The sequence below is a fragment of the Globicephala melas genome, chromosome 14, assembly GCF_963455315.2.
Source record: "Globicephala melas chromosome 14, mGloMel1.2, whole genome shotgun sequence".
In the NCBI taxonomy this organism is placed as follows: domain Eukaryota; kingdom Metazoa; phylum Chordata; class Mammalia; order Artiodactyla; family Delphinidae; genus Globicephala; species Globicephala melas.
In genome coordinates this window covers 50,501,111-50,642,820 of record NC_083327.1, presented here as the reverse complement: position 1 = coordinate 50,642,820, position 141,710 = coordinate 50,501,111, and the positions used below count along the sequence as shown (strand labels likewise).

At 36.8% G+C, this 141,710-nt stretch overlaps 1 protein-coding gene across 1 annotated transcript; it reads right to left on the bottom strand.

Moving 5' to 3' along the window:
* Nucleotides 1-67,224: 67,224 nt before the first annotated feature.
* On the bottom strand, nucleotides 67,225-136,531 carry CLVS2 (clavesin 2). Its single transcript, XM_060283862.2, has 6 exons — nucleotides 135,781-136,531; nucleotides 134,406-135,335; nucleotides 122,578-122,752; nucleotides 84,166-84,276; nucleotides 78,137-78,357; nucleotides 67,225-71,171 (listed from the first exon to the last, which is right to left on the bottom strand). Exons 2-6 carry the CDS (start codon nucleotides 134,792-134,794, stop codon nucleotides 71,084-71,086), a joined length of 984 nt encoding a protein of 327 aa, XP_060139845.1. The 5' UTR covers nucleotides 134,795-135,335; nucleotides 135,781-136,531; the 3' UTR covers nucleotides 67,225-71,083.
* Between the last annotated feature and the right edge of the window lie 5,179 nt (nucleotides 136,532-141,710).

Here is a 141,710-nt window from a genome sequence, read left to right as displayed (position 1 = left end):
GCAGTACGCAGGCCTCTCACTGTTGTGGCCTCTCCCGTTGCGGAGCACAGGCTCCGGACGCGCAGGCTCAGCGGCCATGGCTCACGGGCCCTGCCGCTCCGCGGCATGTGGGATCCTCCCGGACCGGGGCACGAACCCGCGTCCCCTGCATCGGCAGGCGGACTCTCAACCACTGCGCCACCAGGGAAGCCCCCTTTTTGTTATTTTTATCTTTCACGTTTTCTTTATCATTATACTAATTTTTAAAATCCTTTAGCATATTTAGTATAGCTATTTTAAAGTCTTTTTCTGCTAATTCCATCATTTCTTGTCATTTCTGGGTCTTTTTCTGTTGACTGATCTTCTGATATGGGGCACATTTTTTTGATTCTTTTCAGGTCTAGTAAATTCAATTAATGCTGGATATTTTTTGCCTTGTTGAGTTCTAGAATTTTTGCCTTCTTTTAAAAAAGGTTCAAGTTTTTTCTGGAAATCAATCAATCAAATTGGGTCAGCTTTTTCCCTTAAGGCTTATTCTTAACTTTCATGATCCATTATTTTAGTCTTCTACTGTTTGTAGTCTCCACTAAATGTTCTGGGTGTTCAGTGAGCAGTCTCCACTCTAGCTGGTCAGAATGCACTGAGAACGCTCAGGGAATTGCTCAGGCTACAATGCTCCAGATGTTATTTACCCCGATTATAGAACTCCATTCTATGTAAGCATACATTAGTATTCAGGAACTGACTCCATACGTATTTATTGAAACTCTTTTTCTTTGTACCTCCTCCTCTCTGATAGTCTACTGTGCAAAGACCTGTCATTTCAGTCTACCTGAACCTGTTCTCTTTTCCTTAATGCAGCAAACCTGCCATGTTCTCCTTGGGTTCCCCCTCATTCACCATTGCTCAGAAAATTCCTCCAAACAGAATAATGTGGTGATCACTGTTCTTATATCATTTGCTTCCTTCCTGTCACGAATCAGTGTTCTGCTAAGCTTGTTCTCCAATTTCCAAAGACAGTTACATCATACAGTTACCTCAATAAGTTTGGAAGTGGAAATACCAAAAACCCTTTCACATTTTTTACAGAATGTCTGTCAGCATCACCAGCCCAGCCTCTGTAGGCCTAAATTTCTTTCATCATAGCCCTATGAAACCATCTCAGGAGGGAAATGACTTGGTTAACAGGATCACAGAAGGAAAGTGATATGAGGATTGGGTATAAGAAGATATGAGGGCTGGGGGAACAGCCAAGGTATGCTGTTTTTCAGGCTAAGCCTATGCAAATCATTAAGGTATAAGAATGAGATGAGATAAAAATGGATTCTCATTCATACAACACCCCCAGTTTTCCTGTGGGGTAGGAGTGGGGCTAGAAACAAAACTCAAAGTAAATATTAAAATTTGCTTTATAAGAGAAAAAGAAATTTAGAGATAAAGTCACTTGGTGATAGCTATCTGTGCCCTGAGATGAATTTATTGTTTATTTAAAACATATTCACTTAATGGGAATAGCATAATTAGCAAATTTATAAAAATTAGAATGCTGAAGAAAAGTATAATGGCTTTTATTATAATTTACTGTATAATAGAAATTAAAAGTAATTGGTTTAAATATGAAATTTTGTGAAAAAACTTTCTAAATGGTGCTATTTTTTCAATAATTTCACTGTAATTTTAACCCTGAGATAATAAATTAAGTAATAAAACGCTTTTATGGTTGCATACTAAACAGAAGGTGCCCAGGGGAGAAAATGATTTGAAGAATTATCCAGAAGTTTTTGTCAGATCAGAATCTATGTATGAGGCTTTAGCTGGTCATGAGTTTCCCAACATCCAACATCACCTTTTAATTTTCTTGCGCACGGGCCAAGGCTTATGCCTGCCCACTCCTCTGCTCTCACAGCCACATCTTCATGCTCTCAAGCCCACCTTCCTTTCCTGCTTCTGTCTTCCACCATTATTGCTTCGACTTCAGCAAACTTGAAAGAGGAAAATGGTAAGGACATTTTCTTTCAGAGATAATTTGTATTTTTTTTTCCCGGAGCTAAGGAATCAAAAACTCTGCCAAGAATTAAGTCCAGGAACAATAAATTATTTTAAAGAAGGCAACTTACCTGTGTTCCAAAAATAATGTTGTCTTGGCAGTTCCCACTCAGCATCCTCCTGAAGTGACCTTGTCACAAGGAAGCAGGTCAGAGAATCTAGCAACCCTTCCCAATACAGTGCTCAAGAGCATTTAAGCTTTGGCAGCAGAGAGAACCTCTAATGTGAAAGACCAAAGGAATGTAGAAAGGGAGCAGCAAAAATACACATGCTTCTTGGGCCTTATAGATTGTTTTCCAAAAGAGTAAGTATTCCAAGATATCTTCCTTCGATGCTCTCCTACTTGGACTTTAACTTTTTCAGCTATGTATAATAATCAACTTTAAATTTAGGTTAGAATCAATATTCCCATTCTTCTCTAGAAGTTCCATCCATCTATCCTTTCAATCTTAGAGACTCTATTGCACCTTAACTTTTTCTCTCAACTTCTGGAGATGCTACATTCTCTTGTCTGTGCTGCCCTTTCTAAAGCAGGTGCCATGGTGAAGCATTTTCCTACTGATTTTTTTTATCTCCAAAGAAGGATAAAACACACACACACAACAGGGCTTATCTCTTCTGTGCTGATAATGATTTTTCTTGTTAAGTTCGCAGAGTAATTGGATGTGTTTGCTAATTTAATTTAAGTAAACCACTTATCTGTCTCATCATTAGCATAATAGAGTTTCCCCACAGCTCTGTAGAAATTGAACCAAATGGGGGGGGAAAGGTGTTTTTAGGAGATGGCATCAGAGGCAATGAATTGCAAGGGAGCAGAAAATGACACATGCTGATTAAATTACCTTATATTTTATCTAGATAGATGAGATGCTGATAAATTTTGAGTAATTTAGTCCCTTAAATTACTTTCTTTCCATGCAAAAAACTCCATTCTAATTCAACATTTTATATCTATATGCTACTTATTCAACATTATATATGTTATATATTCGACATTTTATATATAGATAGACATAGATGTATCTATAGATATAGATGACATAGGTAGAGAGACAGAGACAGAGACAAAAAGACAGAGAGAGAGCTATTTATATGTACATGTGTTTTCACATTATTTAAGATAAATTTTGGTTTATTGGTATGCTTTTGGAATTATTTAATAGGGAGGAAACAAAGTAAGAAGAGAGAATAAAACTTCAAAAGCAATGTCTTTAAATGAGTGAGAAGGGATGGGACCTACAACCAAGTGGAGGGTTGGGTGTAGTTGCAGGAAGAGTTTATCCCTTGAGATACTTTGTCTCTTGTTATTTCTACTGTCCTTTTCAGATAAGGTGAGATCACCAACTACAAATGGAGAGAGAGAATTAAGTATTAGAAGTTACAGGAGAAATGGTAAAATTATTATGTCAGAAAGTAGCAAACTGAACTAACTAGGAAACTGTAGGATTTCAGTGCCAAGGGCTACCTGAAATCTGTGGTTATACGTTTAAATTGGGAGTGGTCCCCTAGGTTTTTTTGTGGTTTTTTTTTCAATCATGGAAATTTGCTCCAGCAAATAATTGGATAAAACTATGATTGGTATTTTGTCAGAGAATTGTGATGGAGAGAGAAAAAATAAGTGGAGACAGGTGAATGATTCCAGTGATGGACTCTTATCACTAAATCATGGGCTTCTGGAGGTCATGGATTTTACTTAGGCTATTTACTGCTGGCCAGTTTTGGATGCTCCACAGATATTTGTTGAATGACTGAGTTAATAGAATCTAAGACAAAAAAGTGGGGGGAAATGATGACACAAGTGCAGTGATAGAAAATTAGAATTTGGTAACAGCAATGAATGAGAGGTCCTGATAGGAGTGAAGCATTGTCAAAGTGGGCACAAGAGTAAGATAACTGAAAATCTCAGTGGAAATCTGAGTGAGAGATGTTTGAAATCACAAATTTGAATGTGGTATGTTTGCTATTGATAATGACCAGGAGAGAAGGAAGCTGAAATGGAATGCGGGGGTATATGTGCACACACACACATACGAATGTGTACACATACATACATATGTAATATTCTATATATGTTTATAATTTTTAATTCATCAAGAATGATGACAGGAGAAATGATGGAATAACAAGACAGCAACCCAGATCCCCAGCTTTTCAGTTAGTAAGTGGGAGTGTCAGGGAGGTTGGCAGAGGAGTGGTAGCAGGTAATAATATCTCCTGGTAGCCTATACATCAAAATATATGAGGGCTTTTAGAAGCAAGGATTATTCAGGGGGCTTTATTCTACTCTTAGGATCTCTGGTACATAGAATATGGGAGAAAAAGTTGACACAGATCACTTGTCCAGAAAGGCTTCTGGACAAGCAGTATTGTTAGTGGACAGAGAGTAGATAAGTCCCAGGGGAAAATCTGTGAAGAAAAGAAGGTGAATTTATGGAGGAATTCCTGGAGGGCTGATGAGAGTTCTAGAGGGTCACAAATCTTGGGTGTAGGAGATCAGGGAAGAGGAGATTAGAAAATGTACAGGAGTTTGTGTGGATAAAAAGCCTGATGATGATAGATGAAGGAGACTGTGGTCAAGAGCCATGTAAGGCAAGGTGACATTGTTCCTGATGGTCTCTTAGGGAAAGGCAGGTAATCATTCTAATTACATCCTCACTGCTAAGCCTGGTCTTTTATTTCATTTGGAGTGGTGATGTTGGCTGTATTTCTGCCATCTCCATTATTAGAGTGAAAGATTCTGCAGGGCTGATCTGTGTCTAGTTCACTTTTTATCTTATATTTCTATACACATAATATGCACTCAATAAAGTTTTCTTGAATGAGAACTTGACTGAGTCATTCATTCCAAACATAGAAAAAACATTTTTACACAAAGAAGCTGGGCTGGATGCTGTCCTTTAGTCATATTAGCTATAGGAAGGCAGACATATTAGGGTATATTAGGATATATTCGAGACAGGACATAAATCAGATTCAAATTTGATTTTTTTTTTTTTTTTTTTTTTTTTTTTTTTTTGCGGTACGCGGGCCTCTCACTGCTGTGGCCTCTCCCATTGCGGAGCACAGGCTCCGGACACACAGGCTCAGCGGCCATGGCTCATGGGCCCAGCCGCTCCGCGGCATGTAGGATCCTCCCGGACCGGGGCACGAACCCGTGTCCCCTGTATCGGCAGGTGGACTCTCAACCACTGCGCCACCAGGGAAGCCCTCAAATTTGATTTTTTAAAATAATATCTGACATTAAAAAATAATAGGATTAAACACATGTAAATAAGTTGCCTATCATTTGAGATAGTCAGTATGCTAACTGATATAACAGTTTGGCAATGATTAGGTCAGAAGCTCAGGGGCTGAGTTATACCACTTTCCAGCTTGTAAATAAGAGTGAGATGCTTTATATGGGACAAAAAGTCATATTCCTTTCTTAAATCATGTATAGAAATAATCTCTCACTACAATGACTTAAATGTAAAAATATTAAAATATTAGGAGAAAAGTTAGTAGAATATTCATATAATTTCAGAGTTGGGAAAAAAATTTTAAGACATTTTGGAAACCTGGAAATAATAAAGGAAAAAAAAGTGAACAGGTTTGAATGTATAAAAAGTTTTTATGTCTCCGTATGACACAGATAATGCTAAAACTTTTTCTATGTCATCCTAAGGTCAAATAAATGTTTAGGTCCTGGAAAAAAAAAAAAAAGAGTGAGATGCTTAACTTCACTCTTCATTTCCTCATCTGAACAAGATGATGATAAAAACCATTTTATGAGATTGCTGTTGGGATTAAATTAGAAATGTATGTAAAGCACAGTACGAGCACAGATTAAATAATCAGTAAAGTTTCAATTAATTTATTTGTTATACAATCATTTTACTGCTTTTTCTCACTGGAGGGCTGTTCATTCCATGCCTACTTGTTTATCACCTCTACTTTATCAAGTGGGTGCGTTACCTGGAGCCACATAACTTTGCAGCATGAAACTTCCTCATGTAGGAGGAAAGCTTTTCTTTCCTACTCAACACCACACAAATCTCCTTGGTCACCCTGTCAGGTTTGCACCCACTTCTTGTTAGGAAGCCAATCCGCACATAACTGTAAGAGTGCTAAGATATGGGGACATGGCTGTGTCTGTGTTGCCTTGACAAGTTATTTGTCCTCTTCATACTTCAGAGGTAGTTAACATCTTCTAGCTATTCTGGAAAACATAAGAGAAAAATGTGGCATGAAAGAAACAAAGAAAAGATAAATGGGGAGGGGCTTTCAAAATTAGATAGCCACTGAGAAATTTCCAGGCAGAAAAAAAGAAAAAGATGTTGTTTGCATGTTATTAGTGTTCACATAACTGCCCCCAAACTGGCTGATTTTATTGAATAATTAAAACCTGAACAAATTGCTAGTATTAGTTTATTGTCCACCTTATCCTCCTAGAATATAATATCCATGAGGGTAAGAATATTTTCCTCCAGGTTTCTTGCTGCATTCGCAGTACCTGGAGAGTTCCTGGCAGGGAGTTGATGTTTCCTGAGTATCTGATGATTCTGTTGACTGAATACAATTGGCTCTCCAGAGTACCACCTGGGAGAGAAGTCCTGATAGGTGTATTGTTATCTGAATTTACCAAAACACTCATAGATTTTTTTTTTCTTTTCTGTCTTCATAGAGGTTGTATGTAATCTCAGTATGAATAGAATCATAGATTTAATTTCACAATTTATACAGCATGATTCCATCTATTTTTGAAGAATTCGTATGTTTCTAAAAGCTATAATTGTTATTTATTAGTTTTTTGTTATTAGTATTATTGCTGTTAACAACAGATCAAGGTAGGAGATCTAAAGATGCAGAACTTTGATTTCTAGTACTGTTTTACAAGACTAAATTTGGTAAAACTAGGTAATTCAAATTTGACATAAAGATTAGAAGCTTTCCAATTTCTGAGGGAAAAGAAAATTAGTTGTAAAAAGATTAGTGACCATCAACAAAGCCAAACTTTTTAATAATAAAGAAAAATTCTAGGGCCTGTTACATAGGAAAAAGTAAATGTTCTTTGAATAATGAGAGAAGAGCTCCAAGTTTTAGTTTAGACACTTGTTCGTGATTCATTCTTAAATGTTGTACATGAATTTCTTTGAGATAGGGAAACCAGTTTTCCTGATCTTCAATTTATATATACAAAACCGAGTTTTAGAAATGCTTTAATACATCTTTATTTTTTTCAAAAGTTATTTATGTATTTATTTATTTTGGCTGCATTGGGTCTTCGTTGCTGCGTGCGGACTTTCTCTAGTTGCGGCGAGTGGGGGCTACTCTTCATTGCAGTCCGTGGGCTTCTCATTGCGGTGGCTTCTCTCGTTGCGGAGCATGGGCTCTCGGCGCGCGGATTTCAGTAGTTGCAGAGCGCGGGCTCAGTAGTTGCGGCACGTGAGCCCTAGAGCACGCGGGCTTCAGTAGTTGTGGCACACAGGCTTAGTTGTTCCACGGCATGTGGGATCTTCCTGGACCAGGGTGCGAACCAGTGTCCCCTGCGTTAGCAGGTGGATTCTTAACCACTGTGCCATCAGGGAAGTACCAGAAATGCCTTACTACATTTTTAAATTCTCAAAGATTGTGTTTGTTAGAACTATAATAAAAATTGAGTATTAATTATGCAACAAAACTGATCTTTGGTCATCAGTGTGCTCAATACAGAATCCGATGATCATTAGCAAGTTCTAATTTACTTGTAATAGTGAGTGGAAAAAACCTTCTAGTTTTGTCATTACACTCTATCTCCACAAATTGTAATATATGCAGGTATTTCATGCAATTTTGTAAAATTTTAAATAGGATGACAAAAACATATTGAAGAATAAAATCTGGTTTTCAGCTTGTAAGTTTAGCTACTGGTCCAGAATCCAAAATCCAATTCATATATGTGAAAGAGCAATGAAATATATTATCATTCCATCATAGATACCCATCTTAAATATAGTGACAATTAACATTTGTATAATCATTTACTGCCCTTTGTTTTCATGTATCTTACCTCACTAGATGTTGTGAAGTAGGGAAGTTATTATCATTGTACAGATGACCACACTGAGGCTCAGAGTGTGTATGCCACTTTTTCATGGTCATAAGGCTGTGGAGACAGGAGAATTAGGTTTGAACTCATGCCTTGCAGTGCTGGGTGCCCTATTTGTTCAAACACCGAGGTGCTTCCTCCTTAAAAAGAAGTCTGCTATTTGTTGTTGTCTATATGATCCAATTCTGTCTCAGGAGAGACCATCTAAATTTGATTTTTTGTCTGTTTCTGCAAGGTGGTCTGTTGTCACCGCTGCCAAAAAGCCTGCATGTTAAAAGCAGTTGTTGGGCTTCCCTGGTGGCGCAGTGGTTGAGAGTCCGCCTGCCGATGCAGGGGACACGGGTTCATGCCCCGGTCCGTGAAGATCCCACCTGCCGCAGAGCGGCTGCGCCCGTGAGCCATGGCCGCTGAGCCTGTGCGTCCGGAGTCTGTGCTCCGCAACGGGAGAGGCCACAACAGTGAGAGGACCGCGTACCGCAAAAAAAAAAAAAAAAAAAAAGCAGTTGTTCTCTGGACTCCTCGATCTGATACCTCTCCCACAACAAGCTTAGTCACTTTTCCCAAAGGAGGAGATTACAGCTCTTCCCTTTTCAAAACACCATGGCTGTTTTCTCTTCTATTCCTACAACAATTGATCAAAAACCAAGCACTCTCTTCAAATAAATGTATTTAACAGTCTTGGCGTATCTCTCAGTCCCCATGACAGTGCCAAGCGGTGAGATTTATGCCAACATTCAGCAGGTTCTGTTTGCCTAAATGTCCATTCAGAGTTACATCTGAGCTGCAAATATTTTAGCAGAGAATGACCAGGCACTGAAGGCTCTAGAAATGATGAATGTATTACATATGACCCCCAGGCTTCTAGAAAACCTACTGAGAAAAGTTATTTTTTTTTTAATTTCCAAACAACTCAAGACCCTAGATATAAAACCAAGAATTAATCCACACAGGAGTTCTCAAGTGTAATGTCAGAGAAAATAATAACTGTATAAGTATTTTTGTGATAATATAGCACAAAATACATATGATCAAGGCTTAGATTGTCTCTTTCCTCAGGGAGTTCAGACAGTTGCTAGTTTTAATGTGTCCTTTAAGAACTACAGGGTGATTGTGTGTCATATATAGGAGGTACTCACCATTGTTATAGAGGCTGGCTTTGAATCCCAAATCTGTCTCTTACAGCTTATAGCTATGTGGCAATGGGCAAGTAACTTCTTCATTACACATGTTAGTTTCCTCAAGAGTAAGTTTCCAATATCAGCTACCTCATTGCATATGCCCAGGGTTGTGAGCTCAGGAAATAAGAAAATGCTAAGCACTTTCTACTGACTGACCTTGACACTGTGTAAGTAGGAAGTGGGTTTTGACAGATGTACACCCACCTGAAGTCACCACCACTACAAATAAGATTCATAACTTTTCTATACCTCCTAGAAGTTTTCTCATGTCCCTTTTACTCTGGATTTTAAAGTTCATTTCTACCATTTTTCTTAAAATACTTTTGTAAAATCCCTATATTATCTGCTCTCTGATGATTATCTTTGAATGAAGGCAATTCTGTTTAAGCTATCTATTGCTGAAACTGTGAGTAGGAAAGAATCATATCAGCCTGGTTGTGATTACTTTGTCTCAAAAACTCCTTAACAGAATTCTTACTTGCAGGTATATCTCATCTCCAGAGTCTGAGAAATTCTACTAGATTCATAATAGAGTTCTGAACAAATTAACATAAACTTCTCTTCCATTGATAGTCATCAACATCTGCATAGGTGATTAGCAAACACATATATCCTTCACGCTGTCAAAATAAAAGCCCATGATTTGCAAAATCGTTTATCCATGTGACTATTATTCAGCCCTGCCTGACCAGCTAAGGGATCTCAGATATACTTTTTAGCCTACCTACACCTCAGACCTTGACATCTGAAATCAATCATCATTGATCTCGCAACCTAGGGCTTACTGTTTGCCTTTGGAGACCTCTACTCGTTGATAAGATTTGCAGATATAGTCACATATATGCAGACTGTAGTGTCCTAAGTCTGATCCAAATTTGAATTTTTGGCCTTCTTCAAAGGTTAGGGTTAGGGTTACAATAAAGATGGAGTTTTTCATCTTTATGTTTCATTTTCTTCCTGCTCAAAGGTAATAATAGTTTAAAATCCTTTACTCAGCCATCTTCTGCTCCCAAGCTATATCCAGAATTCAATTTGAAATTTGATCAAAGTATCTGAAATAACATGAAGCCTTTCCTAATCCCCTTTGGAATAATAATTTTCTTTCCTCTTAACTCCCATAACTTTTTATACATTCGGCATTCGGCATACTTCAGAGATATTTGTATAAATATCCCTCTTTCCCAGGGAACTGTATTTTCAAGATATAGAATGTTTTTATTCAATTTGTACCTGTAGACCTGAGTGTAATGTTTGACATAATATAGACTTTTCTCATGTTCCATTTTTATAAGCTAATTTAATCAATTAATAAGTGATTGAATGAAAACCTTTGTTGTGGACATGATGGAGATGTATATTTTGAAAGACAGTTTAATTATGTGAAAACACATCTGTGTTCAAACAGTGTGATTAATAGAGTGATGACAGTCTGGAAGAGAGTGCTCTAGTGTGTGTTAAAGTCACTATATCTGATTCTGGCCTCTCAATATTTCTTAACTTGAACTTGGTAAATTAAGGATGATTTGTCTTTAAAGCAAGGGCTGATTATAACACAGAGCTGGGACATAGCCGTGCAAAGTACCAACATATATTTCAAACAGTTACATTTAAAATAAAGGATAATAAAACTATGTGACCTATTAAGGCAATTGCATAAATATATGAGCATAGAAACATGGCAAGATGTATAGCTAGGCAATGTAAATTTTATTGATGTGTTTTGAGAAAAAAATTTGGTAATATTTTACTATATTTGTATTTCCAACAGATTTTCTCCTACAGTAGTATTATTTATATAATCAGAAATATATTTTTGAAAATATAAACAAACATGAACAAGATTTCTCAATAAGATGGAGTAATGAATTAAAACTAGTAAGATTAAATATGACGAAAATTAAGATAAATGCCTACATTTATTCCTAATGTGCATTATAGGATCTTGGCTTAAAGAAGACCTATAAGAAAAATAACTTGGATACAAGCATAGTATGAGCCAATGGTGGCTACTATAGCAGTGCTAAAAGAGTATGTGAAGTTGTAGGCATACTTCCAGAAACAAAACATTCAGATGAAGAAAAATACTAGGATTTATGATCTTCATTGTTTATGCTACCTAGAGAGGAACTATTGGTGTTATTTCTCTGTACTATATTTCAAAAAGATATTAACAAACTAGAAGGCATTCACAGTTAGGGTACAGGAAGACCAGTCTAGAAACCAAGGCAAATGGGAAAGATATGGGAAGAAGAAGAAACATGAGGAAGCATGATGCTTGTCAACAAACGTATAAAGATCATCCTGCTGACGAGGACCTAAAAAAAAAAAAAAAATGCAGATTTGCTAATGTCACGATTGTCTGCCATTTGTTTTGGTTCTGTATACTGGAGCTATATGACACACTTCCACCAGTAAGGGAGACTTCTGCTGGTAGGGATTATCCCCTGAAGGTTTAATTTAGTGTCTCCCTTTGTGGGAGCGATAGGAGGGGGGGCTAAGCACTTACGATTTGAAAAATACAACTAGATTATACATTGACACACTTCTCAGTGATTGTAGTGGTGGTTGAATTTCTACTTGGCTCATTGAGATTACCTGCTTTAAGCACTTACTCTACGCCAAGCATTCTATTTAGCACTTTACATAAATTACCTCATTTAACCCTTATAAAACGCTATGATATAAATATTGTTTTGCTTACTTTACAAATGGTGATACTGAAGCTTAAAACAGAGATTAAGTATCATATAGCCAATAAATTCTAGAATTAGGATGAAAACCTGGATCTATCTGAATACAAACTTTATATTTTTAAACATGATGCTATAGATAGGGTAAACAGAGGGTACAATTTGGCTGAATATTATGGATTTCCTAATTAGGAGACCAGGCATACATTAGATAGAGGTCCTTTCAAAGTAATCCTAAAACGAGTTCAAGAGAAAACTTCTACACCACATGATTCTGAGTAAGAGGTAGATTAATTCTGTTTCAGTTAGGATGTCTTTAACTATATGTAACAGAACACCTGTATAAAAATGTTTTTAAAAATAATGACATCTAATTCTCTCACATAAGAGATTCCAGGACTGATATACTAACCCAAAATGTTCTAAAATACCCAGTATGAGGCAGTCTATGTGTATATGTATTTATTCACCCCGACAGGAAATATGAGGGCTCTAGATCAGAGAACACACTGCTTCTTCACAGAGCATCTTGCACAGGTTCCCCATCTCCCAATTGTTCATAAGGCAACACACTATGAAGCCTGCTGCCACCTGTGCATACAAGGGAGTGTTTGCACCACAGGAGAGGAAACGGAAATTATGTCTCAAAGTTTATATAGGACAGATGGTTCCTTTGTCCCTTCTCCTCTCTGGAGAGACAGAGGGCCCTTATCTTTTGCTCTGGAATGTAAACAGATCCTCTCAGGGAAGAGGAGGGGAGGGTTCCAAGATTTTATTATCCTTAAAATGTAAACAACTGAGTGCAGGGAAGATGAGTGTCTAAATCTCCCTGGAGCAATCCCCAATCTCTAGTTTCTTTGCCGTTCAGTCGTGAAGTCCAGCCTCTGCAAAAAGGTGAAAATATTCATGGAGCGTTGTCTTCCCAACACCCAGCCCTCTGCTTGCTGCACTGTCCTCCTCATACTAACAGGGAGGTCTTGCCCTCGGGGTTGCCATAGTTTCACATTTTCACTTATTTTCCCACGAAGGAAAGGCCAAGCAGAACAAATAGCATTCTACTTGGATGTCTACCTCTTTCACTAGGAAAGAAAATCTTTCCCAGAAGAATCCTAGTGGAGTCTCGTTATAACTTACTGACTCGGACTGGATCACATAGTCATTGCTAGAACAATCAATGTCAAAAGGGAAATTTATTGCCATATTTGGTATAGATTAGGTACAGGGAAAATGGGCATTCAAACAAAATTAGGTTCTGATTGCAGTATCTGTTGTGTGGGAAGATCTGCTACAACATCTAAGATTCCTTCATTCATTCAATACACTTTTAGGTGGCACCTGCTATGTGCCAAGCATGGTTAGTCAGAAAAAAAATGCAAAACTGAATGAGAGAGTCTCCAACTTCAAGGGGATCACAATCTGGTGATAGAGACAGATATTTATAAATCTTAGAGTACATGAGGCTACATAACACAAAACAAGTATTAAATATTAAACATTAAATATTATATTTTATTTAAAGAATTTTTATCAAAATATTTTCAAATGCAAATTTTTGTAAATGATTTATTGACCTTTATACCTATCTATGGCACTTTAAATTTGACTAAATACAAGGTAATTACAGGCATGAAATTACATCATACAAATGTTAATTATATAGTGTATGTAACAAAATTATTGGTAATTATGTGAAGAGACAAGGCATAGTTGGTTGTTACTACACCAAATTACCGATTTGTTAACAATAATAATTGTAAATTCAATAAAATAATCAAGGTAGGCCGTTACACTTTTAGTGATCTCAGAATGTGAGTTATGTTACAGGGGAAGACTGTGGAATGTACATCTGTGGCAATATTTTGAACTAGGAATAGAAACACCAGTCAGCAAATAAATCATGGTACTTTGAATATATTTGGGCATTTTCTGCCAGTAAGTAGGGGAGGGGTGAGGTGACCTCACAAAGTCCCTTAGTATTAGATCTGACATTTTGCTGTAAATAATTAATGAATTTATTTTGCTTCCTCGATAAGTTTGACCAGCAGTGGATAAATCAGGCTATTTTTTTTTTGAGTACAGAATAAAATGCATATTAGAGCTATTGATCTGTGCTTCTACAAAATACAGTTGAGCCTTACAGCAGTCTTAGATTTTACATATTTAAGCTTTCCTGCCCTCGGGCAAACATATGTTGGACTTTAATATTTTATCATTTTTTTTCCTGCTCTGCATTTCCCTTTATATTCATTTTTTATGTTGCCCGTATTAGTGAGTTTGCCAAAACAGGAATTGCAAGACTCAGAAAGAGTATTAGGATGAGCCCCCAAAGTATGTGGTATTTGAAAAGCTGGTATTACTTAGCAGTTGAAATAGAACACCATTTTCCAAAGTCTGGGGGCTTGAAAATACAGTTGGTAAATTTAAAAAGAAAAGTTTTTCCTCAGTTTACTTCAGCTCCTTATCGTATATATTTGGGCATATCTGCAATTTCAATAGGAGGTTCAGGCTCCGCTTGCTTCCTTTCTGTTTTCACATATGACAACAACATAACTTTTTACTGTATTTTAGAGTTTTTGAAGTCTTTTCACATTATTTTAGGTAGTCTCCACTCAACTTTATCAGTTCAGTAGGACAAGTATTATTCTGATCCTTTAAAGATGAAGAAACTTAATCATAAGACCTCTACAAGGGCATATAGTAGGTATGTGACAGAAGTGGAACTAAAATCTGGGGCCTCTGAGCCTTAGACAAAGGCTTTCTCACTATATTGCATGTTAAGACAGACTCTTAAGGCAATGCAATAAAATGGTAAGCTATAAGAGCTCCCTGGCATCAGTTTCTACTATAGATGATCCCTGAGCAGGTTAGTTTATAATGATGGTGCTGTTGAATGGCCATTATAGGTTGATGGAGAAATTATCTGGGTTAGCTACTATCAGTAAAATGTGGGAAGTGAAGTAAGCCAAGAATACACTGGGATTTTAACCAGATGATGGTAAGGTTTTAGAAGGTTGAAATGACACATAAACCTTTTAAGGTTATTCCCTCAGCGGGGCCCTCACCTTATCATCATGGGATTACAATGGGAAAAATGCACAAAATAAAGTAAATATGACATCACAAATGGTCTACTTAACTCTATGTTGGGGAAAGAATTGGAGAGGAGTTTGGGAAGAATCTGTACCACAGACAAAAGGTAACATCATGAGAAAAAGAATTAAATAAAGAAAACTTATTCTGAGATGGCAAATTCCAGAGAACTTACGATATCGTCTACTGCCTGGTCAAATATACTTAGAATCAATGTGTAGACGGACTGTCACATTATCCTATATGTCACTGCTTGAGATACACCTTTAAAAAGGTAGAAAGGGAAAGAAAATTCTGACACGTGCTACAACTTGGATGAATCTCGACGACTTTATGCTAAGTAAATAAGCCAGACAAATACTGTATGATTCTACTTACATGAGATACTAGAATAGTCAAAATTATAGAGACAGAAAGTAGAATGGTGGTTGCCAGGGGCTCAGGAGAGGGGGAAATTAGTGTTTAATGGACACACAGTTTCAGTTTTGAAAGATGAAAAGAGCTATGGAGATGGATGGTGGTGATGGCTGCACAACACTTTGGATGTGTTAAATAACAGTGACCTGTACACTTAAAAAGGTTTAAGATGGTAAATTTTATGCTATGTGTATTTTATCACAATAAAAATAATTGGAGCTTCCCTGGTGGCGCAGTGGTTGAGAGTCCGCCTGCCGATGCAGGGGACACGGGTTCGTGCCCCGGTCCGGGAAGATCCCACATGCCGCGGAGCGGCTGGGCCCGTGAGCCATGGCCGCTGAGCCTGCGCGTCCGGAGCCTGTGCTCCGTAATGGGAGAGGCCACAACAGTGAGAGGCCCGTGTACCGCAAAAAAAAAAAAAAAAAAAAAAAAATGAAAAAAAGTAAATAGAAAAAAATAGAAGTATGAAGGACGAGAGCTGCTTTCATTTCCTTCCTACATACAGATATTAATAAATGATAAGATATTATTATTTTTTAAGGCGTAAATGGAGATTCTTGCTCTCTAGGTGCAGGTGCCCTGTGGAGATGGTCCTAAGGTCAGAGCACTTAAAGCAGCCTGCTACCTGGATCATTCTTCATTCTCCTTAATATGTCTCTGAGAAGAGCTTGGATCCCAGGGTAGGAAGAGAACACAGAGCCATGTTGAAAAGTGCTAATGTAGAAAAGTGACTATATGAACATAAAAACTGGCATGTAGCCTCATTTGTTTATTCAGTGTGCTCGAGTGCACTTTCTAATTGGCACAGGGGCTATTTAAAAGGTAAGCGATTTTCACATAATGCCACTTTTAACAGGGCGGAGATATGCCTACTGTATAGTTCACATTCTTATTAATAATCCCATTTCAAGTTTGTCACTTAGGTATTTATCTAATACTGGGTTTTATTAATTTATCTCTCACTAAATCTGGGAACATTTGCCTCCCCACCCAACTTTGAATGAGTTTTACCATCTTAAATTTACTCTTCACTTTGAAGAATGAATGAATGAATGAATGAAGTTTGTGTCAAGCTTGTTAAAGTCAGAGTATAGACGCCCTGCTCCATTACATCATCTCCCTTTCACTGCTCAATCCACTCCAGGAAAGATTACTGAAAACTCCTAACTACCAAATCCAACAGACACCTTCTACTCTTATCCATTCGTGTAGACACTTTTATACTCTTATCAGGATCTCATTGGAGAATTTAAATTTATTAAACATCTTTTCATTGAAATCTTTTCTCTGTTGATTCCTGCCTCACTTTTCTCTACATATCTTCCATCTGGCATAAGAACCTGCTCTTTATCAATCTTCTTTTGGGCTCCTCAGGTTCACCCAGCCCCATAATATTAATATTTCCCAGGGTTTAATCTTCCTTTCTCATTTCACACACTTTACCTAGCTGAGCTCACTCACAGAGATTCAAGTTGGGAGAAAATATTTTAGTCCAGAAATATTCACCACTTTCATAATCCTTGCCTGAGCTAAGCATGTATTTTTCCAGTTATGTTCTGGAAAGTCCAAAGATACACTATTAAACTCACCATAGTTCCCTAATACTGTTTCTCTGTCCATGTATCCAAATTTATTAAGTATTGTCACTTTTATCCTGGTAGGCCAGAAGATATTACTCTTCATGTAATCAAAATAAGTCAATATTTTTACTCCTTATTTATTTTATCATTTGTAAAGTTATAGAATACTTTTAAAGTTTTCACAAATAGTTAATTTTATTTTTTCATGTTATATGTGTGCTTACTAGTCAATATTTAGTTAATACATATGTGGTAGAATTTAGATTGAGACTTGAGCTAATTATAACTTAACAATGAGGTTTTTAAAGAAGTAGCTAAACCTCATCCACCTTAAAAATTTTCAACAGCTATGTTATCTAAAATAAGCAAATAAAAGCAAGATAAACAAAACGTTAGTGTTCTCTAGACCATATTGCCTCAGTTTAATTCTTAGCATCACTCCCCAGTTAGGCCTCTGAAACACAAGCAAAAGGGTCTAAACTGTAACAATTTCCCTGGGTCACCCAGAAATTTTATTTGGACTTTTCAGAGCTGAGCCTGAGGCAGGGATTTGCATGTACATGATTTATTGAGGAAGTGCACTTCAGGATAAAGCAGCAAAAAGTCAGGGGGAAGAGCCAAGTAAAGATGTAGTCCCAAGTAAAGGCTTGACTCAACCTGATGGTGAGCAGCAGAGTGGCACAAAAAAGCTCTAGACTATAAGTTGTTTTATAACTGTCCCAATTTAGACAAGGTATTTTGTGCCCCCTTATCATATAATCACCAGCTAGATGAGATGATAGTTACTCTCCAGGCTTCTCCACATGAAGTTGCACCCATCAATCAAGGGCCAGTCTAGGAAGAGATCACATGTGTCAGATGTTAGCCACCATCTAGGCACTGGCTGAAGTGAGTAATGGGTTACTGGTCAGGGTACTAATGATATCCACTGCACTCATCTGAGTCAGAGTAAAATCTATAAATGTGTGTTAATTAGTCCATTCATTCAACAAGTATTTATTGAGAGCATTAAACAAATGTTATGGAAGTTGTGAGGGAAAAATTAGATGTGATTCTTATTTTCAAAGTGCCTATAAATAACATCTTGCCCACAAAAGATAATCAACAAATTTTGAATTGAATTGGAGAGGACAGTAAATATGCATGGAATGAATAAACACAGTCATTAAAACACCAAATCCTGTGGTAGTTTAGTGACTGGAGACACAGATACAAGAGGAAATGAATGAGAATAACTTCATAATTTTCATCCTAGAGGGTTTGGGAATTTGAATTTGAGAAAGAAAGGAATTCTAGGCAGAGGGATTAGCATGAGTAAAAGTACAGAGTAAGGTTTGAGAGCATTGTGTTTGGGTAAAAATAGGACGTGTCTGTTCTTGTGAGGTTTAAATCGTTTATGTTTGGGAATAGTGAGAAATTAATGTGGAAGGAAAGACTGGAGCACAATTCAGATTGTGAAGGGCCTCAAATCCAGGCTGAGATGCTGAATCTTTATTCATAAGCAGTGGGTAGTAAGAGACATTTCTGAGGAGAGCAGATATAAATGTCATTTTAAAAGGATTACTTGATCATAGGCAAATATGAGTACGTACTTGAGTTATTTACAGTTTAATGGCATGAGGTATGTCGTATTTTTATATACCACTGAGGAATACTGTAAGATTTCTAGAATCTTTAAAACTAGGGAGAAGTATAAATGATGTAGATTGTTAAAATAAGGCGGCTGTAATATAGAAACCAGAAGATCATTAGGATAAATACATCAGTGTCCAAAAACTAAGTTAACTTCAATATCTCTCCTCCACCACTTTTTAAACTGAAGCCTCCATTTGCATTTAGTGAATACTCATGGTTGAACAATTTAGGGAATATGTTTTTCTTTCTTTCACACCGCACATACAATCCAACAGCAAATCCCAGGTTTAAAGCTTACAAAAGCTATTTAAAATGAAGATTTAAAAATGTAAAACTGAATTCTCCCTGTTTCCAAATCATGCCCAAATTCTAGCCCAATCTGCATAGTTTTTCCTTTTTGTTTTTATTTTGGTAAACTACATATAACATAAAATTTACTATCTTAACCATTTTCAAGTGTACAGTTCAGTGATTTAAACACATTCGTTTTTGTTGTGCAACCATTGCCACCATCCATCTCCAGAACTCCTTGCATCTTGCCAGACTGAAATGCTATAACCGTTAAACATAATTCCCCATTCCCCTCCCTTAGCCCCTGGCAACCACCGTTCTACTTTCTGTCTCTATGATTTTAACTACTTCTAAGCACCTCATATAAGTAGAATCACACAGTATTTGTTGCTTTGTGACTGGCTTATTTCACTTAGCATAATGTCCTCAACATTCATCCATGTTGTAGCATGTGTCACATTTTCTTTTCTTTTTTTAATATTTATTTGGCTGCTCCAGGTCTTAGTTGTGGCATGCGGGATCTTTGTTGTGGCATGTGGACTCTCAGCCGTGGCATGCATGTGGGATCCAGTTCCCCACCCAGGTATCGAACCCAGGCCCCCTGCGGGGAGTGTGGAGTCTTAACCACTGGACCACCAGGGAAGTCCCATATTTTCTTTTTTTAAGGATGAATAGTATTTAATAGTATGTATATACCACATTTGGCTTCTCCATTCATCCTTCAATGAACACTTGGGTTCTACATTTTAGCTATTGTGAATGATGTTGCTATGAACATGAGTGTGCAAATGCCTCTTAAAGACCCTACTTTCAATTATTTTGAGTATATACCAAAAAGTGAAATAGCTGGATCACATGGTAATTCTATCTTTAATTTTTTGAGGAACTGTCATACTGTTTTGCACAGCTGCTGTACCATTCTACACTCCAACAGTATGCAAGAGTTCCAGTTTCTCCACTTCCTCACCAACACTTGCTATTTTCTGTATTTTTTTGATTAGTAGCCATCCTAATGGGTGGTACGTCATTGTAGTTTTGATTTACATTTCCTTGATTACTAATGATATTGAGCATATATTCATGTGCTTATTGACCATTTGTATACATCTGTCATCTGGTGTCTGTGGGAGGATTGTTTCTAAGACCCCAGCAGTTACCAAAATCCACGGATGTTCAAATCCCTTAAATAAAGTGGGGTTGTCATTGCATGTAACATATACATATCCTCCTGTGTACTTTAAATCATCTCTAAATTACTTATAATACCTAGTACAAGGTAAACAGTTGTAAATACAATGTAAATGCTATGTAAATAGTGGCCCACATGAAGCAAATTCAAGTTTTGCTTTTTGGGACATCCTGGAATTTCTTTTTATCAAATAGTTTTGATCTGTGCTTGGTTGAATTCACAGATGTGGAATCTGTGGATAACAGAGGACCTACTATATGTCCTTTGGAGAAATGCCTATTCAAGTCCTTTGCCCAGTTTTGAATTGGGTTGTTTTTGTAGTTGAGTTTTAGGAGTTCTCTATATGTTCTAAATATTAAAGTATGCAAATATTTTCTCTCATTCTGTGGGTTGCCTTTTTATTCTAATAGTGTCATTTGATGCACAATTTAAAAAAATTTTTTTATGAAGTCCAATTTGTCTATTTTTTCTTTTGTGGCCTGTGCGTTTGGTGTACATCCAAGAAATTATTGCCAAATCCAGTGTCATGAAGCTTCTGCCTTATGTTTTCTCCTAAGCGCTTTATAGTTTAGGCTTCACATTTAGGTCATAAATCTATTTTGAGTTAATGTTTTTATATGGTGTTAGGTAGATCCAACTTGATACTTCTGCATATGGATATCCAGTTTTCTAAGTACCATTTTTGAAGACTGTCCTTTTTCCCTTCAATAGTCTTGATTCCCTTGTCAGAAATATTTTGACCTGTAGATGTGAGGATTTGTTTCTGTACCCTATTTTATTCCATTTGTCTATGTGTTTATCTTTATGCCAGTATTACACTCTTTTGATTACTTTAGCTTTGTAGTAAGTTTTTAAATCAGGAAGTGTGAGTCCTCCAGCTATTGTTTTGGCTGGTTAAAGATCTCCAGGCCAGATCTTTAAACTTTTAACTCCGGTCTCATAGTCAACTTCCTACTCAACATCTCTACCACGATGTCTAATAGTCATCTCAGACTTAACCAGAAAGTAACCAAACTCCTATTTTCTCAGCACTCCCCATTAGAATAAGTGCCACCTCCATTCACTCAGTTGCTCAGGGTGAGAGGTTAGGGGTTGGGTGGCAGCCATTGAATGGGAAAAGATATTTGCAAACCATATATTTGATAAGGTGTTAATATTTAAAATACGCATACAACTCAACATAGAAAAAACAAACAACACAATTAAAACATGGGTAGAGGACCTGAACAGACATTTTTCTAAAGAAGATATAAAAATGGTCAACAGACACATAAGAAGACGCTCAACATCACTAATCATTAGAGAAATGCAAATCAAAACCACAATGAGATACTACCTCACACTGGTCAGACTGGCTATCGTCAAAAAGACAAATAACAAGTGTTGGTGAGGATGTGAAGAAAAGGGAACCCTCATGCACCATAGGTGTAAATTGGTGCAGCCACTATAGAAGCAGCCACTATAGAAAACAGTATGGTGCTTCCTCAAAAAACTAAAAGTAGAACTGCCACATGATCCAGCAATTCCACTTCTGGGTATTTAACTGAAGAATACAAAAAACTAATTCAAAAAGATATATGCACTCCAATGTTTATTGCAACACTATTTACAATGGCCAAGACATGGAAGCAACCTAAGTGTTCATTCATAGGTGGATAAATCATATATATATAGATATATGTATATCTATCTATATATAAATATTATAAGTCAAATTTATCCAATAAAAAAAGAAAAAAAAGAGAGGTTCCCAAATTATAAAAACTTCAAGACATGCAAAACCTGAAAAAAAAATCTGTCATTGGAAGATAAGCTTTATTTATAAAATATATACCGGTAGATGAATCCCTTAGCTGGAAGAAGAGGGAATGCCTCCTTTTTTAATAGCTATTCAGCAGAATCTACTGCTTTTCTCTCTTGTTCTACTCAGTATATTCTAAGATCCTTAACAGTATCAGTCCCTTGTGTGGCTGAATAAAAAATGATGGTAACTTGATTGCTCTGACTTCATGCTTTCCCATTTCTGCGTAATCTTTTAAAAACTGACTTCTTCTGGCAGTTCTGCTGGGAGGCATAGAAACCTAAATAAACAAAGGAGACTAGGAAACATACAGACATAGAAAGCTTTGACATTTTGCGAAGAGGTTGAAAATTTAGCTGCACAGTTCTTATGTGTGACAAAGTAGGCTTACTCTAGTTGGTGATGGAGAGAGAATGAGGAAGGACCTTCCCCGGAAATCCAGTGAGCCCAGTGTAAGACTAAGAGTTATGATGTTAGTCTGATCCTTTATTGCTCTGTGTCTGTGAGTTTCAGATTCAGCTAGAAAATTAAATTGTGAGTGCTGACCTACTGCTTAAGATTTTGTAAGAAATGACTATTGACTGTGATGACCTCTGCAATAAGGCAATGTTGTTCCAGCATCTAGTCTGTGATATTACTATTATTATAACTGTTATTATTAACAGTTATTAACTGTTTATTCTATTAATACCAATTTCAAAGGGATCTAATTCATGGAAAATTTAAAACTTCTGCTTGTCTTCATTTTTCTTTTGACTTTTGTGCATATCATTATTTATTACTCCATATATCAGAGTGTGAACTTGATAAGAAAAAAGACAAAAGCTAACAGGACTGGTTTTCTTTTGGCTGTTGAAAAGGGGTTTTTTGAAGGACAATGGTGAAAGTTTTCCTTAAAATAATTTAAGAAATATAAACATCTAACAAGGTAGTGATTAGCACAAAAGCCTTCCAAAACACTTCCACAAATATGTCTTCACTTTGCCACATACAAAAGAAAACTGGAATTTGTTCAAAATTATGAATAATTCCTTAGCAGATAATACATTTGGTACTAGGACGCAGCGCTCCCACCTCTCTGAAAAATGGCTTTATCTACCTGACCACTGGCTTATTAGAAGCAGCCAGGTATTTCAGGAAGCCAGCTTGATAATGACAGGCAGGCTGTCTTCGTTTGACAGCACCTCATTTAACAGCTTTTATTCCTAAGGTATGGCTAGGCAATTCTGTAGCTCTCAGTTGACACTACTGTATAACTGGTAAACTCTCATTTTAGAAGAAAAAAATACCCTCATTCAATTGACTTCGGGGGATGGGGGCTTATTATGGCTACATACCAATGAACCATCTGTTTTGAAGGTTTCTTTTTCGTCAAGGATGCTAACACTTAAGCTCTGATGGTTCAGGGCATTCTGTCATCATTAATTAATCTCCTATCGCTTGTTGTAGATGACTTGTTACTTTTTTTTTCTTAAACTTTTTCCATTCAATGGGTATTTGGCCTCTAAAGTGAGTTAACGTAATAGATCAAATTTGATATCTCATCATAAAGCCATATTAATGCTCCTTCTTCCCTGTGACATGTCTCTAATTAGAAATTTTTTAAAAAAGCTTTTATGTCAGTTAGAGAAAATACCCGACACTAAAATTTTGTAATTTTTCCTTACAAATATGTGCTATATACTAATGTAGATGTTTTGTTTTTGCTTAATATGTGCTATCATTTATTCCACTTGTAAATAATTTGTTGTGACCATTAATCAGTGAATAAATGAACAGACTGAGAATTGCTGAGTTGTTAACTCAGGGTCAACCTCCAACTGTACCAGTCACTCAATGAAAGGTGTGTCACTTTGAGCATTTCTGCTACTAACAATAGTAATTAACATTACCACTGTGTAGAACAGTTATCATTTATTAAGGGATTAAATGTCTAAAGCACAGTGCTAAGAATGCTACATATATTATTTTATCCCAAAACTCTGACAAGAAGATATTATTATTCCCATTTTATAGAGGGGAAAACTGAAACCAAGAGAGATTATAAACTTCCTCAGGGTTTCAGTTAATATTCAGAACTGATTCCTATGCAAGTCTTTCTGATTTTAAAGTCTCGGTGAGTCATCTAAGCTTTTATTTATAAGATAAATAAAATTGTGTAGGAGTAGACCATCTCTAAGGATTTCAATATTAGAATTCGATAATTCCCTTTCTATTTAGCATATGCTAACACATCTTTTGATCTATACTTTTAGAAATACAGAAATCTCAAGCACTTCTTTTATTTAACAGAGCAAAGTGGACTTAAATTTTCCAGCAATGTTTGATTTTGGATATAGCCAGAATAATGAAGTGTTTCACTCAGTTAAACTGACAGCTTAGACCAATGCTACTTATGAAAAGAGCAAGCAATTAATTTAATTTAGAATGTAGAGGGATAAATATTATTTTAAAGCTTAGACATAGTGCCTTTAGGATTCCATTGAGAGTTACTTTGAGTTTACTTTGTTTTTAAAATGATAAAAATTCTCTGTCATTTTAAAATCTTTTAGAGGCATATTTCACAGAGAATTAAACAAAATCCTCTACTGTATTCAGCTGGTAGTGTTATTCCTTGACTGCCTATAATATAATGGGGTTAATGAGGCAATTTTTTTCTACTGTTTATTATTATTTTATAATACTTAGTTTTACATCTGGAAACTTCTTTATTTGAGAATTTTCATTATTTTACATGTTTTATGTAATTTAATTTCTTTAACAAACATGTACTCATTGACCAATTTATGCTAGGCACTGTTCTAAATGTTGGGAAACAGCAATAAATAAAACAAACCAAAAAAACCTGCCTTAATAGAACTTATATTCTAATTAATAAAGGCTCACCTTTTAATAATAATTACATATACAGCTTTATAAACCAGAATTTTACCTTCTTCATAGAATCTTTTCTGAGAAACCCAGATCATACTATATTTTTCTTTCTAATCATTTACACATTGTTTGAATTAGATCACTTAAATATGCTGGTTTAACATTTTTCTTATATATGTCTTAACTTTCCAGCCAAATAAACTCCATGAAGATGAGACTATGTATTAAAACTTTATACCCTCTCTAGCAGTGAACACCTTTGTATGTGTTTCTTTATGTTCATGTACTTCTTTGACATCAGTATCCTAAATGTTGAGTTGAAAGATAGGTGCATTTCAATTGTATAATAATACTACCAATTGACTTCAAATAAAGCCACACAAATTTCTACCAATCATGTGAGTATCCATTTTCTCTCACTATGACCATCAGGAGATATTAACAAGCTCTTATTTTTCCTAATATTATGAGAAAAAAAAACATTTTAATTTCCACTTCCCTGATAACTTTTTCATGTTTTTTTTAGGAATGTTTACTTCTTTTCACAAATTTCTGTTTTTATCCTCTCTCTTTTTCGATTGGAGTGTCTTATGTTTTACTTGTTGATTTAAAGAGGTTTTTATTCATTTTGCACATTGACTCTTTGAAATGTGTGTTGTAAATATTACTCATATTTTATGACTTGCACGTACACATTTAGTGTATGGTATCAGTGCAATGATGTTTTCAAAAGATCCGTTACCCATCCCTCCCCTAAAAACACAGTTCATATTCAAAGTATTATAAGACAAAGCAGCTTATTTTATACATATGTTCAGTTCAAGGGGTTTTCATGACATATTTTTCAGGAGTGTTGATCCCTTTTGGGAACACCTGAAATCTATTCTTTAGGGTCAGCATCCCACTCTACAGATGAGATAAAGGAAGAATTTCACTCTAGCCTAAAACAAATTTAATTACAGATACATACCCTTAATAATTGCCCTTCAAACTGAGTAGCACCTTGCCCCATCTCTAGTTAGGCCCAGTTGTCAAAATAGCATTTTAGGAATTCTATTATATAATATATTATCAAGGAATTATTATATTTTAGGAAAACCCAAAACTACTGGGTTCTTTGACAATGCATTTTTCGAATCAAACTGCTATCCCCTCCTACCCTTCCAAAGCTGTCCTGCCCAAGTGATCATGAGAGTATTTATTTCATGGATAATTCTCTGTCCTTCTGAGTTAACTTTCAATTAATTTAATTCTGTGCTCCACTGAAATTAAAATACACTTCAGTTTGTGTCCACACAGTCTGGGACAATATTTCCACACCAAAGCCTACCCTGCCTTAGATTCCATCTAGAAAATGACAGGAGGGGGCTAAGTCAGGCTCTGCATGTATTACCCTATTGTTAAACACGTGGCTTGTATTCAGTTTCCCAAAACTGATCCCAGCTCAGGTTTTCTCTTTCCTTTCCTTTCCTTTCCCTCCCTTTCCGTTCCTTTCTCTTCTCTTCTTCTCTCTTCTCCTTTTTCTTTCTTTTTTCATTTTATCACTGACAACCCAGTCATTAACTCATGACTTCCCACATAGCACTAACCAAGCAATCAAAATACAAATTCTACAGCAGTTTACAAATAAGAGCCAAGCTGTGGGACTTCCCTGGTGGCACAGTGGTTAAGAATCTACCTGCCAATGCAGGGGACACGGGTTTGAGCCCTGATCCGGGAAGATCCCACATGCTGCAGAGCAACTAAGCCCCGTGCTCCACAACTACTGAGCCTGGGCTCTAGAGCCTGCGAGCCACAACTACTGAGCCCATGTGCCACAACTACTGAAGCCCACGTGCCTAGAACCCGTGCTCCACAACAAGAGGTTGGAATTCTAGGTTAGAAACATAACTCTGCTTTTGATTATCTGTGTGACTTTGGACGATTTACTTCAATTTTCTGGGCCTCATCTTCCTCATCTTTAAAATAAGGGATATATGACCCATACCATAGGATTATTGCACAGATTAAATATTTAGTAATAAATAATATAGTAAAGCATTTAAAGGGTTTGGCACAGTGCCTAGCTCATACTGCTAAATAAAATGTAAGAATAAAATGGTAGTGGTCCAGACGTGGTACTGCCCACCAGAAAGACAATATCCAGCCTCATCTAACAGAACACAGGCACCAGTCCCCTCCAACAAGAAGCTTACACAACCCACTGAACCAACCTTACCCACTGGGGCAGACACCAAAAACACCAGGAACCACGAAAATGCAGCCTGCAAAAAGGAGACCCCAAACACGGTAAGTTAAGTAAAATGAGAAGACAGAGAAACACACAGCAGATGAAGGAGCAAGGAAAAAACCCACCACACCAAACAAATGAAGAGGAAATAGGTAGTCTACCTGAAAAAGAGTTCATAGTAATGATACTAAAGATGATGCAAAATCTTGGAAATAGAATGGAGAAAATACAAAAAACCTTTAACAAGGACCTAGAAGAACTAAAGTGCAAACAAACAATGATGAACAACACAATAAATAAAATTAAAAATTCTCTAGAAGGAATCAAGAGCAGAATAACTGAAGTAGAAGAGTGGATAAGTGACCTGGAAGATAAAATAGTGGAAATAACTACTGCAGAGCAGAATAAAGAAAAAAGAATGAAAAGAATTGAGGACAGTCTCAGAGACCTCTGGGACAACATTAAATGCACCAACATTCGAATTATAGAGATCCCAGAAGAAGAAGAGAAAAAGAGAGGGACTGAGAAAATATTTGAAGAGATTATAGTTGAAAACTTCCCTAATATGGGAAAGGAAATAGTTAATCAAGACCAGGAACCACAGAGAGTCCCATACAGGACAAATGCAAGGAGAAACACGCCAAGACACATATTAATCCAACTACCAAAAATTAAATATGAACAAAAAATATTAAAAGTAGCAAGGGAAAAGCAACAAATAACATACAAGGGAATCCTCATAAGGTTAACAGCTGATCTTTCAGCAGAAACTCTGCAAGCCAAAAGGGAGTGGCAGGACATATTTAAAGTGAGGAAAGGGAAAAACCTACAACCAAGATTACTCTACCCAGCAAGGATCTCATTCAGATTCGATGGAGAAATTAAAACCTTTACAGACAAACAAAACCTAAGAGAATTCAGCACCACAAAACCAGCTTTACAACAAATGCTAAAGGAACATCTCTAGGCAGGAAACACAAGAGAAGGAAAAGAGTTACAATAACAAATGCAAAACAATTAAGAAAATAGTAATAGGAACATACATATCAATAACTACCTTAAGTTCAAATGGATTAAATGCTCCAACCAAAAGACATAGATCGGCTGAATGGATACAAAAACAAGACCCGTATATATACTGTCTACAAGAGACCCACTTCAGACCTAGGGACTCATACAGACTGAATGTAAGGGGATGGAAAAAGATATTCCATGCAAATGGAAAACAAAAGAAAGCTGGAGTAGCAATTCTCATATCAGACAAAATAGACTTTAAAATAAAGACTATTACAAGAGACAAAGAAGGACACTACATAATGATCAAGGGATCAATCCAACAAGAAGATATAACAATTGTAAATATTTATGCACCCAACATAGGAGCACATCAATACATAAGGCAAATGCTAACAGCCATAAAAGGGGAAATCGACAGTAACACAATCATAGTAGGGGACTTTAACACCCCACTTTCACCAATGGACAGATCATCCAAAATGAAAATAAATAAGGAAACACAAGCTTTAAATGATACATTAAACAAAGTGGACTTAATTGATATTTATAGGACATTCCATCCAAAAACAACAGAATACACTTTCTTCTCAAGTGCTCATGGAACATTCTCCAGGATAGATCGTATCTTGGGTCACAAATCAAGCCTTGGTAAATTTACGAAAATTGAAATCATATCAAGTATCTTTTCTGACTACAACGCTATGAGACTAGATATCGATTACAGGAAAAAGTCTGTAAAAAATACAAATACATGGAAGCTAAACAATACACTACTAAATAACAAAGAGATCACTGAAGAAATCAAAGAGGAAATCAAAAAATACCTAGAAACAAAGGACAATGAAAACACGACAACCCAAAACCGATGGGATGCAGCAATAGCAGTTCTAAGAAGGAAGTTTATAGCAATAGAATCCTACCTCAAGAAACAAGAAACATCTCAAATAAACAACCTAAACTTACACCTAAAGCAATTAGGGAAAGAAGAAACAAAGAAACCCCAAAGTTAGCGGAAGGAAAGAAATCATAAAGATCAGATCAGAAATTAATGAAAAAGAAATGAAGGAAGCTATAGCAAAGATCAATAAAATTAAAAGCTGGTTCTTTGAGAAGATAAAAAATTGATAAACCATTAGCCAGACTTATGAAGAAAAAAAGGGAAAAGACTCAAATCAATAGAATTAGAAATGAAAAAGGAGAAGTAACAATTGACACTGCAGAAATACAAAGGATCATGAGAGATTACTACAAGCAACTATATGCCAAGAAAATGGACAAATTCTTAGAAATGCATAACCTTCGGAGACTGAACCAGGAAGAAATACAAAATATGAACAGACCAATCACAAGCACTGAAATTGAAACTGTGATTAAAAATCTTCCAACAAACAAAAACCCAGGACCAGATGGCTTCACGGCAAATTCTATCAAACATTTAGAGAAGAGCTAACACCTATCCTTCTCAAACTCTTCCAAAATACAGCAGAGGGAGGAACACTCCCAAACTCATTCTATGAGGCCACCATCACCCTGATACCAAAACCAGACAAAGATGTCACAAAGAAAGAAAACTAGAGGCCAATATCACTGATGAACATAGATGCAAAAATCCTCAACAAAATACTAGCAAACAGAATCCAACAGCACATTAAAAGGATCATACACCATGATCAAGTGGGGTTTATCCCAGGAATGCAAGGATCCTTCAATATATGGAAATCAATCAATGTGATACACCATATTAACAAATTGAAGGAGAAAAGCCATATGATCATCTCAGTAGATGCAGTGAAAACTTTTTACAAAATTCAACACCCATTTATGACAAAAACCCTCCAGAAAGTAGGCATAGAGAAATTACCTCTACATAATAATGGCCATATATGACAAAACCACAGCCAGCATCGTTCTCAATGGTGAAAAACTGAAACTATTTCCTGACGAGGAACTGGACAAGGTTGTCCACTCTCACCACTATTATTCAACATAGTTTTGGAAGTTTTAGCCACAGCAATCAGAGAAGAAAAAGAAATAAAAGGAATCCAAATCAGAATAGAGGAAGTAAAGCTGTCATTGTTTGCAGATGACATGATACTATACACAGAGAATCCTAAAGATGCTACCAGAAAACTGCTAGAGCTAATCAATGAATTTGGTAAAGTAGCAGGATACAAAATTAAGGCACAGAAATCTCTTGCATTTCTATACACTAGTGAAGAAAAATCTGAAAGTGAGATTAAGAAAACACTCCCATTTACCACTGCAACCAAAAGAATAAAATACCTAGGAATAAACCTACCTAAGGAGACAGACAAAAGACCTGTATGCAGTAAACTATAAGACACTGTTAAAAGAAATTAAAGATGATACAAACAGATGGAGAGATATACCATTGTTCTTGGATTGGAATAATCAGCATTGTGAAAATGACTATACTACCCAAAGCAATCTACGGATTCAATGCAATCCATATCAAACAACCAATGACATTTTTCAGAGAACTGAAACAAAAAATTTCAAAATTTGTATGGTAAAACAAAAGACCCCGAATAGCCAAAGCAATCTTGAGAATGAAAAACGGAGCTGGAGGAATCAGGCTCCCTGACTTCAGACTATAATACAAAGCTACAGTAATCAAGACAGTATGGTACCTGCACAAAAAGAGAAATATAGATCAATGCCACAGGATAGAAAGCCCAGAGATAAACCCATGCACATATGGTCACCTTATTTTTGGTAAAGGAGGCAAGAATATAAAATCGAGAAAAGACGGCCTCTTCAATAAATTGGGCTGGGAAAACTGGACAGCTACATGTAAAAGAATGAAATAGGAACACTCCCTAACACCATACACAAAAATAAACTCACAATGGATTAAAGACCTAAATGTAAGGCCAGACACTCTAAAACTCTTAGAGGAAAACATAGGCATTACACTCTGTGACATAAATCACAGCAACATCCTTTTTGACCCACCTCCTAGAGAAATGGAAATAAAAACATAAATAAACAAATGGGATCTAATGAAACTTAAAAGCTTTTGCACAGCAAAGGATATCATAAACAAGGCGAAAAGACAACCCTCAGAATGGGAGAAAATATTTGCAAATGAAGCAACTGACAAAGGATTAATCTCCAAAATTTACAAGCAGCTCATGTAGCTCAACATCAAAATAACAAACAGCCCATTCCAAAAATGGGCAGAAGTCCTAAGTAGACATTTCTCCAAAGAAGATATACAGATTGCCAACAAACACATGAAGGAAGATATACAGATTGCCAACAATCACACTAATCATTAGAGAAAGCAAATCAAAACTACAATGAGGTATCACCTCACACCGGTCAGAATGGCCATCATCAAAAAATCTACAAACAATAAATGCTGAAGAGGGTGTGGAGAAAAAGGAACCCTCCTGCCCTGTTGGTGGGAATGTAAATTGATACAGCCGCTATGGAGAACAGTATGGAGGTTCCTTAAAAAAGAAACGAAATTGAGTTATTTGTAGTGAGATGGATGGACCTAGAGTCTGTCATACAGAATGTGAAGTAAGTCAGAAAGAGAAAAACAAATACTGTATGCTAACACATATATATAGAATCTAAAAAAAGAGAAAGGTTCTGAAGAACCTAGTGGCAGGAGAGGAATAAGGAGGCAGACATAGAGAATGGACTTGAGGACAAGGGGAGGGGGAAGGGTAAGCTGGGATGAAGTGAGAGAGTGGCATGGACATACATACACTACCAAATGTAAAATAGCTAGCTAGTGGGAAGCAGCTGCATAGTACAAGGAGAGCTGCTTGGTGCTTTGTGACCACCTAGAGGGGTGGGATAGGGAGAAGACGTAAGAGGGAGGAGATATGGGGACATATGTATATGTATAACTGATTCACTTTGTTATAAAGCAGAAACTAACGCACCACTGTAAAGCAATTATACCCCAATAAAAATTTAAAAAAGAAAAAAATGGTGGTGGAGATTGGGTGTGGTTACATCCAGGAACTCCAATTGCTTGGATGCACAGCTTCATTGCTAATTGATTTTTAGCTAAATAACTCATAAATAGCAGTCAAAGGGAACATAGATTTTTGAAGAAAATGTTAATCTTCTAAAAGTTTAACGTGTGAAAAAATTCAAAATATTTTATTTTATTTATTTATTTATTTATTTTTAATTTTTATTTATTTATTTATGGCTGTGTTAGGTCTTCGTTTCTGTGCGAGGGCTTTCTCCAGTTGCGGCGAGCGGGGGCCACTCTTCATCGCGGTGCGCGGGCCTCTCACTGTCGCGGCCTCTCCCGTTGCGGAGCACAGGCTCCAGACACGCAGGCTCAGTAGTTGTGGCTGACGGGCTTAGTTGCTCCACGGCATGTGGGATCTTCCCAGACCAGGGCTCGAACCCGTGTCCCCTGCATTGGCAGACAGAGTCCCAACCACTGCGCCATCAGGGAAACCCCAAAATATTTTAAATGTAGTATATTGTAGCACAATGTTTGCTGAAGGGCAGTATGACATATTCTTTGCTTTCAAAGGAGATCATTTATCAGTTTACATATTTTAATGTATTTAATTGTCCCTCTTATATATTATATATGGCTTTTCACATTAATAATTTTATAGAAATCACTTAGTCCTTAATTCTTAGGGTAAGACTATGTAAAGAAATTGAGTCAATTTAAGATCAAATCAGGAAAAAAATATTAAGTAAATTACAGTACAGGTTGAATTTACTGAATTCAAGGAGAGTGTTGACTTTCTCAGGCACTTTAATATTTATCCCCTTTTCTTACACAAAATTTAGAGAAGTTATGACACGGTTCTTGGCAGCATAGTCCTTTACCAGGGTATCCTGCCTTTTGTGAGAAGCATGAGAAATATGAGAGTCAGAGCCTTGGGACCAATTACAGAATAAAGGACAGGACCTGCTCTCCTCTCTGCTATGTAAACACAGGAGTAGTGCCTTCTTAGATGGATGCTGGTCTTCTCTCTAAAACTGTAGTTTAATGTTGAAGAATTATAGTATGTCAATAACAGACCATTTTTCAGAGCCAGCCCTAAGCAAAATTGTGAAATAGATAGTTAGCTTTGCTACTTTTCCCCTCCTTCCTAATAATTATACTCTCTACCTGAGGCATATTTCTTTCTAGTCCCCATAGAGCAGGCTCTCTTAACTGTCACTAATTGAGAAAGCAAGATAATTCCCCTTAAAATATCAACTGTTCAATAGTAACATCTCCCAAGAGTATTATAAAGATTCTTGCTGACCAAAAGAATCTTCAATTCCCAAAGAACATTTCTAGAAGTGCAAGTTAGCACTATCATGAATGCTTATGTACATATTTTGGGTCAGAGAAACTTTCTTAGTATCAGTGAAATTCTACAATATAGATATTATGTGCTGATAAAGCCAAGTCTAATAGTATGATTTTTCATATATTTAGCTTACTTTCCATCCTGAACAGATAAAAAGCACGCACGTGTGCACAAACACATACACGTTTAGCTGTGGAGAAGATGAATCAGATCCACGTAAAGCTACTGAAAGTAAGCAAGACTGGTATTTCAGAAGGCAAGACAATGATTAAAAAGAGAGAGAGAGATACTATTACAAACGTTGCTGAGAAGTCTAGGAAGATGAAGACTGAAGTTTGGGTTTATAACTATGGAGGTTATTGGTGACCTTGACAAAAGTAACTTTAGTAGAGAGGTGGAGACAAAAGACTGGATGAGTTCAAGAGATATTAAACAAGTGGAGCCCACAAAAATTCAAATATTTAAAAAGAGATTTATAAAGATTTGTGATAGAGGACAGTAAAGAATTGGGCAGCATATGAAAGGAATATGATGTCAAGGGTTTTTTGACTGTTTTGCTTTAAAGATGGGGAAAATTATAGCATATATGTTTGCTGATGTGAATGGTCCAGTAGAGGAAAAGACAATGATGCAAGAAGTAAAACCTCTGAAGTCCTTGAGTAGGGCAACAGATGCCAGGATCTCGAGCAGACATGAAAAGATGTTAAGAGTGTGGATGATCTGATCCAAAGACACTGGGGAATGAGTAAGTGTCACATTTTCAAGCCACCGAAACAGAACTAAGGATCAGATAAGCCACCCCATAGAAATAACTTCAGAAACTTACCGCAGAAGTTTGATTCTAAAATAGTGTGTAGTTTAGAGTAGCCAAAGATATTTTCTAAGCCCACTGTGAGTGAAACAAGGGCCACTGTAGATACATCTTCTTGCATTGACTAAGAGATAAATTTGGACAACTCAATTGGAGCTAAGATGGGTACAAATATTCCATGGCAATATTATTCACTTACCAGTTCAACTACCACTTATATGCATAAATCATTTCCCACTTGGTTCACATGCATCTATAGTTTTAGAAACAAATTTACTATGTAAATAAGGTATACCTGTGTTAAGCTCTGAATCTCTTAATTCCAAATCAGCTCTATTTTATGTACTCAGAATCATTCTTCATGGCCTAGCTCTAGTGCAGTACTCCCAAGGGGTAAAAACTGAATTATCCTGACCTTGAGAAAAAAAACCCAGAAATTTGTTTAGCTCTATTTTTCAGCTAGATTTTTTCCTTTCTTTACACTTAAAATTTCACTTAAAAATTACACCAGATAGCCAAGTAACAATTTTAATGACTATGAAGATAATATCTTCTTAGTGATTTATAAAATAATTTCACCAGTTCTATAATAATGCAAATTGGAAAACTGTGGAAGTAATTTACTCTTCTAGGTTTTACCTTCTTCAGACATTAGGAGACATAAGCCCTGATGATATTAATACATTTAGAAGGAAGTTGCTTACCAAATGCATATTGTTAATTTTGTTACATGGTTCAGCTTCATTTGACTATATTTCTCCCCTAAGGATGGTTTTTTGAAATGATGCCTCACGGCTATGAGCAATTCAGATTGTAAAGTCTTTAATCACAAAGTAAAAATTTTTACACTTTTGAACCTTTAGAGTACATGTGGTGTATAATCTATCTATTTCAACCCTACTCTTGAATTCATTTGGTGTATTCTTTACTAAAGGTCAGCAATGTAATATTAATTGGGTCAAATTCCCTTAAGCACATTCTCATCTCCTTCTGATGTACAATACAATAAAATAGCTTTCATTGTAGATACAATAAAATTTTTAAAAATGAAATAAGGACCATAGCATTGAATATATATAAATTCTGGAATGTTCTTTCCGCTGGGATTCTTCTTGTGGCTTTTTTTTTTCCTTGCTACTGTGGGTTTATCTGATCATTTTAACAAGGACATTCATTATTTTAAAGGAGGACATAGGTTTTCTATTTTATACCTCCATTTTATCACCCTCTAGTAATGAACTATAAACGATCTATAATTGTCCACTTACAAATAATGCTTAACTATTCCTGGAAAAAGCATAATACTAAAATCCAGAATTAATTCATTCACCATGAATAATAAGTATTTCGCTTCCTGTTAGCATTTGTGGAATAAAGCACTTAGAAACAAATTCGGTTTCATTTCCTTTTAAAATATTTATTGATAATAGGGAGAAGCTCCTTTTCCACAGTTTTTATGTGGGAGGCAGAGAAGGGGCTCTGCATACAATACCATTTTACCTCATTCTCCATGTGGCAAAATACCTTTCCTTGCTCTCTGTTCTTCCTGCCAAGGACCCATGAAGTATACTTTTCCATTTCTCTTCCCTTAACCAAAACACATCAGCCTTTGACACACTCACACACACACACATACGCATACATATACACATATATATATACATACATTAGTCACATTCATATGTCTTCCAGGTATGTAGACTGAAATACATAAGCTTTCTATATAACATGTGAATTTGGTCAAATACATCCACCACGGTAAACATGGAAATTATACAAATGTAGATGGTACTCACATCCATGAGCCATCCCTAAGAAAAGAAATCATCTTGTCATGAGCAGCCTCTGTGCTAAACAATCTATATTTGTTATTCTAGTTAGTCCTCACAACTGTAGTTATGAAAACCCCATTTTATAAATGATGAAATTAAAGATCAGAAATGTTACGCCATTTGTCAAAATTTAAGTAGCCCAGTTGGTGAATCAAAATTTTAACCCAGGTCTACCTTACTGAGAGAGCTCACAGTGTTCCCATTTATTAATCCATTCAACAAATATGTATTGATCATATATCATGCATCATGCACTGTGCTAGCTGCTGAAGTGTGTGAATGAAGGAGACAGATAGGATCCATGACCTCAAACACTTATCACCTAGAGGGGTCAAATGTATTAAAAAAACAAAAAAACTAGTAGCACAAATAATCACTTAAGACAAAATTTAATAGTGATAGCACAAGGACAAATCCTGCCTGCAAATATGTTAATTTGTTCTGCATGGTATTGGCCTGAAGAGTGCTTTTATTATTTGAATTAATTAGTAACATTTAAGATTTTATACTCAGACATACACAGGCACATACACACATACATACAGAAATCCAGATTCCCGGTTTATCTGAAAAAATCAGGTATGACTCACTGGGCCAGCATTCCTGCAAGACAATCGTTGGTTAGGGCTGAGGAGAGTTTGGTTCTTTAGATGATCATAGGCTCTCTGAAAAATCACGTTCTCTACCATTTCCTACTATCACCTTATTCCTTAACAAAAGCTTCCAGGCACTGTAGGTTTTTGAGCTATGATCCCTGATTAGATTACAGTTTTGGTAAATGTTAGGATCAGGTAAGATTAACCCAAAGGAAATTACATATCTAAGTGAGGTGAGCAAAATTCTAAGATGACCTCCAAAGCATTACACCTCTTGAGTGTGGGTTGAGCCTGTGAATATGATAGGATGTTACTCCTTTGATTAGGTTAGGCTATATGGCAAAGGTGAAGGAATCTTGCAGGTTAATAAAGTCCCTGATCAGTTCACTTTAGTCAAAAGGGAGCTTTTCTTGGGCTGGCTTCTACTAATCAGGTCAGCACTTTCAGAGCGAGTCCAGAGTTCAGAGACTCAAAGCAGGAGAGCTACACTCCTGCTGGCCTTGAAGAAGCAAACAGCCATGCTTTGGATATAGCCATGTGAAAGGGAATTGTGGGTGACTTTTAGGAACAGAGGGTTTCAGTCCTATGGCCACAAGGAACGGAATTCTGCCAACAACCGGTGAGCTTGGAAATGCACCCTGAGCCTTAGATGAAATCATATCCCAGACTTATAACCTCATTGCAACCTTGTGAGAGCCTAAGCAGAACACTTAGCCACTGTGCCCAGACTCCTGACCCTTGGAAACTGTGTGTTGTTTTCAGCTAAACGAGGTAATTTGTTACACAACAATAGAACACCCACAGATATGTTTTAAGTACACAGGTGAAGAGAGCATTAAGGATGAGAAGCCGCAGTTTATGGAAGACACTATGGCAGAGAGGAGGGAGGGCAGTGGTAAAGGTGTGTGTACATGTAGGGAGGGTGGACCAGCAGCCGCTGGGGCCCAGAACATTGTCTAGGGCCACATAAATCCTGTTGAGTGGCATAGACAGATCATGACCTCAAAATATCATCAATCAAATCTTCAAGGGATTTGACATACATATCCTGAAAAATCTTCAAGGAACTTTGGTGTTTATGGGTAATGATGAGCTGTTGCTTAGACCCCTGGATTATTTAATCAAATAATAACAGCTGCCTCAAATTTAGTAGCACATCAGAGCAATGGTAAAAGTCAATATGAATTAATAAGAGAAAGCAGTTCAATAAATAATTTCCTGAAGAAGTTATTATCTTTTAGAGGTTTGAGAAAACAAAATCTTACTCCACTTCAAAAATAACAAAACTTAAACTTAGTGTATTATGTTTACTTATTTCACAAATAAGTACTGAAGTATAATTTTATCATACGATCTGGGATGAAGAACAATAACATTTTTCACATCAGAACATTTGATGAAAAATAGTAAATATATATTCAAGTATTTATGTTTCCTGAAGGCACATTATTTAGTTATACAGTCCCAAAAGTGATTAAGCTTATATTTATTTCATAAAATGCCGCTAATTGCTTTTCGATTGAGATTCAAGTTCCCAGTCCCCAAACTGATTAATAGAAGAGAAAGAAAATCAACTTTTTGATACACATTACCTAGATAAACCCCAAGTAGTATATTAGAAATTATATGTAGATATGAAATGTCATAAAGCAGGGAACCAGGAAACAATATTTGAACCATCTTTACACTCTCCTTTTCTTTTCCCTTTCCAACCAGTTATTTGGTACATGCTACAACCCAGACATGGTGCTAGGTCATGAGAAGAATCAGTAAAGCATGGTCTCTAGCTTTCAGAAGCTCACAGTGTGGTGGATTTATGGCCCAAAGGTCCTGGTTTCTGAATGGTTCATTACAGCTGAACAAATATTAGTTGATTTATTTCAGGGGAAGCTCTCCAGCCTTCCTATTCCTGAATTTGGAGAAAAAAAATAGATTCTATTCCAAAAGGAATACATTATTCTTTGAATTATTAGTATATATATACATATCATGTATTTCTTGTATGTGCACTTGTGCATGTTTAAATCTGAAACTGCCCAGGAAACCTGCTTTCTTTATGCTCCACCCAAATTTACTGGCTTAGAAACATCCCAGCCTTGGTTATGGAGAAGTACTTTATCATATTTTTACGTTTCTTTGTATAAGAATCAAGTTAAAAGGAAGGAAAGAGACAGAGAGAAAGAGGAAGGAAGGAAAGAAGGAAGGAAGGAAGGAAGGAAGGAAAGGAGGGAGGGAGGGAGGAAGAAAGAAAGAAAGGAAGAAAGAAAGACAGTTACATAAGATGAAACAAAAAGTTGAAATTGTTGTGTACGTTTTATAAAAAAATCAAGTTCAATTAATCTATTCATTTCTTCCATTCCATTCTGTTTCGTTAGATTTAGCAAATGTTTGGGGATTTTCTAAGTATCAATGTATGACATTAAGAATATAGAGGTAGGGCACAGTGCCTGGCTACCAAAAGCTTGCAGTTTCATATGGGAAAACATTAAACAACGTCAATACAATTGAAAAAGTGGTAATATCAAAATATACACAGGATGACATTGAGGTACATAAGGGAAGGTCTAAATCAGATTCAAAACGTACAGGGAAGGCTGCCTGGAGCAGATTATATTTGAGCTGAATCTTGAAGAATAATTAAGAACTATTCAGTTAGAAAAAAGCATTGGAGGAGAGACAACTTTAGTGATTGGCATATTAAAAGGCATAGAAGAAAGAATGCATAGTGAATTGTAGGTCCTGCAATTAATTATGAAGGACCGAGTGAGGGGTGCATACACAGGAATGCCAAAGGAGGAGACTTGTCTCGCGAGCAGCACAAGGAGAGGCGTCCCGTGCTGTGAAAGGATCTCAATATTATTATCCTTAAGGCTCAATATTATTATCCTTAAGCCTATAAGAAGTGTCAACTCTGATTCTTTGTGTCTAGATTTACTAGCCTCAAGAGGCAAACGACAGAACATGACCTTTCAACATTCATTTTCATTCCTGGTTATATAAATTACTCTCCCATTTCCATTTTCCCACATTTAGTCTTCTGCTTTGAGAGTACTGCCAGGTAATTGCTCTACTGAGTAAAATACAGCCGTATGAAAAGCAGGTTTTCTCTAAGAGGAAAATGCAAAAGAATTCAATGAAAGGAAGAACAAACAGATTGAGATGATTTATTTGTATCTGAACTCAGATCCTATCTGCTTCTTGTTTAAAAGTCTCTGCTTGCTTTCCACCTTCCAGAGCAGGAAGGGTCCCTCCATGGCTCCCCACCTCCCTAACCCCACCCACCATCTGACCCATTTACCCCTGCAAGCTTGTTACAGTTTGCTTTTCCTGTCTTGCCTCCACACTGTCCCCACCAAACTTCATTTTATAACCACTCTTGGTGGGTCACTATTGCCCAGCAAGAAATATATCACACACAGGTCCTCTCTTCATGACTTTAACCATGCTTTTCCCTAGGCATAGAATGTCTTTCTCCATTAGTCTACCTGGAAAATGATTTTCTCAGGCTTCAAGAGCTGGCACAAACATTACCTCATATCTGCAGCTTTCTGTAATTCTCTTTTAATTCCCAACCCTCTAATCTTATTCAGAAAAAATTGCTTCCTCATCAGTCCTCCCATTGTATGACTCTACCACTTTTCATGCTGCATGACACTCACTGGTACTTGTGCTTCTGTCTCCCTCACGGATCATAAGGCCCTCAAAGATAAAAACTGTCTCTTATTCATATTCATATCCTAGCAACACCCACTAATTGTTAGATGCCCAATGAGTACCTGCTGAGTTGAACTGAAACGAAAGCTTGTCGCAAACAGTGAGTTCTCTATGCCCGTGGGTTTTATTTATTTTGATAACCTACGGAGAAATCAATCATGCAACAATTTGTAAGAATCACAAAGGGGGCTTCCCTGGTGGCGCAGTGGTTGAGAGTCCGCCTGCCGAGGCAGGGGACACGGGTTCGTGCCCCGGTCCAGGAAGATCCCACATGCCGCGGAGCGGCTGGGCCCGTGAGCCATGGCCGCTGAGCCTGCGCGTCCGGAGCCTGTGCTCTGCAACGGGAGAGGCCACAACAGTGAGAGGCCCGCGCACCGCGAAAAAAAAATAAAAATAAAAAAAAGAAGAATCACAAAGGAAGCCAAAGGAGTTTAGCCCTACAGTAATCTTATTATTTTACAGAAATGAGCAGGAGTGGATATGCAAGTTACCTAGATTGGTTTTGTTGTATGTATTTAGTATTGTGATTTCCCCACAATTTAGTATTGTGATTTAGTATTGTGTTATTTCATAAAATAACTTTTTAAAAAGGTACTTACAATTAAAGAGCAAATTTTAAAATAATAATGTAATTGTTATTAAAACCTATTTTTTTCATTTAATAAATATTTATTCAATACAGACTTAGCTGAGGCACTGGCCTTGAGCTCTTTAATTTCTCATGGACCAAATCATTTAAATCAGGGCAATAAATTATTTTAAATAACTTGATAGATATCAGCAAAGAACCAATTTTATTATAATGCTACATGCAAAAATTATTTAGAATTATTATATAAAATAAAAATGTTTTTTTAATCAAAACTTAGAATGGCATCCTAAACTCCAGGAGAAATAAATACTTTCTTAGAGTGAGATGAAGAAATAAAAATTTCCTATTTTTCAAGGTCAAGGATTATAAACTCTAAAGATTCATATAGAAATGGATAAATCAACATATCCCTCTATGACATTCCTGAAAAATACCTATTTGGACAATGTAAATGAAAATTGAGCTGTCATTAAATAATACCCTGGATAAATCTCAACAAATTTTAATCAAAGCTTGGAGAGAATTCTTTTAAAGCTTTCCAATATTTCCAGGGATGATATAGATATATATTGTTTCCATACCTCAAATGCTATGGAGAACCACTTATTAATTCAGTCTAAATCTTAACATTGGATTCAATTTTCTAGGTATTTTTCCTTGGATGTTTTAGGGTTTGGGAGAGAAGGAAGATCTGGATTTTTTAAAATTGTCTAAATTCCTTATTTTAACATATAACAGAAATACAACATAATTCAATAACATTTCGAATTTTGAAAAAAGGACTATCTTCTTACCCTTTTCTTCTTAGTTTAATAACACAGTAGTTTGACGGAACAAATGTTTAAATACTGACTCACACATCAAAAAAAAAAGTAAGTTGTTATACAATGAAATAAGCATATTTGTAAGAGAGGTCTTAAGAAATTAAATGCTACCAACTCCTCAAAACACTGACCTCTCCAAAGCAGACATCAAGAAGCAATTGCTTTTAGCTATTACAGTCAGCTCTTTGTATCTGCGATTGTGAAACCTGTGGGTTTCACAGAGGGCCAATTGTACTAGCCATAAGGGACTTGAGCATCAGTGGATTTTCGTATCTGTTGGTGGTCCTGGTACCAATCCCCTATGGATATTGAGGGACACATATACTTGTTTTCAGCAATTCTAACTTGTTAGTAGAAGGTGAAATACTGTTTCTACACTCATAAAGACTAGTTTAGAAATCTGTTTAAATACTACAAATGAGAAACATTTGAAATAATGACCCTAATTTTCAGTAGAGGAAACTGCTTGTTGCATTTTATGGTATTACTAATTTAGTGGGTAAAAATGAGAAGCTAGACCATTGTGAGTAAAGTCTCAAGACCACGAGGCCATGATAGAATGGACTGCTGTCCAGCTGTTCTTGCTATTTCAATGTACTTAGCTTCAGAACCAATACTCATCATGGCATGCTTCATTGATCTAAAAAAAACCCAGACTGCCAGCCATTTCTCCAGCAAAAATAGGTTTATTACCGAATAAGCAAAGAATTGCATTGTGGGGTCTGCAACCATGGTGAGCCATGTGCAAGGGCCCCATGGCAAGGGAAGATGGGAAAAGGAAGTTGGGAGGGCTATAGTAAACGAAGAGTTCATGCTTTTCATTGGCTGAGCTGTTGCCAGGAAAGAAAAAGAGTCTTTCTTCTTCCTTTTGCTCTCTGCTATTTTTTCAGGTGTGAAAGCTCTTCCTTCTGGCCTCCCAACTCTATTTAATTGAAGTTTCTGTTTATTAACTTTTTACAGGTTTGATACCACAAACTAGCCAATATGCATTCTCGTTGGTTAGGCAGCCTCTCTACCCCTGCCTCACTTATTGTTAAATAATTTGACTATCACCTCTGAATAACATCCTATTAAATTAAGGCATATTAGTTTCATATTTATCAGGAACTGTACAAGGCTATACATGTATATATATGTGTGTATATATATATGTACATGCATTTATATAAAATTTGTACATATACAAATAGTATATTCATGAAACATATATAGGTATATATCTTATATATGTTCAATATTTGTATTTATTCCTTAGATCATTCCTACAGGTTAATTTTTTCTTATTTTAAGATAGGAAGCCTGAACCTGAGAAAAGATAGTGTCTCTGTGTCACTCTCTAAGTAAGTGATGCAACTACATTTCAAACTCAAAACTTATGCTCTAGGTATTAACAACAATCTCTCTCCAATTTATGTTCGGTATATAACAAAAATCATGTTTTGCACTATGTAAAATTAAATGGATATTTTATCATAGTGCTAAGCCTGTGTTTGCTGAAACCTTCCTCCCATGCTGCTGGAGATCCCAGGAGACAACCACTACAGGTGGTTGTGGTGGACCCCACAGGATGTCTCAAGAAGTATTTGGTCCCAGCCATTTGAAAGCCATGGAGAGTTCTGATCAATCCTTTGGGATGTCCACACAATGCAGAAATTTATCTGAACCCACTTATACTTGCTGCCAACATATAACCCCAAGCTGTCCCCCAGTAAGAATCACTTGACTCAGTAAAGTGCCATTGACAGCTGCTGCTGGCATTGTTATCCCCACCGCAGCGGGCAACACTCAGCCACTAGAACCCTGGTCCTACACTGCAATTGCTATGCCTTGCTTCCAGATTGCAGCTGATTCCGTCAGTTCATATAACCTGCCTTAAGGACACAACCAGAACCAAGGATATGATATCTCTCTTCCCTGTTTATATAGTCACTGCCCAGAGTCCAAGCCTTTCAGATCATTCAATCAGCTCTTCAACTCTTATCCCCACAATGCTGTAAACACATTTTCTCTTGACCCAATGTCTCATTCTAATCTTCTCTCTCAAATCTTCCACAATGACCACTGATATTCCCCTAAATTATCTGTAATTCAAAAATGACCTTAACTGAAACCTAGATGTCCCCAGAAAACACAATTTCCCCTTTATCCTACTCAGGCAAGTTGTTTTTATTTTGTTGTCTGTTTGTTTGTTTTCCCTCCCACACCTCCAATGTTTAAGCATTGGGCTAGGCAGTGGGATTTGTTTCCTCCTGGTTTCCAATAGCTGTATGTGAATCCCCCTATTCTGGAACTTTCAGATGCATATCATCCAGCTTCAGCACTCTCCCCTCCTCCACCCTCCAAGTCCTCCTTGAAGACTTCAGCACATTCTTCATCTTCACCTTAGCTGCTTTAATTATCCAGGTGAATACAATGGCCACATGGACAAACCATCCAACAATCTAGACTCTGTGTTCTCTGAACTTCCTAATGATCTCCTCCACTTCACCTAAGCCACCTACCCCCTCAATCATAACTTGAACTCTGCCATCTCAGGAAACTCAACCACTCCTAAAGTACCCATTTCAGATATCCCACTCTGACCACAACATCCCAATCTTCCAGCCACTTGCCGGGTACCTCCCTCCGTCCCCTGAAGCAGTTATTCATATAACTCATTGAGATCACCAGTCCATTATCACTATCATTTTTACTATATCTAGCAGACTTTCAGGCTTAAAGTCTTTCCCTACACAGGTTCAATTCTACAGAGATTTATTTCTGTTACCATGTTGCAGATGTAACTAATTTCCCTGTCCTTCCTTTATCATTATAGCCAAACGAGAAAATCACAGCTCTAGATGAAACTATAGAACCTCTCTTAAAAGAGCTTTCTACAGTTTTTTTCTTCACATTCACTCTGCAGTTTACTCCAATCTGCATTCTGACCCTAACACTCTAAAAAAATTGCTCTTGTAAATGAAATCAATGACACCCAAATAGTTAAGTTACAGGAAAACTTGTTTGATTTTTCAGGCAGATTCAACAAGGCAACCAAAAGTTTCCTATTCTTGAAACACCTCCTTTTCTTTTTTTCTTTAACAGAACATTTTCCTATTTTTCTTCTTGCTTCTCAGGAAGCCCCTTCTAGTGATACTTGCCAACTACCAGACCTTTAAATACTGGAATTTTGTAGAGCTCAGATCTAAGCTATCTACATATTTGAATTTATCGTCTTTCCTTAAGTGTTTATATTTTCTCCTATTCCTTTAAAATCATGAATATAAATCAGATTTATATTTCTATCACAACTTCTCTTCCAAGCCCTAGACCTATAGCCAAATGCCTAATGATATACTACTTGGATATTTCACAAATTGTGTATTTATTTAATTAATGATTTACCTTTAATCTCCCTGAAACTGTTAGATAATAAAAAAGGCAATTAGCTCATGCGTAATCATTTGAATTTCCTGTCACAAATTCTAAAAGTGAAAAACTCCATGAACAAAATATTTTTAACACTCAGTTTATTTCCCTGAACCACCATCAGCCCCTGTAGTTCTTCAATTTATAACAGCGGTCCCCAAACTTTTTGGCACCAGGCACTGGTTTCATGGAAAACATTTTTTCCACGGACGGGGTGGGGGTTGGTTCGGGCGGTAATACGAGCGATGGGGAGGGGCAGATGAAGCTTCCCTCGCTCTCTGATCACCTCCTACTGTGCGGCCCGGATCCTAACAGGCTGCGGACCGCTATCAGTCCGCGGCCCAGGGGTTGGGGACCCCTGATGTGTACTGTACTCTCTTCTTCTGAAAAACACTCTGCTTTTTCATTATTTTCAAATGTAACTGAACTCCTTTCAAATGCTCATTACCAGTTTCCCCTTTCAAAAAGACGTTGGAAGTTCGTTTACTTGTGAGTACAAGGCTCTTTCTCCTCTGTGAATTATAAAGCAATTCTTTAAAGACTGGGGTGGTAGTGGTGGTGAACTTGGGTTGAACTAACACATAAAAGAGAACCTGTAAAGTAAACTTGATGTGAATAACTGAGGTGCGGTAGTTTCCTTATGCCTACCTGGTAGTTATGAGTTTCATTTTTTTTTTTTTTTGCATGTTTCACGGATGAGCTTTTATTAAAATTGTACATAGATCTCATAGTTAATTTTTTTAAAAGGGAACTTCCTTTTTTCCCCCAGTATCAAAATAGTTATCTTTTTAAAATACCTTGAAAAATGTTAATACAATTATTTTGTTATATATTAAATTCTCTCCTAAAATCTCAGTCATTTCTCTCCCACCTCATTACCCTAGAATCCTGCTTTAGTGTCACTATCACTTTTTTTTTTTTTTTTTTGGCATCCTGAGAAGCATCAAGAGGAAAAGAAGATTTTCCTGTTAAGTCCGCTATTTCCCAAAAAAAAAAAGTTTAAATAGGAGAAACCAATGACAATATTTGATTTGATACTGAAGATTCTTATTAACGAGCCTTCCTCACAGAGTTATGCTCTATGTTTTGTATTTCTTTCCACATGTAGATCCAGAGTAAACAATGCCAGACAGATTTTGAAATTCTGAGCCTTTCGTCCTTTTTATTTTCTCCCAGGATTGGGAACATATTGGTGACCATATCAATGAGTCAGTGAGCATTTCCAGCATGCCTATTGTCAGTGCGAGTCCTGAATATGACACTGGGACTGTGTCACTATGTGAACTATAAGAAAAGTAAGGCTAAAGACCCACCTCAAACTATGCTGTGTTAAACTGCTAGAGTTCCCTCTTGTCTGTATTTCATTGAAAGGAAAAACTGTGCCCCTAGCACTGATCCATCTCCAATATTATGGAGGCAGGGGCTGAGTGCCTTCTCTCTAGAAACCTTTCAGTAATGAAGCCCTTCAAGCTGGAAACAGCATCCTGACTGCCTTTCACTTTGGAAAACATGTTTATCAACTCAGAGATGAATCATTGCTGCATTTATGCTAAATTGGCCATCCAGGGCTACATAGTTATTTTCCACAGCCACAGCAGACTTTCTCTTCTATTTCATGTGAATCCCAGCCCACTCCTGCTGAATATAAGGCCTGGCCTCCTTCCAGACTTCCCAAGTCTGATTATGGAGTCCTCCGAGGATAGATCTGGTCTACGCTACCTTGAGGGTCAACTTCAGCTCCGAGAAAGCCCTGCTGCTCTGTTCTGATTGGTGTGTTATGGCGATGTCAGCCACCCTGAATCATCAGCAGACATGAGTTGGAGAATAAAGTGTCCTGAAATGATGCCGGGCAAAACTGAGTCAGTCTAGAGCTTTGGTGGCCTCTGATTGTTGACAATGTGCAAGAGATCATTCACACTGACTTTTATAATTCCTTAAAAGTAATGTCTGTCCTTGTATGTTGTGGTGGTTAAAGACATAGGTTAATGAATCAGACAGAACTGGATTCAGATCCTAACACTTACTAGCTATGTGTCCTTGGGTAGATTAATTGGTGTCCCTAAATCCCAGTTTACTCATCTGAGAATTTGGGCCAATCTTAGTATCTACCCCATAGGGTGGTTTTAATGATTAAATGGAATCTGGTATATAAAAGGCAGACCATAGAACAAGGTGCAGGATAATGGTTCAATAACTGGGACATATTAATAAGGGTATTATATTCATTGTCTGTTTCCATAATAATCCAATGTTCTTTTAGCTGTCACTGCCATCATTCATTTCTTTTTATTTTAGTCATTCTATTGGCTTAACTCTCCTTAGGCTAACCCTTGATATCATATCTTAGCTTGCAGTTCAGTACAATCTAATCATCCAAAAGAAATAAAGATAAAAATTTACTCATGTCTGAGAAAAGGCAGTAATTTTTTAATTGCTTTAATGTTACTTTAAAAACTCAAACACTAACTTATTTGAAATTGATTGAACTCAAGGCCTATTTACAACCTGGCTGTGGTGTTTGTTTTTGTTTATTTGTCTGTCCTTTTTGTCATTGTGTGTGATTTCTAAAATTATGAATAGACTTAAAATTAGGTATTTGGGAACTAAACCATAGAGTATTTACTAGTATGCTGGAGTCCATAGTGCATTGTGTTAGAATTATACAAATACAGTGCAAAACTCAAAGCAAAAAGAGCCCCCATTCATATAATAGCCAAAACAAAATTTATTTTTACATTCAGATGGGGTTTACACTTGAGTTTTCAGCCAGGTTGGCAATCACCTGATGTTTGAATAAGGCCATGGCACACTCTGAGTGATCTCTATCTTAACTAGTCCAATACTACTCACAACTTTGCTGGAGTGGCCATTTGCTGTTCTTTTGGCTCCTTTAGTAAATAGATGAACTAACTTTTCTGCTTCTGGTCTTCTATCTATTTCTGGCCTTCCAATCTCATGTCTTCCCATGCTACAACAACTGTATTAGTTTGCAAGGGCTACCATGACAAAATATCATAGGCTGGTTGACTTAACAGAAATGTATCTTCTCAGAGTTCTGGAGGCTGGCAGTCCAAGATCAAGGTGTTGGTAGGTTTGGTTTGTCCCAAGGCACCTCTCCTTGGCTTGCAAAAAGACTCTTTCTTACCATGTCCTCACATGCTCTTTTCTCTGGCATCCTTTCCTCTTTGATAAGGACACCAGTCTTATTGGATCAGGGCCCAAGGTTATGACTTCATTTATTAACCTTAATTACTCCCTTAAATGTCCTACCTCCAAATAGTGTAATATTGGAGGTTAGGATTCAGCATATGAAATTTGGGGGAACACAATTCAGTCCATAACAACAGCCTTGCAGACTAATCATTTGATGAGGCTTGACCTCCCTGACCCTGTTGAGTGGAACACTGGAAGAGTGAACATTATCCTACAGGCAGCTTCCAAGGAGTATGATGTTCCCCATAGGTGGGGCCAGGGACTAATGTAATCAAATTTTACAGGGCCTGGAAAACACTGAGACGTACCAGCCATTTAGGCAAGTTAACAAAATGGAAGTTTTTCATCAAAATTATTTAATTATCAGACCAATAATGGATTTAGTGAGTAGGATAAAACATTTTGTTTTCTTTTTTATAGTGAAATATTTCAAATATACAGGAAAATTTAATGAATAATAAAATGAATACTCAGGTATTAATCCAAATTAATTAAAACAAATTCTTTTAATATAATTCTTTTGAAAGAAATATTGTTCTTTTAAAAGAAGTATAATATTACAGATACATCTGAAGCCCCTGTCAATCTTTGCTTGATCATAGTGCCTTCTTTCCTTTCCCACAGGTAATTATTTTTTTGGTTTTTTTTCACCACCACACACGATGTTTTTATACTTTTGCTTCATGCAAATAGACTATTGCTTTTCTTATTATTAAATTCCACATAAGTGGCATTGTAATATAGCTATCAATTCCAAATTTCCTTTTATACATTTAGCTCCAGCTATTTTATTTTAACTGTTGTATAATATTCTAGGGTTGATTATATCACAATGTAAATATTCATTTTTCTCTTGATGGATGTTTAAATTGTTTTCAGTTTGTTGACTAGTACAAACAACACTGATCGAGGATTTCTGTACCTATCTCATTGTGTGAATGTTCAAAATTTCTCTACCAAAGGTAGGGAAGGAAAAAGTTTTCCTCGATCCCCTTAGGGCTCCTGGAACAGTCTAAAAAGTAAACTGATCAAGACAGATTAACAAGAAAAAAAGCACACAAATTTATTTAATATAAGTTTTATGTGACACGAGAGCCTTCATAAGGAAATGAAGACCCAAAGAAATGGTTAAACCTGAGTATTTTATTCTAGGTGGACAGTGTGGAGAAATATGATAGGTCAAAGAGTATGAGGGAAGTGTAGTAAAATGGGGAAAACTTAGAAAGGACTGTATTAGGATTTTTCTTGGTGTTCCTTTGTCTTCAGAGATAAGGATGCTCCTTTCCTCTGGGTATAGGTCAGTCACCTCACACATGAGGACTTTTTGACCTGTTCCAGGAGAGAGCAGGGGGAAGATCACAGTGACCTCCCTTATTTTTCTGTTTTCTCAAACTCTTTCAGCTTAAAATAGTCAATATGCTAAGGTGCCATATTTTGGAGTAGCGTGTCCTGAACCCCATCAAGAATATGCCCCTAAGAGTGAAGGTATCTCATTTTTCCAACTTTGTGAAACATTGCCCAATTGCCCTCCAAAATGGTGGCACTTATTATAGTTCCCCCAACAACTTCACCAAAATTTGTTATTATAAAATATTTTTCAGTTTTTTCAATCTTTGGGTCGGTGATGTTAGCGTCAGGTTATTTTAACTCACATTTCCTGCTCTCTGGTGAGCATCTTGTATGTGTTTATTGGCAATTCAGCTTTTTCTCTTAAATCCTTTGCTCATTTTTCTATGGCATTATCTACCTTATTGATTTTTAGGAGTTATTTATATATTCTAGATTTAAATCATTGCAAATAGGTTTTACTAATCTCTCGCTCATCATAAATAAATTTGTTTACAGTTTATAGTTAAATATGTCTATGTTTTGCTGTACAGAGAATTTTAATTTTAATATAATCAAATCTCTCTTTTCCTTTACAATTTTTGGGAGGCAGTTTAGAAATTCTTCCCTATCCTGGCATCAAGATATTCATCTATATTTTATTCTGAAATTTTAAGTTTTATTTTCACATTCAAATTTTTAACACATTGAATGCCAAAAAAATAAAGGTGTTAATCTACTACGATTACTGAATAAATAAATTGGTAGGCATGCTTACTAATTTTATGATCTTTATCTGATAGTTCTAATATCTGAAATTGTAAGCGAATTGATATCTTTTCTACTGTTTATTGTATCTGATGATTCTTGCTCATGGTAAATTTTTTCCTTATGGATTTTCCTTATTAAATTTTGTATTATGAATTATCTTCAAGATTCCTTTGAAGTACTAGGAAATGTGAGTTTGGCTTATGAGTGGTTGTGCTTTTGCTTCTGCCAGGTACTCTTGGGGTACCCCTATCTAAGATTACTATTTAAATGTTATTTCTGATTATGGTTTTCTGGACCACTCATATAGAATAAATTGGAACCACAAATCCACATAGTTATGAATTCTCAGGGGAAACACTTATTTTTCCCCACCATGGCCCAGACTACTACCTATTAAGTTTCCTTATGAAGGTGGGTTTCCTGATGGAGTAGTTATTCCTTCTATTTTAATGAGAATATAGCCCTTTGGGAGGGGGCTAGCTTAGTGCAGGATCTTATTTCCGATTCACCGCCCTTTCCCTGGACCCAAATCTTCATTAAAATTTTACAACCCCCCAAAAAGTAGAATAGTAGCCCCTCCACATACTTCCCACCCCTCCATTCCACAAACCTACCACCCAGTATAATTCAAGTATTTCAATACTTTTACTTTCTTATCTTGAGTATTTCCCTTATTTCCTTGCTTGCCCAGCTATGCACTTAAAAGGATTAAAAAATATTGTGATCATTCTAGTTATTTTGTTGCTTATAAATATTGCTATAAATGAATGACCTGCTTTTCTAAGTATTGTATATCAAATAGATTCACTTACTGATTCACTTTAATTGGATAAAGCAAGATTTACAGTCTAAAAAATTAATAAATAACTCTGTTTCATAGTTTCTATTTTCTTTTCAGCATTATTATGCATTTATTTTTTATTCAGAAATCACTTGAGAGGTATAGCAAAGTCTTTAAAATTCAGATTAATTTCCCATAAACAACACTGCATCATGAATTATCTATTTTCAGAATTTCAACTTACTGTGACAGGCTGCCAAATTTCTGCTGTCATGTAAATTAAAACAAACAAAGAAAAAACCCAACAATTACCCAACTGAGATATTGTGCTATAAAGAAATGTTCCACATCTCCACCACTTGGGAGTGAGAACAGGAACAATTTAAATTTTTCCATTTTATGTCAATAATGTTTTTTGTGTCCCATATGGAACATCTTTCTAGGCAGTTTCCCAGCTGATCTACTCCTGATATCACTTATCTAGCTACAGACAGAATCAAATGGTTCAGTGTATGTAATTTCTCACTTCTTATTCCAGAGAGACCATCCAGGAAAATTTTTTAAAAATCAACCAAAATGTTTTTTATATATCTCATGTCTCTACTTTCATTTCTTCTTCTTTTCAAAATCTCTGTTCTCATTTGCTCTTGGGAAATTGTTAGATGCCATATGGTTAATGTAATCAACCAAGTAAAGGTTTGTTTCAATTGTTTGTGTTCCCAGAAATCTGTTAAAAACCTTTTTTTTTTTTACTATGTCATCTCAAGGAAAAAGCAACATAACAGGATTAGATAAATGGAATTAGTGTAATGGATTTTCTAAAATTAGAGGAGGACTTCCCTGGCAGTCCAGTGGTTAAGACTCTGTTTCCACTGCAGGGGGTGTGGGTTTGATCCTTGGTCAGGGAATGAAGGTCCTGGATGTTGCATGGCGAGGCCAAAGAATAAATAAATATAAAATAAAATAAAATAAAAGAGATAAGGATAAGAGTAAGCACTTGATTATGACTTTATTTTCATTCAACAAACCTGTCATGTGAAAGAAGACAGCCAGAGACCCTTCCAGTGTCCCCGTTCTCTGCTCTATGGAGATCATATGTATCTTAAGTAAACTCACACATTCATGAATAGTGAGTCATCAGAGCATAGGTTTTTCACATTTTTCTTCCTTTATAAAATACTTTTGCTTAAAACCCAATCTTCAAAAAGCTCTAACACATCTAACACATGCCATATTTCTTCTGTTATCAGGAACATTGGAAGTCATTTCCTGATTATCATTTCCAAGTAGCTTGAGATAATATGCATACATGTTGAGATAATATACATGAATCTCCTTTATGAGAATGTCCACTCCTATTTTTCACTTAGCTTTGCCTTTGGCATAGAAATAGTGACATACGTCCACCAGAACTTTCACACCATTAGTCACTACCTTGAACTAAGAGTATGTCAACATTGCAGATAGTTCTGTTTTATGAGATCTTCTGTGTCTTTGATCTTCCTTTTACTGACACATTTTGCAAATGTGTCAATGCTGAAGACCACATTGCACTAAATAAACATAATAGAGAGGGTTTTTTTATTACTATAAATGACAAATCTATTTCAATAGCACTTAAACAATCTAACTTTTGGATTACACAATACATGTTATATATGACATGACTGATATGCTTCACTTTATAACATATGTTAAGTTACAACATTTTTATTAATGAGAACTCTAAAAAGCAGAATATCCTGATAAAATTAATTTGGGGTAATGTCAAGATATTTTTAAGTAGCAGGCAGTTGTAGTAGAAATAACCTGAGTGTTAGATACCCAAGTTTTAAAATCCTGCTTCTTCCATTTATTACTCTGAACTCATCTTCACAAAGTCTTTACTTTCATCAAACTGAAGTATGAGTTAAAATAGCTTCTTTACATTAAAAAAGTACTTGGTACATAATATGTTCTCTCTTCTTCCATGTTTATTAAGAACATTTAAAAAGTAGAATAAGCTATATATTAAGTAATAAATAAGGTAAAGTAATATAATTCAGTGTCTTTAGTAATTTTAGCAATCAATCAATAATCATTTTACTGTCTGTACTACTAACAATATTGACAGCAAACATAATGACCAATATTATTTCAATATTCATCAATATTTTGAGACTCTTCTTTCATAATTTTCAGTTTTGCTTAATAACAATCAACGCACACTGAGAAGCCTTGGTCTCCTTTGGCTTCTAGTTCAGTTTCATGATACTTGCTATTTTCCAATTCCTCATTTGCCTTGGTAAGCTGCATCCTCAATTGATGGGCATGAGTTATTAATGGCAAGAGCACATAAGGATGGATGTAGCAGGAGACATTGGTCAAAGCACCATAGTAGTTTTCTCTCTCTTCAAATGGGGCTCCAAGTTCAGGAAAAGGCTACTACACATATAAATATAAAAGATGAAGAAATCTGGAGCAAAAGAGGCAAATAATGTTTATGACTTTCAGTTATAGATGTTTTTCTTAACACTAAGATCAGTTTATAATGATAAAAGGGTCAACCCATTGACAACATACCAGTTATAAACCTTCAGGTACGTAATAGTAGAGGCCCAAAATACATGAAAGAAAAACTGACAGAATTGAAGGAAGAAATAGACAATTCAACAGTAGTAGTTGGTGTTTTCAAAATTCCATTTTCAATAATGGATAGAATGACTAGACAGAAGATCAACAAGGAAATAGAATACATGTACACTGTAAATCCACTACACATACTTGATATCTTCAGAGCAGTTTTTATTTCATAATTTTTTACCTAAATGTAAAAATTATAGTTTCCATTCTGTAACAATTAACACTAATAGTTAACATTTGCTATTTACCAGGCATTATCCTAAGTGTTTTGCAGGTTTCTTATTCTTTAATAATCACAACAATCCTAATGGTACAAAGAAGATGTAAAAAAAAAAAAAAAAAAAAAAAAAAACTGGCCTGATGTCTCACAGCTGGTGAACGACAAACAAGGGTATTATGGTCTGAATTGTATCCCCCCTGCTCTCCACCCTGCAAAATTCATATACTGAAGCCCTAAACCCCAGTACCTGAGAACGTGATTGCATTTGGAGATAGGGCCTTTAATAAAGAAGTAATTAAATTAAAATGAGGCTGTTAGGGTAGGTTTGAATCCATTCTAACTGGTACCCTGATAAGAAGAAGAAATTTGGACATGGAGAAACACCAGGGGTGCAGGTGCATAGAGGAAAGACCATGTAAGGACACACTGAGAAGGCAGCCACCTCCAAGTCAAGGAGAGAAGCCTCAGAAGAAACCAAACATGCAGACACCTTGATCTTGGACTTGTAGCCTCTGTGAGGGTGAGAAATACATTTCTGCTGGTTAAGCCACCCAGTCTCTGGTATTTTGGTAAGGCAGTTCTAGAAAACTTACATTAAAGACTTAAACTCAGTGTCTGACCTGAGGGGCCACAGTGCCAACCATTATTCTAGGGCATGATGGCAGACATGGTTATTTTTGTTTGTCCTTGATTTTTTAATATGTATGAGTTGTTTTAATCTATCTATGTTATTAATACCCACTTTGAACCTTTTTATCCAGGCAATTGTAGAGAGCTATTTAATAATCTAAAAGTTACTTTAGGTTCTGAGTAAATTGTGATGGATTTCTTGCTGGTCCACAAATGACAAATCTTATAAGAGATCACCTCTGACTCTGGAACACCCATTCTAAAAGGTATAAAATGATTTTACTAAGAAACTATTTTAGAAACAACCTGGAGGTTGTGAACCCTAGAAAAATTAGAGGCAAAAGAATCCCACTAGAGTATTTTGCTTTCCATAACATTGCCGCCTATAATCCAGAGAGGATTTCATCTTTGCTAGGTGATTATTTAAACAGAAGGAATCCATGGGAAATGACAGACTCCTTGTTGAATACTTTCTGTATATACATGACCTCAGAAAATCCCATCTAAACTTATGGAAAAGTGCATAGGCAGCAGGTAAAATCTGAGAGATTTTTGCCTAGACCAATACATAAATTATATGCAAGAGAAGAATAAATGGCTAAGCAATTCTGATTCCAAGGAAAGCTACAATTCCAAGGAAAGTTGTCAATTCCAACCAAAATAGAATACCTGACTTAATGTTCATCTACAATGTCTAGACATTTATTCTTAAATCAGTGAGCTTTCAGCCTCTTACACTGATATTTTCTTTTCTTTCTTTTAATGTACAATATTGAAACACATTGCATTGAGGCACATGCCGAGAGTATTGGTGATAAAAAACACATCACAAAGGGAGTAGCAAAGTTCTTAGAATATATATTTCTTAAAAACTAAATTAGGTTTATTATTCCAGTGCTTTTATTCTGCTGGAGTTAAAAGTTCTTAAAATGGCAATCAATTTGAAAGACTTCTTGTACTATTGATATGTAGGTACTGTGACAATTCCTCCCTTTATAAAATAAAAAGAAATGCTATATTTAAAAAAATTATTTAAATAATGCTAAACTGACAAGAAAATAAGGGAAATCCTCATATGATAAATACAAGACAGGTGTGAGAATCTGAGGAAGGATTTCAAAGACTGAAGACGGCCATTGACTTGGGATCTTTTGCCATTCCCATTTCATCTGAAGTTTTGGCTTGAATAGTTACTGAAAATATAGGAGATAAAGCAGGGGCCCTGTATGAGGCTGGAACATTTGAAACACACAACAGTAAATGAAGTCAGGGCTATTTAAGACTAAGGTTAGATGCTTGATGGGGACAGGGCAATATTTGATCTCCATCATTCACTGTGTACAAATATCAGTTCCACAGAGGTCAAGGATTAAATGTGAGAGGCAAAAATGCAAAATGTTTTAGAAAAAAAGAGAAAATATATAGTTTTTAAAGAAAAAAATGCATAGCTTTCAAAATTTTTAATATTAGAAAATAAGAAAGACTTAATAGTTTAGAATCCAAATTAAGAATTCATGTTTTAAAAAAAGATCCACAAAATTTAACACAAAGAAAAAGACAAATAAAATATAATACAGTGGAGTTAGTGAAATAAGAAGCAAAAGTACAATACAGTTTCAACTAAATTATTGATATACAAAGGCCTATGGCAATGCTAATAAAGAAGACATATATTAATAATATGAGGAGTAGGAAGGGGAGGTGAATACAAATACAGCATAGGTACTTAAAAAAACAGAGATTAATATAAAATTTATGCAAAAAAATTTGAAAAGTTTATTGAAAATGATCAAATTTCTAGAAAAAGAAATACAGGCAGGCATGCCTTGGAGATATTGTGGGTTGGATTCCAGACCACTGAGGTAAAGTGAATATTGCTATACAGCCAGTCATACAAATTTTCTGCTTTCTCAGTGCATATAAAAGTTATGTTCACACTATACTATAGTCTACGAAGTATGCAATAGCATTATGTCTAAAACACAATGTATGTACCTTAATTAAAACTATTTTATTGCTAATAAATGCTAACCATCATCTGAGCCTTCAGTGAGTCACAGTAGTAACATCAAAGATCACTGATCACAGATCACTATAACACATATAATAATAATATGTTTGAAATATTGCAAGAATTACCAAAGAATTACACAGAGATACAAAGTAAGACAATGTTGTTGGAAAAATGCAGCCAATAGACTTGCTCCAGGCACAACTGACACAAACCTTCAATTTGTAAGAAAACCCAATATCTGCAAAGTATAATAAAGAAAAACACAATAAGAGGAGGTATGCCTGTACAATAGCCTAAACCAGTTCAATGAGAAACTGAAAATTGAATTAGTCCTGAAACCATTGAGGATGTGCTATTAAGGGTATAAATATTTACATAAGGAAAATACCAGTCCCAGATAACTTTGGGCTTGCCATTCAAAGAAGAGAAAATCCAATCTTGCTCTTTGCAATGTTATATTTTTCAGAGATCTACTCATAAGTGGTAAAACTATAGAGAAAATAAAATTAATCATTAACATAATTTGGGATAGTTATCTTTAAGTGGAATCAGATCGCATCATGTAGAGACGTGAAGGAGGATTTAAAACTATTGGTAATGGTCTATATCTTAAGCTGAGGTATGGATATATGGGTACTCCTTCTGTTATTCCGTATATATACTACAAACTTTAGCAATGTCAGAATGGCTTAAGACAATAACAATTTCTTAAGTTTTTATTTGATTTTTCAATAAATAATACATGCACAAAGTTCAATTAAAAAAACATGGAAAGGTGAAAAGTGCAAATTTCCTTCCCACCCTTACTCAATCTATCCAATTTCCAACTCCCCCCAACAGACAACAAATGTTATTAATTCCTTTGTATTTTTCTGCATTTCCTTAATATACAAGCATATATGTATATTTATTTTATTCCCTTCCCCACTTTTTTACATTAACTATAACATATTCTGTACAATATTCTGTACGTTGCTGTTTTTCTGAACAATGTATCTTAGAGATCTTTCTATTTTAGTACATAAAGTGTTTCCTCATTTTTTTTAGGTTTGTATAGTATTCTGGTTTATTTAAGCAGATTATATCAGATCTGTATAGTACCCTTTCTATGGATATAGCATATATTTTTAAACATTTTTTCTTCCAATTTTTTGTTCTTGCAAACAATTATCCTATGAATATCCTTGGAAATACATTTGAATATATCCTATGAAATATTTCTCATGTATGCAAGTATGTTTGAAGGATAAATTCCCAAAAGTGGAATGGCTGAGTCAAAGTACACTTCTTTTTGTAATTTTGATAGATATTGCCAAACTGTCATCCATCATAAAAGGAACGTGAGGAAGAACTTATTTCCCCATAGCCTCCTCAAAAGAGTGTGCCCTGAAACTGCTCCACTGAATTTTTATTTCTCTCATTTTGAGCATGGTACAGCATCTTTTCATATTTTTAGAGAGGCTATGTTTTCTTTTCTGTGAACCATATGTTTATATCAGCTGCCCATGTTTCTATTGGGTTTTTCTTTTTCTCATCCATTTCTAGAAACCTTTTGATACATGAGAACTTAGCTCTATATCTGTGATATGAGTTGAAAAATTTTCCCAATTTGTCCTTTGTCTTTTGACTTTTAAAGGCTTGCATTTGAAATTTATCATAATACATGGTATGAAGTATGAAGCTATGCTGTTTTTGATTATAATTCTGTTTCCCGAAGAGAAATATATTTAAATTAGATTACTCCCAACTTAGAATACAATAGTATTATAAGTACTATGGGTTTTTTTAAGTGCATTATTTTAAGATAGTTGACTCTGTGTAATATTTATGTTCTCAGTATGGGTCTAATACCATATTTTCACACATTATTTAAAAAAACATAAAAATGCAGTTTAAAAGTCAGATAAAATGATAATGGCCAAGTAACTCCAAAGGCACCATTTTCCAAACTCAACAATAGCAATGCTGAGATAATCTCTGATAAAATCTGATACAGAACATTTTTACTCCTTTTTAGTGAACTGAATTAAATATTTCTGTACACTTAGATTAACCAATTTATTAAGATCTATAGTTCTCTCCAATTTTTTTCTTAAGATTTGAGAAAATCCAATCTGTGAAAGATATCAGCCCATAAAATTCCTATAGCAAATCCTATGAGAAAAGCTCACAATAAGGTAACACAGTAGGGGAAATGCTTGTGGGAAGCTCTCTCCCAAACAGTACCACAGCTCTCCCATGGAACACATAGTTGATTTGCAGCCATCATGATAGAAAAAGTCACCAACCTCCTGGCCTTTGATTTGCCTTTAATCGTTGACAAATGTAGAGACGATAGTCAAGAGTTAAGTTGAGTAGTTGTGCTGAGCTGCTCCCCATCCCATTTTCTTCTTGAAATCAAGGAACACATGCTTCTAAACACAAGATAGTTGGCTTCATTGGGTGACTATTGTTTTCTTAGTCATAGGCCTGATAAAGTTTCATCTTCCTGCAGGACTGGGCTTATGCTACATCTACTGATTGTTAAGATCCTTTCAAAGGCTGGGCATAGTGGATATGTACAGTCTGTTTCTAATTTTAATACCCCTGAATATTGTGCTCTTAGTGTTAGTAGATGTTTACCTAATATAATACTGGTGGAGAATTCCAAGCACAGTATATGGTATGGGGAAAAAATGAAAAAAATGAAATGGGGACATATGCAGGAGAAGAGAGTTTAATAGAAAAGGGTTAGGAGAGCAAGGAAGAAGTTATTAAAAGCAACAAAAGTATCACCAAATTGGTTGAATCTTCATTCTAGTACCAGCATTTCCCTTAATTAGTTGTGTGACTTCTAGCAAGACAGACCTTATAGGTTTCCATTTATATACTAATAAAATGAGCAATTTGGATTACTTAATCTCTGAAGGATCTTCTAGCAGTAGCATCTATTATTCTCAAGGAAAACAAAAAGAAAGGTAGTTTTTGATTGTGGTGAGGAGGACCATGCCTGAGGGATAATAAGAAAGCTTTTTTTGCTTTTTTCCTTAGGTGTTAACAACTGTCTGTTTGGCAGTCTTCATTAATCAAATATATTGAATAATTACCAAATATCCTCATAATCGTTCCAAGTTAAAAATATGTATGCTACAGATTCTTAGATTTTTTTAAAGTCTTGAATTATATCCATAATTTGTTTTATTATTTTTGAGAAAAGTTTGTTAAAACGTGTTTATAATATCCATTAAATGACAAAAGAGCAACTGTGGCAAAATAAGGTTTAAAATTCTTTGCGCTAGAAAAATTGCTTTCAAATACCTTTTAGTATGTAAGTTGTATAAAAACCACTATTTGGCTTCCCTGGTGGCGCAGTGGTTAAGAGTCCTCCTGCCGATGCAGGGGACACGGGCTCGTGACCCGATCCAGGAGGATCCCACATTCCGCGGAGCGGCTGGACCCGTGAGCCATGGCCGCTGAGCCTGCGCTCTGCAACGGGAGAGGCCACAACAGTGAGAGGCCCGCGTACCGCAAAAAAAAAAAAAAAACCACTATTTTTTTTCTAGAGACTGACTAAAATCTTTAGTATATAATCAATGAGGGAAATAAATTTATAAAGACTTCAGAAACACATCAGCTCACAAAAATAGGTAAGACTTTCCTGCTCTCAAAAACAGGATGTTTTATTATGATCGTAATAGATTATCTGGTTTTTTCCCATAAATTTAATGCATCAATTGTTGGTGGTCTGAAATATTCCTTTATGAAAGTCAGTATGTGAAAGAAGACTCAATTTTTCTATTAGTTAACTAACATGGCATCTAGCCTGCCCTAATATAGACACTTTCTTTTAGTGATTTTTCTGTATGAACAGAAATAGAGAAGCCCTATGTTTCCCCAAGATGGAAGTCATTTGCTGTTTTTCTCTCTATTTCATAAGTGAAACTTTTATTTGCTCACGGCTCCTCCTAGATGAGTTATAATCTATATTCACCGTGTCTTGTAATTTGTCCAAACGTTCTCACAAGTTTCTCTGAGTATTTTATGACTACTTTATAAAAAGCAAAACTTCTAAGTTTCACATACCAGCAGGAAGTAATCCTTTTAATTCTACCTAAATTAACACCTCTGGATCTACAGTGATCGGAGCTCCCTTTAACTGTGATACTGACACATAGAATACACCCAAACCTTTTCAGGAAAACCATGGGTTTATGGTTCTCCCTGTGGATGAGGGAAAATAACAGATTAAATGGAAAGATTAAATTGTGCAGTCTATCAGGGCTCATTGATCTTTTGTTCTTTTGGTCTTCTTTTCTGATGAAAATTGATGTTTATTTTTCACATATAATGAATTAAAGCAGTATGGAATTTACCTTAAAAGGGACAAAACTGGGCAGGAACTGGCACCTCTGGATGACCCTGAAACGCAGCTTGTAAGATTCATTTTCTATGAGCATCTGCAGCCCTGGCAACCACTGGCAGTGCTGAGCAGAAATGAAGGAACTGAAGAATCCTGATAGCCATCCCCCAAATAGCAAGGAGAATGATAGATTATATTGTATTTTTCCATGAAAGGTAAGGGGCCAGATTAACAAGAGGATTTATAACAAGATCTAGCTCATATTTTTGGTACAAGTATTGTCCCATTTCACAGGTGAGGAAACAGAGTGCCAGAGGTCACACAAATTAAACTAATAAGTCTTCATTGTACTTACAGTACTACCTGACAGTATATAATTTTTCTTATCTACTTTTTGCATGTCTTCTCCACCAGAATAAGACTTTCATAAAGACAAAGGCTTGGTTTTGTTTACTCCCGTACCTCTGGAGCTTAGAACAGTACCTGGGACAGATAAAGTGCTCAATTAATGTCTGTTAATGTTAAAAATGAAATAAACTGAAATCATCATCCGGTCCATTCCACTGCTTCAAGGGGAGGACATTACAGCTGACACCGGTTTGGATCACCATTCTGTCATTCCAGAAGTCACTAAGTTCTTTCCAGTGATTTGCTGTTTATAACAATCTCATCAAATATATTGTATCAAGTCAACAATAAATTCAAAATAACATTACAATATGCCCACAAATGTTTAGAGTCCCTTTAAAAATATTTTATACTTCTAAATACTAACACCGTTTTCATATGTCTCCATTTTTAATGACAAAGTTACTCATAGCTATTTGACACGATGTCTTCTAAATTTACAGGAATTTAGCTTATGACGAAAAGATTGAAAGGGCATATACGCACATCCACATTTTAGAATCTGAAATTTCATTTAGCGACACTTTATTGAACAGAAATCCATTTGTCCTCAGAAATCAACAGACTTGAATAATCTAGACATTAAATGAAACATGAATACTATGGGTTTAAGAATATAAAAAAGTGACCTATTTTGTAAAATTTCTAAGTCCATTAAAAAGTGCATATAATGAATAAATTTATCAAAGAACATATTGTTAGGATTCAATCATAAAAAAAATTCATGAAAAAAAATTCAGTAAAAGATAACATGAATTACAGTATCTTCCATGTACTGTGCATACTTGAGCTTGAATCCCTTATTTCTGAAGTGATGCTAAACACATTCTTGAAGATTGGCAAAAAATGTTGCCACAGAGGCAAATGGCTTCTACTGTACAGACTGTCAAGGATAGAAATACAAGAAAATCCTGCCTTGTTTCTGAGCAAGAGCCATTTAATGTCTTCTCTATAGAAGAAGGTTTTCCAAACTATCCATTAACACTGATTGCAATATATTTATGTAACTGACAAGAAACATGATCATTGCTGAGTACCAATGTACATACTATACATCACAAAGTCACTAAAGACTGGTTGTCTCCTGAAAACACTTTCAAACATCTATCCTTATTTTTCAAGTTATAGTTCCTTCTTCAGTACCACCTGTCAATCCTTTATTTTCAGTGTGTTCTTAATAGAAGTCCTGGTAGGAAATTATAAAACTGGAGGATTGAATTATTACAATGTAAGGAAAGGCACAAAAGTGTAGTGGGGGGAAAGGAATAGCATAGGTTTAGCAAGACCAAAAGGATAAACTGCAGAGGATAAAAATCAGAAACTTGTCACACCAAGAATCAATATCTAAGATATTCGGTTACTAAAATTATGGGTATGTCCAAATTGTAAAAAAAATAATATGGGGATAGTTAAGGACAAAAAAAAATGTGATTGTAAAGTTCAGAAAATGATACCTGCAAGTAAAGTACAGAGAAGGGAGAAAGTTGGAAAGCCAGTTAGACTATATGAGTTTGATCAATTCCTGTCGTGTGGTGTCAGGACTATAAGAAATATGTAAAGATATCAAATATAAAACTCATTTGATATAAGACTTCTGTTAAGAGGGCTCATGGACTAAGTAGTTGTAACATATAGATTTCTAGATCATGGGAAGCTCTTAAAAACACCAAAAAACTTCCTTATTTATAATTGTTTCAGAGAAAGGGTGATCATTATCTCTTTCCTTCTTCCTGCTTTTTCCCTCTCCTTTCCAGTAAAAGTAAGTATATAGGTATATTCTCTTGATCTGTCTTCCATAGTGGAAGAACTATGGTCTTTTAACTTCCTGCAATTTTTAAAAATTGGAATTAACTAGGATAATCAACAAAGAACAATTTACTATGGTTTTGAGCTCAAAATGACTTTTCATCTGAGGTATCTTGTAGTCTCTCTAGGTGTAAATATAAGCCATGAATATATAGACACAACATCTAATGATCTTAGGGTGACCTCCAAAGATAAAGCTCAAAAGTTATGTAAAATTTGGGCCCTGGAGTAGAGACCAGATTTGGGAGAAAGGGGAAGAGAATTCTCGGCTCATGATAAATTCCCACTTTGATGATGTTTTAAAAAAATATTTCTTATTAAGAAAAAAAGGACTCTCCTTAAATGTATACTACTGGCTAATACATAACTTGTTGAAACAACTTAAGATATTCATGCAGTCTTTTTGGATTTGCTACTAAATTCCAGTCACTATTCAAGGCACTGGTAATACAACAGTAAACAAGACAGACACAAATATCTGCCTGTGTGGAGTTCATATTCCATTAGGGGACAATGCAAAGTGAACAAAATAAATAAGCTTTATGCTGTATTAGAAGGTGATAAAAGCTATGGAGAAGAAATAGAGCAGAAAAAAATACGTGAAGAAACACAGGGCCATGTGATTTTAAATAGGGAAATCCAGAGAGTTCTAAGAAGGTGTCATTTGAGCAAAGATCTGAAGGAGATGAGGGAATAAGCTACGGGGATATCTGGGGGAAAGAGGCAGAAGGAACACAGAGTAAAAGTTCTGAGGTGGAGGAATGCTTGGCTATTTCCTGGGAGTGCAAGGATGACCGTTTAGCAAGACAATTAAAGAGTAGATGAAAGCTTAAGAGATGATCTAAGAAAAGTCAAGGTCAGGGGTGAGAGGGTATAGTGTCTAGAACTTTAGAAGCAAGAAATTACTTAACAATTACATTTGCATCGTACAGGTAAAGATGCCAGCCTAATCAGAAAATATGCTCTTCTGCTATACTGGTGCTTACAAACCTCGTATCACTCCTCCTCAAACATCGTTATAAGGACTGTGGTTTTTACTCTTGCAGAGAGTTTTGAGAGGAATGAAATCATCTGAGCTCACTCACATGTTGTGCTATAAATTGATTCTAGGGGGCAAGGGCAGAGCAAGGACACTAGTTTTCAGATTATTAAACTATTCCAGGTAGAAAATGAAATCTTGGAGCAAGGTACTGATGATGAAGGATAGAGAAGTGGTCAGAGTGTGGATACTATACTTTGAAAAGGAGCTAAAAGTATGAGCTAGCAGATTGGATGTGGTTTTGAGATCAAGAGAGGAGGGATAGAATGACTATAAAGTTTTAAGCCCTAGAAACTAGAAGGTTAGGGTTGACTCTTAGTGAGATGGTAAGGTTATAAAGAGGAAACAGGTTCAGGATAGAGAAGTTTGGTTTTGTAAATGTTAAATGTGAGATGTCCGTTAAACATCCAAATAAAATGTTTAGATATATGAATTCAACAGAAAGGATATTACCAGTCTTCCCCACGAATCCCAGGTACAAAGAACATTTAATAATTTTCTAGCAATAAAGTCTTATTATATATGTTTTTAAATTTTTAGGAAGGATTTATAAATCAGGATGCAAATATTTCAGTCCTATGCAACTGAGTGAGTTGTGTTTATATGGGTATAACGTAGCATTTTTTTCTTAAAAGAGAACTAAGCATTTAAGGTTTCCAACTGATACTTTTATGCTTTCAGTTAGAAAAAAGGGAATAAGACCATATTTTATTTTTAGAGAAAAGTGATACTTAGAGATAAGCGTTTTGGTGGTGCTGCTGTGTGCAGACAGACTACATACCAGAGCCCTGCCCATCATGTCCCCATGGCCTCTGTTCTTGGGCTAAGAATGTTTAACTCTTGATATCAGAAAGTCTTGACATTTTGAAATCATTTTCTGTATTTAGAATTAGTAATACAGTTTAATGCACTTTTAAGTGACAAGGAGTGCAGACCATATCTCTGGCTTTTTGTGTATTGTCTGGTTGCCCTTGTTTTATTCCTACTCAGGATGCTTCTGCAGTAGCTGCTAGAAACGTGCGCTCCTCCTGACAGAGCTTTAGAAAGAGGCGGCAATAACGAGACTTGATAACCTCAAAAGCTGTGCACAGGAAAATCATCTGCGTTTGAGCTAAAGAAAGTCATGAAATCAATTATAGAGGATTCTAGTTAGGTGTCTCTTGCCCCTCCATAGATGGTTTTTCATCCACAGGTAAGATAAACGAGGAAAACTCGCAGAAGATACAAATGTGTGTTTATTAAGTAAGCATTTTTTTCAAGTCAGAATGAATTTTTTTAAAATTTTACTTAATTATTTTTATAGAATTTAAATCAATGTTTTTTATAATTCAAATTTCTGAATTTAGTTCCTTGTCTAATCCAATAACATTACATGAAAATATGAAAATGTTAGTTATTTTACTTATTGATCATTCCCATTGCTCCATGCAACTTAAAAGTTAACTTACTTCTTCATTCAAGCTCTCCTTTGAAGTCTTGTCTAGAAGTTATAGACTATTGAAAATGTAATTTTAATGAAATGAATTGTGTTTTTCCCTTTAGCCCCAAACATACAAGTATCAGAAAATTTCAGGTGTCCTAACCAAAATAGCTAACTACAATTTCCCTCAAAATAAAGTTCCTGTTGCCCATTTTTAGATGACATTTTAGAAATCTCCATTTCACAGATGCAAAGATCCGTACTACAAAATTCAACATCTACTATATGCAAAATAAAGGCTTTTTTAAAGCAAAAATGTATATTTATTCAAAATTACATTATACCATTTTTAATATTGTATTGGAATAAACAATTCCCTCAAAAGGTCAAAGGTAGTTGAGCCAAATAGTAAACAGTGTGCTCAGTATTCTTATAATTACCTCTTGGACATCTTATTTAATCTGTTTTGAAAACAAACACTACTTAGTTTGGGGAGTTTTATTTATCTTTTACACAAATATGAAAACTGAAAAACTGAATTAAGAACAAGACAGAGCTTTGAACCTCTGTTATATATAACCAATTATAATGCATTGCAATTTTTTAATATGGTTTAGGGTTTGTTCACTTCTTATCTAGGTCCCTCTCATTCACCACAAGAACTAAGTTTGACAGAATAAATGCATTGCTATCATTAAGGAAAAAAATATTTGCATGAAATTTGAAACTAAGTCAAATACTGACTGACCAAATACCTTCTGAATTGTAACAATGTCCACTATTTACTATAAAAGTACATTTATTGTATTTAAGACCTATGCTTATTTGTTTTCTAATTTTTTTTTTATTTCAACAGTATCATTTGCACTCCTTTAAAAAAAATAGTACAACTTGAGTGTCTCAGTCCAGTGCATTGCTATTTCACGTTTTTATCCTATCCTACAGTATATCCTACAGTATAGGGGAATAAATTCCCACGCTCAGTGCAGAATAGGTTCCATAGTGTTATGGCCATGTGCCGGGCTAATCTATGGATATTTACTAAATAAAAACTTCAATTCATGAAAAAAATGATATGCTTTAAGCAATTAAAGCGATATAATAATGTTTCAAAGCCAAGCCTCCTTATGTATTTATTATTTTCTCCCTTTCAAATAGTAATAGTGCTAACTAGTTCCAAGAGCATATTGGAAAACATTTTTTTCAACTAAAACAAAACAAAATCCTTTTCACTACTAAAGATAATTACACACACACTGGATATTTAGCCAGTCCTCCACGTTTGTTCCAATATATTTTAGGTAATCTGCTGATTCTTACACGATCTAACAGCCTCATAAATTTAAAATGTATCACTATTTCTTAGGCTATATAGCTATATAGCACATATAAAATGGAACATTTGCCTATTAGCCGATTGATGCAAAAAATGTAAATACCATATCTGAAAGTTCACACATCGTGCCAGAGCTCTGCTCCTTTTATTTTGTGTTGAAAGTCATTCTGAAATGTCCTCATAACTGGTGGCAATTTTTCAAGTAATTATTAATAAACACACACCAAATAAGAAGCAAAAGAAATTATTAACCAACCAAACCAGCTAGACGCTTAGATAAAATAACATAAGATTGTATAAACTTTCAGCAGGTTTTCTTGATATAACTTCTTTAAAGGACCATAAGCATGTCCATACGCTTTTGGGTTATTTGTAGATGAAAAGGAAGTCTGTTCCTGAAGACACACTGCCATAGCTCTAAAAGTTTCTTTTTGTGAAGAGTAGTAAACATGTTTCTTGATGTTTCAAACAATTCTGCATTATCTTGATGCATCAGAGGGACCTCTGTTCCCTCAGAAATATTACAGAAACGTCAAATGTTTAATTTAACAATGTGACCTAGTTAATATTAAAGAGAACCCAGCTGCTTGGCTTTCTTGCTTATGAATGTATGAATTTTCAGTACTGTAAAGTAAACAAGCATTTTATATGAAAACACTTAAGGAATGTCTCTGCCTACACTTATGCAAACTATTAATGAAATAAAAGTAATCATGCATGCACTTCAAAAACTTGCTTGCAACACTCAATTTAATATTTGTATATTGTTTTAGCATAGTGCCATGTTTGTCAGTAACATGTTGAAGTTACTGTATTGAACTTACACAATAAAGACAATACTATACGAGAATACTCAAAGCAAGACCTCAAATATCCTTCTTCAAATTATAGCTATATTTCACCCTTATAATATAATAGATGCATGTATTTACTTTTTGGAAGAGAGAACAAATAGAATCCATATTCTAGTATCACTGCTTTATTCCATTTTTAAAGAGGCACTTCTTCATATTTCTTAGAATATATTTTTATGATAATCTCTTCCTTGTAAAATATCAGTCAAAAATGTGTGCAAATATCATGGACAACATAAGGAAGTTACTTATTTTTAAACCAGCTTTGGAAGCAGCTGCCCCTGAAACACTGGAGAAAAGAAATGATACAAGAAATAGAAGGTTAGGCAGGCTAAGTGAGGGAAGTAAATGAATTATGGGCCTATTCCAAATCAAACGTGGTAATTCTTTGATGTCTACAAATTTTAAGTAACAAGATAACTGAAAAAGAAAAGCATAGCTCTCAAAATAGAGAGGCAAATCATTAGAGCAAACAGTCTAGTGTTCGTGTGTATGTGTGAGTGGGGATGTACTATCTCAATGAAATCGAAAGCATATAAGGGTGCTTATTTACTATGTATGTAACAGTAGACATAGCAACGTAACACAGAAAATCACATGAGGAAAAAGAAAATTCCTAAACAGTGTTAGTTAGCTGGTGCTGAGGGGAAAATTCATAAAGTTGATCAAATGTTCTCTAAGCAGCTTCAAAAACATTACTGGAATTTTTTTCCAGACTGAAAAGACATAGGCAGACCGAACTAGATACAGCAATTTCAAAACACATCATTGTTGTAATTTGTTCATTCATTTAAAAATATTTTACACAATCCAGCCAACTCTCAATTGCTCATTTGAAAAAGAGCCGTCAAGCAGCAATGCCAATGCAGTTTCCAAATGTGGGGTAGGGAGAGAGTGTGAATGATACTTATAAGTGGGTAGGTATACACATAAAATATGCCTTCCAAGTTATTTCTGTATATGACACTAGCTTATGACAGGGGGAAAAAAAAGCTGGCTATGCTGGTTGACATCTGAAGCTGGTAGAATTCTGAAAATTGGCAATAAATGGTGCATATCAAATGAAACTCATGAAAATGCAAGGTTGACTGGCCTCCTGTACTTACTTTCTTTCCATTTTATTCCATCATATTGTCTAACACTTGCTTGTATAGTATATAAAGCCCAATGCTAAAAAATGTATGTCAAGTTGGCAAAAACGTAAGAACAACATTGGTTAGGTTCTTAGATTAAGAGTTGCTGTGGCTTTTTATTCCAATGCATTCCAATCTCTGTAATATTTATGGGTGGAGCAGAGGACCGACAGTCATTATTCTTCTGCATTTGATTGGAGGTCAGCATTTTTAAGGTATCTTGCATTCATATTTTTAATGTATATTTATGTATTTTTACAAATACTAGACAGTCCATTGGTGACACTGCAGAATTGTGTACTGATCTTGATTTTAAGATTCTTAGCTATAGAATTAGAACTTGACTTTTTAAAGCTTTTGACTAAGAAGTATATGAAGGCTGCTACATGCCTTTATTTCTGTTGGTTTCCAAAAGTTCCTTGAGATATTTTTCTTTCAAAAGAATACTTTAATGTTAAATCCTCAGTCTCAAAAATTACCACTCTGAAAAGGTGGTAAAAATCTTGCTTTTTCACACTAGAATTTGAAATTTAAAGTTAAATTTTTAAAATGTGCTATCATTGCAGAATTTTTATGAAGTGAAAACTTTAACATAAGGATTCCAAATCTAGATTTATACTATAATATAGTATCTCAGATGCCCTCAGAAGATTTCATTATCTCTCCTGGATGCAATATGCTCTTAAAATCTTTTCTGAGAAGAAAACGTGAACTTACTGGATCATTAGGAAAATTAACTTGAAATTGGGGAAAACAATATTACTCTCCATCACCTGATACTGCCTACTGCCTTTGTTGATACCTGTTGTTTTTTTGAAGACAAAATATATTGCACTAAAATGGCAGAGTCAAGATTGCATTACAAATTAAATTGAATTCCCTTAAATAAGTTCACTGAAAGTCTGTTTTACTATACCTCATTTTCATTAACTTTAATGGAAGCGGTTTTCCAGAGTTAGCATTGCATACAGTAATCTATTACGTCTCTAAGACCATTGAATATGTGTGATTTACTTTGTAAGCCTGTCACATTGAGGATTTATTAGAGCTCAGTAAAAATATATACGTGTGTGAGAATATATATATTTTTTCAACCAGTGCACAAGAATTAGAAATTAGCCCCTTATTGGTACTTGGCAACTTTTATGTTCAAAATTAGCTGTCAAATACTATTCATGTATGAGTTCTCTTTCTCTTGATCAAAGAGTTTTGGGGGAAAAAGTTTCTTAAAGTACATCAGACAGGGATAAAATGGGGTCTGGAATAAAGGACACATTGTGAAGACAGCAGTTTAAAAAGAATCCACTCTCTTTCAGAATTCCACATCTTAATTTGGGGAACATATTTTTTTCACAAGACTCCAGGAATTAAACAACATAGAAGAGTTCAAGTGTTGAGTTTACCAGGTCATTTGCCATTCCTTGTCTCCCAAATGCAAGGCCAGTGATAGTCACCAGGGTACATTTTCTGTGAACTGAAAATCACTAGACAGTTAATACATTTATCATAATAATTTCCTAGAATCATCTAGTTCCCTGTGCCCATTAAATGTACATTTGAGTACGACAGTTTCAGAGAAAAACAATGAAACAATCACTATGATAGCTGAAATATGGCTTCATAGGAAACAGGGCTACATTTAATTAGCTTTAATTGCTTATGTGTCTTTTCTGTTCTTGTTATAGTTCATATCACTGGCATAGACTCATAAGCCAATCTTCCAATTTAAGTTACTACCAAAATTTACAAACTTGACGTGAAGAGTACATTGTATTTACAAAGAACTTGGCACTTACAGAATAAATTATTGACCTTTTAAAAAAAATTCAGACCAGGGCACCCATGGTTCAGGCAAACGGGAAAGCCTGATGTCTTATATATTATGCTACATTAACGTGAATAAATAAATTTCCAGCTGGTAATTCCTCCACAGCGCTGGCCCTGGTGCTGAAAACAAGTACCTTCCATTTCTAATCCATGGGGAGGGTAGAGAAGTTATCAGTCCAGAGAGAGCAAAGGTTGCATGTTTTCTTCCTCATTTTTATCCATGCGTTTTAACACTGTAGGATCCACAACTGATTGGGATCTAGAAACGATAAAGCCAATGTCAGTGCGTTACTGCCAAACAATCACCTTCTGTTCTCTGTCTTTTCTCCTTTATTACTTCTCTCATGGATGCGGATTAACTTTTTCTACAACAAGAGACTTATGAACTGAGAATGCTGCACATTTAAAGAGATACATTTATGGTGATGTTTTGCATCAAAGGAAACAATCCCCTCTGGCCTCTGAATAGAAAAATGCACAGCAGAGGATTCTAAATACATAATAATAGGCTTAAGTTCTCTTCTTTACAGTCAAGCAAGAGACTTTTCTTTGAGTCTGAGAATTTCTAGTACAGGACTGATGCATTCCAAGAGATCACCAAATGGGGGAATTATTACAGTGAACTTATTGTTATAAGAAAAGAAGTAGAAATAAAAGGAGCCTTGATTCCTGTCTGAAAGGGCTCTATGAAACGACTTCAACAGGAATGTGCATTTTTAACCATCTTTTTTTATATTTAATGAGAACTTTAGGGAAAAAATCAATATTTCAATATGAGTTTTGTTCAATTTTCCACTAGGGCATCTGAATAAAATCAATCTTACTCTTGAAAACTTTAAGAAAAGTAGAAATCCCTCTTGTTTAGTCAGGAGCACTTTATGATTAGGAAAGCAAATAATGTGAAAACCCCTTGCACATGCCTTTGATAGCAGGCGGGAATTATATCTCAGTTCCTCACTAGGAAACAACATAAAACTGGGAAGGAGGAAAGTCAATGAAAAGTTCTACTGTGGTGGCAGGAAGCTGTCATCTTAATGGCTATGGCATTAAAGAAGCAGCTGCCCTTTTAAATTCTCCTCCATAATGAATTTTTCCCCTGCTGCTGCATTCCAACCATTTGGCTATTGCTGTGGCAATATGCCTCTTCACAGACCTCATTAATTTTCAAAAAGAAAGACTATAAGCTAAAATACAACCACACATGCTAATGAAGAAGAACAGCAATGGAACTAATTATCAAAGCAAAAATAATTACAGAATTAACTGATAAATTGACTCCTTCATTTAAATAAACTTAAATTCATTTCTAAAGAGAGAATGAAAAGGAAGGTGAGAACTTTAAAATAAGGAGGTTTATTTCCTAAGTCACTTTCACTATTTTACCTCAATAATAGGTATTAGATGCATATGTCAGAATGGAGACTGGCTGCAGTTGAATGTGGGGTGTGTGTGTGTGTGTGTGTGTCTGTGGGTGTGCAGGAGAGAGAAAGAGACAGAGAGAGAGGGAAGGAGAAGGAGAAATGATAATTTATCTTAGAAAAAAGTACATGAATAAAATACATTTTAACACAATTGACAATTGCACAAAGCACTTAATAATTAGACTTGTAACATTGTTTTTCTTAGACTCAACTGAAATAATTGGTTTCCCAAGATGAATCCATGCTAAAATATACAGGGGTTCATTTAATGTCCTGCACTAGAGGGTTACTTGACAACGAGTACCCACTAGACTATAAATTCCATGAGCAGGGACTTTATCAGTTTCTCTCCTTGCTGTGAACACAATGCATGTCACAGAGTCTGTTACACAGTAGGATTTCGATTAACTTTTATCCAATAAATAGTTTCCATACTGATAGAAGATGGCTATCAAGCATTCAAAGCGAAGAGTGATGAAGATAAAGCAATTTATCCTGTGGAGAAAGAAATTCTTAACAAAAACATTTATTTTAAAATTCTCACAAAGTTAAATACATAAATGTTGAGGCATATCCTAATAATATATTCAAGTACACACCAAAGCTCTTCAGACAGCACAGAGTCTACAATATAATCATTTGCCATAATGTTCTATTAAAACACACATCATACAAATACACATACACATGCACACACATCTTTTAAAACCTTACGTTCCTTGACTACTTTTACTATCAAATGTAAAATAGATAGCTAGTGGGCAGCAGCCGCATAGCACAGGGAGATCAGCTTGGTGCTTTGTGACCACACTAGAGGGGTGGGATGGGGAGGGTGGGAGGGAGGGAGACGCAAGAGGGAAGAGATATGGGGACATATGTATATGCATAACTGATTCACTTTGTTATAAAGCAGAAACTAACACACCATTGTAAAGCAATTATACTCCAATAAAGATGTTAAAAAAATTTTTTAAATAAAAAAATATTAGAGGATATGGCAATTTTAATAAAATAGTTTAAATTACAGTGCACTATCCAGCCTGGGATTAAGTTCCTAGTTTGCTTTTTTTAAAAACGTCTTTATTGGAGTATAATTGCTTTACAATGGTGTGTTAGTTTCTGCTTTAAAACAAAGTGAATCAGCTATATGCATACATATACCCCCATATCCCCTCCCTCTTGCGTCTCCCTCCCATCCTCCCTATCCTACCCCTCTAGGTGGTCACAAAGCACCGAGCTGATCTCCCTGTGCTATGTGGCTGCTGCCCACTAGCTATCTATTTTATGTTTGGTAGTGTGTATATGTCCTAGTTTGCTTTTATCATGCACTACAGATGTCAGAATTGTTGGATGATGAATGCTGCTGGCTCAATACGCAGAATGATTCCTCAATAAAACAAGCCAGGCAGAAACAATTTCTGATTAAGATTTTTTTGATATTTAATTGCCCCAAGTGTACTGTTGTTTTAGTCTAGATTTTCTTTTGTGCTCTCTTATACAAAAAAACAGGGTTATTTGTGCAGGATCATAACTGTTAATAAATTGGTCTGTTTCAACTGCAATAGAGGAAGTTACCTAACATTAACTCACAGTACATCTTAGCAGTCTCCAGCCTCTACTGTCTTTCAATGAATAACTTTTTTTCCTCATGAAAACCTATAGTTTAACTTTAATTATCCAGGTATCATTTATTCATTTATTATGTATCTACAATATTGTGCTATACCTTAGTGTTTAAGAGACTAGATTTTAGACAGAAATGGATTCCAATTCCACCTTCTGCTATTTATTAGTTCTGTGACCAAGGGAAGGCTATTTAAACTTCCTAAGATTTTGTTCCCTTATCTGTAAAATGGAGAAAATAATACCTACATCATACAGATGTATTGAGGATCAAGTGCAATAATGCATGCATAACCCCCGGCATTAATTCCGGCAGATAGCATATGGTAGTGGTTAAGGAAATAACTTAGAGAACACTATTACCTGTGTTCCAGCATTAGTATTGTAGCTTTGGAGCTATGTGAAATGCAGAAGTTACTTACCTTCTCTGTATCTGGGTCTCCTCATCAATAAGATGGGTATAGTATTACCTTATTAGTTGTTTAGAAAAGCAAAGGAGTTGATGTATACAAAGCATTAGGTAGGGTTTGGCACGTAGTAACAATAGGTGTTGAATATTATTTAATAAAATGGAAGTGCATATTACCATTAACAACATTAGTGTTGATGCTCACTGCAACTGTTGTGTGCCAGACACTATCCTGGGTCCTAGAGGCATAAGGTAAAAGACATTCCCCGAGTTCAAGGAACCCATTCTCTAGTGAAGTTTGTATTCTTTCACATGATTATACTATCTCTCCACAAATTTACACGGAGGAACATAATCTTCTAGCTATACACGTAGCTAAATTCACCCAAAGGAACAGTTATCTACAACTCTTTGGTGAAGGAATGATTTTTCCCCTCTCAATCTAAGAATGATATAAAACTGGAAAAGGAGATGGAGGAAGGGTGGAACCTAGAAACAATTTTCTCCCGTCCTTGATGGGGAACTACCATCCCCTGCCAGAGAGAAGATAAAAATAAAGTGAAACAACTTTCTTGATCTCATTCTTCAGGAGTTTTCAAAGAGAACCATATAAGCTTCATATGATACAAAAGCTACACCAGACAAAGGATGTCTGGAATTCCAATCAGCCCATGTCAGAAGCAAGAAACTCAGGGTTGGGGAGGTCATCGTGCTGTAAGCCAAGTCTTCAGGGGACAAAATGTCCTAATTAATTGGAGAAGAAAATCAGGATCCAAAAAGACTTCAAAATGTGGATCGCCTGAACCAAATCTAACAAGATGATGTCAATTAAAATAATGTGCTTGGAGGAAAAAGCTAAACACAGAAATAAAGAATTATGAGGATAAGGATCTATAAGTAAAGAGACCAGTTTTAAGGGGTTCAATATGAGTCAGCAATGTGCCTTGGCTGCTTGAACGGCAGCAACAGTGACAGCAACAGCAACTAAAGGAAGCCAATGAGGTCCTCACTGCAAAGCCAGAATTCTGGAACCTCTATGCAAGTAATGATAACGTCAGATGTCACCTCTACAATTCTAAACACTGCACCTAAAAGGGGCCACTGACAGACAGCAGAGGACTCCTTCATTCATTTAACTGGTGCCTAGTGAGCATGGTTTGTGTGCCAGGCTCCACTCCAGGCACTGAGGATTCAGAAGAGAACAGGATAGACAAAGCCACTAAAGTCTCCCTGAAGCTTACATTGCAGGACAGGGGGATAAATAACTAAATAAAATCAATCATTTCACTGACTAATAATGAACTATGAAGAAAATAAAGAAGGTGATTGATAGGAAGTGTCTAGAATGAGTAGGAAGTAGAGCTGATTAAGACCTGGTGACTGAGAAAGACCAAAAGACCCTCTTGAGGAGATGACCTTTGATTGGGGCCAGCCATTGGAAGACAGAGGAAAAGAATATTCCAGCCAGAGGTGACAAGAATAAAGACCTTTGGATAGGAACAAACTGGGGAGGCTGAAGGAGAATAAAGAAGGATGTTGTGTCTGAAAGGTAGGGGAGGAGAGAAAAGGTAAATAAACTTAGAGGAGAGAGGTAGGCAGGATCAGATCATGCAGCATATTGTAAGTCTCGATATGGAGTTGATTGTATTCATTGTATAATCAGCAGTCACTTAGAAATTCAAAGCAGAGAAGTGAAATGATCTGATTTACATTTTTAAAATATTATTTTGACTGCCACATGGATAATATAATAAATGGAAGGTAGGGGAGCAGGGTAAAGGTGGAGGCAAAGAGAGCAGGTAGGAAGTTTTGGAGGAAGTGTAGGTGATGGGGATGCAGCTAAGGCTGTAGAGGATATGCAGAGAGGTGTGCTCAGAGGAGGGGACCACATTAGTTAACAAGTCACAGAAGGAGGGGCTAAAGGAAATGAGCATTGCTAGCTGGCAAAGGAAAAGACTAAGGGACACCTATGAGAGCTGTCTCCAAATCCTCCTGAAGCTCAGTTCTACAGTGAGGGCACTCTGTGTCATGCTGTCACAGAAGAGTAGACAAGATGTATATCAACAACATGAAAGACTCTGTACCTCATGGATTGGAACCTTGTTCCATCACATATAGACTATGTGACTTTGGGGATACGAATATCTGTTTAACAAGGTTGCTGTGAGAATTAAATAAGTGAATGTTACCAAAAAAGTACCTAGTAAGGGCCTAACTCATGAGAAGTTTATTAAAAATGGTAGATTGTAACAATTATCACTGTTAGAATTTTAATTTTTATCAGAAGGAACCTATTCTTAGGTAATGGCTTTTAACCATTTTTGTCTTAGACAACTTTGAGAATTTGATGAAATATACCTTCTCTCCAGAAAAAAAAAGCACTATATATACATTTATATATCTATATATACATACATACATTCAAACATATACACACACAGTTTTGAATACAACTTTTATCACTTTACAGACCACTTTGAGAGTCCATCAATGAACCCCTTTGGTGAGAAGAGCATATAACTCAAATTAGGAAGCCTTGTTTTAAGAGGAGGGAGTTGAAAAGCCCAAACTTGATTTAAAGATAAGCTTGTCAATTAGTGGAGAAATTAAAGTTGAAGATGTTCCTGGCCTTTCCGTTCTCTCCAAGGAGTTGTGGAGCAGCCTGGGGAGAGAAAGGCATCACACCCTGCCCCCCAAGAACAGCAGCAGCTGCAGCAGCAAATAAAAGAGGCCAGTCTCAAAGATGCCACTGCATGAGTCAGTGGTGACCGAATGACCCTAAGGCTTTCCTCAGAGAAGGATGCAAGATAGTGTTTGCAATGACATGGGAGATGCCCTTGTGTCCTCCCTGAATTACGTGAAGAGAGACTTGTAGGAGCTGTGGTTCCTATATTTCCAGGATAGGAAATGAACCAAGAAATAATATTTGTGATCCAAATGAACGCTGGGCTGGTGTGGCCTGGGGTAGCATAAGAATTAGATGTCTTCATCTAATTGCTACAGAATGCAAACTCAGAGGCAGTTACGCATTTGTGTGTGTCTGGCAACCCCCTTGCCCTCGATCACCAGTAGATCATGGCTGGACATATGTTTTACCCATATTAGATACAAAACGCCTAGGAAAGTTTTTATTACAGAGCATGTGTTGAATAAATACCCATTGACTGAAAGAAAACAGGCCTAATAACACTATGAGAGTCAAAGCAGGAAATCAGATTCTGACTCAACAGTGAATTCTGTAAAGATTAAAGCTGTAGGGAAAGACAGTGTTTTGCCCCAGGAATGGCTAGACAGAAACTTTTAAACAGAAACTTGGCAGAGATGCTGAAAAAAGAACGTAAGCTTTGAATGTTAGTGTTTGAAGTGTGTGTCTGTTCACTCTATGGATCCCTTCCTTCAAATGAAATCTTACACAGGAGTCCAAAAATTTGTTTAGATAGTCAGTCTCACCGCAGTGGAGATGGGCACTGTCCCCACCCGCTACCTGCTTGCCCTGAGGCACTCAACCAGAACCTTAAAGAACAGTTTGAAAAGCCACTGGATTGGCTGACTTCTAAGGGGCCAGCTGGATTGTGAATTTGGAGCAACATTGAGTTGAGGTTACCTTGAATGAATTTATCTTTGACTTGAAACTCCTTAGACATCCAATCATAGGAGCATGAAAGTCTTTAAAATGTCATCAAATAGCTACTTCAGAAAAATATAAAATCTGGAGTTGTATCAGGTGTCCCCACCCTGGCCCAGCCCGCTTCCCAGCAACCTCCAGCATACCTCTTCATGGACTTGGGGGAGAGTTCCTTCTCTACCTCCTTCACAGGCATGCTGTAGGAGTCCACATTGTATTCACTGTCGTCATCATACTCGTGGTCTAGCAGTGTTCTTGCCCAGGTTCCCATATCATAAGGGGGGAGCATTCCTCCAAACTCAGAGGGCAAAATCTCAGGATGAATTAGTTGGTGCAGACTGTTCAGGTTGTTACCGTGCAAAAATATCTACAAATGCAAGAAGAGGGTGGGAGAAAACACACAGAGGAGAATAAATATCACCCAGATTTTGGGAACTGGGCGGGGGGTGGGGGGGATGGAGGATTGAGGATAGGAAAGTCAAAGCAAGAGTTTTCCATGTCTGTTAAAATATTTAAGCCCTTCATCTACTCTGTGAAACAGGAAGGCTGGTTCTGTAATCCTAATACTTCATATAAAAATCCTGAGGCTCAGGGATTTTAGGTAGCTTCTAGAAGACCAGATCATTATTGGTTTAAAGAACTGGAACAAGAAATTTCGTTTCCTGCTTCATAGCTGGGAACATGAGCAGAATCTAATGTGCACGTTGATCTGCACATTATCCTGGTGTTAGCTGTACAAAGCTGATGATGTGCATAATGAATGCTGTTAAAAGACTCTTCTCATAAGGACTCAACAACTGCTGAGCCCATTCACGTTATTAAACCCAAAAGCTGTCACCAGTATGGCTTTCTCTTTATTTTCGGTAAAAATAAGAATACTGTAACTACTAAATTACTGCTTTATAATACAAAGTATGTGATGTAAATAAAAGTAGATTAGCATCATCACAATGAAAGGTTGACTGAAGTTTCACATCCCAAAGGACCAATGTTCTATGATGTTGCCAGCATCTTCTCTGCTAGAGATTTCCATGGTTATCATTCAAATCAGAAATGGAATGAGTTGAAACTGTAAAGCTGTGTGCATCTGTTAATTATTCTTATCACTCTCTACATACAGCTTTTGGTTAAACTGGAGAATTATTTAAGCTACATACTCAAGATTTGTTTCTCCATAAATTGCTACCTCTTTCCTCTTCTTTCATTTCAATCTCAAGACTTCAGATCAGTCTTCTCTGATAAAGTACTCTTGTCACCTCATATAAACTTTTATATTTATTTAAAGATTATAATTTATAAGTGGCTTAGAAATCTCACACTTCAGGTTCAAGATGAACAGAGGTTCATCTTGCTTTCCATACTTTTAGAATCCATGGAAGTAAATATACTGGAAAACAAAGACTAGTCTATATCAAATAAAATGAGAGGAGTGGGAGTCACCAGTCAACAAATAATTTCAACAAATTGTGGAAGAGTATAAAAGCATCTGAGATTGGGTCACTGGTCAAAATGATCACAGCAAGTGGCTGGTGGAATACATAATGTGGGGCTTACAGAGGTGGAAGATACTGTCTTCCCCAAGTTAAATCAGGTTAATTGCACTTTACACCTTCCCCTTCCTACTTACAGAGCACAACAGGAAAACACACACACTCTCTCCCTCTCTCTCTCTCTCTCTCTCTCGCTCTCGCTCTCGCTCTTATAATTTTCCTGGGAAAATTAAGTTCTAGCCCCTGAAATCCCTACTTTATTAGGTATACAACCTTTATTTCATCAGATGTACTACTTAATGTCAGAAACCTTATCTTTCAAGTCATGCAAGAGTTAGGTAATAAATCCTTAGAAAAGTAAATGTAATTCACACTACTTCTCTTTTCACTAACACTCTGTTCCCTCCTCCCTCAACATCACTTTCAGCTTTGGCCTTGTTTCCTCTTTCCCTGAAAAAATAGGGCAACCAGATGAGACCCACCCACTAGCATCTGTGTCCATATGCTTTGCCTTTGCTCCCAGCACAATGGAAGAATAAACTCTACAAAGGCCAACCCCTCCACCTGTGCACTAGAATTCATTCTCTCTTCCACTCAGTTATATTTCCCAAACAATTCTCTCTTGTCTCTCTCACATCATCAGATTTCCTCCTCTTCTGTATCTTTCCCATCAAAGAACAAACATGCCAACTCTACTCTTCCCTCCCCCACCATACAGATGCATAAAACCTCTCTTGACCTTACCTCCAGTTATTATCCTATTTTTCTCCTTCCTTTCATTGCAAAACTCATCAAAGGAGTCATCTATATTCATTGTCCAAGTACTTTTGTCCCATTTTTCCTGAATCGAATCCAAATAGGCTTTGCCTCCCACCATTGCATGAAAATAGCTCTTGTCAAGATCCTTCTCACTGCTAAATTCAGTGTCCAATAATTCTCTGTCCTTATTTTCCTTAAACTCTCAGCAGCACTGGATATAGTAGATGACTCTCCTCATTGAAACACTTTCTCCCAGGATCTCTTGGTTTCCTTCTATTTGATAGATGCTTTTTTCAGACTCTTTTGCTAGTTATTCCTCACCTCCCCAGCATCTTAACATCAGAGAGCTCCAGGCTTCAGTTCTCGGATTTATTCTCTTCTCTAACTATACTCACTCCTTGGTGATGTCATTCAGTCTAGTGCCTTTAAGTATTGTCCATACACTGAAAATTTATATTTTGAAGCCAGACCTCTCTTTTGAACTCCATATTGGTATTTCTACTCCCTATGTCACACCTCCACTTAAATGGTAAATGGGCACCTGGAGCTTAACATATCCAAGATTGAACTTATAATTCTCTCCCCCAAATCAACTCCTCCCTATTTTCAATGTCAGTTAATCGTACAAATATGCTTCTAGTTTCTCAGGCCAAAACATTTGACTCATCTTTTACTTCTCTCATAATCTAAGTTGTCAGTAAATTCTTTTGGTACTACCTCCAAAATCTATCCTGAATTCAAACATCTGAACAACTCCACCCTTACAACCCTAACACAACTCCCATCATCCTTCACACTGTGTTACTGCCTCCTAACTGCCCTCCTGACTTCCACTCTTGCCACCAACACTCTATTCTCAACACAGCAGACCGAATGACCATGTTAAAACATCCATCAGGTCACATTATTCTGCTCATAATCCCCCATTGCCTTCTTCTTTCTCTTAGAGTAAGTCCTATAAGATCCTCTATGAACTCTTTCTGTGAGCACATCTCCTACTACTCACACCCTGCTGGAATATGCCATGCACACATTTGTCTCATCATTTATTGAAGTTTTACTATATTCTCCCCCGTGTATATTTTTTCTTCCTCCATTTCATGCAAGAAGTCTGGTTCTTTGGGTCTCCTTTGCCTCAGATTACCTTACAATTATACTTAGGCTGAACTTTTAAATTTAAAAAAATTTTATTTTCCTAAACCGTGCCATTGAAGAGATTATGGTAGCTGACCATAATTATGGTAGAAAGAGGGTAGAATATTTTTAAGAATTAGCAAGGAATAGAATAGCAAGCCCACGATTGAGGAAGAAGTGGAAATTTGTGACAACTAGCAGGAAAACCTGTTTCCTGTCAGCTCTTGGGGTGTGGCAGGACCACATCTGTGGACCAGCTGAAGAGTGCACTAGGGTAGTGGACTGAAACCTCGCCATTGGGTTCTGGCTTCAGTAAAGATGCTGAAGCATCTCCTTCTGCTGGAGCAGAAGGAGACCTTAATTCAAGGAACTAATACTAGCTTGAACAGTGAGCATGTCAAAAGTGGCCATGATGGATGGGAAGTTAGGCTCTACATGAAAGATTCTAGACACTGGTGAAATTTTGAGAAGAAGGGACCCCTGTCAACCCCTAAGGTTGACATTCCCATCAGCCCAGTATGTTGGAAACTCAAAGTCTGATTTAATTTAAGAAAATGAAGAGCTAAATGTCTACTGTGAAAGAGGATTCACGACTCTTTCCTAGGTTTCCTTTTACCAGTTTTTCAGAACATAGATTTACAGCATCTGTGTTATAAGTTGTTTGAGTAATACTGTAATGCTGAATCACTTGGGATTCCAGTAAGGAAATATAATAACGTTGCATTGTGCATTGATTATATACTTAAAAATTAAAGGTGTTTCAATCTATAATTATTTTCTCATACAAAAATTTCCAAGTCATATAGTTTTAATTAAAATGGTAAAATTCAAATACCTCAATTCCATCTGGAATAGTGCTAGCAATGCATTCTTGTAGGCATTGTCAAAATCATCAAATTCCATCAAATAACCCCCAAACCTAGAACTTTCCTTGTTTTGTAGACTTGAAACTCTTCAGTCTTTTCAACAGAGCAAAATCATGTCAAAATCATGTCACAACAAGTCACTCCTGCACTCAAAGTCTTTCAAGTGCTCCTCATTTCACTCTGACTGAAAGCCCAGATCTTTACGACAGTGTACAAGACCCTCTATGAGTGGGCACACTATGTTCCTGCCCATCCAGTCCCCTAATATCCTCCCCAGTAGCTTATTCGTCTCCAGCTTTTCTGGCCTCCTTGCTGTTTGTCAAATATTCCAGGCCTGTTTCTACCTAAGGACCATTGCCTTTGCTAGTCCTTCTACCTGGAACAGTCTTCCCAATACATCCACATTTTCAGCTCTACTACCTCCTAGTTGTGATTTAGAGCAAATGGTTTCACTTTCTATGCCTCATTTTCCCATCTATAAAAGGAGGAAAATAACAATGCTTACCCTAAAGCTTTGTTGGAGGGACTAAATGAGTTAACATACCAAGAGTACTTAGAATAGCACACGGCATAGCGTGAACACTACAAAAGCATTCATTAGTACAATTTGTGCTAAAAGCCCCAGCAGGTATTTTGGATCACCTGATCATCCCTTCATAAAACAATGCTGAAAGTGTTTTTTCTGAGGCACATCAATACATTTTTCCAAATTATAAAATGTAAATTAATATGAATCTTGGTGGTAGAAATAATTCCTAATATAAATTATAATTGTTTACAGAATTCTTCCTCCTAAATTACTAAAACATATTCAACAAATTCATAAACAGAAAACTCTCTGTTCACAAATGTTTGACACCGAGACATACTAACAATGATTTCACTTTCACACTCACAGTAAGGCTTTTATGGCACTGAGATACCTGAAGTGCCTTCTCATTCATGAGAAACCTGGAAAATTATCTTCCCTATGGATTTAGAAGTAACTATATTTTCCTGTGGAACTAATCATTTGAAAATTGGTCACAGCACAGTGGTAAAAATATCCCTAAATGCAGAGCTATTTGTATTCAAATGTTAACTCTACAACTTTACAGCTGTGTAAATGAATAAGCAAGTTATTTATCCATCCTAAGACTTACTTTCCTCAGCTTTTCAATAGGAGATGATGCTTACTAAGCTTACTTTTCAGAGATGTTTGGAGGATAAAATGAAATAATGTACATTAAAATGCATTTTAAAATATTATCAATAGTGATAAATGTGTTCGGTATTTACAATGTGCCATGCACTGCATTAAATAATTTATATAAATATTCTTATTCTCAGAAAAATGATTATTTTGGAACCTACTTTGAATATCCTCATTGTTGGATAAAACTGAATCTTGGAATTCAAGTAACTTGTAATTTAAAGAGATATTAAAATTTCTACACATTAGTATTCTTTCTGAAATGTGTGATTGATCAAGACAATCACTACAAAATTATATTAGAGATCACAAAATTCACTATATTCAATGTAATACATATTGTGAAATAACTAACGCCTATTTATAACATAAAAAATTATAACTTTTCCCTGCATATTACTTGAAATTAAGTGTACCAATAACAATATAGTAACACGGTATAATTTTTTTTACTTTTAAACTGAGGCTTTAATGTATAATGAATGTGCTAAAATGTTCCCCATTTGTGGAAAAGCAAGAGAGCTAGTTTTTAAGTATTTCTTTCACAGATACACTGTTCAGAATTAATCACAAGTTTTTACATTTTGTAAAATATCTTTTATGTTATCTTTTAGAGTTATATTCAATACAGAAACACATTTTACCACAGCACATGTTATACATACAGTATGCATCATAATTTATTGAACGGGGGAGCAGTAAGGAAATAAAAAAACAAAGAAGCAAACAAATACCCTTTTCCGAGTCTTCTCCTTCAGGAAAGGCCGGATCACGGTATACAGGGCATGGATATACCATGGTTGGTTGACAAAATGAATTCCTCCAAATCGTGCTGGGAAACTATCCTAGAGTAACATGGCGGGGAAAAAAAATCAAAACACGCTTTAAAACACTGAGAAGGTTTAGGGAAGGCCATATGGTATACAAATTTGTTATTCCGTACACTTAAATGATTATGTGTATAGCTAAGGAGAAGAAAGAAGGAAGAACCTTACTGCAATTAATCATTGTAACTTTCATACAGAAACTGAAGCAATATGGAATAAAGCACATCTTTCTCAAGAATAGGTTGTTGATAGGAATTTCAGCATTTTTAGGAGTGCCACGTTTTAAGCCTGCAAACTGCTAACAGTCATTATAGACCAAGAAATATAAGTAAAAGACTTTAGAAATTTGTCAAATAATGAATCTATGTTAGATAAGTGTCTATTAAAATGTATTTAAATTAAAATGTTTTATTAAATTTCAATGTAGTTATCTATAATGTGAGGACAGTCAGATATCAAAACTCACTTTATTCTCTTTATTTTATTACCAACTTTACTATAAACACTCTCCTTTCCTTATTCCAACTACAAAAAAAGGAAACACGCTTAAGCAAAATAAAAACCTGGAATTGTAGTGTAAGAAATTTGCACATGCATTTTGCCAAGTTAAATGAAAGTTAAACCCTCTGAGCTCACCCAACAGGAGGAAAACGGGGCTATCACAAAGCCAGCCTCTCCTTCAGCAAGAACTCAACCATGTAAGGTTTGCATCTGAAGTGATGTAGAGGTGTTTTCCTCCTTTCTGTGACTAAATAGGTGCATCTCAAGTCCACCTCCAAATCTGAAGAGAATCCTTAAGCCAAATAAGTTACACCATTTGACAGTGCTACGGATTCTACGTAAATGGACATAGATTTTGCTACTGGTTCAACATTCCACGCTGAACTGACTACAAAAGTCTCCTTTAAAAAACTGTACCACTGGAAGTGTCTCTTGAGTGGCATCATAATAATTGGCATACATCTAGATTCTACTGAGAACATAAACAGGAACAAAAGAGAAGAAACTGAAATAATTGTAGATCTATTTTCTTAATTTAAATTTTCTCTTGAACAAGATTCAAAAGATTTAAAAACATGCATGGTGTAACATCATTAAATTATTTTGTTTTTAGGGGACACTTATGAGCATTAGAAATTCATTAATGATTTTATATATTGATTTTTAGAGTCAACAAACATTTTTTCTGCAACAAAATTTCTATCTTTGAGAATAACACACTACGAAAAAACCACAGTACTTCAAATAATAAATACATTCGTAAGCTGTGTCTTATTTTATGTCAATGTCTTACTTCTTTTATAAATTTGTAGCTTTCATTCATCAAGAGTATTACAAAACAGAAATGAATCAGGTAGAAATGCAGACATAGTGTCTTTTAATTTTTTTATTTTTTCAGCTAAATATGCTTTTATTTTCATATGAAAAAATACATCTGACTTCCACATAGCAGGTTACTTTTTAAAAAATTTTTATTGGAGTATAGTTGCTTTACAATGTTGTGTTAGTTTCTACCGTACACAGGCATAGAGAACAAACATATGGATACCAAGGGGGAAATGGGGGGGGATGAATTGGGACACTGAGGTTGACATACATACACTATTGATACTACGTATAAAATAGATAACTAATGAGAACCTACTGTATAGCACAGGGAACTCTACTCAGTGCTCTGTGGTAACCTACATGGGAAGGAAATCCAGAAAAGAGGGGATATATGAATCATATATGTATATATGATTCATAGTGTCTTTTAAAATTATGACATTTTTATACATAAAATGAAGATAAATAATGTATATACAATAAAGAGAATACTAATATGTGCCCTCCACTCAGCTTAAGAAATAGAATATAATTGGTAACCTTGAAGATCACTGTATTTATATATTCTTTCATTTCCCCCACATTTTAAAATTTCACATTGTATTTCAAATATAAGGATTTCTCTTGCTTATATCAATATTTTATTTTATAAATGTTATAAATATTATATTTTTATTTTGCATATTTTATATATTTTATATATATATATATATATCCCTTAAAACATACTGTTAAGTTTTTTAAGTACTTAAGCTTTATAAAAATGTCATAGTCAATGTGGTCGGGTAACAGTGTTTTTGCGGTTCGTTGTATCTGAAATTTAAACACGTTGTGCATAGCTATAGTTCATTGTCACTGTTGTATAGCATACCATTGTATGGAACACCACAGTTTATTTTCTCCTGTCCCTGCACATTGTTTTCCAAATTTTCGGTTTGTTTTGCTATCACCAACACAGCTGCTCTGCAGACTTCATTCTCAGAAGTGTCTCTTGTGCACGTTCAGGTGTATGTGCAGGGTATTTATCTAAAAGTGTTAACGTTGAGTCATAGAGTGTATACAGTTCAACTTTACAAAATTGTTAGGAGCAAACTGCACCAATTTATACTCTTCTTTCCCCCAGTAATGCAGGAAAGTTCTGGCTGCTCCACATACTACACTTGGTATTACCCATCTTTCTAACTTCTGCCAATCTAGTGGGTGTAAAATAGATTCTCGTGACACTTTAATTTGTTAGTTGCTTCGTCTTTGCTTATTTTAATTCCATCATTAATAACATTGTTTGATAACATAACCATTTTACACAGAGGTGTTTTGTTTCTGGGTCCTTGAGGGCCTGAATTTGTTATCTCTGCTGGTCTTGTTCATGATATCTTGTTTATGGTGGATCATATTTGGCTAATATTAATCCTTGGGAATCCTGAAAGAGATAGTTTGAGGATGCTTTTGTCCCGACAAGACCTATATTAGCTCCCACTAGGTTCTATCCCTGGATATGGGAGAGGCAGAGAGGTTCCTTAAATGTTTCCTGGCCAGCAGGGATTTCCCCAGCACAACCTTTCCCTAAGGATGCAGCACCTGGAGGAATGCAGGTTCTCACATCCAGTCCCCAACTTGCCCTCAGTGTGTGCAGGCCTCACGTCTTCTCCTGCCCACCGTGCACCCCCAGCAATCATTACTCTCCCAAACTCTAGGTTCCTACAGTCAACATTGGCCTCCAGAACCACTCAAGCTTCCCTTATTCTGTTTCTTTCCAATAGACTCCATGTGTTTGTCTCTGTTGGGACTTGTTTTATGTTCACAGAGTTCAGTAGAGCACCTAGACGTATTTTCATTGTGATTTATTCAACACCCTGGTGCTTCATGGCAGGGAGATCTTTAAGAATTTTTAACCTACAGCACTACCTAAAGCAGAACTACTTAGTACACTTTTAAAATATACTCTTGAGTGAGCATTTGATCTCTAGAACAAAACTGAATGAACACCAGCTATCAGGTTTTTAAGCCAGAAGTCTTAGCTCAGTGATTTTTAAACTTTGAGAACCACTTGAGGTCATGCCTTCTACTGCGAACAAAGAATATACACATGTAAACACATAACTTACACATGATGCCATGGATTCCTTGGACACATCTTTCAATACAGAATGACTTGGTCAGTACCAAATCACAGTTAAGGCAGTGTGAAAGAGAAAGGAAAGCACTGACTTTGCAATCAAGTAGACCTAGGTTAAAATTCTGACTTAACTGTACCTCTGTGTTAAAAAGGTATCAAAGTATCAAAGTCCAAAGCAAGGACATAATACTTGATTCCTTCCTTTTCTCAGTGTGATATCACTCATTTCCTTTCTCTTTTTCTTCTCCTTGTGGTATTACCATTATACACATGGTACACCTTTTGTAGTTGCCCTGCAGTCCTTGGATATTCTGTTCTGTTCTTTTTTCCCTTTGTTCTCTTTGCATTTCAGTTTTTGAGGTTTCTATTGATATATCCTCAAGCTCAGAGATTCTTTCCTTAGCTGTGTCCAGTCTACTGAAAAGCCTATCAAAAGCATTCTTCATTTCTGTCACAGTTTTTGATCGCTAGCATTTCTTTTTGGTTCTTTTTTAGGATTTCCTCCTCTCTGCTTACATTGTCCAGCTGTTTTAGCATGCTGTCTAGTTATTCATTAAATCCCTTAGCATATTAATCATAGTTTAAAATTCCCAGTCTAATAATTCCAATATCCCTGCCATGTCTCATTCAGATGCTTACCCTGTCTCTTCAAATTTTGTTTACCACCTTTTTTCAGTTATGACTTATAATTTTTTCTTGATAGCCAGGCATGATGTACCAGGTAAAAGGAACTATTGTAAAAGGCCTTCAGTAATAAAATGGTAAGAGGTGGGGGAAGGTAAAGCATTCTATGGTCCAATGGATTAGCTCTTGGGCTTTTAATGATCATGTGCCTCTGGACTGTTAACTCACAAGTGTTTCTTGATTTTTTTCTCCCCGCTTGGGTGGAGCAGGATGGCTAAAGTACCTGGAGTTGGGTATTTGCCTTTTCCCATATGGAAGACTAAAGTTGGGAGTTTCCCTCCCCCGCAGGTCAGTTAAGCTCTAATAATACCCCAGCAGGTTAGGTTCTGGTTACCTGGTTTCTCCTGAGAGCAAGCCTTGATGAGTAGAGCAGAGTACTCTGGCATATGTAAAAATGGTCCCTTTTCCCCTCCTCCTGATGCAAACACAAGGAGATTTTTCTCAAATATTTACGGTGAGAACTTGGTCAAGGTCCTGGAGGTAAATCTCACAAAAGTGTGGAAGGCCCCCCTATACCTGCTCCTCTCCCTGGAGCTTTAACTCTCAGCATTTTATACAATGAGCCTCCAGCAATTCGTCATTAACAATTCAGGCTGTCCTTCCCCAGATTGGTTCCCACGTAGGTTTCTGATCATGACTTTCTGCCCCAATAAGCCAAGACTCCCTGTATTCACCTGTTTCTCTAATCCTGGGGGGTAGGGGATTGCCCTGTGTCCTCACACCACTTTTATAGATCTAAGAATAGTTGTTGATTTTTCAGTCTGTTCAGTTTTTTCCTTGTTAGGACAGAGTGGTGACTTCCAAGCTGTTTATATTAGGAACTGGAAACCAGAAGTCTGATCCCCTTTATTTCTGATCACACCTCAGGTCTTGCAGTATTTATACCCCCACCTCTGTGTAGCTTCATATTTTCATATTCACCTTCCATATGATGCTAGTGTGATCACAGTAAAATCCGAAACTCACTACCTCCATTCCACTCCTTAGTACCATGTCACTTCCCCCCATCCCCTTCATGTCTGTTCATGTTCACATGCTGTTTTATCACTTGTTGATTCTGTTCCTACCCATATGCATCCCTCTCTTTTTGTATCATCTGCTCTTACTAATCCCTTAAGAATTAGCTCAGGCAACACCATTTCCAGGAAGCTCTTTTGATCCTTTTCCTGACTTATCCCACTGCTCTCACATCAAAGCCCATCTCTACCATCACAGTGCCTAAGTCCATCACTGCACTTGCCATGATACTAAAATTGTCTCTTTATTTATCTGCCTCCACTACTAAATTGTGAGCTCTTTGAGTGCAGAGGTTGTGTGTTCCATATGGTCTATTGGTGCTGGGCCTGGCATCCATTTCCACCTACTTCATGCCCCACCTAACAGAGCAGGGGATGGAAGGCTAAAACAGGAATCTATGTTAGCTAGGGTTCTGACTAGGTGAGATCTGTCAATGAGATGCACTTGAATAAGATTTAAAGGACTAAAGGGAGGCAGCAGTCACCTTCCTGTGCAATGACAGCTGCTAAGCAAGCTCTAGAAGAGCAATTGTTTACAGTAGTATCTGCACACCACCTTCCACTTTCTAGTTACCACCTTTGGAAGGTAAAAGTCTGCTGGGACATTAGCAGTAAGAGGGTGAAGACATCAGTTTCTTGACCTCTGAATCACATCTGCAGGGTTGGGACCTCAAAACCAAGAGAGCAGTCACAGTCCTCCGTAATTTTCATTCCTCTTGCTCTTCCAGTGAGGTTTTAAGCACTCACTCACTGCATTTAAATCCATTTTTCCTTGAACTATGCAGAGAGATTTCTGCTTTGTGCACTGAATGCTGATCCAGACTGTGCCTGATTCATCCTTCTACTCCCAGCATTTTGAAAACCTGTGTATGTGAATGTGTGTGTAAGCTAGATGAATATTTATTAAATGAAATACATTCTGATATTTATTATTTAAGTCAACTATTTACATTCTCTGAGCTACAATTTATCTGCAACATGGGAACAATATTTAACAGGACTGCTAATGGCTCCCCTTTGGTGCCACTCATTGAGCCCACCTTCTTGGTGCTGAGCTACCATATTAACTCCCACTTTACACACGTGGAAATGACCGCAGTGGTAATTTTATAATATAGTTTATTGGGCAATTGTTTGGCCCTAAATAACACTACATAGTAGAAAATAATAATCAAAATATTAAGAATATACAGTATGTTGATCATTGGCTCTGGCCACACTGCTCTTCACAGGAGACAAGGAAATAAGTGCTTTGCAATTAGTGAGAATATAGCCAAAATGGGCTGAAAAGAGTTAATAGAATTTCTACCTTCCAAAAGCTTTTGCCAATTCACCTACTTCCATTCGTTTTTCCTTGAGCAGAACACTTTGTGCTTGAGGTACAGATTGTCTGGCCTGAATTCTTCAGTTAATGGAAACTTGACCCGCCAAAGCTCTAGTGGAACTCGGCATGTCTCCAAGCTTCTGCTGACCACAAACTCAAATAAATATCCTTCTTTGGGAGAAGATGGATTTGGAAGTACTTCCAGCATGTAATAGGTGGGTTTCCTTAAGAGTTGACGGCCATGGCAAACAACTGCAAAATGAGCTCAGTCAAAGCAAAGCCTTGATCTTCTCCTCATTGGCATAAAAACACTATGAACACAAGAGACTTTGGCATCATGGGCACCATATAGAGGGGTAAACATATTTATATCTACCAAATATACATAAGAGAATTATTCACATATTTCTAGCAAAAAAAAATACGTTTGCCCTAAATATCTAGCTATTCGAGAAAAAAAAAATTAGAGAATCTGAACTATTAGCATGTAACTCAAATTTTTAACTGATTTTGATGAAATATAAAAATTGTGTATTAAGATTAACACTACTATGAGTAAATTGTCAGATTTGAGAACATAAATCAATATAGTTTCTGGTGTAATTAAAGGTTGAGGTAATAAATGTGAGGAAAATGAACTTTTCTATTATTACATCACAGCTCTGGTCTTGTTTCACAAGTAAGACTGTCTAGGACTCCTAAACCAGACTGTCTACGGTTCCTCAACTTCTTCTTAAACTTATCAACTGGGTTTAAGAATTGTCCTCAATGTGAACATAGGCAAAAATCGTATTTGTAACTCACCCATTCAGAATTAAATCTATTCGGCCTTTTTTAATGTTTGTTTTTCTTTTCCTCTTTTCTTGCACTTTTTGTAGCACTTAGTTTCAACTACTATATGCGCTATGGCAAAATGCATTTAGTGATGAATTGTAGCACCAGCACCTAGAAATTACACCTTTAATTCCACAACTCTACCTCTGAAGTTATACTAGGATCAAAAATATTGGACTGTTCTTTTATGAAGCTTTTAGAATAAATATAAAACACGCTTGTTGTAGAAATTTTGAACACAAAATAAAATATAATTTTTTTTGTGGTACGCGGGCCTCTCATTGTTGTGGCCTCTCCTCTTGCGGAGCACAGGCTCTGGACGTGCAGGCTCAGTGGCCATGGCTCACGGACCTAGCCGCTCCGTGGCATGTGGGATCTTCCCGGACTGGGGCACGAACCCAAGTCCCCTGCATCGGCAGGCGGACTCTCAACTACTGCGTCACCAGGGAAGCCCAAAGTATAATTTTTAAAAAGTCACTGATAACTTTACCACCTAGAGACAAAAGCAATACTCTAAGCATCTTGGGGTATGGCTCCATTTCTTTTCAGTTATGTTTTATATAGATGACATGAAACTCTAACAGTCTGAAATTATGATAATAGTTTTTTATAATGGCTCATATGTGTGCAACATACACGATATCACTTTCTCTAAAAGTATGAGTAGGTATAGAAAGTAGGTGATTATTGTAGCAGTTGGTACTACTGGTTCCTTAGGTAGGATCAACATTAGCTTCCTTCAGATATGTCCAAACTTCTTAAGATCAGTCTGCTTTGATAGCTAGTGGGAAGCAGCCGCATAGCACAGGGAGCTCAGCTCGGTGCTTTGTGTCCACCTAAAGGGGTGGGCTAGGGAGGGTGGGAGGGAAACACAAGAGGGAGGAGATATGGGGATATATGTATACATATAGCCAATTTGCTTTGTTATACAGCAGCAACTAACACAACGTTATAAAGCAATTATACTCCAATAAAGATGTTAAAAAAATAAAAACTTTGAAAAGAAAGCATAAAAAATATGAAATCAAAAGGTGAAGAGAAAAAAGATACAAAAGATGGTGTTAAGTAGTTATTAAGAATATTATGTTATTTGTATAGATTTTATGATATTTGTGGTATGTGTCAGCTTCTTAAAATGTCTAGTTTATAGCGATTCATTTCATTATGAGTAAAATTTCATCTTGTATCTGAAAAAAAAAAAAACCACGATTGGTCTGCTTTGAGGTGCTAACCGTAGAATGTTTTGCTAAATATGTATATTGAGGGTATTCTTTCTAGATGGTAAAATAGTATTTTAATCTCATATCCGTCTTTTATTTATTTATTTATTTATTTACTTATTTATTTGCGGTACGCGGACCTCTCACAGTTGCGGCCTCTTCCGTTGTGGAGCACAGGCTCCGGACGCGCAGTCTCAGCGGCCATGGCTCACGGGCCCAGCCGCTCCGCGGCATGTGGGATCCTCGCGGACCGGGGCACGAACCCGTGTCCCCTGCATCGGAAGGCAGACTCCCAACCACTGCGCCACCAGGGAAGTCCTCATATCCGTCTTTTAGAATGTTGTACTAGCTATTTGTCTACATGTTGTACCCATCTTCAGAAGCTTAAGATTCCTGAATGAAATCACGTTTGTTCTAGTTCCAAAGCCCTGCTCCCATTCCCTACCACTAGCACCCTGCACAGAGTCTGTAACTGAAAAGAATGGAACTATAGTTGTGATCCCATATATTTAGTGCCATCCATAGTGGACAGACAGATCCAGGCAAGTCATTCAACTGCTTTCACAAGGGAAACAAAAATTTTTACCAAAACATTCTAACTAGTGCCTTCTGCCAAACTGCAAGAAGACAGGCAGGAAAGTATTTAATTATCAGCTAATTGGTATGTCTTTTTCTGTGCCTGTCTCATGACTGGAAATAAGCCATATGTAAGTGACATTGAAAACAAAGGATCTTGACCCTGGTATGGAGATAAGAGAGTTTACATTGAAATCGTACACATGCAGGAGGATGCTTCATCTCCATCCTCTTAACTTGTAACTGTCCATTAAAACCTCATGCTATCCAGGTAGGCATCAAATAAAGGAACTTAGATGAAAAAAATTGTGTAGAAACAAAATTTCACCAAAAGGAAGTAATTGCTCTGACATGTAGGGAAACAATAATGATTAACATTTTCTACAACCAGTTTGTTTAACATTTAGAGTTTGTCATCGGAGAAAAGAGAAGAAAATAAGCGAATGGTTGGAAAATGACTAGTGAATTCCTGTTTCAGGAAACAAGTCAGCCTTCAAAGATATATCACATTGTATTCCAAAATAAGCACTTAGCAAAGCTTTTTGTTTGATGAGCAATCTCTGAAACAAAATGCATGTAAATTACAGATTTAAATTTTTATGATTCCTCAGAAAACAGTGTCTTAATTTTAATAAGTGTTTTAAGAAACATGGATTAACCATGATGGATCATTTAAAAGAGTGATGAATAGGATACATTAATTTCCCATTAATAAGTGATATTCTTTTTAGAATTAAAAATTTTTGAGATATGAATACATTTTGAAATGAGTTTACCCTTATAAAGGTTAAAATCTTAAATCCAAATACACACTAAAATATAGATAACTTTTTATGTTAAATTTGAAAATTGATGTTCTTAGATTTGCATTTGCAAACTTTACAGTATCTGTTTGTTTTAAGACCTCTGGCAAAATGTCAGCTATTGTTTAAAGTGTCTATCATGAATACAAGTGTGTCAACATGAATTTCTATTAAGGGTGATCAACAGAATGTGCTCTACCCAAAGGCAAATGCATACCATTTACAACACTTCTATTTTTAAAAATAGCCACTTTCCTTCATCCTATATGCATCGATACTTGGCTAAAGAAGATTTCATGGCGCCACGACTCCTAATAATGTCTCTTTTGCCCTGTCACTCTCCTTTTATAAAATTCAGTTCCCATTATAGAGATATGCTAGCTTTGTTCTTTTTCAGTTTTGTCTGAGGGTGTTCTCTGGTTTGTTTTGTTTTGTTTTTTAAGTTAATTTGAAATGATGCCCAAGTGCAAGTGCAGTGATGTTGCCTGATATTCTCCTTTCTGGGGAACATAAAAGAAAACTTAGAGGGGCTCAATGGAGGGCTCTATCTTCTCAATGCAAATAACTAGGAAAACTGCTATAGGATCCTCAGGTATTAAATTATCATGTCCTTTAAACTGTGAGTGGACATGAGCTGTAGGGAGAGCAGGTCTCACACCAACATTTTGAAGGCAGAGGCATTTGACTGCATTGCTTTGGTGATTGCTTGGACTGAGAGAGTCTTCCAACTTCCACTCCAGAGGTCTAGGAGGAAACTTCTCTGGGTCACTCAGAACCCAGTGGTGGCCAAGGACTGCTCCAGCTCACAAAGCTACAGGCCTAGAGAAAGGGAAGGAGTGATCCTTTCCTCGTCCAAGACGGCACATGATTGTCATCTGCTCACATGAAAATGAGAATTGTGTAATGTTCTTATTGTTGTAATTTTAATGTAGACCATCATTTCCCAATTTTTAATTTTGTTATAAAAATCTTAAATACAGTATAGTTCGCTTGCCTAAATCTACAAAGAATAACCTCACTTCCTCTCTCACCAGTAAATTATCACTTCTAAATAATGGTTATACACTAATTCCACAGGAAAAAACACAAATGTTATTCCATTTTTTCCTATTCCTGCTATGTTTCGAACACATGTATTGAGGTAATCCATAACACTCTTGGCTTCTAGGTTCCAGGGATAAATCCACGTACCTATTAGGTAAATGTCTCTGTCAGCAAAAGTATTCCTGTCCCTTCCTCTCAGCCACATAATCAGAATTATTAAATAGACCAGAGGGATTACTATGGAGAGAAAGCTTACGAGAGTACATTATGACTATATGATCAGGGTCTCTGAAATTTGTGGGCTAGAACTGACTAATCTTTCTCAAAATCTCAGGTATATTCTAATTCCAGACAAATCACTGTTTTATTATTGTGTTCTTGTGCTTATAGTTGATCATCTGGTGTTGGTTAACTTTGGTTCAAATACAACCCTTCCCATACTGTAAGGAACCCTGGAACACAATGTTGGTACATTACAGTGGATAAATCCCTATACCTAGATAAAACTCTCAAATTACACTGGTGACACAGTGACATCAACTTTGCATATGGAAGGGTATGTCTGAGTCTTGAGTACAGTAAAATACAGACAACTTAAAGTGGGATAGTATATAAAATATTCCTCCTCGAAAGAGCACTACCTAGATAAAAAAGTTGCTTAAAGTATAACCAACACTGAAAATTAATTTGTACCATGTTTAGTCATCACATAACTGAATGAACAAGAAAATTTCTCCTTCATGAGCAAAATAAGTTGGTATTCTCCCTAGCTATTTTTTCTGTCAGAGAAGGTTGAAAACAGATTGAAACGAATCACAGCAACAGAGCCTTGACACGAAGACACAAGACTTATTTAAGTTAGTCTCTGCTGGTGTGTGCCTGGTACATGCGGGAGGTGAGACAGCCAAGAGGACAGGACACAAAGCCATTCTCACACCTCTTCACCATCCATGAAGTACCAATTTTAATCAACTATAACAGCAGGAGAGAACCCAAAGTCAAAGCTACCACCTCGGGCTTCCCTGGTGGCGCAGTGGTTGAGAGTCCGCCTGCCGATGCAGGGGACACCGGTTCGTGCCCCGGTCCGAGAAAATCCCACATGCCGCGGAAGGGCTAGGCCCATGAGCCATGGCCGCTGAGCCTGCGCGTCTGGAGCCTGTGCTCCGCAACGGGAGAGGCCACAACAGTGACAGGCCCACGTACCGCAAAAAAAAAAAAAAAAAAAAACCTACCACCTTATAAAAACACTAGGTTCTTTTATTAAAACTGAACACAAAGCAAAGGTCACAGTTAATTGTGCCATTTCCAATCAAAATAGAATATATAGTAATTTTCTATGACCTGTACCTGAGTCTTGTGGCTTCAATCTATGTGTTAGCTGTAGCAAGACAGCCTTACTTTTACCCCAGCCGGTATATCAATAATGAATTAGGTCTCCCACTTGACTTTTAAACTACCTTAGTAACACACATTCAGAAATGCTAACGTTCTCATATTCAAAATTGCCAAAGGGGAATGAAGCAGCAGAACTTCAGCCAGAGGAATTCAGAAGAGCAAATTATAAAAGTAATTCGGCAGAAATCCTTAAGTGAACATTTCAGGACACTCCTGCCTACATCAGGCAGGTGAAACTGGCCAAGATTGTTTGTAATGGTGAAACAGTGCTGCAAGGGTTTGGCAAGACAGGATCTGTCATATTCTGTTAAGGAAATAGAAATTGGTGAAACATTCCTGAAAGAAACCTCAAAGCATATACTTTATTTCTCCTAATACTATTTCTAGAAATAAATTATAAAGAAATTATCATTAATTGGGGCAAAATTTTCTGTACTTGAATGTTTTGTACATATTTTGTAATGAGGAAAACACTGGAAACAATTTAAATTTATTTAACAAAAGAGTGAATAAATGAATAGTGTATTTATAATATATAATACTAAAGAGCCATTGAAATGGCATTTTCAAAGAATTCTTAATAACAGAAAACAATCAAAATATAATATTAGGCAATAAACCAGGAAAAAATTTTATTTTAACAAAGAATATAAAAGAAAAGAATTAGAAATGTACATCAAATATTGGCCTGGTTAACTCTGTGTAATAGAATACTAGATGACTTTTATTTTATTCTTTGTATATTTTATATTTTTCAAATGTTCCGAAATGACCATACACACACACACACACACACACACACTTAGAGAAATATTTTTTAAAAATCAATACAAAGACAACACAGAACTCTAAGCATTGATTAATGCTAACAAATATTTACTGAAAACTGCTCAAGCCTAGGAAACATAAGGGGAATATGAATGAAGCAGAGTCCTTACTTTGAAGGAATTTATATTCTGGTAAAAAGAATAAGTAATGTAAACCAAGGAAAGACAATGTTCACAAAATGTTATAAGGTTTAAAGGAGAGAAAGGATGACAGATTGAAGAGAAGCTGGAATGATGAGGAAAGAACTCCCAAAAGAGGTAGTATTTGGCATAAATCTTAGGGTGTCAATGAGAATCTGGTCGCTGTAGATGAGGCAACAGAGTGAGTGGAAGAGAGCATCTCAGAGAGAAGGAGAAGTGGGACTAAACACGGGGAGACTGGGCCACCTTTGGGATCCAGTTGCCAGGACTGTTTGTCTGGAGTTGAAGGTAAGCGTGAAGAAGTGTTGACAGCATGGCTGTCAGCAAGACGGTTTCGCAGGCCACCTGAACCATCCAAGCTGTCTCACAAAAGAGCTCGTGTGTACCTTGCACTAGGTCTCCTTGAGAAGAGTGGCATGTTGCAGTCGTGCTGTGGGAAAATTAATCTAGCAGTGTTGTGTAGTTTGTTATGGAAATTTGACATTTTAATATTTATGTTTTAGTGCAACCATTGTAATGTAGAGACATTCTGTCTCAGGTTAAAAATAAAAAAACAACTAGAGTGTTAGTTTTGTCGTTTTGTTTTTTAATGACCAAGTGATGTGTGACACACACATCCATCCACCAGGTCCTCCCATCATGCTCACCTACCACATGCTCACCCGCAGCAGGGATAAGGTGGTGAGGGTAAGGGATGGGACGGGGCTGGAGTAAGACTTGGGAACTAATGGAGATAAGGATGGAATAAGAGTCCTGGGTGTCTCTGATGCACATTTCTTGGAATATGAAACTGATTTTTATGTTTCCACCTGCCCAATCGTTTGGTGAAGCCTTGCAAAATGTCCTACTTTACTTGATTTCAAGTAGGGAGACAGGGACGATGGACACATGAGGTCAAGCCTATTAGCACTATGCAGGTAAAAGAGCCGAATGCGAGTCATATTAAGGTGTTAAGTATAAAAGGAAAACAAGATACACTCGTCAGAAATACGGTGAAGACAGAAGAGGGAGCCTACAAGAGAATGGCTGAAAGTAGGATGCTACATTTTAATCTTGGTTAGTTGAGAGACCACTACTTGTACTAGAAACTGAAAGAGGAAACGGATTATATTTGAGAGGAAGTGTGATCTGTCGAATTTCAAGTGGCAGTAGGCCATGTGGAGATGTCCCCAAGTTTGGATAGCTCAGACTGGAGTAGAGATATAGAAAAGCAGAAACAGAGCAAAAAATGGAGATTCATGAATACACTGAAAAACACTTTAAAAGGCTACAGACACCTGTAAATTTTAAAATGATAATAATACACATTTGTCCCCCTAATTGAAGTTCTTGACCAATATCATGTTGCCGGCATTGGAGAGAAGAGGTCACTGAAGCCAGTGTGATGTTTTCCAATAATTTGCCAGGACATTTTTAGCTCTACCAACTCCTTCCAAGACTATGTGGTGTCCATATGGATTGTGAGGCAGTGGATTATAAAGATAGCTTGAGAGGTTCTAAAGATGTTCAGGCACGTGTCCTTCAAAGAAGCACATATGAAAAACAGCACGGCCGAGGCTCACGGTGTAGGCAGCCCCTCTGCCTGACACTGCTAATGAGGAGATCCCATTTGGTCTCTGAATGTCTCCTGCAAGGCCAGGGGTAAGGAGGATGATTCCTCAGTTTAGCTAATCTGGGAATATTTACGTTCTCTTACCTGTTAGTTTTACAACAGGAAGAAAGCAAGGGTATAGCTTGGGATGGTCACCCCCCCACCGCCTCCAAAATCTGAAAACTCGTAATGAACGTACCTCTAAAAAAAAGAACTTCTAATTCAATGCTTCAAATATTTTACTGTGCTTCCCGTGTGTTTATTACAAAATCAAAGATACTTATGCATTTTGGTTACTTTGAGAAGATTCTAATTAAAGCTACAGGAAATTCATGTGCGCTGTATAGGATTCTTCTTCCTTTTGCTTTACCTTCTGTGACTTTATTGGCAGTAATAATCACCCCAAGCTATTCCCTGGAAGTTTGCCTTCACATTGCTGCAAACTCCTCCTACAAATAAAGCTCCTTGGGAAGTTGTAGTCAACAAGCTGTTGCACCATGGTGCATTTCCTCGGAGTGGAGATGTCAAAGATTGGCACTTACTGTCCCCCCATAGCATTCCTATGCACTCAGGGCCTCCTTGAGTGCACAGAACTGGAGAGTTCATATTAGTCTTTGGTCTGCCAATTTGCATGAACAAGATATGGAAGCATCTTTATTTGTCCAAGCATTCATATCAGGGCAACCAAACACATCTGTAGTCTTTCTTTCCTTAATCTCAGTCATGGTATATACATAAAAAATAAAATAAAATTCTAGCCCAGCCACACAAAGTTGCAGAAAATCCTCAAGAAAGCACAGATTTCCTGAACAAAGAGCTGTTATTTCCAATGATTGCTGTATGCATGGATGTATGTGTTTAAGAAAGCTCCGTAGCTTCAACGTCTTCTTCGCAATTCATGGGTAGAAGAGATTGCATGCCTTGCCCTTCACCTGCCCTTGAAGGGAACACAACAATTCTGAACTAGTGACAAAGCTGGTTTTATCCGTTTTATATAACGTGTAAATCTGACTGGGGCAACGCATGTCATTTAAAAAATTGAAGTATGTGACATATTTAGGCTGATATTTTGTTCAGTGTAATTTTTAAAAACTCACTCTCTAATCTTTAGAATAGTCCATGGCTCAACCGTGAGTTACAGTTTAGGTGGATTCCAGAGATTTTGGAGACAAAACACAGACAGCTACACCTTTTCTCCAACTTCAACACTCTCCCCACCCCATACGTGTAGTTTGTCATTGGATCAGGTTTTGATCCTATTCCTTTTTTTCTATCATCTACTTACAATTCCTTTAACATGGGTCTTATCTGTGTTCATGTATGTACATATGTATGTATTTGATGGAAAGCTCCACATGAAGTTCTATGTATTAACTCTAAAAAAATAACCCCCACCTTTAGGTAAAGTCATCAAAAAATTCCTTTACAAGTAAATATTACCAGAGGAGTAGATTTTACTTTAAAAAGTGTTGCTTTTATCTCTCCAATAGTCTCTGCCATATAGATCTGATCAAAAACAAAACAAAACAGGAAAAACTATTCTACTTCTTTCAATGATGCAAAATAAAAATGTTATTCTGAATGTTATTCTATGGTCTTCTTCAAAAGAGGTAATAAAAGTTTATTTCTCATTCAACAAGGATTTATTGTTTTAAGTACGATGCTGGTGGTGAGATCCAGACTCTAATATTTTCACTTTTTTAACCATTCAGAAGGTACTTGTATTTATCTATTTACTCACTGATTTTTAAATTTTTAATAATAGACTCACAGGAAGCTGCAAAACTGAAAGAGACCCCCTGCACTACTCCCCCTTCCTCGCCCAATGGAATATTTGTACAATCCACAAAGTTTACTCAGATGACATCAGTTTTACAAGTATTCATTTGTGAGTGTGTTTGTATGTATTTCTATGCAATTTGTATCATCTGTGTAGCTCACCACATTCAAGATGCCAAAATGATCTATCACCACAGGGCTCCCTCCTGCCACCCCTCCAGGGTCACACCCAACCTGACCCCAATCCCTCACCTCTGGTAACCATTAATCTGTCTTCCATCTCTATAATTTTGTTATTTTGAGAATTTTATATACAAGTAGAATCATACAGTATATAACCTTTTGAGACTGGCTTTTCTCATTTACATAATGCCCTTGATATACTTCAAAATTGTTGTATGTAGCAATAGTCATTTTTTCCCCTTTTTATTACTAAGTAGTATGCCATGGTATGGATGTACCACCATTCACTCATTTTAGGACATTTGGGTTGTTTCCAGTTTGGGGCTATTATTAAGGATATTTGTGTGTAGCATTTTGTGTGAACATAAGTTTTCATTTATCTGTGATAAGTGCTCCAGAGTGAAATTGCTGGGTGATATGGTTGCATATTTAGTTTTATAGAAAACTGCCAATTGATCTTCAGAATTGCTGCAGTATTTTACATTCCCACAAGCAATGTATGAGACATCTGGTTTCTCTGCATCTTTACCATCATTTAGTATTTTCACTGTTTTTAATTTTGTTTTTATTTTAGCAATTCTGGTAGGTATATACTGATATCTCATTGTGGTATTAATTGCATTTCCCTAAAGGCAAAAATGTTGAACATCTTTTCATGTGCTTATTTGTCATCAGTATATCCTCCTCAGTGATATATCTGTTCATTTACTTTGCTCATTTTATTATTGGAGGTTTTTTTCAAATGTTGACTTTTTAAGAGTTGTTTGTTTCCTAGATAAAAGTTCTTTCTTGGTTATGTGGTTTGCAAATATTTTCTCCTTGCTTGTAGCTTGTCTTTTCATCCTTTAAACAGGGTGTTTCACAGAGTAAATATTTCTTTAATTTTGATGAGGTTCAATTTATTTTTTTTTCTTTTATAGATTGTGCTTTCAACATCAAGTCTAAGAAACCTTTTCCTAGCCTTAGATCCTAAAGATTTTCTTTGATTTTTTAGAAGTTATAGTTTTGTGTCTTACATTTAATTCCATAATCCATTTTGAGTTAATTTTTGCATAAAGTTTGAGGATTAAGTCGGGATTCATTTTTTTGCCTATGGATGTCCAGTTACTTCCTGCATCATTTGTTGAAAAAGCTATACTTCCTCCACTGAATAGCTCTCACATTTCTGTAAAAAACCAGGGCATATTTGTGTAAGTCTATTTCTAGGTTCTCTATTTTGCTCCATTTTTCTATGTGTTTATCCCTCTACCAGTTCAACGTTCTAATATTTATATCTAATATTACTGTAGCTATATAAATTTGACACAGAAAGAACAAAATCTACTTCTTCTCAAGATGTAAATTAAAACTATTTTCCAAATATATCACTATGTTGTTCTCTGAAACATAAATAAAAGTTGATTTTTAAGGAAACAATTCCATCCCTAGAAAAAACTGAAAATTAACTTGCCATTTTATACCTTTCAATTTCATGGGCCAAATAATGTTAGTTTGAAATGTTTCTGTTAAAGCAAAAAAAGATTAATATGCCAACATGAAAAAAATAAACCCCAAACCTGAATAAAAAATACATATCTAAAGATTGAGAAAAATTACTAGGAAAAAATATACAACTAAGAAATAATTAATTTTTAAAAAAACTCTGACATAGATAAAGAAACAACAGACAACAAATAAACCTTTGGTGTTTATGATATACAGAATGCCCATAGCATCTTGGACAAGTCTGTCATTACATGATCTTAATTTTATTACTGAGAAAACTGAGACACAGAAAGTTTGAAATTGAAAGGATTAAAGTTAATCAAACTGTTGTTAGTTAAGGTGAGCATGGACTCTACCACAGTTTCAAATCTACTTCTTAGTCCACTCTGCTATAATTTTTTGTCTATTAGTGAGAAAGAGACCAAATTTTGAATATTAGAGTTAAGTATCATACTAAGAAAATACTGCACATACTCCTGTAGCAGTGACACTGCTTCAGTCACTCTACAGCCAACACACACCTTTATCCTTTTCTTAGTTTAAGCAAAAAAGAGCTTCACATTTTATTGATGATATATGTATTGAAGGAACATTCCTTAAGCCCCACTTTTTGCCATTCCCTTAGTGATGGTGAGTAAGATACCATCTCTGCCACCCATGGATTTTGCCATTTAGTTGAAATAAAAATGTTATATTCTATGTTTTACCAGAGAGCATTTTGGTGGCTTACAATGATACAAAACTTTATTTTAAAGTAAATGAGTAGTTTCTGATTTAAAATGACAGACTGAGCATGTGCATTTGTCTCCCTTACTCCTGAGACTTCATTACAATTATGGGAAAGGAATTTTTTTGAGGAAATGAAACCATAAATAGTGAGCGGAGTGGAGAAAAAAACATGATCACATAAATTATTTCAAAGCATTTTTAGAATAGTTGAAGGATTTAAAAGTCTAATGAATAAAACAGAGGCAATACAGACGGGTATGAGAATAAGAAGAAAGGGATTTTAAACAAGAAACAGTAGATTTAAACCAGGAATTCACTGAAAAACAATACAGAATGATAGTCATGCAGAAAAACTAGAAAGCAATTAGACAAATTAGAAGAGAAAGTGACTGGGCTAAAAGAAAAATGATTTTTAAAGGAATAAAAAGAATTTCATGAGTAAATATGAAAAGATGACTATAAGATACTGGCAGTGAATCGTGGGAAAAGGTCTTCTACTTTTAGTTATAAGCTCTTTTATTTTTTATGAAGAAGTAAATATCTTGATATAATATTTTTAAATGGAGTTAAGTATAAAAGAAGGAAAAATAAGACCAAGATTCTCAATAATGAGACTAATGCAGTAAGGTATATGTAGTACTAGTTAGTACAGATATATCCCTGAGTGTTTTAGCAGCAGCATTTGAAGTTATAATCCCTGAAAATCTTCTGGAAATAGTCACTTAGAAGTTCATCAGATTTGTGAGTAGACATGTGAGCTGGAATTAGAATTGGCATTTGCTTGTGAAAACAAGCAACTTTTAGAGGTGGCCTAATAGAGACACCTAACACAACAGAAATTCACCCTTCCTCTACTCTGTGATAAGCTGAATGATAACCTTTCAGACAGGATTAAGATTCTCCTTAGAAAATGATTTCAACCCCGTCCTAATGTGTAGCAAGCAAAGTAGCAGTTAAGGCCCTAGGATTTATTCCACCTTCCTTGGCAGAGCGAGTTTTAGTCTCAGATATTAATGTGAAGAAGAAAGCATGTGCTGTCATTTGGATCTTCCCACCTTGGTTCCACTCCAATACTACCTGGACAGCAAAGTCCAGTTTGGAGCTATGAAAAAAAGACAAAGGGAAGGAGATCTAAAGAAAATGTTACTGAAGATAGGGCTGACCATTATGCTTAGCTAGCGGGGAGTGAGCAATTCTCTGAGCAGTCATATATGAGTCTGAAGAACATATAGTTTAGGTGGCATAAAGCTTGACTTCAACATGACTCATTCCTGCTTCTCTCTCCTATAGTGCTGAGAACATTAAAACAGAACCTGAGATAAGGTTCTTGGATAACTGGGACTCCACTGGAGATTAAATATTATGCAAAGAATTCAAGAATCCAGTCTCTTATAATAGCTCCATAAGACCAGAGATGAGATCAAACACCAGAGAGAGATCAAAGATCAGACACAGATAGAATTGAACAAGAAAAGAACAAAATGTACACACTTTTATTAACAGCCTATTTAAAAGACTATTTCAAAGAAATAAGAAAAAAATGACATAAAAGGAGACATTGGGATATTATAAGGCAACAGTGTGATGGTGATAAACTGTAACTTCCTGCCTTTTTCCAGTTGGTATTGCAGAGCTGTGATAGAGCTTTGACTCGGCTCTCTGTACAGCTCGCTAAAGGTCTGGTGTACAGAGGTTATGAGCATTTCGCTAAGTGAGGATGATGCATCTCCAAGTCCAATAGCCTTCTCCATGTAAGATGATTCATGAGAACTATTCTCACAGTAGTTTTAACAAAAACTACCTCATCAATCTGTGTTTTAATACACAGGTTCCTTGCTACCTGTGAATTCCATCATCAGACAGTATTTGCTATAAGTACAGTTGATGATATGCTTAAATGAACCAACAGCATGTTGCAACTGTTACAGTGTTTCCCTCTGTTTAACCCATCCTTTATAACAGGTCCACCAGATTTTCTATTAAAATACACTTTCCCTGTCAAGTCAAAAACTTGACTGATCTCCCACAGAAAAATATTTGAACTCTAGAGTTGCATTCATGACCTTATACTATTGGTATCAATTAACTTTTGCAAGCTTATTTCCTACTTTACTTTTTCATGAATGCTAATATACAACTAAATTAATCTACTTGCTAATACCCATCATGTACATCATGTACATATTCATCTCTGTTTTTTCCCCTAACTGTCCCTCAGCGTGTAATGCTTTTAATGATGCATTTCCCTTCTCTCAAAATCCTTCCAGGGCCTTCTATGGATATCTTTTTTCTTAATCCTTTCCTTAAGTAAAATATAACTGCCCTTTCCTTTCTCCCTCTTTAGTATGTTATTTGCACTTTTACAGAGCATTTGCGATTTTAAGTTAACATCATCTTTGGCTATTTAATAATATACTTTACTAATCGTGGCAAATATTTGCCACACTGATCCAAACACATGTGGAGTAATTATTTTTTTACTTGGGGATAAACTGAAAAAAAAAGTTTTGAATTTAGAAGAAGGAAACTAGAATGATACACTATTTAAAAACTTTGTCATGAGAGAAAGGATGGAGGAACAGGCCATTGGTATTTGGAGAAGAAAATCATAAAATAAAAAATATCAGATAGCTCCAAATGTTCAAAGGAACAACACTCTATGTTTTTGAAATATTGTTATGCAAAGGGCCAGGTACTAGGTGCAGTAGCATTGATCCTGTCTTCATGAGTTGGTATAAGGACCAATGGGTGCAAGATTCAGAAGCAGATTTTAGCTGAATTTAAGAAAGAGCTTTGTTGCCAAACTCAGAGACGGAAAGGACTGCCTTTTGAGGTGCTGCACTAGCTGGCTCAGATTGTGTATAAACGGAAGCTGAAGAATCATCTCTTAAGACTACCACAGAAGTAATTCTTACATAAGATGGCCTGTGTGACTTCTACGTTTCCTTCAAATGCTAAGATTCTAAAGATTCTAGCCATGTCTACGCTAAGCTTTTCATGACAGCATCTGACATAGAATGTGCTCCTGTGTTGTGTACCTGCTGAAACTAATTTAGATCTATATAGAATGGTCAAGAGCCCAATACGGAATGACATAAAATGCCAAGAAATAGCATCCTAATTAGATAAGAAAGATCACATTAGGTTGCACTCTGTTATTTTAATACTTGGTTTTCCATTCACTTGTACTTAGTATTAGTCTAGAAAGTCAACAGGAAAAAGAAGAATCTAGTCATGAATCTGTAACCCTTAAATATTTAAAATATGTGAATAGTTGTTTATAATTTACCAACATTTGATCAGATTTTAGAAGAAAATTAATTCATTAAAAAGTCTTATAAAACAGAATGCACTTTTTTGTACATTCAATATCATAAATACAATTTATCATCAGATCTTGAGCAAATGAAAGTATAAACCTTTTCAAGAAAATCTTTTCCACAAAAGGCTTTACCATGAGTAACAACTAATTTAATTTTTTAAGAGTATCTTTTTTTGAATTTTATTTTATTTATTTTTTATACAGCAGGTTCTTATTAGTTATCCATTTTATACATATTAGTGTATACACGTCAATCCCAGTCTCCCAGTTCATCCCCCCACCCCACCCCCCACCACTTTCCCCCCTTGGTGTCCATACATTTGTTCTCTACATCTGTGTCTCTATTTCTGCCTTGCAAACCACATGGCATTCTAATTTGGGTCCCAAACCGCTGCCTCGCCAAAACCTCTGGTTTGTTTCATTTAAGGTAAGCCTGACAAGCTCTGGGTCTATGGAGCATGCCAGAACCCTTACTTCTCGTCTGTTCAAAGAGACCAATATGAGCAAAGACATGGGCTGGGGGAGAGTGTCTGGTGACTAGATCATGTTTTAGAAAGACAACTGTGATTACCACGTCCATGTTGAGGAGGAACTGGACAGGGTCCAGTTGGAGGCAGGGCCACTGATTTATCTTTGGAGATAACAAAGGTGAGAGGTAACAAAGATTTAAAGGAGGATAGGGAAAAAATATGAATCGGAAAGGACACAGACAAAAAGTACCCTCCCCTTCTTTTTCATATCACTTGGCCTGAACTAATGCAGACATTCAGCATCTCTGGGCTGGATTGCTATAAAATTGTCTCCTAAATTCCCACTTTTCCAACTTCTTTCTTTAAGATTATCCCACTCCATAGATATTGGTGGGCTGAAGTCATGAACAAATGAATTATATCACATTAGTTTTTCAGTTGGCCATTTTCCATGATTTGTTTTCTCACTTAAAATACTCATTGATTCTCCAGTCTTCATAAAATACAGTTTAAATTCAAAGTCCATCCCACTTTGACCCCAACCTATCAGATTTCTCCAGTGTATCTTTCTTGCCTACCTTACATCAACTCGTCACATGAGACTGCCTAGACTTATAACATATCCAAAATGCAGTGTATGAATTTTCACTCTATACTTAGCTGCACTGTTTCCCTCCCTATGCATCTCTATATACCAAATCATGTCATCCTTGAAGATATGCTCAATCTTTAACTCTTACATAAAACATTTATAGCATTTTAGTCCACACACCACAACTCCCTCTTCTGAACTATTAAACAATTTCTGTCTGTAAAAATTTATTTTGCCATTTATAGAACCAGTTTTAATAATATAAGGATATGACTGGTAGGCAGAAATAAGATGTACTGTTTAAAAGCATGATTGTCCTTATAAGGTGTAATTTATGTCCACTTTTTGTCTTTTACTTAATTCATCGATGGCTATCTTATTCAGATTTGCATAAAAATGTTTTTAAATGGGGCTTATTGATGGCTGTTTAAAAATTCAACTTCCTTCTTTCCTCCTACCAAACACTGGTTAGTTCATATCAGGTATATTAGCATAATATTTTGGTTTATATATCAGCCTGGTAGCTTCATAAAACATGCTTTTTTAAGCATGTCTGATCTTTAACTCTGAAGCGTATTTACATTTCCACTGACTCTGTTTTCCTAGGTCTTGCTGTAAATTTCCTTTGTGGTTCCCAAATGTGACCCGTCACAGCTATATGAGTTAGCACTGCATAATTTTCTTAAGATGAGCAGCTGCAGCTGCCTGATTCTATTAATTTTCTCATCAGACTATGTTAATATCACTTTAAAATAGGAGCTAACCTTTTTAACATGGCACATTGTATACTTATTTGTTAAATAATTTGCTTTATTTTCTACTGTATATCATGACTACTTGAAATAAAATTTTTATGATAAAAATACTATGTTCCCAATGGTAAAATGTGTAAAATGCAGAGAGTAGGAAAAGGAAAATTTCTCCACAGTCCTACCACTCTCATATAGTCATTGCTTACATTCCAATGCATTTTATTCTCCTCTTTGCTTAACATATTGTTAATATAAATGTGATCATATTTTCATACATTCATTTCTATCACACACACTTAAGATTATTAATAATCATTGCCCATATTATCACAAACTCTTTGCAAACATTACCCCTAGCCGTTGAAAGATCATCCATCATAGAAACATCTTGGTGCTGCAGGGTTCTTCCTCACAAGGATCTATATTCTCCTTCAGCTCATGGATTCTGAGTCTGAGAACTATCTCAGGTCAGAAAACTAGGCATAATATTCTAACTTTATATTCGGATAGCTGCCTTCATTCCTTTTCTCTTTTTTCTCGTTTAATATTTTAAGCAACATTTATTGTCTTCCTATCTTTCTTTCCCATAGGAACACCATGCTTAATAACCATATCCACAGCTCCCTTAGGGCCAGGCCCTTACGATTGCCACTCCAACCTTGCCACTCATTATAATAACTGCACCCAACATACTTCTGGTGTTTAAATGCCATCACCTAGCCAGCAGTATTTCTGAATCCTGTCATCCCCATTGTTCAGGAAATCCTTTGACCGAGTTTCTTTACCATAGTCCTTTTGATTACTAATTCCCCTGCAGCTTTCACATGTCTTAGATATTGCACTCTCCAGTGTATGTTCTCCCATGAGTATCCCACCCTATTTCCTCACTATGAAAGTTTTAAGAATTGCAGGTCTATTAACATGCTTTTAGTCCACCCAGGACCAATGATATGATCCTCCTTGCCAGCCAACTGGTGAGTTATTTAGCGGAACTGTTATCTTGCCATTGAGGAAGTCTTCATCTAATTGAAAACAGTGAGGAGAGATATGTATATTAATCATGTAAATACAAGTCTCTTCATGTATTTCAACAGAAAATATTTGTGATATTCCCAAGAGTGAAAATCCCCAAAGTCCTAAGAACAAACCAACGAGTTCCACATGTTATAAATCACAATACTTTTTATTATCACATTTAACCATTATCTTACAACTTGGAAGAACAAATGTAGTGACTATAAACTTCAAAGAGAAAATTACCCACTTAATTTCTTAAAAGATGCATTATTTTCAGAAAAAGGGGGTGGGAGACTTTCTTCCCACCTAATTTTAGTTGGTGAGTTTTGCATGATCTGCCAAGTTAGGTTGATTAATTATATTATATAACCACTGTATTTTGTTCTAAAGACATGATCTTCTTGTTACATAGTTTATTTATATTATCTTCTCCAGCGTGGGGCAGGGAAGAAGTGCATGGTCAGGACTGACTGTAACCAAGTGACTTCTCTGACTAGGTATCATGCCAATCTCTTTCATATATGTTATCTTGTTTAATCCTCAAAATAACACCAGGTGGAAGGTATCACTCCCATTTTATATGTGGTAACAATGACCGCGATCAGTTAAGTAGTCTATCTAAAGTTGAAATCTGGATGTGGCTGAGACAAGACTTAAGCCCAGGAATGCTTGCTTCTAAAGTCTGACCTATTCTAGCACTTGTCAGGGGAGAGACAATTCTGCTTTCAACTATATCCTATATAATTTTTGTCCAAATACCTCTTTATGAAGACAGCATATAATCAAACCATGACTTTCCTAGCAGTTTTCGTGGGTGAAAGAAGACAATCGCTTTCTTCCTTACATGGCCTTATGATGAAACACAAATCACAGTGTCATTTCTCTTACCCTATATCCAACTTAGGAATGTTTTTGTGTTTTTAAAATTAGGACATAAATAACTTATGGGAAGATTCCAAGAATAGAGGAAAGAGAGGCGATAGTTCTAATTCCAATGCCGATACATGAGTTTCCAGTAAACAATTCCAAAAAAACAGGAGCTAAATAATAAAGGGAAAGTCTTAAAAGGAAAACCTTGGACGACGTGAAAAATGTAGCCTTCACCCAAACATAGAACGTATGAGACTCAGGGAAAATGAAGGAAACCTCCACTTCTGTGAGTACTGTGACTATTCTAAGAGGTAGAGGGGCTAACTTTAAGGGCAGTGATGACAAGAGAAAACCAGAACTGCAAAGCGGAAAAGACAGACCGCAGCAATGGAATTTCTGGGAGCTCTCCGTGGTGCTGCTTAAGGCTGCACCTTACTCAATCACCTGCACTTAGGCTGATTTCAATTCAGCCTAAGCCTACTTTGATGGTTTCTATGCAGCATTGAGGTCACATTAGCTCTTTTCTGAGTTAAGGCACTTTCCAGACCCAAATATCTATGAAACTAGAAAACAGCCTGTTATGATTTACAGCAGAGTGTGTTTACCCTCCTTTCACTGACTAAATTATAAGTTTAGCATATAGTAGTAACCCATTATGATGCTGATTATATACCCCCTGTTGAGACAGTAGGCCTCAAACACCACTAAATGTAGCTTGTTTACCAGTTCTGTTGTGGCCCATCGTGGTCTTGCGTGGGGTAGAATGTGCTTTTCTTAGCCATCTTAGGAGAGACAATGCTCTGACTGGTAGCATCTTTTGGAGGTTTTCTTTTAAAACCAAGTGATAAAATTGCCTATCTGCCTGAATTTCATCTTACTTGAAAATAAACCTGGTTTTCTAAGCTTTAACGTCTTAGTTCATAATAATTTGCAAATAATTATGGATATATCTCTTGGAATATTTTTGGGTTTTTGGAAATAAATTTACTCCATATTTAATCCTAGAAAAATATCTCTGGAGATTTAAAGAACATAATAATAAAAGCTATTACTACATAGAAGAAGAAGAATTTCTCCCTTAGATCATTATCTATAGATAAAAATGATGGCTCATGACCTTCATTTCTATCGTCTTGTGGTCCTAAACTGGAAAATGGTTGCTTTGGGCTTCCCTGGTGGCACAGTGGTTGAGAGTCCGCCTGCCGATGCAGGGGACACGGGTTCATGCCCCAGTCCGGGAAGATCCCACATGCCGCGGAGCAGCTGGGCCCGTGAGCCATGGCCGCTGAGCCTGTGCGTCCGGAGCCTGTGCTCCGCAACGGGAGAGGCCACAACAGTGAGAGGCCCGCGTACCACAAAAAAAAAAAAAGAAAAGAAAAAGAAAAAGAAAAGAAAATGGTTGCTTTAAGGAGTTAAGGAGCTTCCAAGTCAATAAGGCTGACTGAATAAGCACACTTTCCTCACCTCCTTCCACAAATTTAAATGACAGTAAACGGTACAAACTATAATAAATTTACAACACTGAAAACTAAATGAGGCAAAGTAACTTTATTAAATCAGATATTTGATAAAATTTTAGAAGATGAAAAATACATGTGGTTCTAACTTCTACTTCCAGAAAGACAGAATAATCAAATCATACTTTTCCCTATTCTTCTCATTAAATATAACTAAAAAACTGGGCAGTATCCATAAAACAAACATAAGAAGACTATAAATGGTGAAAAGAAAAAGGCAGACCAGCTAGAGACTTTGGGACCCAAAGAATGAAATACTAGCACATTCCCCGGGCTTGATTTTGCCTCAGATATCCCAGATTTATAGCTCAGGAAACTGGCAACTGGAAACAGGCACAGACAAAAAAGCCCTAACTAAAGCTTGCTCTCACTGGCCAAAGGACCAGGAAAGACGCATACTAGCAACACACAAAAGTTTTAGGCAATAACTACTCTATTCCAGCCAAGCACTAGAGGAAAAGAAAAAAACAAAAACAAACACATGTGACCTCACTCCTACCCACACCAGCAAAGGATGAAAGCACCCTCATCAAGCTGTGATGAGGTATCCCAGCTCCCACCAGGGTCATGTAAGAGAAGACTGAGTACGCAGCCAGGACTTTCATCCCTATTATGTCGATGTTAATATCCTGGTTGTGAGATTGCACAATATTTTTGCAAGATGCTACCATTGAGGAAAACATATATGAGATCTCTCTGCACTATTTCTTACAACTGCATGTGAATCTACATTAATATAAAAATGAAAGGTTTAATTAAAAAACATGTGATCCAGAAACATTATGATACACAGAGGATTAAGACCACAGATACAATGTCCACGCAATAGTAATACCAGAAAAGGGATCAGAGAAAAATTGAAAGGCAAGAATAACAAAAATGTTTCTGTTTCTATCTGAAGGATTCATTAAGGTGTGGTAGACACAAGAAGATCTGTTCCCAAATGCATGCTTGTAAATGCCAAAGATGGAAAAAAGATCCTAAAATCTTTTACGGGTACCTACAAAGTATCAAAAATTTGTCTGAATCCAGGCTTCTTATCAGAAATAATGGATGCCTAACAACTATAAAATAATGATTTCAAAGTACTTGAGGGAAATTATTTTGAATCTATATATCTACACAAAACTATTAACCGATGTGAAAAAATAAACACACTTTAGAGAATGCAAGTGCTCTGCAACTTTACCTTCCTCATACTCCTTCAGGTGGAAATAAATAAATAAATAAATATATATATATATATATATGTAAACAAAACAAAAAAGAGAGAAAAGAATTCAAGGACTTGAGGAAAGGAAATCTAAGACACAGCAAATATTACACAAGAATGAAATTTGAAAGTCTTCTAGAATGACAGCTCTAATACAGACCTAATAAACAAGAGGAAAAAGTCATAACAGGAAATAAAGAGCTCCTAGAATACCTTCAAGAGGAAAGTGGATTCCTTATGGTACACAACATGATTGAAAAACTAGGTACTGATAGTATAACTTTTACTTTATTAATTTATGTACCAAAATTATATTGACTTTTTGCATGTTTTCTCTAGATGACTAAACAATAAGTAAAACTTCAACTGGTTTTTAAAGCACTTGATAGATATTGACAAAATGGTGAAAGCTGGTGGACTCTGCATCCTAAAATTTGACATTGATTTCAGTCTTTAAGCCTATGCAACAAGACTCTACCGTGAAATCCTTTCAGTGTTTCAGCAGCTAGTATTCTTTTTTGGGGAGTTTCTCAAGGTAGGCAATCTCGAATTTTTTAAAGTCATATTCTCATTTTATGAAAATTAAATCCCCAATTCAGAGGATTTCTAACCTTCAAGGTAAAGCAACAAAAATATCACTATAGCTGTCTTACATGTAGTCTTAAGACGCTAGAAGAATGATTTACTATTTTTCTCCTTTTAAAATTGGGATCTTAGGAGCGCTGAACTGACTGAATCGCAGCTGTGTTACCTTTATTATGGGGATATAGCTATAGGGACCCACGTACATAGAAATGGCCAGCACCCCTACCTACGCAAAGCTAGTCGGGTACAGAGATTGCAGTAAGTACACAGAATGGATTGTAGGAAAACTGCATTTATTTCTTTGTGCTTAAAGGTTGGAATAAAACTTTCTTGAAACACTGTCTAATTATCACCTCTTCCTTTCAGAGAACATAAGCAAACATGCTATAAAGAGCTGATAGAAGAGTCATCATAGGTATTTTAGGGAATCAGCATTGTGAAGGAGAGGACGAGGTGTCCACCATTCCTTTTCTTCCTAGAATCACAGACTACATTTCTTCATCTCCTTTATAGTTATGGGTGTCGACCTGACTGAGTTTTCTAGCCAACAGAATTCAAGTTCAAATAAACAATGTACACTGTTTTCAGCTTTGGCCCATAGACATGTATCATACGTGATTTTCCATGCTTTTTCACCTTATAGGGAAATGCAATGAAACTGACCAAAGTGACCTGGGAAACTACACATAGAAAACGGCAGGGCAACAAAGTGGAAGGAACATGGGTTACTGACTCACTAGGAGAAGCACCATACCTTGATCAAAGCACCCTATTTGATTTCACCGTGAGATGGTTGAGCAAATGCACACATTTTCGTTTGTTTGTTACAGCAGCTATCATTACCTTATATAACTACCTCACACTCCCCCACATCTTAAAATTCCAACTGACTGAGGCCTTTCAAAATGCAGTTGACCTCAAGCCATAGAAACACACTATTTTTAATTGTGCATCAAATAGAAGCCCAGGATTAATATAAGGAGGCATTCCTCTTATGAGTTTATTGTGACTTCTCCGATTGCTGATATGAAGAAAATGAAGCCCATTAAAAACAAATCCTCAGAATAGTTAAAATGAAGAATAAAGAGTATTTTAATTTCCAGATCAATCTTAAGAGAATATAACAAGAGTGCTACTCATGGATGGGACAGAAGAATCACTTACCTCCAAGATTCGGGCAATATGGTACCAGAATTTTAAAACTTAAGAAAACAAAAATGACACCTTAATTTGAGATTTCAAAAGATTTTGATTTAGATGTCCAGGAGGGTACATTTATGAAGGTGAAATGACTAAACATTTGAAAGATAAGCATGTCAGTTTTATCAACATCTGTAGGAAAATCTGATAGCACTGGGGTCTTAAACTAATTTTTTCCAGTTTTATCAAGGCATGATTGACAAAAATTGGATAAACTTAAGGTATACAGACAGCATGACATTTTGGTATACACACACACTGTAAAATAATTGCCACAATCAGGCAATATCTATCACCTCACATAATTACCTTTTTTTATGTGTGTGGTAAAAGCAGTTGAGATCTACTCTCTTAGCAAATTTCAAGTACACAACACATTATTATTAACTATAGTCACCATTCTGTCCATTAGGTCTCCAGGATTTTTTCATCTTATAACTGAAATGTTGTACCCTTTGACCAGCATCTCCCCATTTCCCCAACCTCCCGACCCCTGGTAACCACCATTCTCCTCCCTGTTACTATGAATTTAACTTTGTAGATCCCACGTGTAAGTGAGATCATGCAGTACTTGTCTTTCAGTGCCTGGCTTACTTCACTTAGCATAATGTCCTCAAGGTTCACCCGTATTGTTGCAAACAGCAGGATTCCTTTCTTTTTTAAGGTTGTATCTAAACTAATTTTTTTAAGATAAATGAATGTTCACATTTTGTCATTTTGATTTGAAGAGAGTGAAAAAAATGAAGTTCTACTGGGATAGAAGAATATATCAAGATGCATTTACATTGATAATAAAAAGAATAAGAGAGAACGTGCAGTTACTCATCTTTTTTGTTCTCCAGTTAAGGACTTGTCTTAACATAGCCAATAAAATGAAATGGAGAATAGCTCGTATGGTTTGTTCAGTTTTTCATTATAGGTGGTTACTTTCTATCCATTTATCATTATCTCAATGACTCAAACAGAAAGATTATTTGCTTCCTTCCCTTTTTTTTTTGCGGTACGCGGGCCTCTCACTGTTGTGGCCTCTCCCGTTGCGGAGCACAGGCTCCGGACGCGCAGGCTCAGCGGCCATGGCTCACGGGCCCAGCCGCTCCGCGGCAGGTGGGATCTTCCCGGACCGGGGCACGAACCCGTGTCCCCTGCATCGGCAGGCGGACTCTCAACCGCTGTGCCACCAGGGAAGCCCCTTCCTTCCCTTTTGTTGCTTAAATTATTTGGCTGTTAGAAGGAAAATGATAGCTAGTCTCCTTTTCAGTGGTTGAAAGTGTACAGGTATTAAATGTTATGGATAGTTACTGATACTCCTTACTTTAACTCAGTAAGTGTATGTTAAGTAAGTCTAGAGCACTCATCTCTTTATTTTTTTTTCAAGGTTGACAACTACTTCCTCTAACTAGACATTTTAAATGGATTTAGCTGCTAATCAAAAAAAAAAAAAAACCCAGCAATTTTAATGCAAGAAAAAATAGTGAGATATATGCACATACACATGTATGTAGGTACATGTATGTGTTATGTTTATGTGTATATATGTACATATATATGCAGAATTAACCTGGCCTGTTAGCAAAGTTTATATAATCCTTAGCCTGCTTGCTGAACTGAATATTATATATAGCTTTTACATGTCTATAGTCAGATTTTAAAAAGACTTCCAACGTCCTACTTCTGGGGACTAAACCTCTCAGGCAAGCCACATTCTCATACCATGAAATCAAGTAGCTTTAGGGTTTTCACTCATTTTGTTTTAGGTTAAGAAACAACTGAAAGGAAGCACACTTAGTTCAGACAGCTATGCATGTGATGAACAAAATGTCACTTTTTTTTATACACTGCCCTTGTCACTGTTTCTCAACATGGTTCTGACGGTGCATACAAAATGTGGAAATAAATGCTCCCACCCTCCAGGCTGTCTGAATAAATACAGTTCATGAGTCCGTGTGTTCATTTTCAAAAAGACAGGTATTGTTTCAGACCTCTACCAGCAATGCACCATCATGCTGCCTTAAATTTACAAGGCAGCTTGCATGCAAGAGGTTTCTGCTGTTGTCAGAAGCATTATAAGCCTGAAAACTATTGGCAGGTTAAAAACCATTGCAAAAAACACTGTTGCAAAACAGAGTCCTTTCGTCTTATTATGAAAGCCTAATTTACTCAATATCTCATTGACTTCCTCTTTAATATTCTCCCATAACTGTCCTCCATACACACACACACACACACACACACACACACGCACGCGTGCGCACACACACACATGTGCAATTTCAAAGCTAGCAGGAGCTGTGGGTAAGATCGGGAAGACTGAATAAGCTAACGCTAGACTGAAGTTAATGGCACTCCTCACCCGCTAGCCCTGGACAGGGATGTTCCAAGTCATTAGCATAGCCTCTGTTTTTGGCAAGATCCCCTAGGTAGGACTGGGCTTCCAAACAGTCAGAGCCAGAATTTGTAGTTGGCAGCACTTTCTGCCTTCCACATGAATGACCAGAGCTCTCAGAGCTAGCAGATTGGTGGCTGCTAGTAACACTGGACCCTTGAGTCAAAAGAAAGGGCCAGCATTAAGTACTGTGAATTGATTACATATTCTTGATTCTTTCACAAGTCCTATTTATTAAGGGCTCTTACAATATCTGGCACTGATTTAGGTACTTTGTGATGGCCCTACATCTGAGTCTTAGGTAGCAATTCAAAGAGCTATTCAATTCTTTGTTACAGCCAAACCCCTTGTCAGCAAGCAACCTCTTGACTTCATTATGTACTTTTCAGCAGATGGAGTTTGGGGATTCCTGTGAAATTGTGAAAGCAACAGCACAGAGACTCAGCAGAACAGAGCTAAGGGGGAATAACAGGTAAATACATCCAAAGGGCAACAAACAACAAAGGTAGGGTCAGGATATGTTTAAAAACATCACAAATAAGAGATTCTGGATTCATAAGAGAGTTTGAGTTTTTCACTACCAAAGAGTTTTAAGAATGGTAATATTTTATAAGAAAAATATTAAAATAGAGCAACAGAAACCAAAAAATATTAAAAGCATACTGCTTCATTATAAATTCAGTCTAAGCTGTTCTAGGTATTTCCAAACATTTCATGTTTTAATTGGCTTCCCCAGCAGATATCTTAGAGTCAACAAGTCACATCCACTTAATCTTGTATTGATTTTCTAAGATGCTTCCTGTTACTATGACTACCCTAATCAATTAAATTCTTGTAAGGTGCAAGACAATTTTCTCTTTCTCTTTTCCTTCCGGCTAAGAATGAATACATTATTTCCACAAAATATATCTGATGTTGCCTCTTATCTATCAAGGAGCCGCATTGTGTTGGTAAAAAAATCTTTTATGCCTTTCCTTTAAAAAAAAATGTTTGAAGATTCTGCAAAGAGAAAGCGTACAGAATTGCCTTGGATTGGTATAATGAGTGGCTTACCAATTTGTGGTTGTGAGGATAAAAGTTCTCTTTGGCTAGCAGAAAAGTGCCTTGCCCTTGCCCTTCATCACAGGGAACTGGGAGGTTGGTAGTCACTCAAAGAGACCACTCACTGGGAAGAAGAAAATGGTTCTGCCACTTGGTGTCCAAAAAAGTGCAAGGTCAGCCATTTGTGACTATTTTAGTACTGTACTATCCCAACAAAGAAACTTCACCTGTACTGAAATGTGAGGATTTTTGGCATGGGGGAGGAAAGTTACTTTAACCTGAGGCTACCCATTTTTTCTTAGGCACAGCCCTGGAAACAACAGAAACAAGGGGGCATGGGAGGCACAAACTATTGGATGTAAAATAAGCTCAAGGATGTATTGTACAACACGAGGAGTATAACCAATATTTTGTAATAACTGTAAATGGAAAGTAACCTTTAAAATTGTATCATTTTTCTAATTAACAGAAAACCAGAAAAAACAAGATTCAGGAAAGACATTCATTCTTTGGAATCAGACAACCTGGACTCAAGCCTTGAGGTCAGCTGAGAAAATTCAGGTAAGCATCTTAAACTCCCTGAAGTTTCATTATCTGTCCTACAAAATGGGATCAATATAAGTACCTCTAGGGTAGTCTGGGTGTTCTCTATATCTAAGCCCTCTCCTTTGATCCAAGCCAATTCTTCTACCCAACAGATCTTTCCAAAGAAGAAGAGTGACCAGGTCACTTTCCTGTCCCAAATGTCCCCATGTCTGGAGTACACAGGTCAAACCACACAGCATGCCTTCCTCCAGCCCATAGGGCCAGGTCTCAGCCTGCCCTTCCCAGATCACCTCTGGTCATTTGTTTCAATTCATTTCTCACTCTAGCCGTATCGAAACTGATTTATCATTTACTTTCAATGCTTTGTAGCTGTCTGTTCAAGGCACCTCCCCCAAAGTTTCCCTGCCCCAAATGCTCTTCCTGTCCTTATTCCCTTAGCAAACTCTTGCTCTTCCCTCAAGGCCAAAGCTATCTCCACAATCACCACCTTTCCAACTGTGCCAGGAGTTTCTCCCAAAAGAAACGAAGACTAATTTTCACCAGGTAAAAAAACATCTCATGTTTTGTTTGGCTTCCAACGAGAAAAAAATATATTATTTGGCAGCTAACATGAAAATATCTAGATGCTATTTAACCACAAAGTAAGTGATTTTTAAAAAATGGAATCTGTGTATCTATAATCTGAGCACTAAAAGCAAAATACGATATTTTTCAGATTCCCAAAGTCAATCATCTTTAAGTCTTCACAGCCTAGGTAGTCACTGAATTGTGAGAAAAACAGCACACATCCAGGAAAATATGCCACTTGAAAAATGAACTTACCCACATCAATTACTTTGATCATTAATATCACCTGCGAGGTGTATTATTTCTAATGTAATACTTTAAAATTGGTATAAATGAATAGACTGACATCCAAACAAGTTAAGTAATTTGCCCAAATATTTGATATGTGGCAGGGCTGCCATCCAAACCCAGGTCTGTCTGCCTCTATAGCCCGTTTCCATCCTTCAACAGTGTCTCTCTATTGGCCTTCCACTGTGATCACCGGTGGATCTTACAGCAATAGTCTTTGTGTTTTTATCCAAAGTATAAGGTGCTATCTCTAGCTGGGTCACTCAAAATACCTGAGGAAAAAGGGGATTGGTGTATGCAGGTAGAGAGGTTATACAGTCACCTCTGTATAAAGGAAGAGAGATGGGCCCTCTTCAAAACACAGTTACATCTCTTAATAATACACATCATTAAATGTTTCCTCCTCGGCACTAGACCCACTGGTAGCTTTTCTTACTTTTGGTTTAATTCCCTAGGATATTTTTTTGTTTGCCTAAATAAAAATAACATATTATAGCAGAATGATAGCGTGATACAAATTATCACTGAGTTATTAAAAATATTCTCATCTCTTAATTTCCCTGACTGGGTTAATTGGAAGGGGTTTATTATTGTGGTTTTAGTGGTGGTCTTAGTGATGGCGGTAGTTGTGTTTAACAATCTAAAATTGTGCATATGTGTCTTTACTTCAAACACTTTACGGTTTCACGCTAATCTCAAAAAAAACAGTTTATTCATGCTCTGCGTGAAACATATCAATACACAATAATATTTCTCACATAGTAAGTACAAAATAAAACAGAGTCTTAATTAGAAAAGTCAGAAAACGTTACTTCAGTATGAAAGTAAATATGAAATCACATGTCACAATGGAACATTTTTAGCACATCTTATATTCTTATTCAGAATCACCATTGTTTATAGATATCGATATAGACACAGACACAGATATAGACATAGATATAGAGCATTTAAAACTTAATTTGAACTAGAGAAAAAATGAGTTTAAAAGTTAGTAACATGTCAAATTTATTCCCAGGAGGATCTCCTTCCTTTTAAGTGGCTTTCCAATTGGCAACCAGGAGGAATCAACCCTGCTTACTCAGTCTGGGTCCTGGGAGCAAGGAAAGGGGATGGGGACAGTGATGGGGAATAGAGATAAGGCAGTTCAGCAGAGGTCCCTGCAGAGAGGGGGACCATTTCCCTGTCTAACACAAGCACAGAGGTTTAATCTGACCCTCAGCACTTAGAAAGTCCTGATCGGAGCCATGGGTAATGGGGAAGTTCCCAAATGTGTCCAAGTGGTCAGTTTTTTCCTCCACCGAGGACTTATCATATTACTATTAAATGACTCCATAAAGTGTGTAAATTAGCAAACAGCAAGATATTGAGTCTATCCTTGAGTTGTTTGTTTTTTTCAATTTTTTGGAAATAATATGAGTTCTCCAGTTCTTCATATGCTGAAGGCCTAGACTACCCCTCATGCCAGTTAAATTGGGATCACGATTATAAAAGGCTAGGTTACCATTCTGTGTTAAGTTATATGGTTGGTGGTGACCAATTTTCTCTATAAAGTGAGGAACACTTTACACGCTGATGGCAGGAGGGCAGAATTAGGACTGATTCTACATGATACACACATTTCCAAGCACTGTGTTTCCCCATGCCCTCCCAACTCTTATTAACTGTCTCTATGGAGTTTAAAAGAAAGTGTAGTTCAAGATAAGGCAGGAGCAAGGCTGACTCACCAAGAGCAACTCAGGAAACCTGCATCAGGGAAAACCTATCAGAGAAAAGGATGTGTCTTATTCACTCCAGGGGCAAAACCCAAACTGTGAATTCAATTTGGTTAAGATGTCCTGCTGCTTGGAGAAGTGACCTTTTTTTAGGGGGCCATCATCCTTCAATTTAGGTGCCTATAGACACAGTCAGAAATTACTGTGAAGCAGAGATCTAGATAATTTTGGTTGTTCTACTTAAAAAAAGAAAAATCTAACATCCTGAACTAATGAATGACAACGATAAAATTAGTTATTTTGTGATATTTTCAGTGATAAACGTTATAAAAACTAACTGCTGCAAACTTCTAAAAAGCATGTTGAACATACTGAGAATAAATACTGAATAATCTCACTTAAGAATTAATTTGCAAATCTTTTTAAGAATTTAAATTTTATTCCATAAATAGTATATATAAAGTAGCATAAAGCCAAGCAGAGAGCAGAAAAAAGACACCTTAAAACTTAAAAAGAAATCGTCGATATTAGGTTTATAACATGCCACTAAATAATAACTGATTTTCCATTTTATAATTCCCAACCAGTTAAACGTCATTCATTGGAAGATGCACCATTCCTCTGTCAACTCCACATGATGGCCCTTCCACAATTAAAAAAAAAAAAGAGCAAAAAAAACCCCAATTAAGTATAAAGAAGTAATTCAAAACAGTGATTCCATATCTCAGATACCAAAAAACATATTGATTGATTGGCTTTCCAACAGTTGTTGGGCAACTAAATGGAACAATGAAGCAAACATTTAGCTAATTAACAACTATACACAGAAAAGGAAAGAAAAACAAACAAACAAAAGCCTAGATAGCTAATAATTAAAATACAGAAGATGTTGCTTGTTCTGATTATCAAGCTAAAAATCCCAGATCATCACTGGCACTTATAGACATAGTGAGGGCTTAGTGCCAAGTGTCACAAGCTTCCATTCATTAAAAGGCCCACATCTTCTAGCTTTTCTTCTATGATCCTTTGTCCAGTTAGTGTTTGTGCTTGAAAACTAGTTTTTTAAATGTGCTTTTATTATTCCTTAAGTAAGATCTTCTGTTGTTCTACCACAGATAAGCCAAACATGGGAGACTGAGAAACTGGGTAATTTGTAAATCATTACCTGAAGGCCTTCGATAGCCAAGCGCAGCATGCTTGGTGTAAGTTTAGAGGCTTGCTTGAAGGTGAAGTTACTCCAGTCTATGATCAAAACAAATCCATTCACTTGAAGCTCGGGATCTTCAATCATGGCTTCTAAAGAAAGTAAGATGGCACGCAAAATATCCACCAGTGTGTACCTATCGGCAACAGAAAAGGGCTGCATTAAATCTGACAACCACTTGTGTAGAAGCTATAGAAAGTTGTGAAGCATACTAAAAATTCCCTCTTAAACTACATCAGGAATCTTAAGGAAACGATTTTGTTTAAAAATCCTCTTTTAAGATGAAGTTTACTTTATTCGCTATACTCAGGGGACATACTAGAATTTAACATGTATTCTACCAAAACAAATTCCAATGCTTTTGAAAATACTACAATTTTTTTCCTTTTCCTTTCCTTCTAGGCCTTGCTATGAGTTTATAAAATCTCATTTCAACAACCCTAAAAACTAGGCATGGTACTTTTAAATAGCTCAAGAATGCTCTCAGCAGTACTGACATTTCATATCTTCACATGTGGAAAATTTGAGAATGAGATTTGAAGGAGTTTCATCAATAAACAACACTATACGTAAACAGTTATGATTGAAAGTGTCAACAGATTTTAATTGTACTGAGTTTATATCATAAAGATAAAAGAAAAGAAAAGACAAAAAGGAAAGGTGGGATGGACAGAAAGAAAGGGAGATCAATGAAAATAAAAGGGAAAATGTACCTGTCTGTTATTACATAGGTCATCCAAATTTAGGGGTCAAGACTTTATCTTTTTCTACTTTGCAACTTAGCACAGTGCCTGGCACACTGTAAAAACTCCATAAATGCTCTTTACTTTCTTCTAAAATGGAACTAGACTAGAGTGCAAAGACACTAATTGTGCATTAAGACACTGCCTCAACGAAGGCAGCGGAAGTAAGAAGAAAAGAAGCCAAATTTGAGAAGTATTTTAGAGGTAAACTTTTTAAAATTTAATAATTAAATGTGAGGGCTAAGATTGAGGGAAGAGTATAAGATGACACACAGATTCTAGCTTCAGTCTGATTAGATGGTAAAAATCGTTCATCAAAATCAAGAGTGCAAAAAGAGGATACAGTTGAGGATGGCTGGAAATGTGGAGTTTGGAATAGTATCCGTTGTACTTGAGAAACAGGTAGTATACCCAGAAAGATATATCAAGTAAACATCTGAAAAAGTAAATTCCAAACTCAGGAGAGAGCTCAAGACTGAAAATTCCAGAATCAAAAGCACACCAATCCTACGTTCAAGGAAGTGGATGAGGTAATGCAATCTGAGCTGAGAAGAAAATGAGATAATTACTCTAAGAGGGAATCCCAGCATTTCAAGAGGGATTAGTAAATTTATAGAAGATGTTAACAATTTTCTGTTTTTAGCAGCCTGCATTTCAAGTTTACTTTTCTGCTCAGACATTCAGGTGGAGGTATCTGGGAAAAGCGAGAGAAAGAAATCCTGACCTCAGGGGAGAGGTGGTGTGGGGAGGGGTGTGGATTAGGAGTGGAAATCATTGGGATTCAGTGGAAGCAATGGGCTCACCAGGAAGATGCATGAGACAGTGAGCACATGTGAGGGAGTAGTTCTATTTTGACTTCTAAAAACATTTGGAGGCGAATGGAGAAAGTGTAGTAGTTCAGAAAGGAAGGAATAATTAACAGTGAAACCTCAGGCAATTTCTCACTTTCTCTGGGCCTCATTTCCTCATCTCTAAAATCAGTAGTTTGGAATAGAATCTCTTTAGGGTCCCAGCATTAATTAAGCAAAGGGCGTGGTGTCAGAAGACTTCAAGACGGAATCTCTTCCTGTCCCTCATTAGCTGTGTGGCCCTGGACATGTCAATGATTTATCATTCTGAGGTTTAGTTCCCTTAAATGAGAGTATCTATGATTATCTCACTGCATCTCACTGGCAGTGGCAAGGTGGGAGGAGGGGGTATGGGAAGGGAAGTCAAAGACATGATTCAGGTGAAACCATTTGCACAATGCTAGGTATGTAGCACGTGTTCAGTAAATGTTGGTTGGAATACACACATAGCACACTTTTTACTGTAATGGTAACCACAGACATAGGCAGGGTATGATCAGAACTAAAGAATATTTGCTTGTAAATTTTACTTAAAAATTAACAATAATCTTTAGATAGCTTATTACTACTGTGAAAGGCAAGGATCAAGAGATTATTTTTAAATCTCTGGAAAGTATACAGGGTATTTATAGGCCTAAGGCTATGGCATCCCAAAATACTACATAAGCACATGAGATAAATTTTTTTGTAGAGCTCTGTTAGCTGTCTTTAAATCTGTGAAATATGAATGACTGAATACCTTTATCTGTCACTTCATGGCTGGCTCATCTCCTTTTTAAACATAATGGCCTAACACAGTATTGTGACCAAAAGCCTATAAGCCTACACAGACTGGAAAGTTGGAGGAGGAAGGCTTTAGTTCTGGTTAAAATTTAGAGCTACCCCCTCTAAAAAAGTATTCACTTTAATTTCTGAAGTTCATAATAATATCACAGTTAAGAAAATTAAAAATTAGAACAATCCAGTTTAGAACTTCCTCCCATTATGATCATTCTTACATTTCCTATAAGAGGGACAGATAGCATTAATACCAAACAGCCTTAAGTAAAAGTGGAATCTGAAATCGGCTTTGGAAGAATGATGCACTGTATGTATGAAGAATAAACCATGGCACCAGCAGGGCTGAAAACAAGAGGCAATTTGTTTTAAGTAACACATTTTAAGTTTGGCTTTTCCAAAACTGTGTCAAATCAAGAGAGAAACTTATATACATATCATTATTCCAAAGGAAAGAAAATAAGGCAAATCCCAGGATCATCAATAGAGAAAAGCAGGTTTGCAAAGTTTTCAAGGGTAAATCTAACAATGGTTTTTTTAATTTAATACTTTCTTCCAAAAAGAGAATTAAGTGATTTTTATATAAATTATACTAATGTATAAGTTTAATAAAAGAAACATAAAAACATCCTAGCTAACTGAATTCAAAGGGCAGGTCAAAACCACTCTTGAAGGCTTCCCTGGTGGCGCAGTGGTTGGGATTCCACCTGCCGGTGTGGAGGACACGGGTTCGAGCCCTGGTCTGGGAGGATTCCACGTGCCGCGGAGCGGCTGAGCCCGTGCGCCGCAAGTACTGAGCCTGCACTCTAGAGCCCACAAGCCACAACTGCTGAAGCCCGCGTACCTGGAGCCTGTGCTCTGCAGCGGAGAAGTCACCGCATAAAGAAACCCACGCACTGCAGCGAAAAGTGGCCCCCCGCTCGCCGCGGCTAGAGAAAGCCCGCATGCAGCAGCGAAGACCCAACTCAGCCAAAAATAAATAAATTTTTTTTTTTTTTAAAAAAGGGCTTCCCTGGTGGCACAGTGGTTGAGAGTCCACCTGCCGATGCAGGGGACACGGGTTTGTGCCCCAGTCCGGGAAGATCCCACATGCCGCGGAGCGGCTGGGCCCGTGAGCCACGGACGCTGAGCCTGTGCGTCCGGAGCCTGTTGTTCTGCAACGGAAGAGGCCACAACAGCGAGAGGCCCGCGTACCACAAAAAACAAAAAAACCCACTCTTGACACTCCAATCCTCTGTTGTCAAACATGTCACATTACTACCATTAGCAGCTCAGCAGGTTATTCGTAAGCAGAACATTATTACATGAGACCTTGCCAAAGTCTGCAAAATATCTTCCAAAGAAATGGAGCATTTTATGAATTTTCTGTCTTCAGGAATCCTACTTTCATTATTCTCTTTGAAACTATTTCCGAACTGTTGTATTTTACAAATTAGACGTCACTACAATAAGTATTTCACAAGCTCACCCCAATTATAGTAGCTCTACCATTGCTATTCTTCCCTTCTATGTTGAAAGAAAGCCATAAACAATAAACTAGCCCATTAATGGAGCTCTTGGCTCCTGACTGTGCTTCCCAAAGCAGCATTAGGTAAAGCCTGAACCTGAAATCAACTTGGAGAGGATGAAATAATGACACCAGTACACCTGGGACTAGTAGACCACTGCTCTTGAAGGAAGTCAAAGCTGCTATAATATGTAAAAAAAAAAAAAAAAAAAATTCTCCTATTTAGTACCAGTGTGATCAAGAGCAGGGAAGCTGCTTCTGCCTCTGGCCTTACAAGGTTTTGGGGAGCTACCTAGCCTATGCTTCTCTCCTGGGGCTCACAACGTCTTATCCCCTACTAGAGCTTACAATCAGTGCAAAGAGCGACTTAAATCACAAACAGGCCATTTCCTTCCTACTCTCCAGCCCTTGCTTTTAGCCTGACAAGGAAAAACTGGCATCTTGGCATCACACTGAGCAGCACAAGAGCAAGCAGCTTCCCCTCTGTCACTAAATCAATCAGCCATTATTAAATTCTTCATTAAGGCTGCCCCCAGCCCTCAGTTTTCATTATGCCACATTTTCTAATGTCTGAAGCACTTTGTGTTAGAAAGGTGCCAGGGGAAGAGACAAAGGAGAAGAGTTACTTTTATTAATGCCTCAGAGTATCATTGGTGCTAAAGTCAATGAATTCACCAAGGTATTTTATATTACTGAGTGGTAATAATAATATCTCTATCTGTGTAATCGTTTAAGATTTCCAAAGCAATTTCAAACGCATTATCTTAATCTCAAAATAAGCCCAAAGTCTCTGTGCCTGACTTAGTTCCTATTATTTTGGAGATGAGGACACAGATGAGATCTCAGAGAATTTAGACAGTTTGTCCAAAATCACTATGGGAGTAAAACTGGAAGCCTAGATGAGAAGCTGGGTCTTTCTGACACCCCAGTGCTCTCCACTCCTTATGGTGCCTAGACCTAGAACCGAGTTTGATGAATAGCTGTTCTGCTTTCTCATGTCTCAGTGGCATACTGTATGTCAGAAGATGGATCAGAAAGTCCATACCAACATGGCGCCAGGCCAGTTATCAGGTTAGCTCCAACCTGGTCCCAGCAAGGGGCTTTGGCGGAAGAAAAGTAACAAGACATTTGTAAAAGTCAGAATGGGAACAGGCTAAGTCTACAAACCTTGGAGGAAATGTGAAATCCAAAATAATTAAGTGTCTGGTTTGTATCACTAGGCACAGATTAGTTGTCTCAGCCTTGCTTTAATTTTACTGCTGTGGAAATGTACATGAGTAAGGACAAAAGAATCCTTGTAAATGAAACATCTAGAGGAAAAATGTAATTCTTTGGGGAAAAAAAAAGGTTAAAAAGTGTGCACAGGCTGCTGCCAAAATAAAATGAAATGAAATAAAACAAAGTTGTGCTGGAAAAATACAAACATTGAAAAGGCAACTCTTCCTCAGAGCAGAATAAGTGTCTGCTTAGCTGCTTAATACAGTCTTTGCCTTCAGAATATTTATTCTACCAACTTAAATTTCTGTGCCTAATGGTCTACATTCTGATGTTTAATCAAGATTTTCTAAAACATAGATGAATTTTTTAATTATCAGAGCTTGCTTTTTTTATAATTATATTTAATTGTCTTTTCCCAGATTTATGTTGGTTAACTACCTGTACACACAAAACATGTTTGACCAATTCACTTACTAGCTGTGAGGTTATGGGTGGAATAATTACTCTGTGCCTCAGTTTCCACATCTGCAAAATGTGGATATTAACAGAACCTACCTCATATGTATGTGATAAAGATTTAATAAATTAATGTTTATAAAGTGCTTAGAATAGTGCCTGACACATAGCATATGCTATAAAAGTGTTTCAACATGAATGAATGAATTAAATAATTAATTAAAATGAAAAAATAAAAAGTTGATTACATTACCCGAGCAGGTAATTTTCTTTCTATACAACACTGAGCAGCCTGCTGCCCCTGCCCTGAACTTCCAGCACTGACAAGCAATACCCTCATTTAGCACTTAATGACCTCTCTGGAGTTATTTAGCTTTTTGTGTTTTTTCTTCCCGGAGAGGTTGTATGTTCCTTCATGGTACAAAGAATGTGTCATGTGTCTTTTTTTGCACCTAGCACCTATTAAATGTCCACGTATGTAGCAAATGCTGGAAAAAAGTATACTTTTTAAAACATGGATTTGAATCAAGTACTATTCTATTCACTCATTTTACTCGATGTTGTAAGGACCCAACCAATGTACGGGGACATCTTTTCCCTCATGTCAATAGTGCCACTTACTATGTTAATGAAATGTATGTACCTGCTTTCAATGATGTAAAAGAATTCAATCTTTTTCCCAGAATGGAGGAAATATAGTAATTTACTAAGGATAATTTAATAATTTATTAATTGTTGGCTCATGTTTTAAAATATCTTTACACATTTTTTGAGACATCCTTTCAGAACACTTTAGTAACATCAAATCTGTTGCTTCTTTTCAACTTTGTTTAAAGTTGCATATTTGAAACATGAAAATAGCCTGGTTTGGGCCAGACCCAATCAACATCCTGCTGAAGTTTGGAACTCTTGGTCATTGCTGTTATTTCAGGATTATTTCACTAATTACTGCATAATTACCCTAATTTTTAGAGACTGTCCTATTTTTTTTAAGAGATTTGTCCCAATATTTCGCTAACATTTCTCAGGACAATTTTTTTTCTCTCCCATTTTCCATGGTATGAACCAAGGGCATATTTTGAAGTAAGCTGCAGTTCCCAGAGTATTTGTTTAAAGAGCAGCCCTATAAGGAAGCAATACAGAAGCCCTGCTGGGACAGAAACCCCATGGAACCCACACCTGCATTCCTAGTATTGACCTAATCTCAAAATCAGCCGTAATATGGCATAGCAGTGCCTCTAGGCTTTCGAAGGTAAGGATTCCTGACCCTGCCAGGATATATGACACCAAGAAACAAAAAGTTGAGAAATATTTAAATATTTTAATAAACAGAGCCAAGAGGACTTGAAAAATCAGTCCAAAAAAATTAAGCCTCTTTTTTGGCTTGTTTTTTGTTTTTAAAATTATCAAGTAAGAGTGTTTCTCCCTAATTAACTAGTTAATTGCCCTTGTCTGTTTTAATCTATTTCTAATCATTTTATTTTATTTTATATTTTATGTTATTTTATTTTAGTGCACTTCCACAGAAGAGTAAAGCTTTGTGGCTGAGAATAAAGCAAATAATGTATAGTATATGGCTATCATTTAAAACTTTTAAACTACCATCATCATAACCTTCTTTCATTTGAAGACTGGCTACATTATTTTAATAAACGAGAGCATAGTCGTAATTAAAACTGAAGCTTCAAATAGCTGGCCATTTGTATAATATTTTCCTTTGTATGAAAAAGCCACAAAATAGGAACGAACAAACTGACAACAGTACATGTTTTAGGCAAATTCCAGGATAAGTTAGAGGATCACAGCATTGTCTCACCAATCAGTCTTTGAGCCCTTTCAGAGTTTCAGTACTATAAGTGATAATCAATGTCCATTATGACAAGCCAAACATGGTACAAGACGGTCAGTGCTTTCTCAATTGCCACTATAGTAGAATCATTTTAACTTGGCTGTATTTAATTGTTTTCTAATGGCTGTTAATCAGATTCCAGATAAATTGTTTGTTTACAATTGGTTGTTTGTGGCACTAAGTAGAGAGAAGTCATTTATAAGTCTAAGAAGGTAAAATATTACTTGCAGGCTAACTGACAAATTACAGGCCACATATCAGAATACATGTCATCATTGTGTTTCAGATAACACAGTTTACTCATGAATATTCCCAATAATTACGTGCCAGTGAATTTCGACTTCTCAGATACCTGCTCTCACGCCCTAGGGTCTAGACCACAATCTACTTTCGTTCCAAACTTCCTTTTCTTAAGGTAGTATAATCTATTCTAGCTTCTCGGTACGTTATCATCACACTCTGTTGATGAAATCAGGTGGACAATTTGAAGGTATCTGCTGAGTCCTAAGCAGGGCACTGTCACTCAGGAAAGCAAGATAGCATGTAATATATGGAGGACTACTGCATCACAGTAAATAGAATCCGTTTGTTTTTAATTTTGTGGAATTTACTTTTGTTTTCAGAAATTATGTTAGACGATTTGAAAAAAAAAAAAAAGATAAAATTGTGTGAATCTTTGCCAAGGATAGCCTGCTCAATAAACGTAACAAATCATCTGAAACCTGTTCTGTTTTTTTATAAAAGAACCACAGACCACACTGAAAGTCATTTTGACATTTCAGTATTTCAAATATTTTTTTAGCTGTATTACAAGGTGGGTACACTGTAAATATTATACCTCAGTCTCCTGAAGATTCCATATTTCTTGTAAAGGCTTTGGAAACGGTCCAGTTACTTGCAATAACCTGAAACTGACCTGCACTATACTGCAATAGGAAGAGACACTATTTTATTTATAGTCACCATCTCACACACATTTACTGTTTCCAGTCTCCTGAGAAGCACAGAAAACTGTCCTAAAAATTCAATATAGGAGAAAGTATATATAGATAACTTCCTGTTTAGAATTCTTTTTTAAAAAAATGCATAACTCAATTCAACTCAACAAACATTTACTGAACATTAACTCTAGTTCAGGTGCTGTTATAATAACATGAGGCTTAGTATTTTTTTTGTTATACAAAACTCTTTACAAAGTTTTTCAAAATTCACAAAAAATCTTGATATTCCCTTTGGGAAGTTGGAAATAACCTGTTATCCAAATAAAGGGGGACATTTTCTTCTACCTCATTTCTGGAATTTCCCTGTGCAATCCTGGACAATTCCCACCTATTCTTTCTTTAAAACAATGTTATGTGTCTCTTTTTTTTTTTTTTTTTTTTTTGCGGTACGCGGGCCTCTCACCGTTGTGGCCTCTCCCGTTGCGGAGCACAGGCTCCGGACATGCAGGCTCAGTGGCCATGGCTCACGGGCCCAGCCGCTCCGCGGCAGGTGGGATCTTCCCGGACCAGGGCACGAACCCGTGTCTCCTGCATTGGCAGGCGGACTCTCAACCACTGCGCCACCACGGAAGCCCTATTTTGTCTCTTTTAATAGTGTTTTGTTTTTTTTTTTGTTTTTTTTTGGTTTTTTTTTTAGTTGTTGAAAGCCAGGTAATTCACTGAACAGCTCTAGAAGGTGGTTAGAATTATGTTCAGATGTGCAGTCTTCTACAGGGACCCAGGTTGTTTGGACTGGTGGGATCAGAGCAGGAAAGTGAGAACACCTCACTCACAGAACAGGGGAGGGATGAGGAGTAAAAGAATTTGGCACATGGCATATCCAGCTAACAGAGCAATCGTAAGGTAAACACCTAGGGAAAGTGGCAGAGACTTCTGTAGGAGTCAAGTCAGATAAGCCTTGAAAATGTACGGTGGAGGAAGGAAGGGGATTCAGGCCAAAGGCAGGAAAAGAGCTGGTGACACTCTGGGCACTGTCAGAAAGGCAGTTGTCCTGCTGGTTTCAGAGCAGGGCAGAGACAGTTCTTAGGTACATCTCCCAAGGATAAAGGTTTACAGAGGATGCCAAGAGGGGGGACCTGCTTATCCACTAGTCCTTGTATATGTACATGTAGATATGGGATAGGGGGGTGCAGGCAGGGAAAAGGAGGGAGGGACTTTTTAAAAAATATATAGGAGGAGGAAACTCAACTGAATTTTAGATAAGCTCCAAATAAATTGTATACCTTTTGATCTTGAAGTACTAAAACTTCTTGATCATACCTGTTCATTTCCAACCACAGAAATTGAATTCACAATTATTAGTCTATAGGCCCTGTAAGGTATTTTTACAGGACATGGCTTTTCATTTTTAATGTCACATGTACAAAGTTTTAATATTTAAGATTTTGTGTAGATTTAAAGAAAAAGTTCTACATATCAATTAATAAGTCCCCTCCCATTGTAGATTTCCAGGGAGATATATTTTGATTACTAGTAACTTAGCCTTTACATGAAAACATGAGATAGACAACTAAAACACAGTTTCTTTAGTAAGTCCAAAATAATCACCTTTCCACATACATGAGAACTACAAGAGGCTTTCATCTTAATTAGGTTTATAAATCAATGTCAATATTAGCTCACTTATAGAAATAAATGAAAATAGGTTTGATGTATGTTCATGTCTCCCTAAGGGCAACCTGCTTCCCTAATGATATCTTTAACAGACTTTGAGACATATTTAAATATACAATTTCCATAGCACTCATTTCATGGCAACTCAATAAACTAAGTTCCAGTCTAACTCATGAAATACTAGGTTCTTTCTTGAATAAAATTTTTCTGCTTTGATATACACAATAATTGGTTTGCATAACCCTACAATGTACTTCTTAGATGAAATAAAAACTTTTAAAAGAGAAATTGTGGTCAAAGGATGCCATTTCATGAGCCTTTAAACTTTGCTACCTGATAAAGAGTACAGTAAAATCTCTATAATTAACCAAAATAAGAGACAGAAAGAGAGCTCCATTCCCCTCAATGGCTAACTCTATGAGTTTCTTAGCTTTATGATTCTTCAGGTAGTAGTTTATCTTTATATTTACCTAAAAAATAATTGTAGCTCTCAACGTAGAATTACAGGAAAAAGGAGACCAACTGAAGGGTTAAACGCCTGTTAAAAATATTAATTTGCATTCTAAAATCCCAAGACTCTGAGAAGCCTATCTGGAGACCTATAAGATCCATAAGATTTCTCAGTAACTGTAAAAGTCTTTTAAAGTTGCTCCAGAGATGGTTTAAACTAACCAGATGCATCAAAAATCACCATTCACCGCACTAAAAATACGGCGATGTTTTAACAACAAGCTTCTTATGATTCATAATTCTGGTAACGCTTTTAAGTTCCATGACATTTATTTAACTTCAAACTTAATTGAAACTACCTTACACAAAGGTCTTTTATAATTTCTTATATCTTTCAATCTGAGAAAATAATTCCTCCAACTGAGGAAGTAGAAGAGTCATTGTCTGTTTTTTTCTATTGTAATGTAGATGAAGTAAGAATATTAGTTCTCCTCCATTAAAAAGCCAGAGAGCTCAAAAAGTCTGCCAACTGACAGATCTGAACATTTTTCACTTCCTTCCAAATGACGAAAAATCACATCAGACAGGAAACACATTCTTTAGATTAGTGACAGGTGTAGAACAAGCACACAAGTCAGCCTTTATTTTCAGGGTCGGCGGCGTGCTCAGCAACAGAGGGGACAACTCTTCCTTTTTATTGAAGTGACACACATCATATTATTCCTTCATCTACACATCACCAAGCAGAAAAGTTTCCAAGCAATAAAACTACTTGATCTTGGTTGAATGCCAGGGTAGTCTTAAAAAAATAAAACCGCAGTACTAAAGAGAGAGAGGAGGGGGAAGTGGTGGAGCACGATGATGGTGATGAATCCAGTTTAAGAATTTCTTTAGGAAAAAAAAAAAAAAAAAGAATTTCTTTAGGAGGAAGGAGGGAAAGTTGTCTCCATTCTCATACTCATTTCTCCACAGAACAGTAAACTTATTTAGGAGTTGAAAAAATTAGCAGCTTTATTTAGAAGCTGAATGATTGAGATTGTACAGCACAATAATATGGTTCATGAAGCACCTAACGCTGCAGTAGAAAACGGGTGCTAGTGAAGTAAGAGTTTCAAAGGTAAAGATAAAAGTCCCACCACCTCCCCAGGGTGCCCACCAAAAACGCATTTCTTCGTTCCAGTTTCTCTTCCCACCCACCCCACCCACCCACCCCGAGCCAAATAAACAGTAACGTCAACGCTGTAAAACTATGACACTACTCAAGATAAATTCTGGAAAATGGGAGAGTAAAAGAAGCCCTAGTACAAGTTCGGATTTAGGACTTACCTGCTCTGATCCCAGTTGGCAGCGAAAAGGACTAGAATCTTCCTGCCATAGTGGTCCAGATTGGCTAGGCCCCCAGGGAAGCCATCCTTCAGTGCCTGCTTGATGCCCGGATCAGTGGCCTTGAAGCTTTTGAACATGTCCAGGTTCTGCTGCCGGTACTCAAAGTACTGGGCCAGGAGGCGGAAAGCCTCGAAGTGATGAAACTTCCTGGCCCGTAAGAAGCGTAAGATGAAGGCATCATCTGTGCGGAGAAAGCCAATGTCCGGCCTGGTGATGACCATATCCCTCACCTCCTGGATGTCCTGGTGCAGTGTGTCTGGGTTCTCATTGAGCTCCAGGCGGGCTTTCTCCAGGGTCTCAGGAGAGAGACCAGCCTGTAAATGAGTCATTGTTCTGCTTGTTCCTGAGCCCTGCCTTTCTCTTGCTGGCTGTCCCACTGCACCGCTGGCCCTGGTCACTACCACACACCGGCCTCCAGACCTCGCTGCTGCCTGCTTCCTCTTCTTTACAGGAAACGATTTGTCTTGGTGTCCAGTCAAGTACCCTGTTGCTCCTGCTTCCCCACACCTTTTCTATGGAGGATATAAACTTCTTTGCCCACCCACTAAAAACAATGTCCCACTTTAGTTCCCTTGTCCCTTTCCTTTAAAGAGATGTGGACCTCTGGCGGCCCAGCACTCCTCTTCTTGTCCTTTCTCTCTCCTAACAAAACACCCCTAACTGCACCCCGCACAGGTGGTGCTGATCTTGGTGCTGTCCTCTTCTCTTCCGAGATGTAACAGAAACAGCCCCCATGCACATCTCAGCCCCAGCACTGTGATGCTTCTGCGGTCCCTACTGAAGGATGCTCCTGCCAGGGATAACGATGGAAATTCTGATTAATAATAAGGCGGCTCTTCAGCGCGGAGCTCAGGGCGGGGGAGAGAGCGTCTTTGCCAGAAGGAAAAAGAGAGAAAGAGAAAGAGGGGGGAAGGAGCTTATTTCTCCTTCTACTTATTCAAAGATGCTATTTCTAAGACATTTGTGGGATTCCATTTAAAATGACTGGGATCCAGTTAGGCGGAGGCTCTGCAGATAGCGCACCTTCCCTCCTCCCCTCCTGGATGCACCGTGATCTCATAAGGCACCAGAAGGGGTTTTGGTGGCGTTGGCACCAGCGTGGGCTCCCCCCTCAACCCCACCCCCAACTTCTGTCTTCCTCTAGCCCTTTATTTCAACGGACTTGCTGCGGAGAGGTTGGGGGGAGGGATCTCGCCGGGAAGGTACATTGCAAAGGCAGGGTTGGGGGAGGAGAGGGTGGGAAAAAGGAGTGGAGGATAAAACCTTTTCTATAATACCCCAAAGCGAGAGAGAAGAAAGAGCAGCCGGCTCCTACCAGCAAACCCGGAGGCGGGGACGCTAAGCAAGGCGGCCCTCCCTGGCATCCATCGGCCGCGGCTTCGGAGGCGGCGGCGGCGATAGCAGCATCAGCCCCTCTCGGTGGGTTGGAGCGAGCAGAGAAGAGGGACGGCAGCTGGGACCCGGGCAGAAGACGCTCTGGGGAGCAGCCCTGACCACATCGTCCGCGAGCAGCCCGCTTCCTCTCCCCGCAGGAGGGGTGGGGGAGCAGAGCTAGGGCCACCGTTGCCCCAGGTTCTCGCCCGGCCCTGCCATTCTCGCCTTCGGGAGAGGAGAAGGAAGGGAGCGAGAATCGAACGCCTGGATGGAGAAGGCCACGCGGGTAGCCGCCGCCTTTGTGAGCCCGGAGCCGCCGGGACCGTGGGCGCGGCGGGGCGGCGGCTGCGGGGCGCGGGCCTCACCCTGGGCGCTGCCCAGCGGCCGCAGTCGGGCGCGCCCCTCCGGGCTGCTGCTGCGGCGGCGGCGGCGGCTGCGGCTGCCGCTGCTCAAAGAGGACGCGGCTCAGCCTAACTCCTCTCTAATTATCCCAGCACAGATCTCGCTGCGACGTAAGCACTCACTCAGCTCGCGCACGCCCTCGGCTGCTCTCTCCCTGACTCGTTTGGGTAGGATCGCAGTTTCCGTGGCATTCAGATATCCCGAGCCCCAAGTTGAGCCGGCTCCTGGTCCCCACTGCCGGGATGGCCGCTCGGGCGGAGCAGCGACGCCTTGCAGCCTCCCCACGCCCCGCTCTCACCCTTTGTGTGCGAGACCCCGGCGCTGCCCGGCGGCGAGGAGCTGTAGCAGATGGTAATTCACAGTGACATACATTTTCTAGTTCCGGTAGGAGGTAATTTTTTGATGTGGAAGGAGTACGGAAACATTGTGTCCTTTCCACATTTTGTTGTTGACAGAAAGGTTGAATTTGGTAAAGAAGACCAGAGTGGTTCCAAAGCATTGTGCTGATGATTCAGTCCCCGGAGGAACTTATATGGATAGAATTTCGACCATAAGCTCTGGCTGCTAAATTCCTGTTGAAGAGGATGGAAATGAGCACGGGGTGGGGTGGGGGCGTGGGTGGGACCAGTTCTCAGAGGAAGGAAAAACAGGCGCTCCTTGACTTCCTTCTCATCTCATAATAAAACACACATTTCTGGAGATGCATATGATGGTTCCCTCCGTTTTATACATCTGTACACAAGAATCATCATAAATGAGCAGAAGTCTTTGAGCCTGAGATGACTGTCTACGGGTTTGAGAAAAAGCAATGTTTTCTATTTTCAAAGGACAGCATGTTACTGAGCAAGCATGTCACCAAGAGCAACTTTTGGCTTACAGACTGTCGAATGGGGTCCTGAGTTCAGGTTAACTCAATGCAACAACAAATATTTACTGAGCTCCACTGTGTGTGAGCCATTGTCCTAGATTCTATGGATAGGTGGTCTTGAAGATAAGAAAACATTGTCATATTTGATGACTATTAGTACCTTCAGATTACAGGCACACACTTTTAGTTATTGTTCTTAAGGTGATGGTGTTGACAAAGAGAAAGAAGAGGGACGGCAGACCTATACCACTTTATTAATTAAAGTAGTGCAAAGTAATGTAGGAACCAGAATAAGAAAATAAATTATACACACACACGAAGTCATTATCCTCAGGGAATTTACATTTTAAATGGGGGAGGTGGAAAACAAACCATACAGATGTATGTGTATTACATATATATGCACTATATGTATTCAAGGTCCTTCTAGGACTTCATGTGATTATGACTCTCAAAAGCATTCTGAATGCAATATGAACTGTTAAAAATTTTTGGTTCTCATTTCAAAAAAAAAAAAAAGGAAAAATTCAGTTTAGACCAGTATTCAGTATTCAGTTTCTAACTGAAGAAAATGTCTTATATCAACTGTATAAAGAGGTTTTAGCCATCACCAATATGGAGAGACAGTTCTCCCGGGGTCTTGTGTTTCTGCATGTCTTATGAGCAAGGCACTAGCTATCCTTTTTTCGAGACTATCCTTTCAAGGCTGTATGCATAGTGAACAGCCTTGGAAGAGCCTTGGCAGCTGGAGATAGTACCTCCATCTGAACGAAGGGTAGGTTTGCTTAGAGCTTTAGAAGATAGCATCTCTCTCTCTCTTTCCTGAGCAAAGGGCAAGCAGGCTTATTTGGTTTCCTTCAACTCAGAGCTACTCTCCTGTAACACCACCCACGGTGTATGCAAATATAACCTGACTTCTCTTAGGCTTGTGGGAATTGGGGCTCAGGAAACCAGCCCCAAATAAGCTGATGCTCAGAGTGCTTTTCTGCATCTGACTCTTTCATCTCTAACTCAGGAGTTGTGCATCCATGAAACTGTGACCAGCTAACTTGTTAGCTTACAAATAGGGTTAAATCTCAAATCCTTCAAGGTGCTTAAAATGCAATTGCTTAATTTTGTTCTCCGAGATGGAAATACTAGACTATACCTTTAGAAAGGAGTTTATAAAATAAAATTAAACTTGTTGGTCATTGGTATGGTGTGACCTATATTTAGTGATGATATTTTTATTATATATCAATAATAGAATTGCCTCAAATAAGGTTCATTTTAACATATCAGTATATGATCTAAATAGCTTCTGTTATGCAGTAGCATCATTGGAGTTGGTCAGTTATATTTACAAACTATTCAGTCCTGCAATGATCCTACTTTTATTCTGTCTCCCTTGTACATTTGAAATCAAATTAAATATGTAAAGCCGTCTACGAATTAAACAAGGTGTTTATCCAGATGACACCAGAGCATTTGATTCTCATTCAATATTAACTCACTTTGCCAAATTAATACAAGTAATGTAGAAACTAGAATATGAAAATAAGTTAGTTAAACAAAAAGATTAATTAAATTGTAATCAGAAAATAATTAAATCAAGGACTTCAGCTGTTTTCAAGCAACCTGAAAGGACAATTTGTTTTACTGCAGTATTTAAAAATGGATAGAGTGAGTGATTTATGCTTTAAAGCATTTTATCCCATTTGCTGTTCAATACAGTATACAGACGAAAAGGGGCAAAAACAGTACAGTTCAATGATATATTACAAAACAAACACCTGTGTAAATACCCACCCAGGTAAAGGAACAGAACATTGCAGGTACCCAAAAAAAACCCATCTCCTCCCCTCATAACTACTGGCCTCTCTTCCCAACAAAGAAAGCCATTCTGTCTTCATTTTGAAAGTAATCACTTCCTAGTTTTTCTTTAAAAATTTACAAACTAAGGAGCGATGCACTATAAATTAGTTTTTTGTTCTTTAAGTTAAATAAATGTAATCATTCATATGTAATTTTGTGATTGGCCACTTTCATTCAATATTATGTTTGTGCTTCATTCAATATTATGATTCACCTATCTTGTTGCATGTAGTTAGTTCATCCATAGTCAGTGATGATGCATGGAATTTCATTTTATAAACAACATACTTATCGATTCTCCTGTTGATGGAAATTTGGGTTGTTTTGTACTTGGGGCTCTTAGGACTCCTGATGTATAAACATGTTGGTACAAGTCTCTTAGTGCACGTGGACATACCTAGGAATGAAATTGCTGGGTCTTGTGGGATATGCATCTTCAAATTCAGTAAACAATGCCAAATTATTTATATCCAAATGATTGCGCCATTTCACCTTCCCCCCAGCAGTGTATGAGGTTTCTCACTGTGCCACAGTTCTCATAAGTTCTTACTAGTGTCCATCATTTTAACTGTATTTTAATTGCATCCATGATCTGATTTTGAACAGGGGAATTGCATGGTGACTTTCAAATGCATTTCTATGATTACTACTGAGGTTAGCTAGTTTTTATATATTTGGCCATTTGTATAACCTTTTTTGTGAAGTGTCATTTGAAGAATTTTGCCCATTTTTATAGTGGATTGTTTATTATTGTTGGAGTTCTTTATAGATTTGGAATATGAGCTCCTTGTCATTTACACATGTTACAACTATCTGCTTCCAGTCTGTAGCTTGCATTTTTACTCTTAATAGTGTCTTTTGATTAACATAATTAAGAATTTTAATGTAATTTAAATTTTCCCCTATGAATAGTGTTTTTTGTGTCCTGTTCAAGAATATCTTAAACAGGTCACCGAGATATTCTCTCATACTACCTTCTAGAAGTTTTGCTGCTTTTGCCTCTCACATTTAGACCTGCAATCACTTGAGACTGGGTTTAGTGCACGGTGTAAGAAAGGGATCAACCATTGTTTTTTTTCCTATATGAATATCCAGTTGACTCAGCACCATTTACTGAGACTATTTATTGAAAAGACTATCTGTTTTTCCTGCTGAGCAGAAGGGCTACCATTGTCACAAAATAACTGTCCATATATGCATGGATTTTAACTCTATATAAACTATAAGCCCCACAAGACATCATTGTTTTATATAACTAATATTTCTCAGTGGTTCTCAAAGTGTGGGCCCCAGGCCAGTAGCATTAGCATCACCTGAGAACTTGTTAGAAATGTAAATTCCCACCCCTGACATACTGAATCAGAAATCCTGGTGAGGGAGATCAAAATGTCATCTGGCCAGCCTTTCAGGCATTCATAATTTACACTAAAGCTTGACAATTGTTGCTTTATATTTACAGACATATTTATTCTTTTTGTTGTTCTTCATTCCAATGTCATTGTCACAATGATCTCTATTGCAGTAGTTAATAGGCAAGATTCTTTCCTCCAGAGATTTATCTTGTTTTGTTTTCTCTCTCTCTCTTTTTCTCACATATAGGTAGAACTACAGATAAGAGTATGGCCTTTAATAGCATTGCATAGACTAGGTGTTGCAGACGTAGTTGACAAATTCTCATTTCATCTTAGTGTTGTATTACCAGTGATATCACACCTTCACAGAAACCAGTAATGGGAAATTGATCCAGCTATCCTCCTGATGATACAAATGCTTCCCAGAGACCCCATTTGATACAGCGAGGGCGATTGTACTGCTCTCCCTTCTTTCAGGAAGTAAATATACTCAAGGAGGTGATTACATTAAATCTTATTAGCCTGACAGGTTTTATTAAATTTATAATACATATTATATATAACTATTTAAATTATTATTTCATATCACAGATCTATATTAAATTAATTGTTAGTTATTTTATTTTATTTTGCAAAGTTGCTCCCTACTTTTAAATAAGGCTTTCATAAAGGGATTTGCCTGGATCACTTAATTCTATGTGTCAATAGTTCCAATATAGCTGGGCAGGTGAAACTAGATTAAAATAATCATTAAGGACCACCTCAAGGAAAAACACTCCATAAAAGGTTTAAGAGGGGTGTGTGTGTGTGGGTGTGTGTGTGTGTGAAGGTCTGATTGAATGTATATGAACCTCAGCTATTTTTAATACAATCAGCAGCTGGGTGCTCACTCCCTGGGCAGCAGTTTATTATAAGCAACACTAACACCCCTAAAATGAGTCCCCCGAATATGAATACTAAAGAGTCTATCAGGGTGAAGATACTTCAATTAAAAAAATGTGGAAAACTACTATTTTGCTGAATTTCCCAGAGTTGTCGCTTCTTAAATAAAGGCAGTGTATCCAGGCTTGTCAATGGCAGTGAACATGCCTGTGACTAAATGTCCTCCTGTTGCTAGTGTCTCATCAGTACATAAGAACAAATTCAGTTCTGCTTCATTTGCTCTTATTTTGAGGCATGTAATTTCAGTTCTAACATATTTTCATACCAACTGCTCAAACTTGGATTTCTTTCATTTTTGTTCTCCAAAATATTGAGAATGCTGTTATTGCACCATATCTGTTAATAATCATCTAATAGGACCTGGGTTTGTTCTAATGAAACATAATTAGCTAAACTTCATGAAAGTTTGAAGTAAATTTTATACAACAAGCACATGGAAACCATATGTATGTT

Bases quoted from the DNA above. Each gene is read 5' to 3' on its own strand.
- CLVS2 (XM_060283862.2), bottom strand. From the start codon at position 134,794: ATGACTCATTTACAGGCTGGTCTCTCTCCTGAGACCCTGGAGAAAGCC. The intron at 84,277-122,577 runs GTAATGATTTAC...ATGTTACTCTAG, and splicing joins TGGCTATCGAAGGCCTTCAG to GATAGTTTCCCAGCACGATT. The intron at 71,172-78,136 runs GTATGCTGGAGG...TATCGTTTCTAG, and splicing joins TCCCCCAAGTCCATGAAGAG to ATCCCAATCAGTTGTGGATC.